This window comes from Macaca mulatta, chromosome 6 (genome assembly GCF_049350105.2).
Source record: "Macaca mulatta isolate MMU2019108-1 chromosome 6, T2T-MMU8v2.0, whole genome shotgun sequence".
In the NCBI taxonomy this organism is placed as follows: Eukaryota; Metazoa; Chordata; class Mammalia; order Primates; family Cercopithecidae; genus Macaca; species Macaca mulatta.
This window is the reverse complement of record NC_133411.1, coordinates 143557493-143668687: the sequence shown is the minus strand read 5'-3', so window position 1 is coordinate 143668687 and position 111195 is coordinate 143557493. Positions and strand designations below refer to the sequence as shown.

The 111195-nt window shown below is 42.9% G+C and overlaps 2 protein-coding genes, 1 non-coding gene and 1 pseudogene across 6 annotated transcripts; 1 reads left to right on the top strand and 3 right to left on the bottom strand.

Moving 5' to 3' along the window:
- Positions 1 to 261: 261 nt before the first annotated feature.
- Positions 262 to 13975, bottom strand: CAMLG (calcium modulating ligand). Of its 2 annotated transcripts, NM_001202851.1 has the most exon segments (5): positions 313 to 878; positions 6148 to 6213; positions 10163 to 10623; positions 13205 to 13562; positions 13616 to 13975. In NM_001202851.1, coding segments are annotated over 4 exon segments (891 nt in total). In that variant the 5' UTR covers positions 13377 to 13562; positions 13616 to 13975; the 3' UTR covers positions 313 to 686.
- A 3110-nt stretch (positions 13976 to 17085) lies between these two features.
- Positions 17086 to 97328, bottom strand: SEC24A (SEC24 homolog A, COPII coat complex component). Of its 3 annotated transcripts, XM_001109620.4 has the most exons (23): positions 96961 to 97328; positions 86493 to 86960; positions 80762 to 80935; positions 76720 to 76797; positions 72864 to 73024; positions 72422 to 72594; positions 70894 to 70996; positions 67251 to 67377; positions 64539 to 64648; positions 60099 to 60211; positions 58392 to 58510; positions 54010 to 54065; positions 52731 to 52937; positions 50297 to 50417; positions 49168 to 49326; positions 44203 to 44376; positions 42431 to 42541; positions 39144 to 39319; positions 30100 to 30237; positions 27643 to 27747; positions 24438 to 24530; positions 21636 to 21739; positions 17086 to 20012 (listed from the first exon to the last, which is right to left on the bottom strand). In XM_001109620.4, the coding sequence occupies exons 1-23, from the start codon at positions 97055 to 97057 to the stop codon at positions 19898 to 19900; spliced, it is 3282 nt and encodes a 1093-aa protein (XP_001109620.2). In that variant the 5' UTR covers positions 97058 to 97328; the 3' UTR covers positions 17086 to 19897. The 3 variants fall into 3 exon arrangements, with proteins under 3 accessions (XP_001109620.2, XP_077861319.1, XP_014996430.2); XM_078005193.1 differs by lacking the exon at positions 86493 to 86960; XM_015140944.3 differs by lacking the exons at positions 17086 to 20012; positions 21636 to 21739; positions 24438 to 24530; ... (6 more) ...; positions 50297 to 50417; positions 52731 to 52937 and adding an exon at positions 53445 to 53636.
- On the bottom strand, positions 29680 to 29779 carry LOC114679064 (U6 spliceosomal RNA; annotated as a pseudogene).
- LOC114679133 (U7 small nuclear RNA) lies at positions 86287 to 86346 on the top strand. Its single transcript, XR_003730812.1, has one exon. It is a non-coding gene; the product is annotated as a U7 small nuclear RNA (small nuclear RNA).
- Positions 97329 to 111195: the final 13867 nt, after the last annotated feature.

Sequence of the window (111195 nt, the reverse complement as noted above, 5' to 3'; positions counted from 1 at the left end):
CTATGCTATTGGGTTGCTTGCTTCAATTCTTCACATCCCATTTTGTTTTTGCTTGCTTAAAACATACTTCTAAAAAGTGAAAACTCAAAAGCAAAAAGTTCCAATTCTGAGTTTAGTATACAGCAATAAAAATTTTGTAAATACCTTCCAATTTCACATGTATGAATCATTTCTTTGATTAAATACTTGTGCTGGAGTAAAAATTAAGATACTAACTCAACAAGAAAAGTTACAATGTGCAGACTTAACATTAGACAATTCAGTTTCTTTCATTTTATTTTTCAGATGACTTCATTTCTCAGGACAGAATGACACAAATACAAGAAGCAGTCTCTAGGGCTGGCTGAGACTACGTTTATCTGTTCTCCTAAAAGCACTAGTTCAGCTCCCAAAAGAAGAATTACAAATCTGAGAAGTTAGAGGAAAGGTACAGAATAAGGATTCTGATTAAACAAGAAAAATCAATTAATGACATTGGTACTCTGTTCTTCATATCAGTAATAATACAAACTCAGCCCTTTTAAATCAGAGAATCTGCCATTCTATTTCTAATAAAGTAGTTTTGCAACCCCTAAAGTAAAAGAATTACATGAAGGTGTAAACTAATTTGCCTCCTTTAGAGACACTGCAATATAAAAGAGGATTTTTTTTTTTTTGTAAGCTTCTCCTTCTCAGTTCTGCAGGCTTCATGGTACTTCAGAGCCCCAATAATCAAGCAGTTCATGACAAAAGATAAAGGTGAAAAAGTAGACACAGAGATCTGTGAAGACTTCGCCCATTTTGCTATAGGTATCCATTGATCGATTTATCACTTCAGCAGGAATTCCCGATAATAAAAGTGCAGCTGTTAGTACTGTTGTCTTTATCTTCTTTTCACTCTGTGTAGAGAAAGACTCACATTAATCTTCAAAGTTTCAGCAGACTACATAAGCTCTATACAAACATAATCAATACTGCTATTTTCAACCTAAATGATTTAAAAACTGTTAATGATATTTTAAAACAATCAGTAATATACCAACATTTACTGAGCACATAATATGTAAATCTTCAAACTGCTAGACAATAGCAGATTATCAGTCTTGCTTTTTTTTTTTTTTTGAGACAGTCTCGCTCTGTCGCCCAGGCTGGAGTGCAATGGCTCGATCTCGGCTCACTGCAACCTCCGCCTCCCGGGTTCAAGTGATTCTCCTGCCTCTGCTTCCTGAGTAACTGGGATTACAGGCGCTTGCCACCACGCCTGGCTAATTTTCATATTTTTAGTAGAGACACCTCAGCCTCCCGAGTAGGTGGGACCACAGGCGCACGCTCAGCTAATTTTTGTTATCTGTTGTAGAAACAGTCTTCCTATGTTTCCCAGGGTGGTCTTAAACTTGTAAGCTGAAGCCATCAGCTAGCCTCAGCCTCCCAAAGTGCTGGGATTAGAGACTGCACTTGGCCTGAAGGCCTGTTTTTAATTCTACTTCCCCTGAAGTCCTCCTTGTGCTTTATTTACATAAAACACTGGAGTAATTTATATCTCCTGTGAGCTCCTACGTCACACATTATCCATGTCAGTCATTTAGCAGTTATTTATGTCCTGTCTAGTAATATTTCTTTTTATATTGTACTGTTTTAATATATAAAATTTATATTTTATATTATTTTATATTGTACTGTATATTTTATATTTATATTGTATAATATATTCTTGTTTTTATATTGTACTGTATATATAATAAATTATTATTTATGTCATGCTTCCAAGATGACATTTTCAAAAAACTTTTAATAGCAAGACTGGGCTGGGCGCAGTGGCTCACGCTTGTAATCCTGACACTTTGAGAGGCCAAGGCGGGCAGCTCACGAGGTCAGGAGATTGAGACCAGCCTGACCAACATGGTGAAACCCTGTCTCTACTAAAATACAAAAAATAGCCGGGCACGGTGGTGGGTGCCTGTAGTCCCAGCTACTCAGGAGCCTGAGGCAGGAGAATTGCCTGAATCCACAACGTGGAGGTTGCAGTGAGCCGAGATCGCGCCACTGAACTCCAGTCTGGGCGACAGAGCGAGACTCCCTCTTAAAAAAAAAAAAAGCAGAATTTTTCTTTATTATCACAAAATCCAATCATATGGTTTAAAAATTTTTTTAGTATAAAAACCTATAGTTACCTAAGAGAAATGAAAGCTTATGCTCACAAAAAGCCTCATACAAGGAAGCTCTTAGTCATAATAACCCAAAACTGAAAACAACCAAGATGTCCATCTACAGGAGACTAGATAAATGGATACAGTCATACAATGGAGTATTATTGAGCCAAGAAAAAAAAAAGAAATTAACTACTGATTTATCCAACATGGATAAATCTCAAAAATATCATGCAGAATAAAAGAAGGCATGCAGAAAAAAGTAAAATCAAGAATGATCCCACTTATATGAATTACTATGCCAAACACAACTAATCTATGGTGGGAAAAAGATCTTTGGGGTATAGGGACTGGGACTGCCTGGAAAGGAGCATGAAGGAAACTCTTGGGGTGACAGCAAAGTTATAAACCTTGGAAGAGGTATGGGTTTCACAGGATGTCAAACATATCAAATGGTACAATTAAGAAGAGCATTTCAAACAATCAATTAATTATGCTGGTACCCTAGTCTTCATATTAGAACTAATTTTTTTTTTCCTTTTTTTTTGAGACGTAGTCTCGCTCTGTTGCTCAGGCTGGAGTGCAATGGCAGGATCTCGGCCCACCGCCACCTCCACCTTCTGGGTTCAAGCGATTCTCCCACATCAGCCTCCCCAGTAGCTGGGATTATAGGTACCCACCATCATGCCTGGCAAATTTTTGTAGAGATGGGGTTTCACCATGTTGGCCAGGCTGGTCTTGAACTCCTGACTTCAGGTGATCCGCCCATCTCGGCCTCCCAAAGTGCTGGGATTACAGGCATGAACCACTGCGCCCGGCCTCAGAACTAATTTTACCTTAAAATTTTACCTAAAAAAGGCCGGGCGCGGCGGCTCACACCTGTAATCGCAGCACTTTGGAAGGCGGAGGTGGGCGAATCACAAGGTCAAGAGATAGAGACCAGAGACCAGCTGGGCACAGTGGCTCATGCCTGTAATTACAGCACTTTGGGAGGCTGAGGTGGGCAGATCACAAGGTCAGGAGATCAAGATTGTCTTGGCCAACATGGTGAAACCCCGTCTCTACTAAAATACAAAAAATTAGCTGGGTGTGGTGGCATATGCCTGTAATCTCAGCTACTTGGGAGGCTGAGGCAGGGGAATCGCTTGAACCTAGGACGCAGAGGTTGCAGTGAGCAAGATCATGCTATTGCACTCCAGTCTGGCCAAAGAGCAAGACTCCATCTCAAAAAAAAAAAAAAAAAAAAAAAAAGAGAGAGACCATCCTGCTCAACATGGTGAAACCCTGTCTCTACTAAAAATACAAAAATTAGCTGGGCTTGGTGGCACGTGCCTGTAGTCCCAGCTATTTGGGAGGCTGAGGTGGGAGAATCGCTTGAACCTGGGAGGCAGAGGTTGCAGTGAGCCAAGATTGTGCCCACTGCACTCCAGCCTGGTAACAAAGTGAGACTACATCTAAAAAAAATTTTTTTTTTTACTTAAAAAAAGAACCTTAAAACAGTAAATTGTAAGTTAATGTTATGTAAGAGGGGTGAGGTATACCGATGTGTACACCTACAATATACTTTGAAATGCATCAAGAAAAATTTGATGGAAAAACTTTACAGAGATTATCTTGGGTTTGAAAACTAAAAATCTGATAGATACGTAATATAATAAGATGCTACTTGTAGAATCTAGGTGGTATTATATAAATGGGTGTTCACGGCACAATTCTTTCAACTTTTGTGTTTATTTATTTTTGAGACAGTCTTGCTCTGTCGCCCAGGAGTGCAGTGGCGCTATCTTGGCTCACTGTAAATTCTGCCACCCGGGTTCCAGCAATTCTCCTGCCTCAGACTTCAAGTAGCTGGGATTACAGGTCTGTACCACCATGCCAAGCTAATTTTTGTATTTTCAGTAGACATACGGTTTCACGATGTTGGCCAGGCTGGTCAGGAACTCCCAGCCTCAGGTGATCTGCCCACCATGGCCTTCCAAAGTGCTGGTATTACAGGTGTGAGGCACCACACCCGGCCAACTTTTGTGTTTAAAAACTGTTATAACAGGCCAGGTGTGGTGGCTCATGCCTGTAATCCCTGCACTTTGGAAGGCCCAGGTGGGCAGATCACCTGAGGCTGGGAGTTCCAGATCAGCCTGACCAACACAGTGATACCCCGTCTCTACTAAAAATACAAAAATTAGGTGGGTGTGGTCACTCACACCTGTAGTCACAGCTACTTGGGAGGCTGAGGCAGGAGAATGAACCCAGGAGGCAGAGACTGCAGTGGGCTGAGATTGTACCCTGCACTCCAGCCTGGGCAACAGAGTGAGACTCTGTCTCAAAAACAAACAAGCAAAAAAACCCTGCTATAACAAAATGCTATTATGTTGGGAGAATATATAAAGTCTCCATTTTCTCTCTTCCATTTACAGAGTACCCATATATACATCTCTATCACACACATAAGTATTGTTAATAATTTCATGTATATTATTTGTTTATGCATATATAAGCAAAATCAAGTAATACATTTTTTATTTTCAAAAGAAATTAGTATAGATTCTATTCTGAATTTTTTTTCTCTCAATATTTCTTGGAGAGTTTACCATTATCAGTACATTGAGAGCATCTTCATTCTGAATAGATACAATTTTTTTTTTCTGAGACGGAGTTTTGCTCTGTTACCCAGGCTGAAGTGCAATGGCGCGATCTTGGCTCACCACAACCTCTGCCTCCTGGGTTCAAGTGGTTCTCCTGCCTCGCCTCCCAAGTAGCTGGGATTGCAGGCGCCCACAACCACACCTGGGTAATTTTTATATTTTTAGTAGAGACGGAGTTTTGCCACGTTGGCCAGGCTGGTCTCGAACTCCTGACCTGAGGTGATCCACCCGCCTCAGCCTCCCAAAGTGCTGGGATTAGGGCATGAGCCACCAAGCCCAGCCTCAAAGGTGAATTTCTAAACAAATGCTTCAATTAAAATTACAAAGTTATTTACTCTTTTACTTCTTGTATTTGACCTATTTGACCCTTCAAAAATACAAATGCTTCAAATCCATTAAAATCATGCACAGGTCTGTCAGCCCATTAAATATAACACATAAACAGCCAAGTAGCCATTTTTCCAGCAAAAAGCTCCCACAAAACTTGATCACACTAGTTAGGCTATCGCCTATGTCAAGCAAGCCAAGCCTCATAAAACTGTATATATCCTTAGTCAAGCAGGCCAGGTAAACAATGACTCTCAACATCATTCTGTTCTGCAATATTGGTCACATATTTATTGCAAATATCAGGCCCTAAACACTGGAGATAAAGTGCACTGCTATTAAGTGTCCAATATGAAGTACAATGAGATAATCAAATCCGTTTTTAAATTTCCTTTATTACAGACAAAATGAATTACTAAATTTACTAATTAAATTTAATACTTTTCTTAAACAAGTACTATTCACACTCTTTCATGAAGGACCTCAATTCACAGTAGACCAATATTTTTGTAAAACAGAATAACAATGTTATGGCAATGTCAAATTGCTATAAAAGTTTCCAATTACTCTTTTTTTTTGAGACAGAGTCTCACCCTGTCGCCCAGGCTGGAATAGTGCAGTGGCACAATCTTGGCTCACTGCAACCTCTGACTCCTGGGTTGGAGCAATTATCCTGCCTCAGCCTCCTGAGGAGCTGGAATTACAGGTGTGCATCACCATACCTGGCTAATTTTTGTATTTCTAGTAGAGATGGAGTTTCACCATGTTGGCCAGGCTGGTCTTGAACTCCTGACCTCAGGTGATCCACCCACCTCAGCCTCTCAGAGTGTGGGAATTACAGGCGTGAACGACCGCACCCGGCCAATTACTCATTTTTTGAACTTAATGCATCACAAACACAAACACATAGTTTAGAGATAAGTGGGCAAACCACACTTTGAGTAGCACTGAATCAGACCATAAGTAGGACTAACATTTTTAAGCTCCTTCAATTAGCTAGTCATAAATCAATCCAAACACATCATCAAGATTTAGAAAAAAAATTAATTTACCTTGGGAAAATATTTGTATAATCCCATGTACGCAAGTTGCAAAGTAAGAAATGGAGCAAATATGGACTGTGAAGATAGAAGATAAAATTAAATATTTCCAACATAATCATTCAAATTACAATAAATCAAACAGCAGCTATAAAATTCCAAGCACAAGCTGTAAAAAAAATTGTTATTATTATTTTTTGAGACAGAGTCTTCCTCTGTCACCCAGTCTGAGTGCAGTGGCACGATCTTGGTTCACAGCAACATCCACCTCTCAGGTTCAAGTGATGCTGGTGCCTCAGCCTTCCAAGTAGATGGGGTTACAAGCGCCCGCCACCATGCCTGGCTAATTTTTGTATTTTTAGTAGAGACAGGGTTTCACCATGTTGGCCAGGATGGTCTACAACTCCTGACCTCATGTGATCAACCCACCTCGGACTCCCAACATGCTGGGATTACAGGTGTGAGTCACTTCGCCTGGCAATTACTTTTTTTTTTTTAAGACGGAGTCTCACTCTGTCGCCCAGGCTGGAGTGCAGTGACGCAATCTCGGCTCACTGTGACCTCTGCCTCCTGGGTCCAAGCAATTCTCCTGCCTCAGTCTCCCATAAAATAGTAATTTTAATGGTTAAAAGTAATCTTGTTTCCTCAGAAGGGTGAAGAAAATAAAAGATTTGATTTCCTAACATAAAATATGTTTCTCAGGTCATACAATTCTTTCACATTCTTTTAGTGTCCCCAAAACTGTCTTCTCTCATAAAAACTCATCTTTTAAATTATTTAAAGTATTAAATAGTGACAGATGTTTAACACATCATGCAGTAACATCTCCGTCACCCAGAGGGAATTAATTGACATCCAGGAAGCACACAGACAAGGCCCAGCACTCAAAATAGATGGCATTCTTCCAGCTATGCAGAAGGCTGAGGCAGGAGGACTGCTTGAGCCCAGAAGTTCTAGTCCAGCCTGGGCACCACAGCAAGATCCTATCTCTAAAACGTTTTAAACAACAACAAAACTAAATGCTTGGCTGGGCATGGTGGCTCATGCCTGTAATCCTAGCACTTTGGGAAGCAGAGATGGGCGGATCACGAGGTCAAGAGATCGAGACGACCATCCTGGCTGACAAGGTGAAACCCTATCTCTGCTAAAAAATTAGCTGGGCATGGTGGGATTACAGGCATGAGCCACTGTGCCCAGCCCCTCATAACTACTTTTAAAATGAAACCATTACGAAGCGAGTGAAGGAGCAAACATTACTAGATGGCAGTATGGTGACAGCAGTAAGAAACAGTTGAAACTCTGATAGCAACAAAACCCAGAAAACCGGGCCGGGCGCGGTGGCTCAAGCCTGTAATCCCAGCACTTTGGGAGGCCGAGGCGGGCGGATCACAAGGTCAGGAGATCGAGACCACAGTGAAACTCCGTCTCTATTAAAAATACAAAAAATTAGCCGGGCGCGGTGGCGGGTGCCTGTAGTCCTAGCTACTCAGGAGGCTGAGGCAGGAGAATGGCGTGAACCCAGGAGGCGGAGCTTGCAGTGAGCCGAGATCGCACCACTGCACTCCAGCCTGGGCAACAGCGTGAGACTCCATCTCAAAAAAAAAAAAAAAAAAAAAAAAAAAAAAAAACCCAGAAAACCAAAACAAAAAAATTCACACAAAAATAGGCATAACATTAAAAGCATGAAAGCACAGAGCCCTTCAGATAGAGACAAAAAAGAGGCAGCTCATTAAATGCTGAAAGCATCACCGATCTTTGCATTATAGCAAACTATGTTGACAAGTTATTATCAAGGAAAAACAAATAAAATCTGTTCAACAGGTTCTATTTATGAAAACATCTGCATAAAAATAGATTTTAGGCCAGGCACGGTGGCTCACGCCTGTAATCCCAGCACTTTGGGAGGCAGTGGTGGGCAGATCACGAGGTCACGACATCGAGACCATCCTGGCTAACACGATGAAACCCCATCTCTACTAAAAATACAAAAAATTAGCCGTGCATGGTGGCACGTGCCTGTAGTCCCAGCTACTCAGGAGGCTAAGGCAGGAGAATCACTTGAACCCAGGAGGTGGACATTGCAGTGAGCCGAGATTGCACCACTGCACTCCAGCCTAGGCGACAGAAACTCCATCTCAAAAAAAAAAAAAAAAAAAAAAAAAAGATTAAAAAAAACTGTTTTGCTTAATGATATAAACTTTAATTATCTGGATAATTTATTTATGTGCCTGGTACATATACCTAAAATGTCTACTGAATGGAAAAACCTCAGTGCAAGACACTGAACTATGAGCTATGCTTTTCTGTATTCTTCAATATACTGTAAAACAAAATAACCACATCATGGTACAACCAAAATGGACTCATTATGACACTACATTAAGAAATGCTGGCCGGGCGCGGTGGCTCAAGCCTGTAATCCCAGCACTTTGGGAGGCCGAGACGGGTGGATCATGAGGTCAGGAGATCGAGACCATCCTGGCTAACACGGTGAAACCCCGTCTCTACTAAAAAAAATACAAAAAACTAGCCGGGCGAGGTGGCGGGCGCCTGTAGTCCCAGCTACTCGGGAGGCTGAGGCAGGAGAATGGCATAAACCCGGGAGGCGGAGCTTGCAGTGAGCTGAGATCCGGCCACTGCACTCCAGCCTGGGCGACAGAGCGAGACTCCGTCTCAAAAAAAAAAAAGAAATGCTGAAATGTCTTCTGAACCATAGGAAATTTACCTCATATTCAGGACCACAGGAACTGCATTTTACTATTTCAAATTATTTGAAAATTGATAATATACAGTATATATATATATGTAAAGCACTTAACCCTTTGGTTAAAGAATGAAACTGCTAAGGTTTAATCCCAGCATCACTTAGTAGCTGTGTGACCTTCGGCAAATGATTTAACCTCTCTGAGTCTTCATTTCCCAATGGATTCAAATAATACCAAGTTCATAAGAATGAGGATTAGATGAATTAATATACGCAAAGCAATGAGAAGGGTCCGTAGCATGAAAAAAGGGTTTCAGTAGAGTCATCCCTCAGTATCTGCAGAGGACTGGTACCAGGTTCCTCCTGATAGATGCTCAAGTCCCTTATGTAAAATGGCATAGTATTTTCATATAACCTACTCAATTCCTCCCATATACTTGAAATCATTTCTAGATTTTTTTATGCCTAATACAATGTAAATAGTTGTTATACTGTTTTTATTTGTATTATTTATTTATTTATTTATTTATTTTTTTTTTGAGACGGAGTCTCGCTCTGTGGCCCAGGCTGGAGTGCAGTGGCCAGATCTCAGATCACTGCAAGCTCCGCCTCCCAGGTTCACGCGGTTCTCCTGCCTCAGCCTCCCGAGTAGCTGGGACTACAGGCGCCCGCCACCTCGCCCGGCTAGTTTTTTGTATTTTTTAGTAGAGATGGGGTTTCACCAGGTTAGCCAGGATGGTCTCGATCTCCTGACCTTGTGATCCGCCCGTCTCGGCCTCCCAAAGTGCTGGGATTACAGGCTTGAGCCACCGCGCCCAGCCTTTATTTGTATTATTTATTATTTGTTATTATTGTATTATTTTTTCCCCAAATATATACACATACATATTATTTTTGAGACAGGGAGGGTCTCACTCTGTCACCCAGGCTGGAGTGCAGTGGCATTATCCTGGCTCACTGCAACCTCTGCCTGCCGGGTTCAAGCAATTCTCCTGCCTCAGCCTCCCAAGTAACTGGGATTACAGGCGTGCACCACCACGCCCGGCTAAATCCAAATACTTTCAATCCACAGTTGGTTGAATCCACATAGGGTGCAGAACCAACTGATATGGAGGACCAACAATAATTATTAGGCTCTGTATTTAACCAGAACACTTCATTCTATAAGATGAATAGCAAAGTTAATAATGTATCTTCAAACAGCCACATGGATCCGGTAGATATTAATTTTGGCAATGACTTCTATGGGTCAAAAGCACTCATAATTATTAACATTTTGCATTTTCCATTAAGTTAGTTAATAATTTACAGATCTTTTCTTACCAAGTATTTGCAAACAAAAGCTCTGACTCCAAGAGCAAGAAGAGCACATCCCACCAATCTAAATATTCGAAAAGAGTCAAATTCTTCTGTTGTACTTCCATCCTCTTGACTGGGTTTTTCACTAATCAGCTGTTTCCTTAGCTTCATTGCTTCTTCGAATCTGGAAAGGTACTGCTCTAGGCCATGGCGGGCACCCCTCTGGACTGAGTCCGCTGTCAAGTCCCCTCTGTTCCGCTGCCGGAGCTCAAGGTTGACATCATTACTGCACTCAGGTGGTTTAATGAAAGAGTCCAATTTGTCTCCCAGTTGGGTCCCCTTTACCTCGGCCACACCACCCTGCTGGTCAGTTGTTCCTGTACTGACTGAATCACCCAGCACTACTCGTTTTGAAACTGAAGGAACGCTGAGGGAGTTCAGTTTATCACTGTCCTGCTGCTTTGATTTTGTTTGACTTTCTTCTTCTGAGAAAAGAAATTTAAAAGCCTTATGTATTTATTACATACTGGCAAACACCTTACATGTTTATGTTTTAAAATATGCTGTTGCAGCTAGAACTCAGCAGTCTCTGAATCAAAATAAATAAATATTGATTCTGCATTAAAGAAAAGCTGGTTTCGGCCAGGCACAGTGGCTCACGCCTGTAATCCCAACACTTTGGGAGGCTGAGGTGGGCGCATCATGAGGTCAAGAGATTGAGACTATCCTAGCCAACATGGTGAAACTCCGTCACTACTAAAAATACAAAAATTAGCTGGGTGTGGTGGCATGTGCCTGCAGTCCCAGCTGTCTGTAGTCCCAGCTACTCTGGCTGAGGCAGGAGAATCGCTTGAAACCGGGAGGCAGAGGTTGCCATGAGCCGAGATTGCGCCACTGCACTCCGTCTGCATCTGCCTGGCGACAGAGCGAGACTCCGTCTCCAAAAAAAAAAAAAAAAAGTTGGTTTCTTCCTCTACACCCTCAAAATATATCACCCAAAATGAGTATTCTGCAGAGGAAATAACTCAAACTTTATGGGTAGGAGATAAGATTAGTAGACCAACTAGGAAAGATATTCAGAGATTGAGCAAACTGAAAAGACCAACTTTTTATGGATAATATATCCCAGATGTATGATTGCATTGCCTGCCTTAGCTTATTTGGTTAAAAATATAAAATCAGTAAGGCATTTTAAAATCTGTATTTTAAAATTAGATTTGTGAATCCAGTGCCCTATGAGCATAGGGTGTGGCATATCCCACAGCTACTGTTTATGTGGTCAGACAACCATTAGTAGGTAATTCAGCAGTTTTAAGATGCTACTCTGGTGTGTTTTTTTTTGTTTTTGTTTTTTGTTTTAAAAAAGGCCAGGCACAATGGCTCACACCTGTAATCCTGTAAGCCCAGCACTTTTGGAAGCAAAGGCTGGTGGATCACTTGAGCCCAGAAGTTCAAGACCAGCTTAGGCAACATAGTGAGACCCCCATCTCCACACACACAATTTTTTTTTTTAATTAGCCGGGCATTGTGGTGTACGCCTGTGGTCCTAGCTACTCTGGAGGCTGAGGTAGCAGGATTGCTTAAGCCCAGGAGTTTGAGGCTGCAGTAAGCTATGATCATGCCACTGCACTCCAGCCAAGGATACAGAGGGAGACATTGTCTCAAAAAACAAAACCTTTAAAGACATAAAATTTTCAAAGCAAAAGAACAAAATATAGAAAGTACCGGCTGGGCGCGGTGGCTCAAGCCTGTAATCCCACCACTTTGGGAGGCCGAGGCAGGCGGATCACGAGGTCAGGAGATTGAGACCAGCCTGGCCAACATGGTGAAACTCCGTCTCTAATAAAAATACAAAAAATTATCCGGGCGTGGTGGCACGTGCCTGTACTCCCAGCTACTCAGGAGGCTGAGGCAGGAGAATTGCTTGAACCCAGGAGGCGGAGCTTGCAGTGAGCGGAGATCGCACCACTGCACTCCAGCCTGGGCAACAGAGCGAGACTTCGTCTCAAAAACAAAAAGAAAAAAGAAAAAAAGAAAGTACCTCGGGTAAGATCGTAAATAATGCTTTAAGAATAAGTAGCCTGATAGAAAAATGTTTCTTCTAGTGTTCTAGAAGAATTTGAAATGTTTTTCTTACCTCTCATTTGAACTATCTAAAAATGCAGAGCTATACACCTAAAGCCTTCCAGAACAAAAGTCACAAAGATCTAAGGAGCTTGCGAGCACTGACTAAAGACCAATTACTAAAGGAAACAGTGGAAAAACACTAGGGCGTGCTAATTGTTCAGTTATACTCACGTGAAATAAATTTTTTTTAAATAAAATCATTGGATATATGTTTGGGGGAGGAATGAGGTGCTCTCCTTTAGAAATGCAGTTCCAGACATCAATGACATCGATCTCCCCTGGTGAGGAGAGGAAACTCTCAGGTGCACGTCGCACTTGCTGGGTCTCTGAAGAATGCTCACTCTCACTTTTCCCAACTTTTCTTGCCGGCCCGTAGGTGACAAGTGTTGAGGGCACTGAACACAGACACTAGAATATGACCACAGAGTCCCTGATACACGTAGGACGAACTAGCGGGCAGTTCCGTAAAGACAGGCTGACGTGGGCGGACAAGAGTTACACAGCAAAAGGCAAAAGAAGGTAGACGCTACAGAAGGCACTGTAAGGAAAAGCACTTGGAACCTTAACAAGGAAAGCCATCTTCCTAAGGGGAGCAGTGGACACGACAGTCTGGGGATACAACGTGCGCCCTTCAAGACGAGAAGTGGCTAAGGAAAAAAGGGGCTGTTAACGTAACTGGGCAGAGACAGCGAGGGCTCTGCAGGCAGGGTGGGGAAAATCTCACAGCGAGGCTCCAGGAAAATTTGAGGGGAGCGACTGGGGAACATCCTGGGGTTCAGGAATGAGAACTTGGGATATAACCGAAGGGGCGGGACAGAGAGGAAGTCAAAGAGCAGGGCTTGGTCAAAAAGGTCAGTGGAGTGGAGGTGGGAGAGGGAAGAATGACCCTGAAGATTCAAGGGGAGAGGCGGGAGACAGAGGGGAAATCGAGGCTCTTACCCGCGCCGCTCCCGGGCCTGTGAAAGCCCATGATCCGGTTGATGCGCTGTTCGGAGTTCATGAGCAGCTTCCTCCGACGCAGCTCGGCTCGACGCTGGGAGGCCGACAGGCCTGAGCCCGCTGGGACCCCCGGCCTCTCCCCGCCGTCGGTAGCGACAGCCATCGACTCCATCCTCCCGTCCACAGTCTGGGAGGGGTGGCAGGAGCGCTGGTGTTGGCCGCCGCGGCGAGGGCGATGACTAGAGCCCGGGCCGCAAGGCGCGCGTCCCCTTCCCACTATAGTCCCTCCCCCGAGCGCGGTGCCGGAGCCTGTGAGCTAAGCACGCAAGCGCCGCTCCACGCGACGAAGCGCCAGGCTCTGGCCGCCATCTTGAGTGAGGGCAGCGCTGGACGCCCTGATTCCTCCCCAACTCGTCTGGCCCTCACCCAACAGACCCCTCTGCTGTTCACTCGGAGGTGAAGAAAACCAGCACCCAGGGCCGGGAGTGGTGGCTCACGCCTGTAATGCTAGTACTTTGGAAGGCCGAGGCGGGCGGATCACGAGGTCAGGAGTTCAAGACTAGCCTGGCCAACACGGTGAAACCCCCGTCTCTACTAAAAATACAAAAAATTAGCCGGGCGTGGTGGCGCGCGCCCGTAATCCCGGCTACTCGGGAGGCTGAGGCAGGAGAATCGCGTGGACCCAGGAGGCCGAGGTTGCAGTGAGCCGAGATCGCGCCACTGCACTCCAGCCTGTGCTACAGAGCAAGACTCTGTCTCGAGGGGAAAAAAAAGAAGAGAAGAGAGAGGAGATGGAGAGGAGAGGAGAGGAGAGAAGAGGAAAGGAAACCGGAAGTGGGAAAGGGATGGCAGTGAATAATCAGCCTAGATTTGGTGCCAGGAAGCAAAATGGAGGTTGCAGCGGCAGTCGCTTGTTTACAGACCGGCGGCCTCGCTTGTAGGGAGCCACGCTTAAACGGAGCCTTACGCTGGGATTTGTTCTTGGTTCCTGTTCCTCATCCTTAACTTCTCTACGCCCAAGAATACGGGTGCTGTGTTCCTAGGCTTTCCTCACGTTTTGTGCGTTTTTGTTCAAATCAGAATTTCCCAGTGAAGCCTTTCGTGCACATTCTATCTAAATTGCCAGCACTCCCCATTCCCCTTCTCCACCTTATTTTTTCTCCTTGTCGTTTATGACCACCTCGCATGCTATATTATTTTTTTTCCTTCTTATCATTTATGACCAACTTGCATGCTAAAGATGCTCCAGTCTGGGCGACAGAGCGAGACTCCGTCTCAAAAAAAAAAAAAAAAAAAAAAAAAGAAATACAACACTTAAATTCTTACAGCCGAATTAAAAGTTGGACTAGAAATTTATTCCAGAAAGAATTAATTTTATGGAACAGTTTTCAAATATTTGAAAAGGAAATGGCTTGAAGTTTTTCAGAACTGTAGACAAGGATCTTTAAAGTGTGCTCTGAATAACAAGCAGGATAAAAAAATAAACTACAGGCCTGGCGCAGTGGCTCATGCCTGTAATCCCAGCACTTTGGGAGGCCGAGGCGGGCGGATCACCTGAGGTCGGGAGTTCGAGACCAGCCTGACCAACATGGAGAAACCCCGTCTCTACTAAAAATACAAAATTAGCCAGGTGTGGTGCCGCATGCCTGTAATCCCAGCCACTCGGGAGGCTGAGGCAGGAGAATTGCTTGAACCCAGGAGGCGGGGGTTGCGGTGAGCCGAGATCGTGCCATTGCACTCCAGCCTGGGCAACAAGAGTGAAACTCCGTCTCAGAAGAAAAATTAAAAAAAACAAAAAACCACCAAAAGAACCCAACAGTAACAAAACTATAGAACATTAAGGATGAAAGCCAAGACAGGTGGATCACTTGAGGCTAGGAGCTGGAGACCAGCCTGGTCAACATGGTGAAACCGTGTCTCTATTAAAAATTACAGGCATGCGCCACCATGCCCAGCTAATTTTGTATTTTTAGTAAAGACGGGGTTTCTCCATGTTGGTCAGGCTGGTCTCGAACTCCCAACCTCAGGTGATCCACCTGCCTCGGCCTCCCAAAGTGCTGGGATTACAGGCATGAGCCACGGCACCTGGCCAGTCATCTCATTACACAAGGGTACAGAAGACAATGGAGTAATATCTTAACATTATAAATGGAAAAATAACCTTTGATATAGAATTTCAAACCCAGCTATCCTTGAGGAGCAAACATCAAGAATTCAGTTTATCGGCCGGGCGCGGTGGCTCAAGCCTGTAATCCCAGCACTTTGGGAGGCCGAGACGGGCGGATCACGAGGTCAGGAGATCGAGACCATCCTGGCTAACACGGTGAAACCCCGTCTCTACTAAAAAATACAAAAAACTAGCCGGGCGCGGTGGCGGGCGCCTGTAGTCCCAACTACTCGGGAGGCTGAGGCAGGAGAATGGCGTGAACCCGGGAGGCGGAGCGTGCAGTGAGCTGAGATCCGGCCACTGCACTCCAGCCTGGGCGGCAGAGCGAGACTCCGTCTCAAAAAAAAAAAAAAAAAAAAGAATTCAGTTTATGGCCTCCCAGACATCTACTTAGGCTATTTAAAGAACCTTCAGCACTAGTTTTTCATTGACATAATTTGGATGCACAACATAGCATTACTTAGTAATTGGCAAGTTATTCATGTCACTTTTTACTTAAAGAGACAGGGTCTTGCTTTCTTGCCCTGGCTGGCATGCAGTGGTACAATCATGGTTCATTGCAGTTTCACACTCCTAGTCTCAAGGGATCCCCCCCGCCTCAGTCTCCTGAGTACCTGGGACTACAAGCGTGAGTCACCATGCCCCGCCACTTTTTTTTTTTTTTTTTTTTGAGACTGAGTCTCGCACTGTCACCCAGGCTGGAGTGCGGTGGCGTGATCTCGGCTCACTGCAACCTCTGCTTCCCAGGTTCAAGCAGTTCTCCTGCCTGAGCCTCCCAAGTAGCTGGGGTTACAGGTGCCCACCACCATGCCCAGCTAATTTTTTGTATTTTTAGTACTGACGGGGTTTCACTATGTTGGCCAGGCTGGTCTCAAACTCCTGGCCTTGTGATCCACCTGCCTTGGCCTCCCAAAGTGCTGGGATTGCAGGCGTGAGCCACCATGCCTGGCCTTTTTTTTTTTTTTTGAGACAAGAGTCTCGCTATGTCGCCCAGGCTGGAGTACAGTGGCACAATCTCAGCTCCCTGCAACCTCTGCCTCTCGAATTCAAGCAATTCTCATGCCTCAGACTCTCAAGTAGTTAGGATTACAGGCACCCGGCACCATGCCCAGCTAATTTTTGTATTTTTAGTAGAAACATGGTTTCACCATGTTGGCCAGGGTGGTCTTGAACTCCTGACCTCAGGTGATCTGCCTGCCTCAGCCTCTCAAAGTTTTGGGATTACAGGAGTGAGCCACAGTGCCTGGCCCTTTTTTTTTTTTTGAGGTGGAGTTTTGCTCTTGTTCCCCAAGCTAGCGTGCAGTGGCGCGATCTTGGCTCACTGCAACCTTGGCCAGGGTTCAAGTGATTCTCCTGCCTCAGTCTCCCGAGTAGCTGGGATTACAGGCACATGCCACCATGCCTGGCTAAGTTTTTGTATTTTTTGTAGAAATGGGGTTTCACCATGTTGGCCAGGCTGGTCTTGAACTCCTGACCTCAGATGATCCACCTGCCTTGGCCTCCCAAAATGCTCAGATTACAGCCGTTGAGCCACCACGCCCAGCCTACTTTTAAAAACTATTTTGTAGAGACAAGGTTTCGCCATCTGGCCCAGACAGTTCTTCAACTCCAGGCCTCAAGCGATCTTTACACCTGGGCCTCCCAAACTGCTGGGATTACAGGTGTGGGCCACCGTACCAGGCTCATATCACTTTAGATAACTAGTCACTATATATAAGCTCTTTCAATTAACTTTATTGAATAACCAAGTTGATAAGTTAGCACAGATCAAACGATTGTTTGCATGGGTTACAAGTGACTTTTTTTTTACAGGAATAAAACAGTGAAAATTACAAACTGTAAAAAGGAAGACAAATCTTGTCTCCAACATTTCAGAGAAGCAAGATTTAACACAGCACATTGAAGATCAATACATATTTGAATTTGAGAACAAGAATTTAATATTACAATATTATACACTACTTTACAAAATTAAAATTTCTATGTAAGGATTACATTTGTAATAGTTAACAAAATCTTGAAATCACATTTGGTGGTCCCCTAGATAATAGCTGTTATGCATCTTCGATTAGAAGAAATAAATCTTTATTCTAATTATTGCAAAACAGTCTATTAGACTCAATACATTACATTAAATTAAAACTGAAAATATATGCAAACTAAAATAAATGGTACTGCTTGAGTGACTATTAGTATGTCAGACTTACAGAAATGTTATTTTAAAAATCCTAGAAATTAGAAAAATAGAGTACTTTTTATGGTAGAACTGCCATGCTCAGATTTAAATACCAAGATTGCCCTTGTCTGTTACATTAGTAGTTGTAGATCTGTAGAAAATTCAAGGATCTTTCATAATTTACAACTATGATTAAAAAAAATATGGCATAGTGTAAATATTAGTTGCTTTACATCAAAAGTAATACAAGATGATATGGCAGGTAGTGCCCTATCAGGGGAAAAAAAAAGAATCAAATTAAAAAACACATTCAACATTGCAAAAAATAATTGCTTTGTATCAGTATCTCCAAAGGCTCATTCATTCTCTCATTATGTGGAGAACAAATATTGTGAATCCTAACTAAAGTTATGTTTTTCATGACCTGTTATAAAATTATTCTGAATTGCACATGTTACACAGTATCTAAAATAATATTTAAAAGTAAATTTGTGAAATATACTAATAAAGCATGTGGTAATAACAAGAGTCATACCCACTTAGGGATGTAGTGAGAGGCACAAGGAAGATTATCCCTAAAAGCACAAATGTTTCCCTCTAGAAGATTCTTTACTACTATTAAGAAAGGACCTACAAATAACTCCACTTAAAATCACATTAAGAGGAACATTTTAGTTATTTTAAGAAACATCAGCATGTAACGACTGTTTATTTAAAAGAGGGGATAATATAATTTGCTACAATTTGAAAATTGCTTCTTAATAGATGAAGCCGCTTTCAAGAAAACTTCCAGTTCAATGTGCCACTTACACACTGCAAACCAACCTTAACACTGCTTAAGGGAGATATTTTCATAAAACACGATTATTTTGATCCAGCTGGCAAGCAGTAGTTGTATACTGTAGAGGGACTGCTTCTTCCCTATCCCAAACAACTCAGTTAAAGTCAGCTCATACTGATATAAACCTGAAAGTTACTATTTCATTGGTGATCATATAAGACCAAGATTGTAAACACATTTTCTAACCCATTAAAACAAAATAAAAAACCCAAAAATATTTTGATCAAGTATTATACATGAACATATTTAAGAAATTCATAAGACAAAATCAATCTGTGAAAACTGAGCCAAACTCTTAAACATACTATGTCACAGTACTTTAAATACACAAAATATAATTCACCTATTTGTAAACAAAATTCACTCAATAGTTTTGACTATATTTCTCTAGCTGAATCAAGAAAGCAGTCTCTTAAGGATTTTCAGAAATCAAGTTTCTTTCATAACTTTAATATGTTGGATCTGTGTAATCTTAATATCCACCAAATCAAACAGCAGCATTTATGCTTTAATAGGTTTTCATATTCAAGAATAAATATTTCTTATGAGTGACTTCCAATTTAACAAACTCTTTAGAAAAATGTTACTGATGTATTTGGATAGTACTTTAGAAACCTTTCACTTCTTCACCCTCATTTCACCAAAAACCCCCATTTTTATTACATACCCAGAGCAGAAATGCACCAAACAAAATCCACTTAAAGGATCAACATAATTAAAGTTTCTTAGCTCCCTATTATCATCATTGCCAGTCCCAATGTTTATGAAGACAGCTCAAACTCTTTTCACTACAGATTAAGACAGTATGTCCAAGTCTTCGTCGGGAAATCAAAAAACCACCTAATGATAGTTCTCACTTCAAATCAAAGTGACTTTGTTCTTCAAGTATAAAGAATACTGACAGATTTTAAAGCTTGAATGTGTTTCTTCATATCTTTCTCAAGCTATACTAGAATTAGTTTACTCTAGTTTTAGTCAACATGATGATCCTTTCCCTTCCTTAAAAAAGAAAAACAAAAAAACAGACAACATGTGGGGAATGAATTCTAGTTTTCCTACATTATATTTACTTCCCATTGTTTTTATTTTAAAAACATCACTACCAATGAATTTGTAACTTCCCTGCAACACAGTCTTGTGAGGTTTTAAATGTAGCAGCCAAAAATTCAGAGAAATATACATGTAGAACACAGAAATCTTTATTTTATAAAATGTACTTTGCCTCTGCAATATTGTCTTATTTTAATCCATAACAACTCAAACATAATTGGCAAGAAAAAAGTATCATATGTAGCTATATTCTGATTTGAAAAATACAGTATTTCAGAGTTGCATGTTTGATTCTCTGCTGTGGTCTTTTATTTGCTATAGGTTGTTGAAATCACAGTGAGAACATCTCAATCATCACATTAGTCCACAAACATAATAGAAAAAGAAGGTATTACACATTTCCAGGTATTCTGCACTACTGTGACGTTCCTTAGAAATAAGTCAAATTTCTTCATTCATTCATTTATTCACTTGTTGCTGTATATGCAACAGGAATTCATAATATGATAGTGCAGATTCTGTTCTGTCTTCTATCATGTTTTGAAGGAAGTTTGCTTTCATTGGACTCTCATCCCTTAGGAATAAAAGGCAAAAAATTTTAGATAAAATGTAGCAGTAAAATAAACAGACTTGTCAGAAGGCTTCTGATTTTCTCATAACCATAATAACATTTACTATATAAACAGTTACTTCTAGAGGCTTTCTCTGAGAATACTTGGTTGATTATGTAAATTTCAAGCTGTTTAAGGGAAAAGCTTATGGTGTATGATGGAATTAAGATAGTTGATCCAGAAATTCCACTTTATATCCAAAGGAATTGAAATCAGTATACCAAAGAGATGTCTGCACTCCATGATCACTGCAGCATTAATCACAATAGCCAAGATATGGAAATAACTGAATGGATTTTTCTTTTTTTTTTTTTTTTTTTGAGACGGAGTCTCGCTCTGTCACCCAGGGTGGAGTGCAGTGGCCGGATCTCAGCTCACTGCAAGCTCCGCCTCCTGGGTTCACGCCATTCTCCTGCCTCAGCCTCCCAAGGAGCTGGGACTACAGGCGCCCGCCACCTCGCCTGGCTAATTTTTTGTATTTTTTTAGGAGAGACGGGGTTTCACCATGTTAGCCAGCATGGTCTCGATCTCCTGACCTCGTGATCTGCCCGTCTCGGCCTCCCAAAGTGCTTGGATTACAGGCTTGAGCCACCGCGCCTGGCCTGGATTTTTCAAATGTTGTATATATACACAACGGAATTCTACTGAGCCTTTCTTTTTTTTTGAGATGGAGTTTTGCTCTTGTTGCCCAGGCTGGAGTGCAGTGGCACGATCCTGGCTCACCGCAACCTCTGCCTCCTGGGTTCAAGCTATTTTCCTGCCTTAGCCTCCTGAGTAGCTGGGATTACAGGCATGTGCCACCACGCCAGGCTAATTTTGTATTTTTAGTAGAGACAGGGTTTCTCCATGTTGGTCAGGCTGGTCTCGAACCCCTGACCTCAGGTGATCCACCCGCCTCAGCCTCCCAAGGTGCTGGGATTACAGGCATGAGCCACCGCACCCGGCGACTTCTATTCAGCCTTTAAAAAACAGGAAATTCTGTCATTTGTGACATTATGCTGAGTGAAATAAACCAGGCACAGAGAGACAAATACGACACAATCTTACTTATGTGTGGAACCTAAAAAAGTTGAACTCATATAAGTAGAAAGTAGAATTATGGTTATTAGAGGTTAGGAGGCAGGAAGTGGGTGTGGAGAAGGAAAGAAGAGATATTAGTCAAAGGGTACAAAATTTCAGTTAGGATGAATAGATTCTGGTGATCTATTACACAGTATGACTATGGTTAATAATAACGTATTGTATATTTTCAAATAGGCAAAATTATGGATTTTAAATGTTCTCACCACAAGGAAACAATAATTGGCTGAGAAGATGAATATGTTAATTAGCCTAATTTGACCATTCCACAATGTATACATGTATCAAGAAATCAGTGTATCCCATAAATATATACACTTATTATTAGTCAATTAAAAATGAAAAAAGTTTAGTATTTCCAATAATTGGATATAAGGCATGATTTACTGCTATTTATTGAGAAGAATTCTTTTTCTTTCTTCTCCTTTTTTTTGCTATACTCTTGTCAGGTCGTGACAAGGCCAAACAAATTGTTTTACTACTAGCAAATGGAAAATTCAACTTACCTTATTACATAAAGTATTGGGAAAAATGGTCTCTGCTCTCTAAGCCAAGAGATGAAAGCTATTATTCTGGCAGATTCTGGTGTATCAAGTTCTGGAAGGTCTGTCTGTTAATCAAAACCAACAATATCCAATTACTTTAATTACATATCTAATGTATGGTCTATGGTACTTTTCAAATTTTTATTTTTTTAATTACTTTTTTTTTTTCTTTTTTGAGACAAGGTCTCTGTCGCCAGGCTGGAGGGCAGTGGCATAATCATGGCTCACTGCAGTCTCAACCTCCAGGCTCCAGTGATCCTCCCACCTTAGCTCCTGAGTAGTTGGGACTACAGGGGCATGCCACCATACCTGGCTAATTTTTGTATTTCTTGTAGAGACAGGGTTTTGCCATGTTGCCCAGGCTGATTTCAAACTCCTGGGCTCAGGCAATACACCTGTCTCGGCCTCCCAAAGTGCTGGGATTACAGGAGTGAGCCACAGAACCCGGCCTACTTCTCACATTTAATTTATTTTTTGAGACAGGGTCTTGCTCTGTTGCCCAGGCTGAAGTGCACTGGTGTGATCATGGCTCACTGTAACCTCCACTGCCTCCCAAGGCTCAAGTGATTATCTCACCTCAGCCCCACCAAGTAGCTGGAATAAGAGGCATGTGCTACCTGCCAGCTAAATTTTGTATGTTTTAGTACTGAGCACCATGTTGTTCAGGCTGGTCTCGAACTTGGGCTTAAGCAGTCCGCCCACCTCGGCCTCCCAAATTGCTGGGATAATAGGTATGAGCCACCATGCCTGGCCTTGACTTTTAACATGTATATGAATCACCTGATCATCTTGTTGAACTACAGATAATAATTTAGGAGGTCTGGGGCAGGGGTGTGGTCCTGAGATTTTGCTTTCCTAAAAAATTCCTACAGTCATGCCAATGCAACTTGACTTGGGACCACAATTTTCTACGAATAATCTAGAATAGGAGTAGGCAAACTTTTTTTTTTTTTTTTTTGAGACGGAGTCTCGCTCTGTCACCCAGGCTGGAGTGCGGTGGCCGGATCTCAGCTCACTGCAAGCTCCGCCTCCCGGGTTCACGCCATTCTCCTGCCTCAGCCTCCCGAGTAGCTGGGACTACAGGCGCCCGCCACCTCGCCCGGCTAGTTTTTTTTGTATTTTTTAGTAGAGACGGGGTTTCACCGTGTTAGCCAGGATGGTCTCGATCTCCTGACCTCGTGATCCGCCCGTCTCGGCCTCCCAAAGTGCTGGGATTACAGGCGTGAGCCACCGCGCCCGGCCGGCAAACTTCTTAAAGATCATTTGGTTTCTGCTGCAACTACTTAACTTTGCCATTGTTTTTTATTTTTTGAGACAGAGTTTTGCACTTGTTGCCCAGGCTGGAGTGCAATGGCGCAATCTTGGCTCACCGCAACCTCTGCCTCCTGGATTCAAGCGATTCTCCTGAGTAGCTGGGATTACAGGTGTGTGCCACCATGCCTGACTACTTTTGTATTTTTAGTAGAGATGGGGGTTTCTCCATGCTGGTCAGGCTGGTCTCGAATGCCTGACCTCAGGTGATTCGCCCGCCTCGCCTTGAGACGGGGGTTTCTCCATGTTGGCCAGGCTGGTCTTGTACTCCCAACCTCAGGTGATTTGCCTGTCTCGGCCTCTTGAAGTCCTGAGATTATAGGTGTGAGCCACCATGCCTGGCCAACCTTGCCATTGCTACACCAAAGTAGCCATAAACAATACATAAGTGAACAGGCATGGATGTTCCAATAAAACCTTATTTACAAAAACAAGTAGCAGGTACCCCTTGGGCATAGTTTCTAAGCCCTCATCTAAAAAAACCTTTTAGTTCTTCCCTTCGTTTTAGCATGACATCCAGAATTAATTGATTCATTCAGGTATTATTAAAAATATAACAATTTCTTATTTACTCATACTTAAAATGCTTAGTCATCCAGTCCAGTAGTTCTGTTCAAGGCCTAAAGCCAGTGCTTATCGTAGCTATAATCCTGACATAGCTGTCTTTTATTTATTTATTTTTTGAGACAGGTTCTTTCTCTGTTGCCCAGGCTGGAGTGCAACGGTGCTATCACTGCTCACTCCAGCCTCAACCTCCCAGGTTCTAGCACTCCTCCCATCTCAGCCTCCTAAGTAGTTAAGACCACAATTGTGTGCCACCATGCCCAGCTATTTTAAAAATGTTTTGTAGTTATGGGGTCTCACTATGTTGCTTAGGGTGGTCTCAAACTCCAGGGCTCAAACTCACCTCAGCTTCCCAAAGTGCTGGAATTACAAGTGTGAGCCACCATGCCTGGCATTTTTTTTTTTTTTTTTTTTTTTGAGATGGAGTCTTGCTCTGTTTCCAGGCTGGAGTGCAGTGGTACAATCTTGGCTCACTGCAACGTCCACCTCCCGGGTTCAAGCAATTCTCCTGCCTCAACCTCCCAAGTAGCTGGGACTACAGGCATGCGCCACCACACCCAGCTAATTTTTGTATTTTTAGTAGAGACAGGGTTTCACCATGTTGGCCAGGATGGTCTCGATTTCTTGACCTCGTGATCAGCCCACCTTGGCCTCCCAAAGTGCTGGGATTACAGCGTGAGCTGCTGCGCCTGGCCTATCTGCCTTTTAAATACATAAATTCCCTAATGATTCTATGAATGGAGTGATAGAATCCACCAATATGAAAACCTATCAATAAACATTTTTGGTATGATTCTGTTATTATTTTCTGATATCAAAATAGGGGATATTCATGTTTTTGCCACCTTTGAAATGCCCTTTATAATCACTATAATAAAAGAGTCTTACCATAGGCTGTGGAATCGATGCATAGTTTTGAACTCCTAGAACTTGGCTGAGAAAATTCTGTGTACAATTTTTGCCAACCCAAAGCATCAGTACCTAGGGACAGGAATAAAATTATTTTGAGAAGTAGCATACCTAAAGGTGAGTCTGTTGAGTGAATATATTTTATTTTTATTTTATATATATATATTTGTGAGATAGGGTCTTACTCTGTCACCCAGGCTGGAGTGCAATGGTGCAATCTCAGCTCACTGCAACCTCCGCCTCCTGGGTTCAAGCAATTTCCCACCTCAGCCTCCAGAGTAGCTGGAACTACAGGCATGTGCCATCATGCCCAGCTAATTTTTGTATTTTTAGTAGAGATGGGGTTTCGCCATGTTGGCCAGGCTAGTCTTGAACTCCTGACCTCAAGAGATCTGCCTGCCTCAGCCTCCCAAAGTGCTGGGATTACAGGTGTGACCCACCGCACCCAGCCTGAGTATATTTTAAAAGGTCAAAAAGGTAAATATATTTAGTGAGATTGTACAGCCTTTAACTGAATAGTAATTAGTATTTACCTGATGAGACATTTTATGCTTGGCATGAAACAAGGATATGGAGGGGGAAGGTGGCAGACAAATGTACTGTCATGAATCACTGAACACTGGGATACATGCTGAGAAACGTTTTGTTATGTGATTTCGTTGTGTGAACATCATAGAGTGTATTTACACAAGCCTTAATGGTATAGTCTACTGTATCTAGGCTACAAACCTCTATAGGTTGTTACTGAATACTGAGGCAACTATAACACAATGCTAAGTATTTGTGGATCTAAACATAGGAAAGGTATAGTAAAAATATGGTAGAAGGGATAAACATTACACCTGTATAGGGCACTTACCACGAATGGAGCGCACAAAACTAAAAGTTGCTCTGGGTGAGTCAGTGAGTGGTGAGTGAATGTAAAGGCCTAGGACATTACTGGACACTGCTATAAACTTTACAAACACTGTACATTTAGGCTACACTAGATATATATATGAAATTTCTTTCTTCAATAATTAACCTTAGTTTACTATAACTTTTTTTTTTTTTTTTTTGAGACAGAGTGTTGCTCTGTCGCCCAGGCTGGAGTGCAGTGGCGCGATCTCGGCTCACTGCAAGCTCCACCTCCCGGGTTCACGCCATTCTCCTGCCTCAGCCTCCTGAGTAGCTGGGACTACAGGCGCCCGCCACCACGCCTGGCTCATTTTTTATATTTTTAGTAGAGACGGGGTTTCACCGTGTTAGCCAGGATAGTCTCGATCTCCTGACCTTGTGATCTGCCCGCCTCGGCCTCCCAAAGTGCTGGGATTACAGGCTTGAGCCACCATACCCGGCCCAGTTTACTATAACTTTATGAACTTCTTTTAATTTTTTTTTTTGAGATGGAGTTTCACTCTTGTTGCCCAGGCTGGAGTGCAATGGCACAATCTTGGCTCACCACAACCTCTGCCTCCCAGGTTCAAGTGATTCTCCTGTCTCAGCCTCCCAAGTAGCTGGGATTACAGGCATGTACCACCACACCTGGCTAATTTTGTATTTTTAGTAGAGACAGGGTTTCTCCATGTTGGTCAGGCTGGTCTCAAACTCCCGACCTCAGGTGATCCGCCTGCCTTGGCCTCCCTAAGTGTTGGGATTATAGGTGTGGATCACCACACCCAGCCTCTTTTAGTTTTTTTTTCTTTTTTTTTTTTTTTTGAGACAGGGCCTTGTTCTGATGCCCAGGCTGGAGTGCAGTGGTATGATCTCAGCTCACTGCAGCCTCAACCTCCTGGGCTCAGGTGATCTTCCCACCTCAGCCTCCCAAGTAGCTGGTATTAGAGGTGCACGTGACCACGCCTGGCTGATTTTTGTATTTTGAGTAGAGACGGAGTTTTGCCATGTTGCCCAGGCTGTTCTCAAATTCCTGGGCTCAAGCAATTGCTCTCCTCGGCCACTGAAAAGGCTGGGATTACAGGCGTGAGCCACTGGGCCCGGCCAACCTTTTTTTTTTGAGACTAGGTCTCACTTTGTTGCCCAGGCTGGAGTGCAGTGGTGTGATCTCAGCTTACTGCAGCCTCAGGCTCCCCAGCTCAGCCTTCTGAGTTGCTAAGACACAGCCTTGAGCCACCACGCCTGGCTAATATTTGTATTTTGAGTAGAGACAGGGTTTCACCATGTTGCCCAGGCTGGTCTCGAAGTCCTGACCTCAAGCAATCCGCCTGCCTTGGCATCCTAAAGTGCTGTAATTACAGGCATAAGCCGCCATGCCCGGTCAACTTCTTTTAATTTTTTTTTGAGTCTTTTGTAATAACACTTAGCTTAAAACACACATTGTACAGTTGCACAAAAATATTCTTTATATCCTTGTTCTATAAGCATTTTTCTATTAAAAAAAAAGGTTTTTTTTTGAGACAGTCTTGCTCTGTTGCCCAGGCTAGAGTGCAGTGGTGCAATCTTGGCTCACTGCAACCTCTGCCTCCTGGGTTCAAGTGATTCTCCTGCCTCAGCCTCCCAAGTAGCTAGGATTACAGGCATACACCACCACACCTGGCTAATTTCTTTGTATTTTTAGTAGAGATTTTCACCATGTTGGTCAGGCTGGTCTTGAACTCCTGATCTCAAATGATCTGCCCGCCTCGGCCTCCCAAAGTGCTGGGATTATAGGTGTGAGCCACCATGCCCGGCCCTATGTTTAAAATTTTTTAAATTTTTTACTTTTTAAATTGTTTTGTTAAATACTGAAACACAAACACACATTAGCCTAGGCCTATACAGCGTCAAGATCATCAATCTCGCTGTCTTCCACCTCCACACCTTGTCACATTGGAAGGTCTTCAGGGGCAATAACATGCATAGAGCTGTCATCTCCTATGATAACAAGATCTTCTTTTAGAATATCTCCTCAAGGACCTGCCTGAGGTTAACTTTTTAAAAAGTTAAGTAGGAGTACATTCCAAAGCAATAATAAAAAAATATAGTATAGTAAATACTAAATGATAGGAATTCTTCAGCTCCATTATAAATCTTATGGGATCACCATCATATAAGCTGTGACTTACACATCATTAATCAGTGTATGACTGTATATAGGTTAAAATATGAAATCTGTTCAGGAAGAGATATTAAAGGGAATGAAACCAAATGCTAAATTAAAACAGTATAGTAGTCTGCAGTGAGGGTCAGGATAAGTCAAACTACTTACAGAGCCTGCATCCATGAGGAAAGCTCCATCTCTGCTAAGCTTCTCCACTGAAAGCTGAAGAATGGGGGGTTGAGGTATGGTTCTATCACTGATGTTGAGTGCTCCCTGAGAAATTAAGTAAAAGAGTAAAGGTTTTAAATATAGAAAATATGGAGTCACAATTAAATAACAACAAAAAATTAAATGAATGTTACCTCTACAAGTTTGGGCCTTGCTTAGGTAAATCAGAATTATTCATATTTAAATATAAAGAAGATGATGAAATAGTTATCATTTATTTTCAGTAGAGAAGGGGTTTCACCATGTTGGCCAGGCTGGTCTCAAACACCTGACTTTAGGTGATCCACCTGCCTCAGTCTCCCAAAGTGCTGGGATTACAGTTGTGATTTACCATGCCTGGCCGTTAACTTCTGATCTTAACCCTTGTTTCAAAAAAAGAATGCAATAGGCCACCACAGTGGCTCACCCCTGTAATTCTAGCACTTTGGGAGGCTGAGGTGGGTGGCTCACTTGAGGTTAGGAGTTTGAAACCAGCCTTACGAACATGGTGAAACCCCGTCTTTACTAAAAATACAAAATTAGCAAGATGTGGTGGTGCACGCCTGTAATCCCAGCTACTCGGGAGGCTGAGGCAGGAGAATTGCTTAAACCCAGAAGGCGGAGGCTGTGGTGAGCCAAGATCGCTCCATTGCACTCCAGCCTGGGCAACAAGTGCGAAACTCCATCTCAAAAAAAAAAGAAAAAAAAAAGTTACCTCAAATTTCATAGGCAATTTTCTTTTATATATGTAAAATATCTTAAATTCTTTTTCTTTTTTTTTTTGGAGATGGAATCTTGCTCTGTTGTCACTCAGGCTGGAGTACGATGGCACGATCTCGGCTCACCACGACCTCTGCCTCCTGGGTTCAAGCAATTCTCCTGCCTCAGCCTCCCGAGTACCCGGGATTACAGGCATGCATCATCACGCCCAGCTAATTTTTGTATTTTTAGTAGAGACGGGGTTTCGCCATGTTGGTCAGGCTGGTCTTGAACTCCTGACCTCAGGTGATCCACTTGCCTCGGCCTCCCACAATGCTGGATTACAGGCATAAAGCCACCGCGCCTGGCCCACATAATAAATTCTTTAAATTTTCAAAGGTTTTTTTTTTTTTTTTTTTTTTAAGACGGAGTCTCACTCTGTCACCCAGGCTGGAGTGTAGTGGCATAATCTTGGCTCACTGCAACCTCTGCCTCCTGGGTTCAAGCAATTCTCTGCCTCAGCCTCCCGAGTAGCTGGGATTACAGGCACCCGCCACCATGGCGGGCTAATTTTTTTGTGTTTTGTATTTTTAGTAGAGACAGGGTTTCACCATCTTGTCCAGGCTAGTCTTGAACTCCTGACCTCATGATCCACCCGCCTCGGCCTCCCAAAGTGCTGGGATTACAGGCATGAGCCACTGTGCCTGGCCTGAAACGTTTTTAACCGAAACATTATTTCCAAAATCTATATCTTAACTTGATCACAATTTTAGAAAGATTATGATTTAACATTTTCATTCTTGTGACTTTAATTCTGGTAAATTTCTACCAAAGGAAAACAATGTTACAATTTAGATAAATATTTTTTCTTTAATTCAAGGACACTGTTACATTGAACTGGGTGTTCAGATTTAATTTCACTCTCAGATCTAGATGTGCACTTGTTCCAGTCTGGAATGATTTCTGTAACAAAAAACCCCCATCCCCCAGAAAAGATATTTTAAAAATACACCTAGAAATTTTTTTTAAAAATACTTTAAGTTCTGATACACATGTGCAGAATGTGCAGATTTGATATATAGGTATACGTGTGCCATGGTGTTTTGCTGCACCCATCAACCTGTCATCTGGGTATTAAGCCCCGCATGCATTAGGTATTTGTACTAATGCTCTCCTTCCCCTTGTCCCCACTCCCTGACAGTCCCCAGTGTGTGATATTCCCCTCCCTGTGTCCATGTGTTCTCATTGTTCAAGTCCCGCTTATAAGTGAGAACATGCGGTGTTTGGTTTTCTGTTCCTAAAAATGCGTCATGAATTTGTGTGTCATCCTTGCACAGGGGCCATGCTAATCTTCTCTGTATCATTCCAATTTTAGTATATTTGCTGCTGAAGTGAGCAAAAATACACCGAGAACTTTTAAAATGTCAGTTGTTAAAAGATCAATTTGTTTGAATAAAGGTGCTCTGGTCAATTTTACAATCTTTCCATTTCTTAGATCTGCTCTACAAATGGTATTTTAAGAAACGTAAAGGCATTATTTTTAGGAGCTTCCCTATACTAAAATTTCTTTACTCAGACCTAGCCACAAAAAAAAAAAAAAAATAAAATAAAATAAAAGATAAAGCAAATAATAAACAAACCATTCCTCATTTCTGTACTGGACTATGATTAGGCTTACTAATCCTCAAGTAAAAGCCACAAAAAAGCAATCCATCTTACCTCATCTGAGAGATTGTCAACTCTATACAAACTGGGATGAGTTGTGAGCATAAGGTAAACCAAGGGCTGGTTTTTCACTTGACACATAGCAAAAATGCGTTCATCTAGACGTGCATTTGTCCCAGTCTGGAATGATTTCTGTAACAGAAAACCCCCATTCCCCACAAAAGAAGATATTTTAAAAATACATCCAGATTTTTTAAAATGCCAGTTGTTAAAAGAATATTTTCAGAGAGAATTCACAAATTTACTGTCAATTTTTTTAAAGTATCTTTTTTAAGAAGTCACGCACGCCAGGCGCGGTGGCTCAAGCCTGTAATCCCAGCACTTTGGGAGGCCGAGACGGGCGGATGACGAGGTCAGGAGATCGAGACCATCCTGGCTAACACGGTGAAATCCCGTCTCTACTAAAAAAATACAAAAAGCTAGCCGGGCGAGGTGGCGGGCGCCTGTAGTCCCAGCTACTCGGGAGGCTGAGGCAGGAGAATGGCCTAAACTCAGGAGGCGGAGCTTGCAGTGAGCTGAGATCCAGCCACTGCACTCCAGCCTGGGCAACAGAGTGAGACTCCGTCTCAAAAAAAAAAAAAAAAAAAAAAGTCACACACATCTATTAAACTGTAGCTATAGCCCCACCTAAAAGTCTTTTGAAATTAACTAACTGACCATGGCAAAGTTATCTGATCTCCACGGTGTCTGTTTCCTAGTTGATAAAATAGATCAAAACACTCTATCTATCATATAATGATCATGATAATGATGTAACAATCCAAGCAACACCATAGGAAGGATGAAGTTATATTGCAGATGACAAAGTAAAGGCACACATGAAGGACCAAAAAGATATCCATTACGTCAGTGGTCCTTTTTCATACCAGGGACTGGTTTCATGGAGGACAATTTTTCCACAGACTGGTGGGGACACAGTGGAGGATGATTTTGGGATGAAACTGTTCCACCTCTTATCATCAGACATTATTCTCATAAGGAGCATGCAACCTAGATCTCTCGCATGCGCAGTTCACAATATGGTTGGTGCTCCTATGAGAATCTAATGCTGCCACTTATCTGACAGGAGGCAGAGCTCAGGCAGTAATGCTCCCTCACCTACTGGTCACCTCCTGCTGTGTGGCTCAGTTCCTAACAGGCCACCCACTGGTACCAGTCCGTGGTCCGGAGGTAGTGCACTTAGAACCCTGCACTAAATGGTCCATAAGTGCTGGGTGAATGATTAATGGCAGCTGTCATTGATTCTCCCACCATACAAACAATATAACAAAGAATACTAATAAACAAGAAATCATAATACTACTACAAATGAGGAAAGCTTCTTAGTAAAATGAGTTAATAAGTAACTATGATATTTAACTGTTATTATTTTCTTTACAGAGATAAAAATGGAGAAGAAAAAAGATATGGGTAAGGTTTTTTTTTTGTTTTTTTTTGTTTTTGAGACAGAGTCTCCCTCTGTCGCCCAGGCTGGAGTGTAGTGCTGTTCGATCTCTGCACACTGCAACCTCTGCCTCCTGGGTTCAAGCGATTCTCCTGCCTCAGCCTCCTGAGTAGGTGGGATTACAGGTGCGTGCAACCACGCCTGGTTTTATCTTTTTCTTTTTTTTTTTTTTGTATTTTTAGTAGAGACCAGGTTTCAGCATGTTGTTCAGGCTGGTCTTGAACTCCTGACCTCATGATCCGCCCGCCTTGGCCTCCTAAAGTGCTGGGATTACAGGCGTGAGCCACTGCGCCCAGCCAGTTGTGGGTAAGGTTTTAAGTATTCCAATTGATGGAAAGGAGTAAAATAGGCAGAGAGAAAATAATAATGAAATTATGTATTAAAACAAGTACACTGAGCCGAGTGCTGTGGCTCACACCTTTAATCCCAACACTTTGGGAGGCCGAGGCAGGTGCATCACAAGGTCAGGAGTTCGAGACCAGCCTGACCAGCATGGTGAAATCCCATCTCTACTAAAAATACAAAACATTAGCCGGGCATAGTGGTACATGCCTGTAATCCCAGCTACTCAGGAGGCTGAGGCAGGAGAATCACTTGAACCTAAGAGGTGGAGATTGCAGTGAGCAGAAATTATGTCACTGCACTCCAGCCTGGGCGACAGAGTGAGACTGTCTCAAAAAAAAAAAAAAAAAAATACACTGCCTACATTAAAGGAAGATTATAAAAGCTCTTAAGATTTTAATGGAAGAAACAAAGTTCCATCTATTCATTTAAAAAATGTTTCCTGAGTGTCTATTATATACTAGGAACGGTTCTAACTGCTAGGACAAAAACATGAATGAAAAAGATAAAAATCCTTGTCCTCATAAAGTTTACATCCTATTAAGGGAAGAATAAAAAATAAGCAAAATATGTGGTATGTCGATGATAAATGCTATAGGAAAAATACAGGAGGTAAGAGTGATTAAAGGTATCAGGATGGTGTGGGATGGGGTGGGATTAGGGTGTTGCATATTAAATGGGGAAGATCGGCCGGGCGCGGTGGCTCAAGCCTGTAATCCCAGCACTTTGGGAGGCTGAGGCGGGTGGATCACGAGGTCAGGAGATCGAGACCATCCTGGCTAACACGGTGAAACCCCGTCTCTACTAAAAATACAAAAAACTAGTCGGGCGTGGTGGCGGGCGCCTGTAGTCCCAGCTACTCGGAGGCTGAGGCGGGAGAATGGTGTGAACCTGGGAGGCGGAGCTTTCAGTGAGCCGAGATCGGGCCACTGCACTCCAGCCTGGGCGACACAGCGAGACTCCGTCTCAAAAAAAAAAAAAAATAAAAATAAAATAAATGGGGAAGATCAAAGAACGTAGGCTTTAGAATAAAGCATTTCAAGAAAGGCCTGAAGGAGAAAGAAGAGCTCAGATTTTTTTTTTTTTTTTTTTGAGACGGAGTCTCACTCTGTTACCCAGGCTGGAGTGCGGTGGCACGATCTCGGCTCACTGCAAACTCCGCCTCCCGGGTTCACGTCATTCTCCTGCCTCAGCCTCCCGAGTAGCTGGGACTACAGGTGCCCGCCACTATGCCCTGCTAATTTTTTGTATTTTTAGTAGAGACGGGGTTTCACTGTGTTAGCCAGGATGGCCTCGATCTCCTGACCTCATGATCCACCCGTCTCGGCCTCCCAAAGTGCTGGGATTACAGGCGTGAGCCACCGTGCCCGGCCTTTTTTTTTTTTTTTTTGAGACGGAGTCTTGCTCTGTCACCCAGGCTGGAGTGCAGTGGCACAATCTCGGCTCACTGCAACCTCCGCTTCCTGGGTTCACGCCATTCTCCTGCCTCAGCCTCCTGAGTAACTGGGACTACAGGCGCTCGCCACCATGCCCTGCTAATTTTTTGTATTCTTTAGTAGAGACGGGGTTTCACTGTGTTAGCCAGGATGGTCTCGATCTCCTGACCTCGTGATCTACCCGCCTCAGCCTCCCAAAGTGCTGGGATTATAGGCGTGAGCCACTGTGCCCGGCCGAGCTCAGATTTTTAAATGTTAAAATTTAAATATCTGCCAGGCACAGTGGCTCATGGCTGTAATCCCAACAATTTGGGAGGCCAAGGTGGGCGGATCATGAGGTCAGGAGTTTGAAACCAGCCTTACGAACGTGGTGAAACCCCGTCTTTACTAAAAATACAAAATTAGCAAGACGTGGTGGTGCACGCCTATAATACCAGCTACTTGGGAGGCTGAGGCAGGAGAATTACTTGAACCTGGGAGGCGAAGGCTGCAGTGAACCGAGATTGTGCCATTGCACTCCAGCCTGGGCAACAAGAGCCAGACTCTGTCTCAAAAAAAAAAAAAATTAAATATTTATGTAATCTGTGTACTTATATTCAGAAATGGAAATACGTAATTTGAATTAGAGAAGTGAGAACTAGAGGTTGGGCACGGTGGCTCATGCCTGTAATCCCAGTACTTTGGGAGGCCATGGAAGGCAGAGATCACAAGGTCAGGAGTTCAAGACCAGAATGGCCAACATAGTGAAACCCTGTCTCTACTAAAAATACAAAAAATTAGCTAGGCATGGTGGCGGGTGCCTGTAATCCCAGCTACTCTGGAGGCTGAGGCAGGAGAATCACTTGAATCCAGGAGGTGGAGGTTGCAATGAGCCAAGATCACGACACTGCACTCTAGCCCGGACAACAGTGTGAAACTCCATCTCAAAAAAAAAAAAAAAAAGAACTGTAGATTCAAAAGCCACTCCTACTAGAAAGTAATGAGTTGCTCTTCTCACCTGGAAAAAACTATACACAACAGACAAGTAGATCCCAGAGTTTAGGAAAAATACAGACAAGATGCAGGCCAGGTGTGGTAGCTCACGCCTGTAATCCCAGCAATTTGTGAGGCCGAGGCCAGTGGATCATTGAGGTCAGGAGTTCAAAACCAGCCTGGCCAACATGGGGAAACCCCGTCTCTACTAAAAATACAAAAATTAGCGAGGTGTGGTGGTGCACACCTGTAATCCTAGCTACTCAGGAGGCTGAGGTCGCAGTGAGCCGAGATCGCCACTGCCACTCCAGCCTGGCGACATAGCAAGACTTAAAAAAAAAAAAAAAAAAAAAAAAAAAAGATGCAGAGCAGTCCTTTATTTTTCTTATTAAAAAAATTTTTTTGTAGGGGTGGAATTTCACTATGTTGTCCAGGCTGGTCTCAAACTCCTAGACTCAAGCAATCGACCCTCCCGCCTTGGCCTCCCAAGGTGCTAGGATTACAGGCATGAGCCACTGTGCCCAGCCAGCAGTCCTTGAACAGTTCTGGAATCTGGAATGCTTCTTCAGGTGCATTTTTAACATGAGTTGTTTCTTAATTTAAAAAATTAAACAAAATTTTTAATAGAGACATTCTTGCTTTCTTGCCCAGGCTGGTCTCAAACCTCTAGCTTTAAGCAATCCTTCTACCTTGGCCTCTCAAAGTATATTGGGTTATAGGTATGAACCACGGCACCTGGCCAACATGAGCTTTTATTTATTTAATTTATATTTTAAGAGAAGGAGTCTCGCTCTGTCACCCAGGCTGGAGTGCAGTGGTGCAATCTCGGCTCACTGCAACCTCCGCCTCCTGGGTTCACGCCATTCTCCTGCCTCAGCCTCCTGAGTAACTGGGACTACAGGCGCTCGCCACCATGCCCTGCTAATTTTTTGTATTCTTTAGTAGAGACGGGGTTTCACTGTGTTAGCCAGGATGGTCTCGATCTCCTGACCTCGTGATCTACCCGCCTCAGCCTCCCAAAGTGCTGGGATTATAGGCGTGAGCCACTGTGCCCGGCCGAGCTCAGATTTTTAAATGTTAAAATTTAAATATCTGCCAGGCACAGTGGCTCATGGCTGTAATCCCAACAATTTGGGAGGCCAAGGTGGGCGGATCATGAGGTCAGGAGTTTGAAACCAGCCTTACGAACGTGGTGAAACCCCGTCTTTACTAAAAATACAAAATTAGCAAGACGTGGTGGTGCACGCCTATAATACCAGCTACTTGGGAGGCTGAGGCAGGAGAATTACTTGAACCTGGGAGGCGAAGGCTGCAGTGAACCGAGATTGTGCCATTGCACTCCAGCCTGGGCAACAAGAGCCAGACTCTGTCTCAAAAAAAAAAAAAATTAAATATTTATGTAATCTGTGTACTTATATTCAGAAATGGAAATACGTAATTTGAATTAGAGAAGTGAGAACTAGAGGTTGGGCACGGTGGCTCATGCCTGTAATCCCAGTACTTTGGGAGGCCATGGAAGGCAGAGATCACAAGGTCAGGAGTTCAAGACCAGAATGGCCAACATAGTGAAACCCTGTCTCTACTAAAAATACAAAAAATTAGCTAGGCATGGTGGCGGGTGCCTGTAATCCCAGCTACTCTGGAGGCTGAGGCAGGAGAATCACTTGAATCCAGGAGGTGGAGGTTGCAATGAGCCAAGATCACGACACTGCACTCTAGCCCGGACAACAGTGTGAAACTCCATCTCAAAAAAAAAAAAAAAAAGAACTGTAGATTCAAAAGCCACTCCTACTAGAAAGTAATGAGTTGCTCTTCTCACCTGGAAAAAACTATACACAACAGACAAGTAGATCCCAGAGTTTAGGAAAAATACAGACAAGATGCAGGCCAGGTGTGGTAGCTCACGCCTGTAATCCCAGCAATTTGTGAGGCCGAGGCCAGTGGATCATTGAGGTCAGGAGTTCAAAACCAGCCTGGCCAACATGGGGAAACCCCGTCTCTACTAAAAATACAAAAATTAGCGAGGTGTGGTGGTGCACACCTGTAATCCTAGCTACTCAGGAGGCTGAGGTCGCAGTGAGCCGAGATCGCCACTGCCACTCCAGCCTGGCGACATAGCAAGACTTAAAAAAAAAAAAAAAAAAAAAAAAAAAAGATGCAGAGCAGTCCTTTATTTTTCTTATTAAAAAAATTTTTTTGTAGGGGTGGAATTTCACTATGTTGTCCAGGCTGGTCTCAAACTCCTAGACTCAAGCAATCGACCCTCCCGCCTTGGCCTCCTAAGGTGCTAGGATTACAGGCATGAGCCACTGTGCCCAGCCAGCAGTCCTTGAACAGTTCTGGAATCTGGAATGCTTCTTCAGGTGCATTTTTAACATGAGTTGTTTCTTAATTTAAAAAATTAAACAAAATTTTTAATAGAGACATTCTTGCTTTCTTGCCCAGGCTGGTCTCAAACCTCTAGCTTTAAGCAATCCTTCTACCTTGGCCTCTCAAAGTATATTGGGTTATAGGTATGAACCACGGCACCTGGCCAACATGAGCTTTTATTTATTTAATTTATATTTTAAGAGAAGGAGTCTCGCTCTGTCACCCAGGCTGGAGTGCAGTGGTGCAATCTCAGCTCACTGCAACCTCTGCCTCCTGGGTTCAGGCGATTCTCCTGCCTCAGCCTCCCAAGTAGCTGTGACTACAGGCATGTGCCACCATGCCCTGCTAATTTTTGTAATTTTTGTGGAGACGAGGTTTCACCACTTTGGCCAGGCTAGTCTCAAACTTCTGAACTCAAGTGATCTGCCCGCCTTGGCCTCCCAAAGTGTTGGGATTACATGCATGAGCCACCATGGCCAGCCAACACGAGCTTTTAAATAAAATTTTATAAGGGAAGTTTATCCTGAGGCAAAAAGCTTGGACATTCAATTTTGGACACTGGATAAATAAGCCTACTCCACCAGACCAGAGTTTTCCTTCTTTTCTGGGAGGAAGGCAAAGAGCAGGCAGGGAAGACATGTAAATAATAAATAGCAAATGAAAAACCCTACAATCAAAGTAAAACAAAGAAAAACCCTACAAACATTTAAACTCAAAGACAAGGATATGGAAGTCCAATCCAGATCATGGAAACAAGTATGCAGGTATACAGGTATAATAAAGTGTATCTGAAGAAGATTAAGGGCCAGGCATGGTGGCTCATGGCTGTGATCCCTACACTCTGGGAGGTTGAGGCGGGAGGATCACCTGAGGTTGGACGTTAGCATCCAGCCTAACCAATATGGTGAAACCCTGTCTCTACTAAAAATACAAAAATTAGCTGGGGTGTGGTAGTGCATGCCTATAATCCCAGCTACTCAGGAGGCTGAGGCGGGAGAATTGCCTGAACGCAGGAGGTGGAGGTTGAACCCAGAAGGTGGAGGTTGCAGTGAGCCGAGATCATGCCATAGGGCTCCAGCCTGGGCAATAGAGGGAGACCCTGTCTCGGAAAAAAAAAAAAAAAAAGAAGAAGAAGATTAAGAAGTGTAATTGGTAGCTCATGCCTGTAATCCTAGCACCTCGAGAGGCCAAGGCAGGCAAATCACCTGAGATCAGGAGTTTGAGACAAGCCTGACCAACATGGTGAAACCTTGTCTCCACTAAAAACACAAAATTAGTCAGACACAGTGGCACACGCTTGTAATCCCAGCTACTCGGAAGGCTGAGGCAGGAGAATCACTTGAACCTGGGAGGTTGAGGTTGCGTTAAGCCAAGATCGTGCTACTGCACTCCAGCCTGGGTGACAGAGCAAGACTCCAACTCAAAAAAAAAAAGAAAAAAGAGAGAAGTGTAATGTCGCTGAAATTCTGTAGGGACAGGAAAGAGCCAAAAAATAAAAATAAAATAAAATCACATGTGTGGTATCTTCTTTTTTTAAAAAAGTTAACTTTCTTGTTGGTGAAAAATTCTAATTGCATATATTTATGAGGTATAAAGAGATGCTATGATATAGTATAAAATGTGGAATGATTTAATGAAGCTAGGTAACATACCCGTAACCTCAAATAGTTATCACTTATTCTTCCTGTCTAACTAAAACACTGTATCTTTTGTTCAATATCTCCCCATTCCTTCCTCACCACCCAGCCTCTAGTAACCACTATTCTGCTTTCTGCTTTTGTGTGTTTGATTTCTAGCTTTCACGTATAAGTGAGAACACGTATAAGTGAGAGCAGTGCATGTGTGCTTTCTTGCACCAGCAATATAATATAAAATTCTTGTTTTGGAAAACTGATTATCAGTTGAATTTTTTATAATGTCACTGAATACTTAGCTTAAAGAAGCATCTTATGAACAAGGAACTTACTCTGAATCAGTTTTCTGTAACTTTTTTTGGTTATTAAACTTTTCAAAGTTCAAATAAGAGGTAAGGCCCCTGTCGTCAAAAATTTAACTAGCATAAACTTACATACACAATGTTTAGGGATTCATAGGAAAAAAATTTTGCCTTTTGATGTTTCCATTGTGTTCGTTTCTTTCTTTTTGTTTGTTTATTTTGAGACAGAGTCGGGCTCTCTCGCACAAGCTGGAGTACAGTGGCGCGATATGGGCTCACTACAACCTCTGTCTCCTGGACTCAACCATCCTCCCACCTCAGCCTCCCAAATAGCTGGGACTACAGGTGTGCACCACCACACCTGGCTAGTTTTTTTGTATTTTTTGCAGAGACCAGGTTTCACCATGTTGCCTAGGCTGGTCTCAAATGCCTGGACTCAAGCAATCCACCCACATCAGCCACCCAAAGTGCTGGGATTTCAGGTGTAGGCCACAGTGCCTGGCCATCACTGTGTTAGTTTCTGTACTGTTTTTCTTACCTGTTTAAGGAGAGCCAATACAAAAAGTGGGAAAAGCCGCAAAGAAAAAGGAACCACGAGTCCAGGCTGCTGGTTACTTAAGACTGAAGAACGGTAAGCTGAAAGGGAGTCAATGACTGCATTCACTAGAGCATCCCGAGCGTCACTCAGACTGGCAGTCATAGATCTGTCAACAGCTAAGCAAGGTGAGGGTAAGGACAAAAAAGAAATATGATAGAAGTTTAGCTAGTCCACTGTTAAGGATAGAAGAGATAATTTTTAAAAACTATACTAAGTATCTCTCCAATTTACTATATACACAAACGAGGCAAAACACAGCAGCTAAAATCATGGTCTGGAGAACGGAGCCAACCTCTGTTGAAATGCTGCTCTGCTATTTCCTAGTTGTATAATGATTTGGCAAGTAATTTAACCTTCCTGAGCCTCAGTTATGCTACTGATTGTAATCCAACATTTTATATACCACTGAGAAAGAAAAACATTGCAATTAAACACACAATGCTTTCCTGTGTTTCCTGAAACACAGAGTGTTTCGAAACAGAGTTCTTTTGAAATTTTAATTTTAATTAATTAATTAAACCAAATTTTTTGTACAAAGTCTCCCTATGTTGCCCAGGCTGATCTCAAACTTCTGGTCTCAAGCAATCCTCCTGCCTCAGCCTTCCAAAGTGCTGGGATTATAGGCATGAACCACTATGCCCAGCCCAGAGTTATTTCATATTTACAGAAAGAGTTCTTAGAGTTATTTATTTATTTATTTATTTAGACACAGAGTTTCGCTCTGTCGCCCAGGCTGGAGTGCGGTGGTGTGGTCTTGGCTCGCTGCATCCTCCGCCTCCCAGGTTCAAGCAATTCTCCTGCCTCAGCCTCCTGAGTAGCTGGGACTATAGCTGGGACTACAGACATGTGCCACCACACCTGACTAATTTTTTTTTTTTTCTTTTTTGCATTTTTAGTAGAGATAGGGTTTCACCATGTTGGCCAGGCTGGTCTTGAACTCCTGGCTTCAAGTGATACACCCCCCTCAGCCTCCCAAAGTCCCGGGATTACAGACATGAGCCACCATGCCTGGCCTCTTATTTAGACAGATTTTCATCATTTGTCATGCCACTCTGTTTATAAGCATTTCTGCATGAAAACTTTTTTTCAAAACTTTAAAAAAAAAAGGATAACTGTTTGGAAGACTTGTCAAACTTTAATTAAACTCCATCCACGTGGTACTAAAAGTACATTCAATATAGTAGCAGAACCAATACTTATGAAGTTGTGACAATTTATCAAAAATCCACAAAACCCACCTAATAGTTACTGCTGTCATTCATAATAATAATCACAGTTACAAAAAAAAAATGTAACTTAAACAAAAAAATAAAGGCAATGATCTTCAAATTTCACAGGTCACAATCCTGAACATCTAACAACATAAAAGATTGAAGTGTGGGCAAATCCTTTACCAGGCTCCATGTAAAACATTTTTCCCAATAGGAAATTCAAGAAAGTGAGTAACTATTCCCGATACAGACAGAATTAAGTTTGAAGCAAATGGACTCACTGAGGCCGGGTGTGGTGGCTCACAGCTGTAATCCCAACAGTTTGGTAAGCCAAAGCAGGAAGATTGCTTGAGCCCAGGATTCAAGATCAGCCTGGGCAACATGGTGAGACTCTTTGTCTCTAAAAAAATTTTTTTAAAGGTAGCTGGGTGAGGGCCAGACGTGGTGGCTCACGTCTGTAATCCCAGCACTTTAGGAGGCCAAGGTGGGTGGATCATGAGGTTAAGAGATCAAGACCATCCTGGCCAACATGGTGAAACCCCGACTCTACTAAAAATACAAAAATTAGCTGGGTGTGGTGTCGTGCGCCTGTAGTCCCAGCTACTCGGGAGGCTGAGGCAGGAGAATTGCTTGAACTTTGGGGTCAGAGGTTGCAGTGAGCTGAGATTGTGCCACTGCACTCCATCCTGGGAGGCTGAGTAAGACTCCGTCTCAAAATAAAATAAAATAAAATAAATGAAATGAAATGAAATGAAATGAAATAAAATAAAATAAATAAAAGTTAGTTAGCTGGGTGTGGTGGTGTGGGCCTCTAATCCCAGTTATTCAGGAGGCTGAGGTGGGAGGACCCCTTGAGCCCAGGAGGTCAAGGCTGCAATGAGCTAGAACCACACCACTGCACTCCACCCTGGGTGACAGAGCAAAACTCTGTTTTTCAAAAACCAAAGAAAGAAAATAGACCCACTGAAAGTCTTCCTTCAAGTAGAAAGACCACAAGAATCAAAATGATGTTACTAAGCTGTATGTATTTGAAAAGGGACCAAAAAAAAAAATCAAGAAGGCAATTATATCTGAGATGGAAATAAATAGGTTAAGATATCAGTAAGTTTTCTATTGGCTCATATGATGTGGCTGTAAACAAATGTATGGTGGTAAACTGGTTTTTCAATCCCAAATTCCATGACTCTAAGTCTAATGATCTTTATGGTACACTGTTTCACATAAAAAGAGTATTAAATAGCACTAATATTAACCATTACATAAGATATAGTTGGCCGGGCACGGTGGCTCACGCCTGTAATCCCAGCACTTTGGGAGGCCAAGGCAGGCGGATCACATGAGGTCGGGAGTTCAAGACCAGCTGACCAACATGAAGAAACCCTGTCTCTACTAAAAATACAAAAATTAGCCGGCCATGATGGCACATGCCTGTAATCCCGGCTACTTGGGAGGCTGACGCAGGAGGATCGCTTGAACCCGGGAGATAGAGGTTGTGGTGAGCTGTGATCGTGCCATTGCACTCCAGTCTGGGCAACAAGCGCGAAACTCCAGCTCAAAAAAAAAAAAAAAAAAAAAAGATACAGCTAAGTTCAGTGTAGACAAATATAGTGTCTACACTAGAGTGGTTACTTAAGGCCAGTAAGGGAGAGAGGAAGAAGAGGGCAGTAACTGCTAATGAGCATGAGGTTTCTCTTGGGGCAACAGAAATGTTATAAAATTAGATTGTGGTGATAGCTGTACAACTCTGTAAAAACACTAAAAACAAATGAATTATCAACTAAATTGGATGAAATGGTATGGTATGTAATTATATCTCAATAAATTTGTTTAAATAAACAAACAAAAAAGATAAGATTATCTGCAGCAGATCTTTTCATTCAAATAGTTACTTAGCAGGCACCCAGGGGATCTAAAACATTCAAACTATAAAGCTAACTATTTAAGGGAAAACAAAACTGTTTGGATGTGCCTAATGTTATTACTTGTAAAATATTTATAAGAGATAACAACTCTTACCCATATTGGCCAATAACCCTGAAATTGCTTGAACATCAGCTCCAAGAAAGACATCATTCAGAGTTGAAACTACTGGCAAACACAAAGTATGAACACGAATTCTTCTTTCGCCTTTGAGGAAAATACATAAACAAGAGTAAGGGGCAACTATATATAATAAAAGATTATGTTAAAGTCACTTGGAAAAATCACTTCTTAGCTGGGTGCAGTGGTGCACCCCTGTAGTCCCAGCTACTCCAGAGGCAGAAACAGGAGGATCCCTTGAGCTCAGGAGTTCAAGTGCAGCCTGGGCAATACAGTGAGACTCCATCTCTTAAAAACAAACTATATGCCGGGCGCGGTGGCTCATGCCAGTAATCCCAGCACTTTGGGAGGCTGAGAGGGGCGGATCACGAGGTCAGGAGATCGCGACCATCCTGGCTAACACCGTGAAACCCCGTCTCTACTAAAAATACAAAAAATTAGCCGGGCGAGATGGCGGGCGCCTGTAGTCCCAGCTACTCGGGAGGCTGAGGCAGGAGAATGGCGTGAACCCAGGAGGCGGAGCTTGCAGTGAGCTGAGATCTGGTCACTGCACTCCAGCCTGGGGGACAGAGCGAGACTCCGTCTCAAAACAAAAAACAAAAAACAAAAAACAAACAAACAAACAAAAAAAACAAACTATATATATATATATATATATGAAAAAAATCACTTATTTTCAATTTAGAACCAAGTAGTATAGTTATATAGTAAGCAGAGATAGTATCAAAAGTTTTATATTAGCCAGACACAGTGGCTCACACCTGTAATCCCAGCACCCACCACTTTGGTAGGCTAAGGTGAGAGGATCACCTGAGGCGAGGAGTTCAAGACAGGGCTGGACACTTAAGAACTTATTTCTATTAAAAATAAGTAAGTACATAAATATTAAAAATTTCATCCTTTTTTTTTTTAGAAACAAGGTCTCATTCTGTTGTCCAGGCAGAAGTGCAGTAGCACAATCATAACTCACTGCAGCCTCAAACTCCTGGGCTCAAACAATCCTCCCTACTCAGCCTCTCAAGTAGCTAGGACTACCAGTGTATGCCACTATACCTGGCTAATTAAAAAAATATTTTTTTAGAGACAGTGTCTCACTATGTTGTCCAGGCTGGTCTTGAACTCCTGGCCTCAAGTGATCCTCCCCAGTCAGCCTTCCAAAGTGCTAGGTTTATAGGCCACCACACCTGGCCGTACTTAATTTTTTTTAACTATAAAATTCTTTTCATTCAGGTTATTACTAAACAAACAGGGATCGTATTCAAATGACAATATGCTAAATTTTTTTAAATCTCTTTTTTGAACTTCTTAGTTGGTTTACTGCTTTTAGTAATGAAAATTTTAAGGGCTGGGTGCAGTGGCTCATGCCTGTAATCCTAGCACTTTGGGAGGCCAAGGCAGGCAGATCACGAGGTCAAGAGATTGACACCATCCTGACCAACATGGTAAAATCCTGTCTCTACTAAAAATATAAAAATTAGCTGGGTGTGGTAGTGCACATCTGTAGTCCTAGCTACTTGGGAGGCTGAGGCAGAAGAATCACTTGAACCCAGGAGGCGGAGGTTGCAGTAAGCAGAGACCGCGCCACTGCACTCCAGCCTGGAGACAGAGTGAGACTCCGTCTCTAAGTAAGTAAATAAATAAATTTTAAGTGAGCACACATAAGATATGCTACATGTGTTTTACAGCCTGTTTTGACATTTGAAATCCAAATAATATTTGAACATTTGAAATCCAAACAAACAACTTACCTTTGCTGGATGTATACAAGAGCGCTGACTGAAAAGAAACCAACTGAGTGTCAGTAAGACTCTCTTCCACTGACATCTGTACTGCATACCCAGCATCCGGGTTGACGTTAGGCAAAGACAATAAGTCGGTTGACCTAACAAAGAAGTTCCCATGGAAAGTATGAATGGAAAGACCTAAAAGAGAAAAAGGTAACAAAATGATTTTTATACACCTACATACTGATATTTACATTTTATCCTAGTTACTTATCAGATTGGCAAAAAGTAAAGAAATCTAGATAATACACAGTACTTACTGAGGTTAAGGAATAACAGATGCCTTTTCAAATGAAGGTGGGGATACTAATTTTCTTTTTTTTTTTTTTTTTTTTGAGACGGAGTCTCGCACTGTCGCCCAGGCTGGAGTGCAGTGGCGCGACACTGCAAGCTCACTGCAAGCTCCACCTCCCAGGTTCACGCCATTCTCCCGCCTCAGCCTCCGAGTAGCTGGGACAACAGGCGCCCGCCACCACGCCCGGCTAGTTTTTTGTATTTTTAGTAGAGACGGGGTTTCACCATGTTAGCCAGGATGGTCTCGATCTCCTGACCTCGTGATCCACCCGCCTCGGCCTCCCAAAGTGCTGGGATTACAGGCTTGAGCCACCGTGCCCGGCCGGGATACTAATTTTCAAAAAACATTTTTGGGTCAGGTGCAGTGGCTCACGCCTGTAATCCCAGCACTTTGGGAGGCCAAGGCGGGTGGATCTCCTGAGGTCAGTTCGAGACTAACCCGGCTAATAACATGGTGAAACCCTGTCTCTACTAAAAACACAAAAATTAGCCAAGCATGGTGGCAGGTGCCTGCACGGGAGGTTGAGGCAGGAGAATTGCTTGAATCCGGGAGGCAGAGGTTGCAGTGAGCTGAGACTGCGCCACTACACTCCAGCCTGGGCGACAGAGCGAGACTCTATCTCAAAAAGAAAAACAAAAAACATTTTTGGAGGATAATTTGGCAGTATCTATCAAAATTCTAGATACTTATTTTGACTTTAGCAATTCCATATCAAAGAATGTGTCCTACAGATATCTTCATTTAAGTGCCAAATTTATACATGCAGGAAAATTTCAAGTAGACTGGTGTGTCACAGCAAAAAAATTTAGAAATACTTTCGATGGGTATCAGTAGAAAAACTAGGCCAGGCACAATAGCTCATGCCTGTAATCCCAACACTTTCTTAGGTTGAGACAGGAGGATCACTTGAGGTCAGGAGTTCGAGACCAGCCTGGGCAACATGGTGAAATCCTGTCTCTACTAAAAATACAAAAATTAGCCGGGCTTGGTGGCACACGCCTGTAGTCCCAGCTACTCGGGAGGCTGAGGCAGGAGAATCGCTTGAACCCAGGAGGCAGAGGTTGCAGTGAGCCGAGATCGTGCCACTGCACTCCAGCCTAGGTGACAGAGACTCTGTCTCAAAAAACAAACAAACAAACAAAACTAAACTGTGATTTGTCCAATCTGCTGAATACTAGGTAGACTAGGTAGAAGTTTAAATTAATGTGATGGATTTATATGATCTAAAATTAATGAATCTTCAAGGTTTATTGAATAAAAATACATACAATATGTCACTTATGTAAATAGACCATAAGATATGTTTTCCATGGAGATGTACCGAAGTATGTAAATGTACAGGAAATTCGGTATATACCAAGTGATATATATCATTTTTAATAGGAAATTCTGATATATATCATTTTTAACTACATAAAAATGAAGTGAAAGTGTATGTGTCACATACACACGCAAGCTGATACAGGAAGACTTTAGCTTTATCAATGATGTTTTTATTTTTTACAAGAAAAACAGATGCACATGTTGCTTGTGAAATAAAAACCAACTTAAAAATAGTAATCAGGATTAAAAAGAATGCTGGGCATGGTGGCACATGCCTGTAATCCCAGGTATTCAGGAGGCTGAAGCAGGAAGACTGCTTAAGCCCAAGAGTTGAAAGCAAGCCTGGTCAACATAGTGAGACCCTGTCTCTTAAAAATAAATATATAACATTAAAAAAGAAAGAAAGAAAAAGGAGAATGTGGGTCTGTACATATAAAAATAGAAAGGTGTTCCAAGATATTGTGAAAAAAATTAAAAAGCCAGGTGTAATTCCTCACTGCTTTTACTTGAAGTTCAAAATATATGTTTATAAATGCCATAGGAAAGTTTCTGTTTTTGTTTTTTTGAGACAGAGTTTCGCTCTTTTTGCCCAGGCTGGAGTGCAATGGCGTGATCTTGGCTCACTGCAACCTCCGCCTCCCAGGTTCAACTGCCTCAGCCTCCCAAGTAGCTGGGATTACAGGCAACTGCCACCATGTCCGGCTAATTTTTTTTTTTTTTTTTTTTTTTGTATTTTTAGTAGAGATGAGGTTTCACCATGTTGACCAGGATGGTCTCGATCTCTTGACCTTGTAATCCACCCGCCTCGGCCTCCCAAAGTGCTGGGATTACAGGCATGAGCCACCACTCCCGTCCCCATCATACATTTATACCACATTTTGTTTATCTATTCATCTGTTGATGACTACTTGGGGTGTTTCCACCTTTTGGCTTGCAGTGAGCCGAGATTGTGCCACTGCACTTCAGCCTGGGTGACAGAGCGAGACTCCGTCTCAGGAAAAAAAAAAAAAAAAAAAAGAAAAATGAGAGTACAGGCCGGGTGCAGTGGCTCACACTTGTAATCCCAGCACTTTGGCAAGCCAAGGCAGGTGGATCACCTGAGGTCAGGAGTTCGAGACCAGCCTCACCAACATGGCAAAACCCTGTCTCTACTAAAAAATACAAAAATTAGCCAGGCGTGGTGGCAGGCGCCTGTAATCCCAGCTACTCAGGAGGCTGAGGCAGGGAGAATTGCTTGAACCTGGGAGATGGAGGTTGCAGTGAGCCTAGATCACACCATTATACTCCAGCCTGGGCGAGAGAGTGAGACTCTGGCTCAGGAAAAAAGAGTACAAACTAAGAGATCTCCCACTTTTGGAAATAAATAGTTACACAGTGAAAACATACTTGATACCACTGTAAAATTAAAAAATGGATAAAATAGTACATTTTATGTTATATATATTTTACCACAATTAAAAAAAAAGTTTAAGGCCGGGCGCAGTGGCTCACGCCTGTAATCCCAGCACTTTGGGAGGCCGAGGCGGGTGGATCACCTGAGATCGGGAGTTTGAGACCAGCCTGACCAACATGGAGAAACCCCATCTCTACTAAAAATACAAAAATTAGCCGTAGTGGTGGCACATGCCTATAATCCCAGCTACTAGGGAGGCTGAGACAGGAGAATTGCTTGAACCTGGGAGGCGGAGGTTGCAGTGAGCCAAGATCGTGCCATTGCACTCCAGCCTGGGCAACAAGAGTGAAACTCCGCCTCAAAAAAAAAAAAAAAAAAAAAAAAAAAGTTTAAAAGCAAGATCCGTGGCTGGGTGTGGTGGCTCATGCCTGTAATCCTAACACTTTGGGAGGCTAAGGCAGGAGGATCACATGAGCCCACAAGCTTGAAACCAGCCTGGGCAACACAGGGAGACCCAGACTCTACAAAAAAAAATAAAATAAAGAATTAGCCAGGTGTGGTGGCTCACACCTGCAGTCCCAGCTACTAGGGAAGCTGACATGGGAGGATCACTTGACTCAGGAAGGTGGAGACTCCAGTGAGCTGTGATTGCACTCCAGCCTGGACGATAGAATGAGACTCTCTCAAAAAAGATAGGGTCTAGGCTGGGTACAGTCGCTCACACCTGTAATCCCAGTACCTTGGGAGGCTGAGGTGGGCAGATCGTCTGATGTCAGGAGTTCGAGACCAGCCTGGCCAACATAGTGTAACCCCGTCTCTACTAAAAATACAAAAACTAGCCAGGCGCGGTGGTGCACACCTGTAATCCCAGCTACTCGGGAGGCTGAAGCAGGGAGAATCGCTTGAACTCGGGAGGTAAAGGAGATTGCAGTGAGCTGAGACTGTGCCACTGCACTCCAGCTTGGGCGACAGAGCAATATACTGTCTTAAAAAAAAGAAAAAGAAAAAAATAGACTCTATGTTCTTTTTTTTTTTTTGGAGACAGAGTATTGCCCAGGCTGGAGTGCAGTGGTGTGATCTCTGCTCACTACAACCTCTGACTCCCAGGCCAGGCCCCAGCAATCCTCCCTCCTCAGCCTCCTAAGAAGCTGAGACTACAGACGTGCATCACCACGCTCAGCTAAGTTTTTGTATTTTTTCTAGAGACATCGCTTTGCAATGTTGTCCAGGCTGGTCTCTAATTCCTGGGCTCAAGTGATCCACCAGCGTTGGCCTCCCAAAGTGCTGGAATTACAGGCATAAGCCACTGTGCCCAGTCGGAGATAAAGTCTTTTTAAAAAAATTTAGATAATTCACACACAATAAAATTCTCCATTTAAAAATATACAAGTCAGCCAGGCGCGGTGGCTCACCTGTAATCCCAGCACTCTGGGAGGCAGAGGCGAGCGGATCACAAGGTCAGGAGATCAAGACCATGATGAAACCCCATCTCTACTAAAAATACAAAAAATTAGCTGGGCGCGGTGGCGGGCGCCTGTAGTCCCAGCTACTCGGGAGGCTGAGGCAGGAGAATGGCGTGTACTCGGGAGGCTGAGGCAGGAGAATGGCGTGAACCCGGGAGGCGGAGCTTGCAGTGAGCCGAGAGAGCGCCACTGCACTTCAGCCTGGGGGACAGAGCGAGACTCCGTCTCAAAAAAAAAAAAAAAAAAAAATATACAAGTCAGTGCTTTTGAGTATATTCTCAATAGGCCCCCCATTTTTTTGGTTACAGTGTTTCTTCTCTCCTCTTAATTACATATTCCAGAGTCAGCAAAGTATCTCAGAAGGTCAATCTTATAAGACTAGATAAAAACATGTATATTTACTGGTACCAAAAATATTATTTACTCCTACGCCAAAAAAAAAAAAAAATTCCTACCTTTGGTGCACCGAATCCTCATGACTGCCTCAAAGCCAATCTTCCGAGTAAGGTATCTCTGTAGTTCCTTCTGTAACTTCTGCACTTGGACTGGGTTGTGCTGATGATGGTAAGAGGGATAGTAATAGACACTACCTGCTGAATACCGAGAAATACAACCTGGAAGAGAACACACACTGTTTCAAACTGTGCCGTTAACTACTTCTACTACACCAAAGTAACTGCAGACATTGGAATCAATCTTTTTGTTGTTGTTGTTGTTGTTGTTGTTGTTGTTGAGACAGAGTCTCGCTTTGTCGCCCAGACTGGAGTGCAGTGGCCGGATCTCAGCTCACTGCAAGCTCCGCCTCCCGGGTTCACGCCATTCTCCTGCCTCAGCCTCCCGAGTAGCTGGGACTACAGGCGCCCGCCACCTCGCCCAGCTAGGTTTTTGTATTTTTTAGTAGAGACGGGGTTTCACCGTGTTAGCCAGGATGGTCTCGATCTCCTGACCTTGTGATCAGCCTGTCTTGGCCTCCCAAAGTGCTGGGATTACAGGCTTGAGCCACCGCGCCCGGCCAGGAATCAATCTTTCTTTAACTTTCCAAGGTAAACTACTGTCAGAAAGGATATTTCATTCCCTTTTTTTGAGACAGAGGGTTGGAGTGCAGTAGTGATACCATGGGGTTCACTGCAGCCTTGACCTCCCCACCTCAAGCACTCTTCCCACTCAGCCTTCCAAGTAGCTGGGACCACAGGTGTGTGCCACCATGCTGGCTAGTTTTTTATTTAAAAAATATATATATATATATTATTTGTAAATACAGGGTCTTCCTATGTTGTCCAGGTTGGTCTCAAACTCCTGGGCTAAAATAATCCTCCTGCATAGGCCTCACAAATTGTTAGGATTACAGACATGAGCCATCATACCCGGCCTGCATTCCTTTAAATAGTAGCATAGAAATTGCTCTATTACTAAATGTTCAGACTAGAAGACTATAAGGTTTTTAATAGACTAAACTGACTGACTAACTCTCCCAAGGACATACATATTCTTTGACTTTGTCCTATATTTAGAAGACTATCATATAAGTACCATTTTGATATTCATTTAACAGAAAAAAAAAAAAAAAGATTACAAAGAACTTACCCAGAGAAGCCAAGTCAGAATACTGTCCACTGAGAAGGAATAAGTCAACGGCTACTTGCTGACCAGAACAGTCCAAGGCTAATTTCTTATAGAAGTCAGTGGATGGTGTCAGGTGTATATCCTATTTATAATAAATTACAAAGAGACATTTAAAAAAATCATTACGTTGTCATAAAATCTAAATACACATCTACATATATCATGATGTTAACAACAATTGCAATTATTTCTGGGCATTCTACGAAGTCCTTTTCCTGCATGGTACTACTTGGTTTTTCATTAAGAAGCAAGTACTGCTTAGCAATTTTCTGTAAGTTCCAGCCAGGCGTGGTGGCTCACACCTGTAATCCTAGCACTTTGGGAAGCCGAGGTGGGTGGACTGCTTGAGCCCAGGAGTTTGAGACCATCCTGGGCAACATGGCTCTATTTATTTAAAAAAAAAATAATATATATATATATATATATATACACACACACACACACACACACATGTTTTTTAAAATTTTCTGTATTTACTTTTAAAAAGAAATACATTTACTATAATAATTTCATAGTTGGCAAAGATTTTTTTATTGTAACTAAAATCTATTAAATGTTCAGAATGCTGGAAACTGTTCTAAATAATTCATGTGTAATACTTACTTAGTCCTTTCAACTACCCTAAGAGGTAAGTGCTATCATTATTTTCTTTCTTTTTTTTTTTTTTTTTTTTTGAGACAGAGTCTCACTCTGTCACCCAGGCTGGAGGGCAGTGGCATTACCTCAGCTACCTCACTGCAGGCTCCTCCTGCCGGGTTCAAGCAATTCTTATGCCTCAGCCTCCCAAGTAGCTGGGACTACAGGTGCACACCACCACCCCGGCTAATTTTTCTGTGTTTTTTTTGTTGTTGTTGTTTCGAGATAGAGTCTCACTCTGTTGCTCAGGCTGGAGTGCAGTGGCACAATCTCAGCTCACTGCAACCTCCGCCTCCCAGGTTCAAGCGATTCTCCTGCCTCAGCCTCCTGAGTAGCTGGGATTACAGGCGTGTGCCACCATGCCTGGTTAATTTTTGTATTTTTAGTAGAGACAGGGTTTCATCATGCTGGTCAGACTAGTCTCAAACACCTGACCTCGTGATCCACCCACCTTGGCCTCCCAAAGTGCTAGGATTATAGGCATGAGCCACCATGCCCGGCCAAATTTTGTATTTTTTATAGAGATGGGGTTTCATCGTGTTGGCCAGGCTGGTCTCGAACTCCTGACCTCAGGTTATCCACCCGCCTCAGCCTCCCAAAGCACGGTCTTACAGGCATGAACCACCGCACCCAGTCATCTTTTTTGTTGTTGTTGTTTCCCAAGTTGGAGTGTAGTGGCACGATCTCACTGCAGCCTCCTGGGTTCAAGTGATCCTCTCACCTCAGCCTCCAGCGTAGCTAGGACTACAGGCTCTCAGCATCACACCTGGTTAATTTTTTTGTATTTTTGTAGGGACAGGGTCTCACTATGTTGCCCAGGTTGGTCTCAAACTCCTGAGCTCAATCAGTCCTTCCAACTCAGCCTCCCAAAGGGCTGGGACTATAGGCATAAGCCACCACACCTGACCCTTTATTTTCACCTTATATATAAAGAAACAAAGGGGTAAAGAAATTAATTTTTCAAGTTCCCACATGTAATAAACAGTGAGAATAGGCAGTCTGACTCCAGGAATGATATAATACCCAGTATAGTACACAGGTCTCTCTTTCATCTTTTGGGAAATACGGGTCTCAAAAACTTTAAAGTTTATGCACACAAGGTGCACACAAGCACCTTGGCCATCGATGTGCCAAATAAGACTATTATTTTTCTTTTCTTTTTTTTTTGAGATGGAGTTTTGCTCTTGTTGCCCAGGCTGGAGTGCAATGGCGTAATCTCGGCTCACTGCAACCTCCGCCTCCCAGGTTCAAGCGATTCTCCTGCCTCAGCCTCCTGAGTAGCTGGGATTATAGGCATGTGACACCACACCCGGCTAATTTTGTACTTTTAGTAGAGACGGGGTTTCTCCATGTTGGTCAAGCTGGTCTCAAACTCCCGACCTCAGGTGATCCGCCTGCCTTGGCCTCCCAAAATGTTGGGATTATAGGAATGAGCCACCACGCCCAGCCAAATAAGACTATTCTTAACTGGTCAATCAGGTTCTCTTTGTCCCTGTCAAGCATATGCTGTTAGCCTCCCAGACTATTTCTCTGAAGGCAGACTGAATTGCTAGTGGCCTGCTAAAGATATTAAAAATTAAAGAAGGATGAATCAGGTAGAGAAAAATGTAACAAAATAAAAACGTCTACATAAAAGTTAATTTCCTTATAGTCCCTCCTCCCAACAATTGACAAATAAATTTAAAGAAAAAACAAGCTCTGTGGTCACAGAGGTGGAACACCAGCATAAACCTTATCAGACATTTCATGACTCTCTAACCTTAGCAGATGACCTGTGGTTTGGTTCCTCTCGCGGTTTCAGGGCTCCCACTCCAAGAGTTGGGAGTTGTGTTTGAAAGACAGACATTCGACCACCAGTTGGAGACATCAGCTTAAAGGCAGCCAGCAGTGCGGGACCCAAGGCACTTTGGGTCTCCAGAGTCTTAGTAAACATTTGTGGCAAAGTTTTCAGTAAATCTTGCACGAGCTTATAAAATAAAGCAAGAAAACTCAAGAGTGTCACAATTAAAAATTTTTTTCACATTCAGTCAGTATCTAATACAATAGACAAGACATTGAGTCATGATGATGGTCAGAGAGTCTACAGACACTAAACAATGAAGTTGGTCAAATGACAAGAAAGCCATTTTAAGTCAACATTATAAATTGGCAAGCAAGACAAATCAAAGTTGGGGCCTTACAGTTCTTGCACATGCAGTAGTCCAGCAAGACTATAAGTCCAAAATGTATCCAAAAGAACCATCACAGTTCAGAGATTTGGTATATTTTAATGCCATGAAATATGGCCTTCTCCATCACCTCTACATACTTTATTCTTTTAAGTACCAAAGTGAGTTTAGCTGTTCCCTGTTGCAAATCTAATATATCCAGTAACTTTGTCAACTAGTAATAGCACTACAAAAGAGAAACAACTACCTTTACAGGTTAGGTTGTACAAATAGAGTAAATGGGGAAAAAAATACTTCACACTATGGCACAGTCACCATTGCCAAGAGCAGAGACCATAGACTTGCTAGTTAAAATGTTACCCCTACGGCATATATGCATGTACAGGGTAGACAACATCCCCCCTTCAGACACATTCTGTTCACCTCTCACTGTATTATCTCATGGCAATTTCCAGGCAGGTAATAAGAGTTTCTTCTGAACTGACCCCAATGACACTCTGTGAATCAGAAAAGCAAAGGGCACTGAAAGCAGCCTACCTAATGTGCTTCTATGTAGTGACCAGAAACTTTATCTCAGCAACCCTCCCAACTTCCCAAATGGCTGGCAAGACAGATTTCCTTCAGGTGTTCCTCCTTTTTGGAATATGCTTATTTTCTACCCTACTACAAATAACTTGCTTCATTAGACTTAAAAATGATCAGCTCAAGGTGGAACTCAAGAGCTGTTCATCTAATTATAAGAGCAAATATAAAATGCTACACATCTTAGAAATGTCACAGAAATAATAAAAATTTTACTTAAAGTTCATTTCAAAAACATATTCCTTCAATATTTCAATTAAACATGTCAGGTAGGAAAATGTGCCTTACCTCTTTACTTTCATTTAAGTTTACTAATAAGTTCTCTGGCATAGGTATAAAAACATCTGAAAGAAGAAATACATATTTATTTTAAACAAAATATAATAATTAAAAATGTTCCAAAAATACAACACTAATGCAATTAACCACCCCTTCCTTAAAAATAAGCCACCTCCTCCACTATTGTAGCACTGTTTACATGTGTCCAAAGAGCCACCAAAAAAACCACAATGATACAGGTATCTACTGCAAATTTTCTGCTTCTTGTCTGCTACCTTGTAAAAGGTATAGCCTCCCAATTAGAAAATATTTATCTGGGCTGGGTGCAGCAGTACACGCCTGTAATCCCAGCACTTTGAGAGGCCGAGGTAAGTGAATCACTTGAACTCAGGAGTTTGAGACCAGCCTGGGCAACACGGTAAAACCCTGTCTCTATAAAAAATACAAAAACGAGCCAGGCATGGTGGTGCATGCCTATAGTCCCAGCTATGTGGGAGGATTCCTTGAGCCCGGGAGGCTGAAGCTGCAGTGAGCCAAGACTGCACCACTGCACTCCCAGGCTAGGCAGGAGGTTGAAACCCTGTCTCAAAAAAAAAAAAAAAAGAAAAGAAAGAAAAAAAGAAAATATTGATCTGTACTCACTGAATACGGGTTTGTGTAAGTGCTATGCTTCTTAGGCTAAAGATAATAATTTACAATTCTGCTTTGACCCTTTTTTTTTTTGAATGGCTAGCCCTGGAAGCCAGCCAAAGATACACTATTGGCATTGAGACATCTTTTTGACTAACATGACACACAAGAATGCTGTCTTTATAAGGAAGCCATACAGCTCACCAATAGCTCTGTCATTCACAAAGCGTATGCTTTCTTATAAAGAAGGTCAGCCAGGCACGGTGGCTCATGCCTGTAATCCCAGTACTTTGGGAGGCCGAGGCGGGCAGATCACAAGGTCAGGAGTTTGAGACCAGCCTGACCAATGTGATGAAACCCATCTCTACTAAAACTACAAAAAGTTAGCCAGGCATGGTGGTGGGCACCTGTAGTCCCAGCTACTTGGGAGGCTGAGGCAGGAGAATTGCTTGAACCCGGGAGGTGGAGGTTGCAGTGAGCTGAGATGGCGCCACTGCACACCACCCTGGGGGACAGATCAAGACCCGTCTCAAAAGAAAAAAAAAAAAAATGGCCCACACCAGTGCCTTTAAAAAGAGACTACGGGCCAGGTGCGGTGGCTCATGCCTATAATCCCAGCACTTTGGGAGGCCGAGGCGGGTGGATCATGAGGTCAGGAGTTCAAGACCAGCCTGGCCAAGATGGTGAAACCCTGTCTCTGCTAAAAATACAAAAATTAGCCAGGCATGATGGTGGGCGCCTGTAATCCCAGCTACTCAGGAGGCTGAGGCAAATAATTGCTTGAACCCAGGAGGCAGAGGCTGCAATGAGCCGAGATTGCGCCACTGCACTCCAGCCTGGGTGCCAGAGCAAGACTCCTTCTCAAAAAAAAAAAAAAAGAAAAAGAGAAGAAAAAAAAAGGGACTATGGAGGCCGGGCATGGTGGTTCATGCCTGCTGTAATCCCAGCACTTTGGGAGGCCAAGGTGGACAGTTCACTTGAGGCCAGGAGTTTGAGACCAGACTGGCCAACATAGTGAAACCCCATATTTACTAAAAAATACAAAAAATTAGCTGGCATAATGGCACACACCTATAATCCCAGCTACTCGGAAGGCTGAGGTATGAGAATCACTTGAACCTAGGAGGCAAAGACTGCAGTGAGCCAGTGAGCCGAGATTGCGCCACTGCACTGCAGCCTGGGCAACAAAGCACAAAACACAAAACAAAACAAAACAAAACAAAACAAACAAAATTAATGGGACTGCAAAATCAAGCGAATCAGAAGGTATGCTAACTGCCCACTTCAGATGAGCCTCTCAGGATTCACATTTATTCTTGCTTAGTAATTCTTCCTTAGAAAGGGAGTAAACTGGGAAGAGAGTGGTGGAGGATTACAAGGTTAATCACTTTCTACATTTCTATAGTTTGTTTCTTTTTACAAAAAAATAAGGCCTGGCCAGGTGTGGCCCATGCCTGTACTCCCAACACTTTGGGAGGACGAGGTGAAAGGACTGCCTAAGGCCAGAAGCTTGAGACCAGCCTGTGCAACTTAGCAAGACCTTGCCTCCACAAGAAATTTTAAAAATTAGCTGGGCATGGTAGCGTGTACCTGTAGTCCTAGCTACTTGAAAAGCTGAGGTGGAAGGATCGCTTGAGCCCAGGGCTTCAAGGCTGCAGCGAGCTATGATTGCACCACTGCGCTGCAACGTGGGAGACAGAGTCTCTGTCTTTAAAAAAATAGTAATAGCCAGGCGCGGTGACTCACACCTGTAATCCCAGCACTTTGGGAGGCAGAGGCGGGTGGATCACCTGCGGTCAGGAGTTCAAGACTAGCCTGGCTAACATGGTGAAACCCCGTTTCTACTAAAAATATAAAAAATTAGCTGGGCATGGTGGCACGCACCTATAATCCCAGCTACTCAGGAGGCTGAGGTAGGAGAATTGCTTGAACCTGGGAGGCAGAGGTTGCAGTGAGTGGAGATGGTGCCATTGCACTCCAGTTTGGGCAACAAGAGCAAAACTCCATCTCAAAAAAAAAAAGTAATAATAATGATAACTCCCTATTGATTGCCCTTCCCCGCCAGCACCTGGTAACCTCTATTCCATTTTCTGTCTCTATGAATTTGCCTATTCTAGGTATTGTATATAAGTGGAACCATACAATATTTGTCGTTTTGTGTCTTGCTTATTTCACTTAGTATGTTTTCCAGGTGCATCCACATTGTAGCACGTGTGAGAATTTCATCGTTTTTTTGAGGCTGAATAATATTCCATTATACGTTTTATTTTGGCTTTTTTTTTTTTTTTTTTTTGAGATGCAGTCTCACTGTTGTCCAGACTGGAGTGCAGTGGCACGATCTGGGCTCGCTGCAAGCTCCACCTCCTCCCAGGTTCATGACGTTCTCCTGCCCCAGCCTCCCAAGTAACTCAGACTACAGGCGCACGCCACCACACCTAATTAATTTTTGTATTTTTAGTAGAGATGGGGTTTCACCATGTTGGCCAGGACGGTCTCGATCTCTTGACCTTGTGATCCGCCCGCCTCAGCCTCCCAAAGTGCTGGGATTACAGGCGTGAGCCACCGCGCCCGTCCCCATTATACATTTATACCACGTTTTGTTTATCTATTCATCTGTTGATGACTACTTGGGGTGTTTCCACCTTTTGGCTATTGTGAATGATTGCTATTGCTATAAACAATGATGTACAAGCATCTGCTTGAGTCCCTGCTTTCAATTTTTTGGAGTATATATTGAACGGTGGAATTGCTACATCATGTGGTAATTCACCATTAACTTTGAGGAATTGCCAAGGTATTTTCCACAGCAGTTATACCATTTTACATTTTACATTCTGACCAGCAATGCACCAGGGTTCCAATGCTTCACAATCTAGTGGCATAAATATTTGCCCCTGTTTTATACTTATAGCTCTTAAGTTTAGGTCTTTAGTCCATTTCAAGTTAATTTTCTTTACATGGTATAAGGTAAAGGTCCAACCTCATTCTTTTGCATAGGCAGTACTGCCATAACTATTTGTTGAAAAAACTGTCTCTTCTCCCACTGATTGGTCCAGGCACCTCTGTCAAAAAATCAATTGACTGGCTGGGCCTGGTGGCTCATGCTTGTAATCCCAGTACTTTGTGGGGCCAAGAGAGGCAGATCACTTGAGATCAGGAGTTTGAGACCAGCCTGGCCAACATGGTGAAACCTCATCTCGACTAAAAATACAAAAATTAGCTGGGTATGGTGTTGCATGCCTGTCTTCCCAGCTATTCGGGAGGCTGAGGCAGGAGAACTGCTTGAACCTGGGAGGCGTAGGCTGCAGTGAGCCAAGATTGTGTCACTGCACTATAGCCTGTGAGACAGAGTAAGACTCCATCTCAAAAAAAAAAAAACAAAAAAAAAAAACCAATTGACTATATATGCTAGGCTTTATTCTGAGCTCTCAGTTCTATTTCTTTGCTCTATATGTCTATCCTCAAATACTTTTTGAACGAATAAATGGGAAGAAGGGGGAAAAAAGCCTAAATTTGATCTGAGTTCTAAGATTAACTTGTTTTTGTTACCTTGTTCAGAATTCACGTTGTCTCCATAACCCCCATTTCCTCTTCCATAAAATGAGAGATTGCACTGAAAGACTCTTACAACTCCAACAATCATGATTTTATACTCAAGATTTTCCTTGACATAGTACAAACAACACACATCCAATTTGTCAAGTAATAAAGAAATATTTCTAAAATTGAAAAATTATGAAAGTAGTTCAATAAATCTATACCTTCAATATCTGAAACTATTAGCATCTGAGGTTGAGAGAGACCTTCTTGAAGACTGTAGAAATGGATTGTACTGTCAAATGTTATGAAGCCAATTTTTGTTCTAGTGTTGCCAGGAAGCCTAAAGACAAATTCAGAAGACTATTTTATCAAGTTTTACCCATATACAAATATACACATAAAATATGTCCTAAGAGTTACATGAAAATATCTAATTCAATATTATAGAAATTGGCCCAACACAAACAAATGTTTAAACCACTCAATGTTTACCATGAAAACATATCTGACTCAAAGGGAAAACACTACACATAAGCCAAACAATAAACAAAAAACAGCCATAATACAACAATCCAAAACCAAGTATAGCTATGTAAACTTACATACAATCACTTAGGAAATAGTAGGTTAAAAATACTGAAAACTATTAATGAAATTTTGCAGATGATTTTAAGTTATAAAGCATGCTTCAAAATATTATGATACAGAAACTGTAATATTTAAGAACAAAGAAGAACAAAAGCATCTATCTTAAAGAACTACAAATAGGTGGAACTACAATTATATAAGGGGAAGAGCAAACTGTTTTTCACTTTTGTTCATGCATGGGTGAGTCAGTGACAATCTCATCAATTCACAATCCCCATTCACAATCTATAACATTAAAAATATAAATGCTGGCAGGAACAAGAATGAGCTTTACACCAAAGTGAAGGAGTTACTCCACTTGTAATGAAATTTAGCCTTCTATATGCCTCCACACCACACACAAGCACTATACTTCATTACATAGAAAGGTCACATTAACTTTGATGGGTTACACTAGGTCTCTAAAAACCACTGGAAATAGTTATTTTAAGAGACTTAAGACACTTGATAACCAAATGCAATATGTGTATACTGTTTAAATTCTTACTCCAATAAACTGACAGTAAAAAGGCATTTTTTGGCCGGGCGCGGTGGCTCAAGCCTGTAATCCCAGCACTTTGGGAGGCCGAGACGGGTGGATCACTAGGTCAGGAGATCGAGACCATCCTGGCTAACATGGTGAAACCCCGTCTCTACTAAAAAATACAAAAAACTAGCCGGGTAAGGTGGCAGGCGCCTGTAGTCCCAGCTACTCGGGAGGCTGAGGCGGGAGAATGGCGTAAACCCAGGAGGCGGAGCTTGCAGTGAGCTGAGATTCGGCCACTGCGCCCCAGCCTGGGCGACAGAGCGAGACTCCGTCCCAAAAAAAAAAAAAAAAGGCATTTTTGAGACAACCAGGAACAAAAAATAAACTGGGTATTAGATCATATGTGGAATTACTGCAAATTTTGCTTGATGCTTTAGTATTATAGTTAGGTATAAAAGTTAATCTTGAAGTATGTATAGGTTAAACAGTATGCTGGCTGAAATTTGCCTTAAAATACTCAAGGTGGGAAAAGGTATATGCATGAAAGGGGAAGGATGAGATGAAGCAAGAAGAGCAGAATGTTGAAGATGATGAATCTCGGTGACCGGTGCCTGGAAGTTCATTACATTATTCTTCCTACCAACTACAGGTTTAAAAATAATGTTTCTAAGAGAAAGTGAGGCCTAAATTAACAACTGATTTAGGTGGAGTTTTAGAACATAATTATACAACTTTTTTTTAAATTTCAAAAAAATTACTTATTCATTTAGAAAATACTATTAGTTTCATATTTAAGCTGAATTGAGAAACTTACAAATCCAGATTGTCTAACAAACTCTGGCAAACTGAATTCAAGTATCCAGTTTCGACTGCATTGTGAGACACATCAAATACAAAGAGATACACTGGAGGCTGAGGTGGTCGTAACTGAAGAAAAAAAGATCTTGTTAAGTACATTTAACAGGATTAAGTTTAAACTTATTTGCTGGGTACACATACAGCAAAACAATTTAAAAAGCATTTACAAATTGAGTAGAGATTCTAATAAACATACAAAGCTATACTATATTGTTTATAGATGTATACTTAAAAATGACTCTGTGATTGCGATAATTCAGAAGAGTGTTTTCTCTAGGACAGGAAGGGGAAGAGACGTAATCAGAAGGGCTTGTGGCCAGGTGTGGTGGCTCACACCTATAATCCCAGCACTTTGGAAGGCCAAGGCAGACAGATCACCTGAGGTCAGGAGTTCAAGATCAGCCTGACCAACATGGCGAAACCCCCATCTCTACTAAAAATACAAAAATTAGCTGGATGTGGTGGTGGGCGCCTGTAGTCCCAGTTACTTGGGAGGCTGAGGCAGGAAGATCGCTTGAACCTGGGAGATGGAGGCTGTGGTGAGCCAAGATTATGCCACTGCACTCTAGCCTGGGCGACAGAGACTCCATCTCAAAAAAAAAAGAGAAGGGATTCTGGGAGTATTAGCAAGGTTCAATTTCTTGGCTTGGATTATACTAACAAAAGTGTTTAGTTTATAATGATTTGGTAACCTGAATATTTATGTTTTATTGATTTTTCAATATGTGTTGAATTTCACAATTTAGGGAAATTATAGCTCTGAAAGTTACAAGTTAGCTTCAGCTGGTTATTTAACCAACAAATTACAGTCAAATCTCATAAAAATGTAAGACTAATTTTTTTTGTTTGCTTTTGAGGTGGGGTCTTGCCCTGTCCCCCAGGCTGAGGGCAGTGGTGAGATCTCGGCTCACTGCAACCTCTGCCTCCTGGGTTCAAGAGATTCTTGCCTCAGCCTCCTGAATAGCTGCGATTACAGGCACACGTTGCCATGCCCGGCTAATTTTTGTATTTTTTTTAGTAGAGACAGGGTTTCATCATTTTGCCCAGGCTGGTCTTGAACTCCTGACCTCAGGTGATCCGCCTGCCTTGGCCTCCCAAAGTGCTGGGATTACAGGCATGAGCCACACCGCACCCGGCCAAGACTGTATTTTAAACTTCCAAATCCAAAGATTTGTTCTCAAGTCAGTAAAAACATCAGATAGCCACAATCAGAACTGGGTATGTAGTATACAATCTTCCCTTGGTATCCACAAGAGATTAGTTCTATGATCTCCCACCTCGAATACCAAAATCTAAGAATGCTTAATTCACTTACACACAATGGTATATTATTTGCATATAACCTATGCACATCCTTCTGTATACTTTAAATCATCTCTAGATTTTTAAAGTAATACCAAATACAACACAAATGCTATGTAAATAGTTGCTATGCTGTATATTAAAATTAGTTGTTTTTTTTTTTTTAAGAGAGAAGGTGTTGCTTTGTCACTCAGGCTGGAGTGCAGTGATGCAACGCAATCATAGCTCACTGCAGCCTTGAACTCCGGGGCTCAAGCGATCCTTCCACCTCAGCCTCCCAAGTACCAGGGACTACAAGCACACACCACAATTCCTGAAATTTTTTGCAGAGATTTGGGTCTCGCTATGTTGCCCAGGCTGGTCTCGAACTGTTGGCTTCAAGCAATCCTCCTGCCTTGGCTTCCCAAAGTGCTGGTATTATAGGTGTGAGCCAACATGTCTGTCCTATAATATTTTTTACCGTGTTTTTCTGAACATTTTCGATCTGTGGGTAGTTGAATCCACAGATGCAGAACCCATGGATACAGAGTCAACTGTACTTTTATATATTTTTGTATGAATCACTTGCCAAATCCACACAACCTGTCCCTCAAGAGATAAGACAGAAAGGAGCAAAAACCTTCTGCTATAGGAAAGTTTCTAAATTTAAAGGAAGCAATTTTTGCAAAGCATGGGTGATAAAGGGAAACCAGGAAGGTAAATTTAAAAGAACAAGTGCTTCTTTTTTTTTGTTGTTTTAATCCAATAAAAGAACACCTACTCTGTGGATGGCTATTACCAACCACTTAAGTGCAACAAAATGTTTTCTTTTATTTTTTTTTTGAGACGGAGTCTCGCATTGTTGCCCAGGCTGGAGTGCAGGGGCGCGATCTCGGCTCACTGCAACCTCTGCCTGCCTTGTTCAAGCGATTATCCCGCCTGAGCCTCCCGAATAGCTGGGATTACAGGCATATGTCACCATGTCTGGCTAATTTTTGTACTTTTAGTAGAGACAGGGTTTCACCATGTTGGTCAGGCTGGTGTCGAACTCCTGACCTCCAGCGAGCAGCCGCCTCGGCCTCCCAAAGTGCTGGGATTTACAGGTGTGAGCCACCGCGCCTGGCCAACAAAATGTTTTCTATATTGAAGCTTTTCTGTGGTGAAGAGACTGGTTCCTCATAAGTTTACACAAAAATGGACCCAGGTACCCAGATAAAGACACAAAAATATATTAATTTCCTTTTTTTTTTTTTTTGAGATGGAGTTTTGCTCTTTTGCCCAGGTTGGGGTGCAGTGGTGCAACCTTGGCTCACTGCAACCTCTGCCTTCCGGTTTCAAGTGTTTTTCCTACCTAAGCCTCCCGAGTAGCTGGGATTACAGGCACTTGCCACCAGGCCTGGCTAATTTTTGTATTTTTAGTAGAAATGCAGTTTTATCATGTTGGCCAGGTGGTCTCAAACTCCTGACCTCATGATCTGCCTGGCTTGGCATCCCAAAGTGCTGGGATTACAGGCAGGAGGCACTGTGCCCAGCCAAAATACAATAAAATATTAAAAGTATTAAAATATGAGACTTATCGTCTTTCCCTTTTCCCAAGAGACAATTATGGCATGGTGAAAGAGTAACCAAATCAAAAGGCCTAAATTATTATGCTAGTTCTACTACTAAATGAAATTTGGCAAGTCACTTAACCTAAGTCTGTTCTCATATCTGTAAAAGAGGATTAACAGCATTTTTCTAGCTTGCTTCAGAATATTGTCTGTGATGATCAAAAGTGTAAGTGCTTTATAAAACGTAAAGTGTTAATTAAACATTAGGCATTCACGACCAGCCTAAGCAACATAGTGAGACTTTGTCTCTAAAAGTCTTTAAAAAATTAGCAGGGCATGGTGGTACATGCCTGTAGTCCCAGCTACTTGGGAGGCTGAGGCAGGAGAATTGCTTGAGCCCATGAAGTTGAGGCTACAGTGAGTTATGATAGTGCCACTGCACTTTAGCTTCAGCAACAAAGTGAGACCCTCCTCTGTAAAAGAAATAAACATTAAACAACAAAAACATTAGGCATAGTTATTAGTTTTAAAACACAAGACCTCAGATATTCTCACGGGTGTAGAAAAGAACAATATTTGCAAGAGGACATTCATCACAGAATTGTTTCTAATAGAAAAAAAATTTATATGAAGGAAAAATGAAGCAATAGGTAAAAAAAAAACTGACTGTAACTTATAAGTAAATATGAACCTGCCGGGCGCAGTGGCTCATACCTGTAATCCCAGCACTTTGGGAGGCCAAGGTGGGCAGATCACAAGGTCAGGAGTTCAAGACCAGCCTGACCAACATGGAGAAACCCTGTCTCTACTAAAAATTCAAAAATTAGCCAGGTGCGGTGGCTCATGCCTATAATCCCAGCTACTCAGGAGGCTGAGGCAGAAGAATTGCTTGAACCCAGGAGGCGGAGGTTGCAGTGAGCCGAGATCACAGCACTGCACTCCAGCCTGGGTGACACAGTGAGACTCCATCTCAAAAAGAAAAAAAGTAAATATGAGCCCAATATTATATTGGAAATTTCTGAATGTCACATAAGACACTTAAGTGGGACTTTACATAAACTTTTACCTTTCAAATATACCCTTATATATTAATTACTTTAGTAATAAACAAGTATTACACTTTTACACATCTAAAAACATAAAATTTTGGCTGGGCACAGTGGCTCACATCTGTAATCCCAGCACTTTGGGAGGCCAAGGTGGGCAGATTACTCGAGCCCAGGAATTCAAGACCAGCCTGGGCAACATAGCAAAACTCTGTCTCTACTAAAAATAAGCCAGGTGTGGTGGTGCATGCCTATAGACCCAGCTACTTAGGAGGCTGAGGTGGGAGGACCACTTGAGCACGGGAGGTCAAGGCTGCAGTGAGCTGTGATCCCGCCACTGCACTCCAGCATGGGCAACGGGAGTGAAACTCTGTCTCAAAATAGAATAGAATAGAATAGAATAGAATAGAATAGAATAGAATAGAATAGAATAAAATTTTGTTAAAGGATGCTATATTGTTTTACTTAAAATCTGGTAATAAAAAATGGGCATGTTGTATTTAAAAAATGGAAGCTTACCATGTATTCTGAAGGAGCCATAAACTCAATAGTAGCATTTTGAACTTCTGGTCTTCTGTGAGGTTCTCCATAAACTCTGGTCAAAGGGTTGTACAAGAATTCTTCAGGAACTATATAAAGTTAACAATACACACATTGAAAAAACTGAAAGAATTTAATATATTTTGCATTTGGCCACTTTATTGCTTGAAAAGATGATAAAAACTCATTAAATGCCAATTACTTTCTTGTTTTTTTTTTGAGACGGAGTTTCACTCTGTTGCCCAGGCTGGAGTGCAGTGGCGTGATCTTGGCTCACTGCAACCTCCACCTCCCAAGTTCAAGTGATTCTCTTGCCTTAGCCTCCCGAGTAGCTAGGATTACAGGCATGCGCTGCCATGCCCGGCTAATTTTTTGTATTTTTAGTAGAGATGGGGTTTCTCCATGTTGGTCAGGCTGGTCTCAAACTCCCAACCTCAGGTGATCCACCCACCTCAGCCTCCCAAAGCGCTGGGATTACAGACGTGAGCCACCACACCCGGCCTATTGCTTAAATTTCACAATTATACAGGATATTAACATTTCACATATGAAATATACAGAAACTGGCTGGCACTAGAAGCTATGGTAAGACAATTCCAGAGGTCAAGGTCATAAGGTTTAGTGAGTTTCATTAATTAATGAGACCTTTATGGAACATCACTTAACCTAACATCATACTTACCACTTATAATACACTAGTGGTTAAAGAGTATTTTCTAAATTATCATTGTATCTGTCTTCCTACTAATTGTTCAGAAATTCAAATCCCTATGCACTCTAAAGGGTAAGCTATAGTTCATGAAATAGCCTGGTTTGCATATGAAAGGGGCTCCAGTTTTTATTACAATTTCATTTTGTATATTAAAGCACATACACATAAAGATTTTAAAGGTAACTAAATACTACATGTCCATTTTCTGAATTATCATAGTGCAAAAGAAAGTTCTTAGCTTATCCTTACTTTTCTATACTGAAAAACACACACACACACAAACAATAAAACTGTTTTTTTGTTTTGTTTTGTTTGTTCATTTGAGATAGAGTTTTGCTCGTTTGTTTGTTTGAGACGGAATTTTGTTCTTGTTGCCTAGGCTGGAGTGCAATGGTGCAATCTCAGTTCACTGCAACCTCTGCCTCCCGGGTTCAAGCAATTCTCCTGCCTCAGCCTCCCAAGTAGCTGGGATTACAGGCGCCTACCACCACACCCAGCTAATTTTTTAATATTTTTAGTAGAGATGGGGTTTCACTACATTGGCCAGCCTGGTCTCAAACTCCTGACCTTAGGCGATCCACCCACCTCAGCCTCCCAAAGTGCTGGGATTACAGGTGTGAGCCACTGCATCTGGCTCTGTTTGGTTTGTTTTTGAGATGGAGTCTCGCTCTGTTGCCCAGGTTGGAGTGCAATGGCATGATCTCGGCTCACTGAAATCTCTGCTTCCTGGGTTCAAGCGATTCTCTTGCCTCAGCCTCCCAAGCAGCTGGAATTATAGGTGCCCGCCATCACACCCAGCTAATTGTTGTATTTTTAGTAAAGATGGGGTTTCACCGTGTTGGCCATGCTGGTCTCGAACTCCTGACCTCAGGTGATCCACCTGCCTCAGCCTCCCAAAGTGCTGGGATTAGAGGCGTGAGCCACCGTGCCCAGCCAATAAAACTGGCTTTAAAAAACTCCTGGCCAGGGCCGGTGTATTCTCAGGAGGCTGAGAATACACCGGAGGAGGAGTGTCACTACACTCCAGGCTGGTGACAGAGTGAAACTCCGTCTCAAAAACAAACAAAAACAAACTATTGGCTGAGTGTGGTTGCTCATGCCTATAATCCCAGCACTTTGGGAGGCTGAGGCGGGCAGATCACTTGAGGTCAGGAGTTATAGACCAGCCTGGCTGACATGGTGAAACTCCGCCCCTACTAAAAATATAAAAATTAGCCGAGCGTGGGGGTGGATGCCTGTAATTCCAGCTACTCAGGAGGCTGAGGCAGGAAAACCACTTGAACCTGGGAGGCGGAAGTTGCAGTGAGCCAAGATCGCGCCACTGCACTCCAACCTGGGTGACAGAGTGAGACTCCATCTCAAAAACAAAAACAAAACAAAAACAAAACTCTTATATTCCTCTATTTCTCAAATCTTCCAAACAGACACTGGATACTGGCATACCCATTTCCTTCTCTAATCTGAACAGAACCCTATTGATTACATTACATTCCTCAAATAAAAACTGCGACATAGTTAGAGAGAAATCTCCTCCTCAATTACTGAGAAAACTACATTAACTAATCTTCCAGCACTGCCCACCTCCCTTCATTCAGCAGTGAATGAATTGGGCAGCTATTGTGTGGACTTATTTTCTTTCACCCTAGAGAAAAGGCATGTGACAATTTCTACATAAAAATGTTTCTTAAATTACTGGCTTAAGTAATACCATGAAATATATCACTTATTATATACCCAATACAATGTAAAAATGGGATATCTATATAATACTATCATTATTTTTTGCCTAAAAAGTAAATAATTAAATTTATTTATAAATATAAATGCATAGAAAAAAGTTACCTGTAGTTTTCTGAGTGGAAGGATTGACTACAGGTAAATAAAAGTTTTCTTTTTTTTTTTAACTGCACATTTGTATCATCTGATTTCCCTACAATGCAAGTAGAAATGTTTAAATGTTTCAAAAAAGCATCCCATACCATCATTGACTCGATAACATAAGTTACACTTCCATCTCCTTTGATCAAGAAAGCTGACAAAAGGATTGATATATGTCCTGCATGAACGGCATCTCACAATTGTACTGGAGGTAACCACAGGCAATTGCTGAAAAAAAAAAGAATTAAATTTAAACAGATTAAAGGCAATAATCATCATGTTGAAAATATAAGCATGAATCCATCCTGTCTAAATAACTGTTGGGATATTATCATTTTAGAGAAAACCTAGAGTACAAGATGTATCTAAACTGCCATACACAAAAACCATGTAGTTGAAATGTATTACTTTTAAACCCTACGATTTTGCTCCAAGACCATTCTCATTAAAAGTTGTCTTAAAAAAAAAAATTATTGGCTGAGCACAGTGGCTCACATGTGTAATTTGAGCACTTTGGGAGCCAAGGTGGAAGGACTGCTTAAGGCCAGGAGTTTGAGACCAGCCTGGGCAACATAGTGAAATGTGACCCTCTCAAAAGATATAAAAAATTAGCCCAGTGTGGTGAGTTGGGTTGAAGTGGGAGGATCACTTGAGCCTGGGAGGTCAAGGCTGCAGTGAGCCATGATTGAGCCACTGCACTCCAGCATGGGCAATGGAGCAAGACCCAGTCTCAAAAAATAAAATAAAATAAAAATTTAAAAAGTATTTTTTTTCTCATGGAACACTCACATTGCAAAACCGAAATAGCAGGACAGGCACAGTGGCTAACACCTATGTCTAAAATCCCAGCACTCTGGTGGGAGGCTGAAGCAGGAGGATAACTTGAGGCCAGGAGTTTGAGACCAACCTGGGCAAGAAAGTTAGACCCTCTCTCTATTTTAAAAATAAAAATAGGCCGGGCATGGTGGCTCATGCCTGTAATCCCAGCACTTTGGGAGGTCAAGGTGGGTGGAACATGAGGTCAGGAGTCCAAGATCAGCCTGACCAACGTGGTGAAACCTCGTCTCTACTAAAAATACAAAAATTAGCTGGGTGTTGTGATGGGTGTCTATAATCCCAGCCACTCGGGAGGCTCAGGCAGGAGAATTGCTTCAACCCCGGGAGGCAGAGGTTGCAGTGAGCCAAGATCGCACCACTGCACTCCAGCCTGGACAACAGAGCAAGACTCCATCTTGGAAAAAAATAAAAATATCCCAGTGCTTTGGAAGGCCAAAGCAGGAGGATCACTTGAGGCCAGGAGCTAGAGACCAACCTGAGCAACACAGCAACAGCCCATCTCTACCAAAAAATTTAAAAAAAAAAGTTTTTAAATAAATAATAAGTTAAAAAAATAAAATCAAGATGGTAAATTTACAATGTACTTTTGGCATGAATGGCAAAGAAAAAAAAATCAACATTCTAAAATATATGACCCATGAAACTATTACAAAGTTTGTTGATGTTACATTAAGAAGCTTACTTAGTTCTCAACTGTAATGAAGTAAGGTGAGGTTAATTTAAATAATCAATTAAACATTGGAATTACGCTCCTAAAGTTTATCCTACATACTAAAAGTTCTAAAGTCTTAGCTGGGTATAGTGGCCAGTGCCTACAGTACCACTTACTCTGTCTGGAGGCTGAGGCAGGAGGACTGCTTGAGCCCAAGAGTTCAAGGCTGCAGTGAGCTATGATCATGAAACTGCACTCTAACCTGGGTGACAACGAGAGACCCGGGCTCTAATAAATAAATAAATAAATGACAGTAAATACATGGGAAGGGTCTTTGTAAGACTATCAGATGTGGGGAGATTTGTTTTGATTTACCAGAAATCCTAAGACAGGTGAAAGAAATGTTTTTGCTTATACTGATCAACTTAACTGAGAGCTAGTGCCTTGGACAACAAAGTGACATAGCATCTCATCTTTAAAAAAAGGTTTTATTTATTTATATGTATCTTTATCTTTTTTTTTTTTTTTTTTGAGACAGTCTCACTCTATCGCCCAGGTTGGAGTGCAGTGTGGGATCTTGGCTCACTGCAACCTCCACCTCCCACCTCCCAGGTTCAAGCAATTCCCTTGCCTCAGCCTCCCCAGTAGCTGGAATTATAGATGTGCGTCATCATGCTCGGCTAAATTTTCTATTTCTGGTAGAGATGAGTTTTACCACGTTGGCCAGGCTGGTCTTGAACTCCTGAAATCAGGTGATCTGCCTGCCTCAGCCTCCCAAAATGCTGGGATTACAGGTGTGAGCCACTGCACCTGGCCTTTATCTATTTTTTTTAAAGAGAAGAATCGCATACCCAATCCTGGGCAACATAGTTAACACTCTGCTTCTTTAAAAAAAAAAAAAAAAAAAAATCAATGCAGGCAATAAAATTCTATCACCACCAAAAAAATCCTGTCACCAAAAGAAGGTGTCTTGTGGGAAAGTCAGCAATCCTCAAGAGTATGTGGCCACAGAGCTTTAGGACAAAGATAGATCAGCTTCTTTTCTCTTTTGAAATAACTTTTTTTTTTGGATACAGGGTCTCACTCTGTCACCCAGGCTGAAGTACAGTAGTACAATCATGTCTCACTGCAGCCTCAACCTCCCAGGCTCAAGTGATCCTCCCACCCTAACCTCCCGAGTAACCAGGACTAGGCTGGTCTTGAACTCCTGGACCCAAGCAATTCTCCCACCTTGGCCTCCAAAAGTGCTGGGATTACAGGCCATGAGCCACCATCTCTAGCTTAAAACTACTTTTTAAAATAACAAATTTTACTCCAAGGAAAGCAGAATGGGGGAGACTCGGGTAAAGTACTTTAATGGGTAAATAATTCACGACCTATTAAAATAGTATGATTCATTTATTTAGTTTCTCTCAGTACCTCTATTCTATTCAGCACTTTTTGAATTTTCCAGCAATATACTTACTTTATCTAGTATTTGAAAGTGTTTAGTAATAAAATTTTTGGTTGAATTGTAAGTAATCTGTCAATCATCGACTTCCTAAAGATAGATCAAACCAATTCTATATGTAATTCTTGCATCAATGCAGAAAATTTTCACCACCAAGATATTTTTCACAAAAGACATTTACTTTCACTAAAGAGGCTGGGTGCAGTGGCTCACGCCTATAAATCCCAGCACTTTGGGAGGTGGGCAGATCACTTGAGGTCAGTTTGAGACCAGTCTGGCCAACATGGTGAAACACCATCTCTACTAAAAATACAAAAATTAGCTGGGGGTGGTGGCAGGTGCCTATAATGCCAGTTACTTAGGAAGCTGAGGCAAGAGAATCACCAGAACCTGGGAGGTGTAGGTTGCAGTGAGCTGAGATCTCACCACTGCACACTAGCCTGGGCGACAGTGAGACCCCATCTCAGAAAAAAAAAAAAAAAGAGCCAGGCACGGTGGCTCATGCCTGTAATCCCAGCACTTTGGGAGGCCAAGGTGGGTGGATCACGAGGTCAGGTGTTCGAGACCAGTCTGACCAGCATGATGAAACCCTGTCTCTACTAAAAATACAAAAATTACGCAGGCGCGGTGGCAGGCACCTGTAATCCCAGTTACTAGGGAGGCTGAGGCTGGAAAATCACTTGAACATGGAGGGCAGAGGTTGCAGTGAGCCAAGATTGCATCACTGTACTCCAGCCTGGGTGACAGAGGGAGACTCCGTCTAAAAAAAAAGAAAAGAAAAGAAAAGAAAAGAAAAGAAACATACCACTAAGTCTTTGAAAGGATGAAGCAGCAGCCCCAAAGGAAGTTTGGCTTTATTCAATAAGGCCTGCGTCTGAGGAATGCTAGTCAGCGTGCATCGAAATAACCTATATCAAAGTAAAGAGTATGCATCAGTTGCTGCTATGATTATTTTTGAACAAAACAACCACAAAATTTTAAAAGGTATACATTTTAATACTGGATCAGATTACAGATGAAATATTTCAATAGATTCTCTAAAATTTTATCCTATTTAAATATTTAAATCTAAGTCCTATGCAGAAATACAGTGGATGATTATATTATATAACTAAAATATAGTCTCTTCTTGGCTTGTGTGTAAAACAGTCTAAACTATCAAATGACTTATTTTTTGTTTTGTAAGCCTAGTTGACACTGGAATTAAATTAAACTTAGGTGATGGCCCAAATTGCAAAGTTTATTTAAAAGTTCAGTTTTGCTGAAGATTCTAAATACAATGTAAAGGTACCAAATTTAATTTATCAGAAATTATTGATCACACACATTTAAGCTTATGGTAAGTTTTCAGGAAGAAAAGGTATTATGTTTGTTATGAAATTAATTTTAAATGACATCAAATAAAGGATTATGTAGAATCAAATCCCTGTGCTTTGGATTTTGAAGAAAGAATGTAACCACCATAATGAAAATGAGTATCATAATCTCATTAGAGCCGATAAGAAAAAAATCAGTTCAGGAGTTACATCTCTATTTCTTGAGGTAGGACTTTTCAAATCTCTATTAAGTAAACAAGTAAAACAGTTCTGGGCCGGCGCGGTGGCTCATGCCTGTAATCGCAGTACTTTAGGAGGCCAAGGCGGGTGGATCACGAGGTCAGGAGATCGAGACCATCCTGGCTAACATGGTGAAACCCCGTCTCTACTAAAAACACAAAAAATTAGCTGGGTGTGGTGGTGGGCGCCTGTAGTCCCAGCTACTTGGGAGGCTGAGGCAGGAGAACGGCGTGAACCCGGGAGGTGGAGCTTGCAGTGAGCCGAGATCAGGCCATTGCACTCCAGCCTGGGCGACAGAGTGAGACTCCCTCTCAAAAAAAATAAATAAATAAATAAAAAAGAGTTCTGGCCGGGTGCAGTGGCTCACGCCTGTAATCCCAGCACTTTGGGAGGCCGAGGCAGGCAGCTCACGAGGTCAGGAGATCGAGACCATTCAGGCGAACATGGTGAAACCTCGTCTCTACTAAAAATACAAAAAAACTAGCTGGGTGTGTTGGCGGGCTCCTGTAGTCCCAGCTTCTCGGGAGGCCGAGGCAGGAGAATGGCATGAACCCTGGGGGCGGAGCTTGCAGTGAGCAGACATTGCGCCACTGCACTCCAGCCCAGGCGGCAGAGCGAGACTGTCTCAAAAAAACAAACAAAAAAAGAGTTCTATCTTCTGTATCCAGAACTTTCATAAATTAATAATTTGTACAGCTTATTCATAACACCTGATGTGCCCCCGTAATAAGCTAGAAAACTTTTCGGATATGCACAATGTCACATCTGAAGCCTTACTCTGGGTTACAGTTGAGTTTCTGGATGTCTTCATGTAAATTTGGAACTGGAGGCTTCAAAGGTGTTGACGGAAGCATGTTTCTTTCTTGAAGAAGATTGACAACTCTTAGACCCTCTGGACGTAGACTTAATCCACTCATGCTTGTGGTTAAATGATTAGCACCTAAGGGAGTCTACAGATATATAATTTCAAAGTAAGTAACTTTTATTAAGTGTGTAGGGAAGTGGTTAATTTCTCTGTAAATAACAAAAGTGCAATCTAGATCTCTTGGCCAATCTTTTGGTTCTGGAAAGATGTATAAAGACAAAGGCTTTATGAAATATCCATTATTATTCGAATTGGTTATAAAAATGTATAATATATCTACCTAAAACTTTCTTCATGTGTATACAGTTTAAACCAAATGGAGAAATAGGTTAAAGAAAATCCCAAAAAGTTTACCTGAGTAAAGGCTTGTGGCCCACTTGGGTAATTCAAGGAAGAGGGTGGCACTCCAGTTGCACCAGGTGGTGTTGTGTTCTGATAACCAGGCGGTAAGGAGGGATATGAATATCCAACACTTCGGCTCATTTTGGGATTCTTGTTAGTAAGCTGTGGTGTTGCTAGAAACAAGGTAACTTTTAAGTTCTATTTTATACTCCAGAATACTTGATTCATTTATTTAAAAAAAAAAAAAAACAACTTTTTTTTTTGAAAAAGGGTCTCACTATCGCCCAGGCTACAGTGCAGTGGCACAATCACACCTCACTGCAGCCTTAACCTCCTAGACTCAAGTGATCCTCCTGTGTCAGCCTCCAAAATAGCTGAAACGACTGGTGTGTGCCACCATGCCTGGCTAATGTTTTTGTATGTTTTGTAGAGACGGGACTTCACTATGTTGTCCAGGCTAGGATTACAGGTATAAGCCACCACGCCTGGCCCAGAATGCTTTAAATCAACACATAAATCTAATAAAGTATAGGTATTATAACTCCAAAATTCTTTGGATAATTTAATACTTTCATTTATCAACTTTGTAAAATAAGACAAACACCAGTAACAAAGTAATAGCAATGATTAAAATCTATTTTATTTTATTTACTATTTTATTTTTCGAGATGGAGTCTCACTGTGTCGCCCAGGCTGGAATCCAGTGACACAACCTCAGCTCACTGCAACTTCCCTCTCCTGGGTTCAAGTGATTCTCCTGCTTCAGCCTCCCGAGTAGCTGGGACTACAGGGCGTGCCACCACACCAGCTAATTTTTGTATTTTTAGTAGAGATGGGTTTTACTATATTGGTCAGACTGGTCGCAAACTCCTTGACCTCAGGTGATCCGCCTGTCTTGGCCTCCCAAAGTGCTGCGATTACAGGCATGAGCCACTGTGCCTGGCCAAAAATCTTCTTAATAGATTTATACCAGTTAATATTTTATACTATAGTAGTAGACACAAAAACTAGTTTGCACAGTTAATTTACTTTCATATCGGCTGGGTGTGGTGGCTAATGCCTGTAATCCCAGCACTTTGGGAGGTTGAGGTGGGCGTATCACTTGAGGTCAGGAGTTCGAGACCAGCCTGGCCAACATAGTGAAATCCTATCACTACCAAAAAATACAAAAATTACCCGGGTATGTGGTGGCATGCGCCTGTAGTACCAGCTACTTGGGAGGCTGAGGTGGTAGAACTGCTTGAATCCAGGAGGCGGAGATGAGCTGAGATTGTGCCCACCGCACTCCAGCCTGGACAACAGAGGGAAACTCTGTCACACACACACAAAAAAAACCCAACAAAACAAAAGAATAGTTAATTTACTTTCATATCATGTACTAAGTTTTGTATTCAGACTAAAATTTTAATTTAAAACAACTTTAATTAAAACATCCTAGCAGCTGGGCGTGGTGGCTCACGCCTGTAATTCCAGTACTTTGGGAGGCTGAGGTGGGAGGATCATGAGGTCAGGAGACCGAGACCATCCTGGCCAACATGGAGAAACCCCGTCTCTACTAAAAACACAAACAATTAGCCGGGCTTGGTGGTGGAAGCCTGTAGTCCCAACTACTCGGGAGGCTGAGGCAGGAGAATGGTGTGAATCGGGAGGCAGAGCTTGCACTGAGCCAAGATCACACCATTGCACTCCAGCCTGGGCGACAGAGCGAGACTCCGTCCCAAAAAAAAAAAAAAAAAAATCCTAGCAGGGTGAGGTGGCTCACACCTGTAATCCCAGCACTTTGGGAGGCCAAGGTAGGTGGATTGAGGCCAAGGTCAGGAGATCAAGACTATCCTGGCCAACATGGTTAAACCCCATCTCTACTAAAAATGCAAAAATTGGCCGGGCGCGGTGGCTCAAGCCTGTAATCCCAGCACTTTGGGAGGCCGAGACGGGCGGATCACTAGGTCAGGAGATCGAGACCATCCTGGCGAACACGGTGAAACCCCGTCTCTACTAAAAAATACAAAAAACTAGCCGGGCGAGGCGGCGGGCGCCTGTAGTCCCAGCTACTCGGGAGGCTGAGGCAGGAGAATGGCGTAAACCCGGGGGGCGGAGCTTGCAGTGAGCTGAGATCCGGCCACTGCACTCCAGCCCGGGCGACAGAGCCAGACTCCGTCTCAAAAAAAATAAATAAATAAATAAAAATAAAAATAAAAATAAAAATGCAAAAATTAGCTGGGCGTGGTGGCACGTGCCTGTAATCCCAGCTACTTGGGTGGCTGAGGCAGAAGAATCGATTGAATCAGGGAGTTGGAGGTTGCAGTGAGCCGGGATCACACGACTGCACTCCAACCTGGGTGACAGAGCAAGAATCCATCTCAGGAAAAAAAAAAAAAAAAAAAATTCCTAAATGGGCCGTGTGAGGTGGTTCATGTCTGTAATCCCAGCAAATTGGGGAACCAAGGCAGGAGGAATCTCTTCAAGTCAAGGGTTTGAGACCAGCCCAGGCAATATATCGAGACCCAGCCCCCCATCTCTACAAAAATAAAAAACTAGCCTGGCATGGTACCATATGCTTGTAGTCACTGCTACTCCAGGAGGGTGAGGTAGAAGATCACACGAGCCCAGGAGTTTGAGGCTGCAGTGAGCTATAACGGTGCTACTGCACTTGAGCCTGGGTGACAGAAAAAAAATCCTAAAAGTACTCTATAGTCAAAACATACTAATAATAAATCCATGATCCCAATCCTGACAAGAAGAAAAACTTAACAAAAAAATCTAATGCATAGAAATAAAAAATGTTAAATAGTAGAGCCCGATGTTGCGGCACACGCCTATTATCCCAGCACTTTCGGCGGCCAAAATGGGCAGATTGCTGGAGCCCAGGAATTCAAGGCCACCCTGGGTAACATGGTGAAACCCTGCCTCTACAAAAAATACAAAAATTAGGCCGGGCACGGTGGCTCAAGCCTGTAATCCCAGCACTTTGGGAGGCCGAGACGGGCAGATCACAAGGTCAGGATATCGAGACCATCCTGGCTAACACGGTGAAACCCCGTCTCTACTAAAAAATACAAAAAACTAGCCGGGCGAGGTGGCGGGTGCCTGTAGTCCCAGCTACTCGGGAGGCTGAGGCAGGAGAATGGCGTAAACCCGGGAGGCAGAGCTTGCAGTGAGCCGAGATCTGGCCATTGCACTCCAGCCTGGGTGACAGAGCAAGACTCCGTCTCAAAAACAAAACAAAACAAAACAAAAAAAAAAAACAAAAATTAGCCAGGGCCTGGGCATGGTGGCTCATGCCTATAATCCCAGCACTTTGGGAGGCTGAGGCGGGCAGATCACTTAAGGTCAGGAGTTAGAGAACAGCCTGGCCAACATGGTAAAACCCTGTCTCTACTAAAAATACAAAAATTAGCAGGGTGTGGTGGCAGGTGCCTCTAACACCAGCTAACTGGGAGGCTTAAGCAGGAGAGTCACTTGAACCCGGGAGGCAGAGGCTGCAGTGAACCGAGATCTTGCCACTGCACTCCCGCCTGAGCAACAGAGTGAGACTCAGTCTCAAAAAACAAAAACAAAAACAAAAAGCTGGAAATGGTGGCACATGGCTATAGTCCCAGCTACTCAGGAGGCTGAGGTGGGAGGACTGCTTGAATCCAGGAGACTAAGGCTGCAGTGAGCCATGATTGCACCACTGCACTCCAGCCTGAGCGACAGAGTGAAACCCTGTGTCCAAAAAATAAATAAATAAATAAATAAGTTAATAGTATGTATGGCTACATGATCATGAAGTTTCCTTCTTAGTTTCCTATATATTCATACAAGTACCACATATTATTTCTATAATTAGAAAAAAGAGATTAAAAAAAAAACTTTCATAGCAACTCACCCAATAAGCCACCTCCTTCAATCTCATCGTAACTACTGTGGACCACCATAGATCCGTTATTGGCAGTTGATGTAATACCTAAGAAGGAAGTTCATCAACAAGATTTTAATTAGAATGATTATTACAATCTCTGTATGATTTGAACTAATATCCAAAATTTTAAATAATTTTCTAAACAACAAATAATTTAAAACTACAGCCTATTAACAACATCAAAAATCCAAGTTTTTACATATACAATAGTTTCAAGTAATTTAGCTGGAACTTCAGGAAAAGGAAACATGAGTCTTTGGAAAGAGTCTTTTTTCACCTTGCATTGTACCTAAGCCAAAGGCCCAAATAACAAGGCTTTTTCAAAACCTACTCCACCAGAATAACTTCCAGCAAAAGATGGCTCTTTATGAAGTTTGTAAAATTATGTACCATCTGAAAGATTTCAGCAGTTGTGAGAGCTGCATTAAAAACCTCTAAGGAGCCGTACACAATGAAAAAAAAATTATCAAAATCAAAACTACCTAAAGAAAAAGAGGCCAGGTGCAGTGGCTCACGCCTGTAATCCCAGCACTTTGGGAGGCCAAAGCAGGCGGATCACGAGGTCAGGAGTTAGAGATCAGCTTGCCCAATATGGGGAAACCCTGTCTCTACTAAAAATACAAAAAAAAATTAGCTGGGCATGGTGGCACGTGCCTGTAATCAGCTACTCAGGAGGCTGAGGCAGAAGAATTGCTTGAACCTGGGAGACAGAGGTTGCTGTGAGCCAAGATTGTGCCACTGCATTCCAGCCTGGACGACAGAGTGAAACTCCATCTCAAAAAGCAAACAAAAAAAGAAAGTAAAATTATGAGGAACAAAGACCTTACTTTCTTTTCTTTTCTTTTTTTTTTTTTTGAGATGGAGTCTCGCTCTGTTGCCCAGGCTGGAGTGCAGTGTTGCGATCTCAGCTCATTGCAACCTCCACCTCCTGGGTTCAAGGGATTCGCCTGCCTCAGCCTCCCGAGTAGCTGGGACTACATGCACGTGCCACGACGCCCGGCTAATTTTTTGTATTTTAGTAGAGACAGGGTTTTACCATGTTGGCCAGGATGGCCTCAAACTCTTGGCCTCATGATCCGCCCACCTCAGCCTCCCAAAGTGCTGGGATTACAGGCATAAGCCATCGTGCCCAGCCCTTATTTTCAAAATATCTAACAAAGAGAGTAGAATCCAAAATTAATTTGAAGATGATATAAATGAATTAGAACAACTGCTTTAAGTCCAGAGGACAACCACTAAAATAGAACTAACATCTTAACATCTCTTCTCCCAAAATTATACAGGATTAAAGACAAATGCCAGGGACATCTGTTTATGAGAACTAAATATTTATTTCCAGTTACCTCTACAAAGTATGGGCTCTAATTCAGGAATAGAAGAAACTAAATTCAGTGAATGGTATTAACCTCTAGCACCTAAGTACAAAACTGCTAACTTCAATGACCGTATTAACACGAAGTAGATAAATTTAATGGTTAGGCAGTAACTTCTTTCCAGTTCTCAAGACCAACATGACTTTAGCCATGAATTTGTAACAGAAAATCACAGTAAAACTTTTAGCAGAAACAAAAACATTGAGCATATTGTGAATTATTTTTAGTTGTTAAAAAATGTAGGTAAGGTGTGGACGCTTACACCTGTAATCCCAGCACTTTGGGAGGCCAAGGCAGCAGATCACTTGAGCTCTGGAGTTCACACCAGCCTGGGCAACATGGGAAAACCCTGTCTCTACTTGAAAATACAAAAATTAGCCAGGGGTGGTGGTGCATGCCTGTAATCTCAGCTACTCAGGAGACTGAGGCACAAGAATCGCTCGAACCTGGGAGGCAGAAGATGCAGTGAGCCAAGATTCCTCCACTGCACTCCAGCCTGGAAAACAGAACTCCAGCCTGGGCAACAGAGTGAGACTTATGTCTCAAAAATGAATAACATAACGTAACGTAACGTAACGTAACGTAACGTAACGTAACATATAAAATAAAATAAAATAAAATATAAAATAGTAGCTGGGTGTGGTGGTACACACCTGTAGTTCCAGACCAGGAGACTGCAGCTTTCGTGAGCTATGATGGCACCTCTGCATTCCAGCCTGTGTGACAGAGTAAACTGTATCTCTTTAAATTTTTTTTTCTTATTTAAATATTTATTGTGACTTGATTTTCAAAGTAATATTGTGGCAACCAATGAGACAATGCCTCATCATTCTGTTCCTTTTTTTTTTTTTTTTTTTTCTTTGAGACTGAGTCTTACTCTGTCACCCAGGCTGGAGTACTGTGGTGTGATCTCAGCTCACTGCAACATCCACCTCTCGGGTTCAAGTGATTCTCCTGCCTCAGTCTACTGAATAATTGGGATTACAGGCACATGCCACCATGTCTGGCTAATTTTTGTATTTTTATTTATTATTATTATTATTATTTTTTTGAGACAGTCTTGCTCTGTTGCCCAGGCTGGAATGCAATGGGCAACACTGGAGTGCCTTACGGGTTCAAGCCATTCTCCTGTCTCAGCCTCCCAGGTAGCTGGGATTACAGGTACCCACCACCATTCCTGGCTAATTTGGATTTTGTGGGTTTTTTTTTTGAGATGGAGTTTCACTCTTGTCACCCAGGCTGGAGTGTAATGGTGCCATCTTGGCTCACTTCAACCTCCGCCTCCCAGGTTCAAGCGATTCTCCTGCCTCAGCCTCCTGAGTAGCTGGGATTACAGGCGCCTGCCACTATGCCCAGCTAATTTTTATATTTTTAGTACAGACAGGGTTTTGCCATGTTGGCCAGGCTGGTCTGGAACTCCTAACCTCAGGTGATCCGCCCACCTTGGCCTCCCAAAGTGCTGGAATTACAGGTGTGAGCCACCGCACCTGACCTTAATTTTTGTATATTTAGTAGAGATGGGGTTTCACCACCTTGGCCAGGCTGGTCTCAAACTCCTGACCTAAGGTGATGTGCCCACCTCGGCCTCCCAAAGTGTTGGGATTGAAGACGTGAGCCACCACGCCTGGCCTTGTTACTCAATGCTAGCATTATTCTTTTCCCTACTTACAATACTTAATGTAATGCTAGAAGAAAACACAAAAATGATAATATTGATTGTATTCAGTAGTAGAATATGGGCAATGTTTTTACCCCCTCATCTGCTTCCCTATTTCTACATCTTGCAGCAATGATTATATTACTGCTAAAATGAAAAGTAATTCTCCTGCCTCAGCCGCCCAAGTAGCTGGGATTACAGGCACATGCCAGCACGCCTGGCTAATGTTTGTATTTTTAGTAGAGACAGGGTTTCACTATGTTGGCCAGGCTGGTCTCAAACTCCTGACCTCAAGTGATCCACCCGCCTTGGCCTCCCAAAGTGCTAGGATTACAGAGGTGAGCCACTGCAACCAGCCTAAAATCAAATTTCTTACTTTACAAAATATCTTATTTAAATGAACACTTTTATTTCCATTACATCCCAAGATGATGCTTTAAAATATTTTACTTATATAAAACTACATGTAGCTGACATTGATTCCAGGGAGGGGAAAATCAAACTTCAAAAGCTTGTATTTTTTCCACTGCTTGTATAAATGACTTTTATTTAGTTTCGTAAGTATGTGTTAACATTTACAATAATAGTGGCAATCAAAATACATCTTGAATGACAAGGGTCAATATTTTAAAAGGATATTTCTAACATTCTAATGTCATGTCAAGAAAAGTAGTAATTCTTCCCTTGCATGCACCTCCAAAAGCCAGCTGTCTTTATAGCCATGATTTTTTAAAAATCTGCATAGCAACAAAAAAAGTAACAAAACGCTAACAGCTTTTCTCCCAATGGTAGTCACAGTCTAGGGGATGGCAATGGAATTCCTGAGGAACTTTAAATTGTAAATTCCTGTAGCCCATCCCTAACCAAAACTAGATTTTCTGGAAAAAATGTGATTTTAATGCACAGAATTCAGCTAATATTCATCTTTCTACCCTAAGTCAAAACTCGAGGACTTGACTTTGCTTCTTGGTTCACTTACCTTCTTGGTTGACAGCCGAATTAAATGAGGGCTGGGGTACATCTCTATATGATGATGTCTGGGGCATGAGGGCCCTTATTGGGGGTGGGCCTCCAGCTGGAGGGGGCCCATGAGGAGCTCCTGGTTGAAAAGTTGTAGGCAGAGGTGGATTCACTAAGGGAGGTACAGAAGAACCTACGGAAACATCAGTTTTTCACACGTTACTTAAAAACTCAAGACTATGGCCAAAACCAGCCTTTTACCAAAGCTGAGTAACTTCTAAACTTACATTTAAATTATAATCACCAAAGAGTTACCAGAAACATGTCAACTTCCTAAATTTATAATATTTTTCAATCTACATGCATATTTTACAAATTTCTTTTCTTTCTTTTTTTTGTCACCCAGGCTGGAGTGCAATAGCGTTATCTCAGTTCACTGCAACCTCCACCTCCCGGGTTCAAGAGATTCCCCTGCCTCAGCCTCCTGAGTAGCTGGGACTATAGGCATGCGAAACCATGCCCAGCGAATTTTTTGTATTTTTAGTAGAGGCAGCGTTTCACCATGTTGGCCAGGCTCATCTCGAACTCCTGACGTCAGGTGATTTGCCCACCTTGGCCTCCCAAAGTGCTGAGATTACAGGCGTGAGCCACTGTGCCCGCCCCATATTTTACAAATTTCTAACTCTCCCCTACCAGGCCTCTTACCTGTCAATTATTAAAGCAGAGTAAATATAAAATTTGGATTAAATCACTTCTAGAGTAGATACATTGCCCTGTTTGTTTTTATTATTATTACTTTAAATTTTAATATAATAGAGATGGGGGTCTCATTTTGTTGCCCAGGCAGATCTTGAATTCCGGGGTTCCAGTGATCCTCCTGTCTTGGCCTCCCAAAGTGCTGGAATTACAGGCGTGGTGAGCCACTGTACGTGGCCAGCCCTGTTTATTAATTTTTCATTAACTGCTCATTAGGTTCAATAGGCCATGTGACATATTCTAGTACAAATTAACATGAATAAAATTTTAATGTTATTAATTTTGTAATATTTTGTTAATTTTGTTTACCAACATAGTTTGTTCCATTAACGTCAACTAAGTTTAGAGTGAGACTAAAAATAGAGGGCCGGGCCAGGCACAGTGGATCATCTTTGGTCAAGAGTTCAAGACAAGCCTGGCCAACATGGTCAAACCCCATCTCTACTAAAAATACAAAAAATTAGCCAGGCGTAGTGGTGGGCACCTGTAATCCCAGCTACTTGGAAAGCTGAGGCATGAGAACCACTTGAACCTGGGAGGCGGACGTTGCAGTGAGCTGAGATCTCGTCACTGCACTCCAGTCTAGGCAGCAAGAGCGAAACTGTCTCAAAATAAATAAATAAAAATATGGGGCCAGGCACAGTGGTTCATGTCTATAATCCCAGGACTTTAGGAGACCGAGGCAGAAGGAACACTTTTTTTTTTTTAATTCTGAGACGAAGTCTTGTTCTTGTTCCCCAGGCTGGAGTATAATGGTGCGATCTCGGCTCACTGCAACCTCCACCTCCCGGGTTTAAGCGATTCTCCTGCCTCAGCCTCTGGGAGCAGCTGGGTCCACAGGTGCGTGCCACCACACCTGGCTAATTTTTGTATTTTTAGTAGAGATGGGGTTTCACCATATTGGCCAGGCTGGAGGCTGATCTCAAACTCCTGACGTTGTAATCCACCCACCTCGGCCTCCCAAAGTGCTGGGATTACAGATGTGAGCCACCACGCTCGGCCTGAAATTTTTCAAAATGTTTCACCAATACTGTTAAATTCTCCAGTATCAAGTTGAAAAATTGCCTATTAGGCTGGGCGCAGAGCAAGGCTCCATCTCAAAAAAAAAAAAAGAAAAATTGCCTATCACTGAATCTTACAACTGCTAACAAGACTATCAGTGCCTGTTGACAAAACTGAAGACAAAGATTATTGCCATGTAACTCCCTTATCAAAGAAGTGGTCACACATATCTATGGCAGTATAGACAAGTCAAAGGAACAAAGGGGCAAGGTACATTGCCAACTCAGCATGAACAAGAATGTAAGATACATCTGGCCAAAAAGATGTAACAACTGACAACCTAATGTTTAACAGAATAAAAGTAAACGTACAGAGATTTTCACAGTTTTTAGAAGACTGTTTTTGAACAGATAATCATATATTTCATAAAATGAACATTTTTTTAAGTTGAATAATTTTTATGACACCGATAGCTAGAGTTTCAGAGTCTGCCATCTCAGCCCCTAAATGAGTGTAATGATGTTTAAAGGTGGCCTATCAAAAAAATTCAGGAAAATTTAATATATGAATCAAAAACTTAGTATAACCTAGATACTCACAGTTTTGATACCAGACTATCAGGTATCAACCATCAGTTATGAGTTGGAAAAACAAAAAAAAATGAGCAATTTGAAGGTTCTTTGAAGGTTCAAATGAGAAAAAAGGTTATTTTTTGGGCTCATTTTATTAGTTTATACGTTTTTATTTCCCCTTCTTTCATAAGTTTCAGCACTTTTTTTTTTTTTGAGATGTAGTCTCGCTCTGTTGCCCGGACTGGAGTGCAGTGGTGCAATCTCAGCTTACCGCAATCTCCGCCTCCTGGGTTCAAGCAATTCTTCTGCCTCAGTCTCCTGAGTAGCTGGGATTACAGGCACGTGCCACTACGCTTGACTAATTTTTGTATTTTTAGTAGACATGGGGTTTTCACCATGTTGGCCAGGCTGGTCTTGAACTCCTGCCCTCAAGTGATCCACCCGCCTCAGCCTCCCAAAGTGCTGGGATTACAGGCGTGAGCCACCACGCCCAGCCTCAGCACTTATTTATGTTTCTGTCACCAAATCTGTAGTGGAGACAAGGTACTCTGAGGGTTTCAATTATAGCTAAAGAAATTTCAGATTATTGATAATGTACCTTTTTAAGAGAAGCTATACCTACTCTTAAATAGTTTTTATTTATTTATTTTTAAATAAAATTATTTACAAAAAATAGAGATGGGGTCTCACTATTTTGCTCAGCCTTGTCTTGAACTCCTGGCCTCAAGTGGATCTTCCTACCTCGGCCTCCCAAAGTGCTAGAATTATAGGTGTGAGCTACCATGCCTGGCCCTTAGTTTTTAAATACATGTTTTCCCAAACTACTTTATTGTGGCTTTGGGCAAATTACTCAAGTCTTATACTTTAGAACTCTAAGAGATTGTTATGAAGATTAAATAAGATAATGCATGCCTGGCTAGGTGGCTCACACCTGTTATCCCAGAACTTTAGGAATTCCAGGCAGCAGGATCGCTTGAAGTCAACAGTTACAGTGAGCTATGTTGCAGTTAAGTGAGCTATGATCGTGCCACCCTACTCTACCCTGGGCGACCGGGTAAGACCCTGTCTGTACAAAAAAATAAAGAACAAAAGATTAGCCAGGCACTGTGACATGCCTACTCAGGGAGGTGAGGCGGGAGGATAGCTTGAGTCCAGGAGTTTGATGACAACAGTGAGCTAGGATTGCGCCAATATACTCCAGCCTGGGAAACAGAGAGACAGCCTATCTCTAAAAAATAAAAAGCAAAACAGAAAAACAGACAATGATATAAAAGTTTGATAGAGCCTAGAAAATAATACGGATAACATTTTTTTAACACTTAATTTTTTTTTAGACAGAGTCTTACTCTGTCACCTAGGCTGGAGTGCAGTGGCATAATCATAGCTCACTGCAGCCTCAAATGCCTGAGATCAAGCAATTCTCCCACCTCAGTCCCCCAAGTAGCTGAGACTACATATTCATTCATTCAAATGATTTACATGTGCCACCACATTCATTCATTTCAAGTGACTGATGCTCACTCATGGTATCAAATGAATTAGAACAAAAGTAACATGAAGGATTTTGGCTCTAGTAATTGCAGGTCAGAAGATTTCCACAAAGAAACTTAAGTTTCTAGAAGCAACTTTAATCTTTACAAGGCCAAAATGCATTCACCAGGGCCAATGTCTGATCAAAGGCTTGGAAAAATAAAGTTTCACCCATTAACAATTTACTAAGCCTGATGGAGTATATGCCATATAAACACACATGAATTTAAAAAGCTAACTATTGATATTAGTATTTCACTTGGAAGCCTTCACTAGTTCATAAACTTGAGGATGTCTGCTGAGAAGCATCAACCTGAAGATCCCAATACATAATTTTAAATGCTTTTGAAAGAAATACTACTAATGTTAATAAATGTGGCTGGGGTCGGGCGCAGTGGCTCACACCTGTAATCCCAGCACTTTGGGAGGTGAGGCGGGTGGATCATGAGGTCAGCAAATCGAGACCATCCTGGCTAACACGGTGAGACCCCGTCTCTACCAAAAATACAAAAAATTAGCCAGGCGTGTTGGCGGGCGCCTGTAGTCCCAGCTACTCGGGAGGCGGAGGCAGGAGAATGGCATGAACCCGGAAGGCACAGGTTGCAGTGAGCCGAGATTGCACCACTGCACTCCAGCCTGGGAGACAGAGTGAGACTCTGTCTTAAAATAAATAAATAAATAAATGTGGCCAGGCGTGGTGGCTCACACCTGTAATTCTAGCACTTTGGGAGGCTGAGGTAGGTGGATTACCTGAGGTCAGGAGTTCAAGACCAGCCTGGCCAACATGGTGAAACCACATCTCTACTAAAGTACAAAAAGTTAGCTAGGTGCAGTGGCACATGACTGTAATCCCATAATCCCAGCTACTCTGGAGGCTGAGGCAGGAGAATCGCTTGAACCCGGTAGGCAGAGGTTGCAGTGAGCCGAGATCACGCCATTGCACTCCAGCATGGGCTACACAGTAAGACTGTGTAAAAAAAAAAAAGTGTTAAAAAAAAAAAAAGTATAACACCTTGCTGATTTTAATAGCAAAAAAGGAAAAGTCCAACCAAACACTGAGGTTAAAAGATAAAAAGATCAAAGTCAGTCTAAGAATACATAATATGTAGCTTTGTCCTCAAGCTGATGTACAGATTCAACACAATCTCTATGAAAACCCAGCTATCAGCCAGATGCAATGGCTCACGCCTGTAATCCCAGCACTTTGGGAGGCAGAGGCCAGCGCATTACCTGAGGTCAAGAGTTGGAGACCAGCCTGGCCAACATGGTAAAACCCTGTCTCTACTAAAACAAATACAAAATTAGCTGGGTGTGGTGGCGAGTGCCTGTAATCCCAGCTACTTGGGAGGCTGAGGCAGGAGAATCGTTTGAACCAGGAGATGGAGGTTGCAGTGAGTCAAGATTGCACTATTGCACTCCAGCCTGGGCGAAAAGAGCAAAACTCTGTCTCAAAAAAAAAAAAAAACCAACAAACAAACCACAAAACCCATCTCTACTAAAATTACAAAAATCGGCCAAGCATGCTGGTCACGCCTGTGGTCCCAGGGGAGGCTGAGGCAGGAGAATCACTTGAACCCCGGAGGCAGAGGTTGCAGTAAGCTGAGATTGTGCCACTGCATTCCAGCCTGGGTGACAGAGCAAGACCCATCTCAAAAAAAAAAAAGAGAAAAAAAAAACTACTAATGAGTGTTACAGCTTACTTAATTTGTCTAGCAGGCTTTCTGGTTTTTGCTGGAAAGCCGAAAAACAAAAAACAACAACAAAAAACTACTAATAATTTTAAAAGTCCTATTTTCCATATGGTTTTCAGGCTTCAAGTATTATTTCAAATATCTAAATAAGCAGAAGTTTCACATTTCTACATTTTAAGCACTTCTATAAGAATACTACCTGACTTTACGAAGCTATTTTGAAGTGAAGGATATCCAGAAGAAACATATTGATGATTTGTGGTTAAGCTTGTATTTCCAGATACAGTTGGTTGGGATGATGCAGGAGGACAATGGTTTGTTTGTGTGGCTGTGGATGGATAGTTATATTGCCAATTCAAAGGTGGTGGCAGGTTGGCTCCAGGAAGAAAGCTACTAGAAGGCATTGGTGTAGTACATGAGTTCTGAGAAGTAGGTAATGGCATTCGGGGAGCAGGACCACTATGAAGCAAAGGTGTCACTGGATTAGAGGCCACAGATGGTCTATTAAGAGTCTGCCCAGATCCCTGAGAACCACCATAGTTAGACTGTCCAGAGACTGGATTCAAAGTCTTTGCTGGTATTGGATGAGAGTAGGATCCTGGAAGCTGGAAATTGTATCCTTGGCTCACTGACTCTTGTGAAGACAGCAATGCATTTTGGACAGGACCTTCCAATAAAAGGAGGACAAATTAGTGTTACCAATGAATATAGCAAGACTTTAAAAAATAAAGTAAAACATATATTCTTACGGTCAGCAATAAAAACACATAACCCAATTAAAAAATAAGCAAAGGACTTAAATAGACATTCAAATATACCTCCAAAGAAGATAGCTAATAAGCACATGCCAAAACATTCAACATCATCAGTCATTAGAGAAATACAAACATCATCAGTCATAACAGAAATGCAAATGAAAACCACAATGAAGGCCAGCGCAGTGGCTCACATCTGTAATCCCAGCACTTTGGGAGGCCAAGGCAGGTGGATAGCTTGAGCCCAGGAGTTCACGACCAGCCTGGGCAACATGGTGAAACCCCATGCCTATAAAAAATACAAAAAGTAGCCAGCCTTGATGGTGTGCACCTGTAGTCCTAGCTACTTGGGGAGCTGAGGCAGGAGGATCGCTTGAACCCAGGAGGTCAAGGCTGCAGTGAGCCGAAGTCACACCACTGCACTCCAGCCTGGATGATAAAAAAAAAAAAGATGGACTAAACAGTAGCAAGTAACAGAGTGAATACAGAGATATCTGAATAAATGAAAACATTTGTAAAAAATTAATGTATAAGCATATGTTGGGTCGCTTGGATAAAAATAGGCCATCTCACAGCCCGATGTTGCCACAAGATGTCCTGGCCTAGTTTCATATTTGTATTACAATTTTATTTATTTACTTACTTATTGATCGATTGATTGAGACAGCACCTCACTCTGTTGTCCAAGCTGGAGTACAGTGGCACAATCGTGGCTCACTGCAGCTCTGACCTCCTGGGCTCAAGCGATCCTCTCATCCAAGCCTCCTGAGAAGCTGGGACTACAGGCATGCGCCACCACGCCTACTAAACTTTTTTTTTTTGGTAGAGACAGAGACTCACTATGTTGCCCAGACTGGTCTCAAATTGCTGAGGTCAAGTAATCCTCCTGCCTCAGCCTCTGTAAGTGCTAGGATTACAGGCATGAGCAAACAGGTTGTATTTACAATCTTATCACAAGCTAATATGCTAAAGAGGTGCCTTCAAGCCAGGTATAGCCAAGTGAAAGCCAAATACCACCAAAATGTACAAATTAAGCAAAAATTTGACAGGTCAATAAAGATGAAAAGATGCCAGGCATGGTGGCTCACACCTATAATCCCAACACTTTGGGAGGCCAAGGTGGGCAGATAGCTTGAGCTCAGGAGTTCAAGACCAGCTTGGACATAATAGTAAGACCTTGTCTCTATAAAAAATGTAAGAATTAGGAGGGCACGGTGGCACATGCCTGTAAGCCCCAGCTACTTGGGGCTGAAGCAGGAGGATCACTGAGTGCAGGAGGTTAAGGCTGCAGGGAGCTGTGTTCACACCACTGCACTCCAGCCTCTGTGACAAAGTGAGACCCTGTCTCCTGTCTCAAAAAAAAAAAAAAAAAAAGAGTATGAGGTCATAAGGCCAACTGGCAGGAAGACAGATACAAAAGAACTTGTTTTGTGGTAGTCACTATCATAGACATACTGTGAGTAACTATTACATGAAATATTTTTTTCTGACCTCCCTCCCCACTATGTGAAAATCATATATGGATCAATTGCAAGCAGTTCACAAAAAGTGTAGTAATAAATATATAATGACACGTTCACTGAATGGAAAATTTTTTTAACTTCTGAAGTCATTACTAGGTAGCCCATCAAAACAATGGGTCAGTGAGGCCAGGCGCAGTGGCTCATGTCTGTAATCCCAGCACCTTGGGAGGCCGAGGCAGGCGGATCACAAGATCAGGAGATTGAGATCATCCTGGCTAACACGGTGAAACTCCGTCTCTACTAAAAATACAAAAAATTAGCCGGGCGTGGTGGGGGGCACGTGTAGTCCCAGCTACTCGGGAGGCTGAGGCAGGAGAATGGTGTGAACCCAGGAGGCGGAGCTTGCAGTGAGCGGAGATCGTGCCACTGCACTCCAGCAGGGGCAACAGAGCGAGACTCTGTCTCTAAATAAATAAATAAATAAATAAATAAAAATAATAATGGGTCAGTGATTGTGAAGGGGTCCAGAATACACTACTATGGCATAAAAAATCATTTTAAGCAGACAGCATTTGAGTTTCTAAAATCTCTTATCTGCCTAAAACGGAGACTTCCAAAAGAACTCAATTGTCATAATCTACTTCCCAGGGGCAAACCAGGAAAGATATCAATCTGACTCATGACCTGAGATGAGAAATATCCATACCACACCTAAACAGACATCATCACAAAGCTATCATATCTATTCTAAGAGTCCATTTATCCTTCCTATAAGTCTATTTTCCAGTAAATGTCCTTTCCCCCACCCCACCCTTCCCCTGTTAAAATGGTATAGAGGTTGGGCATGGTGGCTCATGCCTGTAATCCCAGCACACTTGAGGCCAAAGCAGAACTACTTGAGCTGAGGAGTGGAAGACCAGCCTGGGCAACATAGCAAGACTCCATTTCTACAAAAAAAAATTTAAAAATTAAAAAATTAGCCAGGAGTGGTGGCACACGCCTGTAGACCTAGTTCCTCAGGAGGCTGAGGCAAGAGGACTGCTTGAGCCCAGGAGTTTGACTTCAGTGAGCTATAATCAAGCATTCCACCCTGGGCTACAGAGTGAGAACGTGTGTCAAAAACAAAAAGGAAAAAGTGAGCATGATAGTCACCCAAATAATGTTCCAACATATTCAAAATTAAAACAATCAAATCAATTGTGGTTTCAAACAAAATGTAGCATATTGTTTAATGTTTTAAAACTGAATTATATTGCTTTTTATTTTTTATTTTTTTGAGACGGAGTCTCGCTGTGTTGCCCAAGCTAAAGTGCAGTGGTGTGATCTCAGCTCACTACAACCTCTGCCTCCTGGGTTCAGGCGATTCTACCGCCTCACTCAGCCTCTCGAGTAGCTGGGATTACAGGCATGCACCACCACGCCTGGCTAATTTTTGTATTTTTAGTAGAGACGGGATTTCATCATGTTGGTCAGGCTGTTCTTGAACTTCTGACCTCAAGTGATCTGGCCACCTTGGCCTCCCAAAGTGCTGGGATTACAGGCATGAGCCACCACGTCCAGCCATTTGTTGATATTTTTAATGTTTGGTTTTATAATAGTATAATAGCTATAAACCTTATGAAGTTTACATCTAGCTTTGTGTTTGCATATACGCATTTAATAAAAACTTTTGCCAGGCATGTTGGCTTAATCTTGTAATTCAAGTATTTTGAAAAGCCAAGGCGGGAGCATGGCTTGACCTCAGGAGTTCAAGAACAACCTGGGTAATATAGTGAGACACCATCTCTACAAAAAAATAAATAATTAGCCAGTACTTGGGAGGCTGAGGCAGAAGGATCACTTGAACCCAAGAGATCAAGCCTGCAGTTGGCTGTGATCATGCCCCTGCACTCTAGCCTGGGCAACGAGTGAGAACCTGTCTCAGAAGTAAAATAAATAAATAAATAATTTAACATTGGGATGGCAGAGAAATATTTAGTAGCTATACATTACTCAAATTTTTAAAAAACTGATTTGAGGAAATAGCACTCATGGGATTTTAAGTGGAATTGAATATGGGTGATGAAGAGAGGAAAGAATCTAGGATGACTCCTAGGTTTCTGACCTGAGCAACCTGGTGGATGGCCGTGTTTATTCATTTGAACAGAAAGAGAAAAGAATACAAATATAAGCCAGGCATGGTGGCTCATGCCTGTAATCCCAGCACTTTAGAAAGTCAAGGTGGGAGGATCACTTGAGGCCAGGAGTTTGAGACCAGTTTGGGCAATATGGCAAGTCCCTGTCTCTACAAAATATATGTTTTGGTTGTGTATGTGTGTGTGTGGTTTTTTTTTTTTTTTTTTTAGAAATGAGGTCTCACTCTGTCACCCAGGCTGAAGTGTCACACCTCACTGCAGCCTCCACCTCCCATGCTCAAGCGATCCTCCCACCTCCCCTCTTGAGTAGCTGGGACTACCGGCATGCACCATTGTACCTGGCTAATTTTTTAATTTTTTGTAGAGATCGGGTCTCCCTAAGTTGTCCAGGCTGGTCTTGAACTCCTGGGCTCAAGGGATCTTCTTGACTTGGCTTCCCAAAGTACTAAGATTACAAGCATAAGCCACCCCACCCACTTGATCAAGGATCAAGGATCACTTGAGCCCAGGAGTTTAAGGCTGCAGTGAGCTATCATTGCATCATTGCATTCTGGCCAGGGCGACAGAATGAGATGCTGTCTTTAAAAAAAAAAAAAAAGTCAGGTTCAGTGGCTCATGCCTGTAATCCCAACACTTTGTGAGGCCGAGGTGGGTGGATCACCTGAAGTCAGAAGTTCAAGACCAGCCTGACCAACATGGTGAAACCCCGTCTCTACTAAAAATAGAAAAATTAGCCGGGTGTGGTAGCACACGCCTACAGTCCCAGCTACTCAGGAGGCTGAGGCAGGAGAATTGCTTGAACCCAGGAGGTGGAGGTTGCAATGACTGGCAATCGCACCACTGCACTCCAGCCTGGGTGACAGAGCAAGACTCTGTCTCAAAAAAACAAAGGTGGGGGATGGCCAAGGGAAGAGAGATTGAAGAGTTATTTTAAACACACTAATTTTCAGGTGCCACCAATGAAAGTGGAGATGTCCAGTATAAAGATACTTTTTTTTTTTTTTTTTTTTTGAGACGGAGTCTTGCTCTGTCGCCCAGGCTGGAGTGCAGTGGCACGATCTCTGCTCACTGCAAGCTCTACCTCCCGGGTTCACGCCATTCTCCTGCCTCAGCCTCCCGAGTAGCTGGGACTACAGGCGCCCGCCACCATGCCCGGCTAATTTTTTTTTTTTTTTTTTTGAGACGGAGTCTCGCTCTGTCGCCCAGGCTGGAGTGCAGTGGCCAGATCTCAGCTCACTGCAAGCTCCGCCTCCCGGGTTCACGCCATTCTCCTGCCTCAGCCTCCCAAGTAGCTGGGACCACAGGCGCCGCCACCTTGCCCGGCTAATTTTTTGTGTTTTTAGTAGAGACGGGGTTTCGCCGTGTTAGCCAGGATGGTCTCAATCTCCTGACCTTGTGATCCGCCCGTCTCGGCCTCCCAAAGTGCTGGGATTACAGGCTTGAGCCACTGCGCCCAGCCAAATTTTTCGTATTTTTTAGTAGAGACGAGAGTTTCACCGTGTTAACCAGGATGGTCTCGATCTCCTGACCTCATGATCCACCCGCCTCGGCCTCCCAAAGTGCTGGGATTACAGGCGTGAGCCACCGCGCCCAGCCGCAGTATAAAGATACTTATCTGTGCTGGGTGCGGTGGCTCAGGCCTGTAATCCCAGCACTTTGGGAGGTGGAGGCGGGCAGATCATGAGGTCAGGAGAGCAACAGCATCCTGACTAAGATGGGGAAACCCCATCTCTTCTAAAAATACAAAAAATTTGCCAGGTGTGGTGGCAGGTGCCAGTGGTCCCAGCTACTCTGGAGGCTGAGAAAGGAGAATTGCTTGAACCCAGGAGGCAGAGATTTCAGTGAGCCAAGATCATGCCACCCCACTCCAGCCTGGGCAACAGAGCAAGACTCTGCTTAAAAAAAAAAAAAAGGTATTTATCTGCAGCCAAAGCGATAGGTTTCAGCTTAAGATATAATTTTGGGAGTCACTGATATATGCATAAGATTTAAAACCATAGGAATTAAAGACACCCAGGGAGCATGTAAGAAAAACAGGTCACCTTGAAGAGCACCAATATTGAAGGAGGAGAGAGAAAAAAACAATCAGAAATGGAAGAAATATTGAGAATACTGCTGTTGAGAAATAGCAATCAAAAAAAAAGAAAGAAAACCATAACCACCCTTTCGGTAATATCCTAGAAACCAAAGAAAGCAATTGTTGTAAAAATAAAATAACAACCAAAGGTATCAAATGCAGCTCGGAAAATGAGGACTGAAAAATATTTTTCTATTTAATAACCAGGAAGCCATTTGTGGCCTTATTTATTTATTTATTTTAAGATGAATTCTTGCTCTGTCACTCAGGCTGGAGTACAATGGCGCAATCTTGGCTCATTGCAACCTCTGCCTCCCAGGTTCAAGCAATTCTCCTGTCTCAGTCTCCTGAGTAGCTGGGATTACAGGGGCATGCCACCATGCCTGGCTAATTTTTGTATTTTTAGTAGAGAGAGGGTTTCATCACATTGGTCAGGCTGGTCTTGAACTCCTGACCTCAGCTGATCTGCCCGCCTCGGCCTCCCAAAGTGCTGGATTACAGGCGTGAGGCACCACGCCCGGCTGACAGGGTTTTCTAAGTCTTTGTGTATACATATGGCCTTTGCAAAAATTGATAGCGAGACTGCAAGACCTCTTAAACTAATGGATCTTAATCTGATTATCATGTAATAACGCTAAAGGCAAATAATAACTTCCATCATTAATTAGTGCATTTATTGACTGAATCAACTTGCAAAGGCAGTTAGAAACTGCAGTTTTGTTTTGTTTTGGTTTTTCAGAACTGGTCTCACTTTGTCCCCCAGGCTAGAGTACAGTGGTGCAATCTTGGCTCACTGCAGCCTTAACCTCCAACGTTCAAGTGATCCTCCTGCCTCAGCCCCTGAAGTAACTGGGATTATAGGTGGTGTCACCATGCTTGTCTAATTTTTTGTATCTTTAGTAGAGATGGGTTTCAACATTTGACCAGGCTGGTCTCGAATTCCTGATCTCGTGATCCTCCCGCCTCCATCTCCCAAAGTGCTGGAATTACAGGTGTGAACCACTACGCCTGGCCCAGGCTTTCCTAAAGAAACTTATAGCTTTTTGGCCAGGCTGGTCTCAAACTCCTGACCTCAGGTGATCTGCCCGCCTCAGCCAAAGTGCTGGGATTACAGGTGTGAGCCACCACACCCAGCCACATGAGATTTTTTACTAATGCAGATTCTGGGATCCTTTTGAATCCTATGAAATAGGATTTTACAGAGGTGGGACCTGAGATCTCAATTCGTACCATTATTATAGCAGGTTCCTCTGATTCTGAAGCTGCTAGTTGGGTGGGAAGCACTCATCTGCATTCATTCTTGCCTCTAACTTTCTAATTTAGCTTCTTTACCCACACATCCCAAAATTGTCCTTAATAAGGCCACAAGGCCTTATTGCACTCTAGCCTTGCACTCTAGCGTGGGCAACAAAAGTGAAATCTCAAAAAAAAAAAAAAAAGAGTTTTCAACAGAATATGCAAGCATCAACTACTGCTCTGGAATAGTTAAGCAAAACTAGACCCCAGCATTGAAACATTTTCTCACCTTCTTGAAAAATATCCCTCCTCCAACTTGATACCACATCCCTACCCTCTGTATTATTAGCAGGACGAACAATAAAACAACCCAGGCTAGGCTTGGTAGCTCATGCCTCTAATCCCAGCACTTTGGAAGGCTGAGTCAGGAGGATCACTTGAGGCCAGGAATTTCAGACCAGCCTAGGCAACACAGAGAGACCCGTCAATACAAAAAAAAAAAAGTTATATATAGATATTACATTATATATAATATAGATTAAAAAAATATATTTTATATATATATATATTAGGCTGGGCGTGGTGGCTCATGCCTGTAATCCCAGCACTTTGGGAGGCCAAGGTGGGCAGATCATTATGAGGTTTGGAGTTCAAGACTAGCCTGGCCAACATGGTGAAACCCCATCTGTACTAAAAATACAAAAATTAGCCAGGCATGGTGGTGCATGCCTGTAATTCCAGCTACTCGGGAGGCTGAGGCACGAGAATCATTTGAACCTGGGAGATGGAGGTTGCAGTGAGCTGAGATCAAGCCACTGTACTCCAGCCTGGGCAAAAGAGTGAAACTCTGACTCAAAAAATAATAATAATAAAATATATACATTATATATATATAATTTATATTTTATACTTATATAAAAAATAGGGCCTGGTGGTATGCACCTGTAGTTCTAGCTACTGAGGAGGCTGAGGTGTGAGGATTGCTTGAGCCCAGGAGTAACAGTGAGTTGTGATCCTGCCACTTCACTCCAGCTTGAGGGACAGCGTAAGCAAGAACCTGTCTCAAAAAAAAAAAAAAAAAGGCAAAAAACAAAAAACTTGTAGAGGCCAGGTGCAGTGGCTCATGCCTGTAATCCCAGCACTTTGGGAGGCCGAGGTGGGTGGATCACTGGACATCAGCCTGACCAACATGGTGAAACCCTGTCTCTACTAAAAATACGAAAATTAGCTAGGTGTGGTGACACCTAATCCCAGCTACTCGGGAGGCTGTAATCCCAGCTACTTGGGAGGCTGAGGCAGGAGAATCGCTTGAACCTGGAAAGTGGAGGTTGCAGTGAGTTGAGATTGTGCCATTGCACTCCAGCCTGGGGGACAAAAGCAAAACTCCGTCTCAAAAAAACAAACAAAAAAAAACCTGTAGAAATGGAACTTATAAAAAGACTATGAAAATTATATTTTAAAAAAGAGGTCTGGGCACAGTGGCTCAGGCCTGTAATTACAGCACTTTGGAAGGCTAAGGAGGCAGGAGAATTGCTTGAACCCGGGAAGCGGAGGTTGCAGTGAACCGAGATCATGCCACTGCACTCCAGCCTGGGAGACAGAACAAGGCTCCATCTCAAAAAAAAAAAAAAAAAAAAAAGATGTGGAACAAATATCTGTTGGACTGCATCAACTCAACATAGTGACAGTATCTCTAATACAGCATGCCACAGTGGTCAAATCCCTTTAACATTTCAATATTATGACAACTACACTCATATATAAACATTGAAGCACATTTGAGGATTTGTCATTTAAAGTTAATGTAAAACTGCAATTTATAGATAAGAAAAATCCATAGTCATGTAACATATTTTTTCTCATCCTCAGTGTAAATGTTACTAAATATCCTAGAATAAAATGTAGTTTACATAATCTGTTACCATAATTTTGAGAAAGAATGGTTAACTCAATACCCTTTCAGTGGCTTTCCTCCACTTATTCTTTCTTCTGCCCACATAGTTGCCTACTCACAGACATTTTTAAAAGTCTTTTAGAGCCACCTTTGTAAAGAAAACAGCAGTCTTCTCTAAAAACAATGTAATTTAGCGATTTTAGTCACTGTTTTCTCCAACTTCACAGAAATCTTAGACTCTAATGGGCAACTTAAGTTCTTTAGCATTATTCTACTAGTCTTATTTCTGTAAACCAAAGATCTGTAGGTAAATTGGTAAGTAGGCAATCTGTCAGCAGAAAGTCTTTGTTGATTGTAACAACTGAAATAATCTTAGCAAATCACAATGCAGGATGATTTAAGGAATCCTAGAAGAGGTATAACATTATAAGACATTCTCACACCAAATGACAAACTATAATGTACATGTGGACTCTTGTCAGAGATTCAGAGAGTTGTGTCCAACCACTTTCCAAATGCTGTACAGACATCTAGAAATCAAGCAGGAGATCCTTCTACTTGGTTTTTCCACAGCTGAAACACTGAACAGCTGTTGTAGGTACAATTCTGGGAAGGTTCTGGGAGAGATGAGTAGGCCCTAAAGGGGTGTCCTAAAAGCATGCATACATCTCCAGAAACTCAGACTGAGTACGACGCCCCCCCACCACTTCAGGGCCTGCAAAACCCAGATGAATCGGACCCCAAATCCTGCTCTCTAGAAAACTGGGGTGAGGTGGCATGGAAGGCGAAGGCACCCAAACACTATGATCCTTATATTCGAGTTTTGAGGCATTTTCTCATCCATGTTTCACCCAGGGCGTTGCATACAGCAGGTGCTCATTTACTGTTTTGGTGACCGCCTGAATAAATAAATGTGAAAGACTGAGCCGAGCCTGGGGCTACAGGTGCACAATCGCCGTGGTCCCCTGGTCCAGCCGCCCACCACCACCCGCGCCAGAACCCGGTTAAGGAGGTCACCCTCTCTATCTATGTCGCTTCAAGCAGCAGTGGCACGCAACGGTCAGTCAGCCCTGGCCAGGCTGCGCCCTCCCCCAGGACAGCACTCACCGTTGGTGTAGGGAGACCCCGAGGCCAAGGCGGCTCCGTTCTGGGCCTGGAGGCTGGCTGCGGCACCGCCGGAGGCCGGTATTCCCGGCTGGGACATGACGACGGCGGTTATCTGGGTTGGAAGGGGCTGGTTGGGGTCGACAACAGCGCACAAGAAGAGAGCTGAAAGACCACTGCTGAAAGCGGAGGGAGGAAGCTAACAACTTAAGATTGAAGACTGGGAGAAGAGAGGGGGGCGCATTAAGCCCGAGGCATGGCGCCGCACTCTCCCCAGGCCACCGGCGGCCACGGCCTAGCCTGGGAGATGAGGCTTGGGAGTCGGGCCCGCGGGGCCGCGAACGCCCGGCTAGAAGGCGGCAGCCAAACCTGGAGAGAAGGAGGGAGGCCTTGGCCGGAAGTGCCTGTCAGCCGCCGGCCGCGCAGCCGCAATCAGGACACGTGGCACTTCCGGCTCCGGGCTCGCAGCCGCTGCCCCGTCGGCGAGCCCTTCTCTGCCAGCCGGGCTGCCCCGAGGCCACCTGACAGCTCCTGGTGCCCCGACCCCGACGACCGTGCCCGTCCTCGCTGCCACGTCACCGACTCTCACGGCCGGCCGGAAGTGCCATGTGTCACCGCTACGGAAATTCCCGCCGTTGTGAACGTGACCTCGTTCGCAGAGCTGGGATCGTGGGGCAATCTGGGATTCAGTAGCCGCTTTCGTGGGGTGGGACTGACAGTTCCTCTCCTCGGGTTTTGTGAAGATTACCTGAGACAACAGAAGTCATCGTCCTCTGTTGAGACGTACCACTGCTGGTAGCTGGGACGGTTAATGTTCATCACAGTATTTCATTCACATTTCGTCTTCATGTTTCAGATGTAAATTGTAAGGAGTTTTAAAAAGAGGTGGTTAAATATGTGTACGTATTAATAGTGTGATCAAGCCAAGAAGGAGGCCTTTGTCTTTTGACTGGAGGACTCAGAGAAATTTTGATTTTGAAACTCGCTGATTCATAGCATAGTCACACTCAAGTTCATTAGCACATTTAAATGGCAGTTTTGTTTCCTCTTCTAAGAGTTTACAGTAAGGTAAAGAACTCAAACTTCCTTTCAGAGCAAGTAGACTTTTTTTTTTTTTTTTTGCAAGTAGACTTTTTTGACTTTTGAAGCCAAAGAGAGGTAGAAACTGCGGTGATTAGACAGCATAGTTAATTAATGACTGAGTAATCATTTTAGCTGCCTTCATTCTATTTAGGTTTTTCCTGCTCTGTGCTGATGATAAAGCCCTTCTTTACAGGTTTGTACTGTTGATTAAAATGTCATGCCACGCGGTTTCAAAACCTCAGTGTGAAGTACATCTTACCTAATTCATTTAGTATCAAATGCCTGCTATGAAGTGTTATATTACATACAAAAAAAGCCAGAACTAAACCACTGTGTCAGGCTGGGCAAGGTGGCTCACTCCTGTAATCTAAACACTTTGGGAGGCTGAGACAGAAGGATTACTTGAGGCCAGGAGTCAGAGACCAGTCTGGACAACTGGTAGAGTCCCCTTATCTCTATTAAAAAAAAAAAATTGTTTTTAAGACCGAGTCTTCGTCTGTTACCCAGGCTGGAGTGCAGTGGCGCCATCTCCACTTGCTGCAGCCTCCGCCTCCTGGGTTCAAGCAATTCTCCTGCCTCAGCCTCCCGAGTACCTGGGATTACAGGCTCATGCCACCATGCCTGGCTAAGTTTTGTATTTTTGGTAGAGACAGGGTTTCACCATGTTGACAAGGCTGGTCTCATACACCTGACCTCAGTTGATCCACCCGCCTCAACCTCCCAAAGTGCTGGGATTACAGGCGTGAGCCACCGTGCCCAGCCAATTTTTAAAAATCAAATAACAAATTTTAAGATCTTGCCCAGTGTGGTGGCACATCCCTGTAGTCTCAGCTACTCAGGAGGCTGAGGTGGGAGGATCACCTGAGCCCAGGAGTTCGAGGCTACAGTGAGCTATGATCTCACCACTGCACTCCAGCCTGTGTGACAGAGTGAGATCCTGTCTCTAACAAAAGAAAAAGAATAAACAACTGTGTCAGGCCTAAAAACAGTCAGTAAAAATTCAAATAACTAAATACTAAATTTTATACTAACCCTGTTTTCATCATTTGCCTCAGAACTTTACTAAAAATGTATTTGCTCGGGTGTGGTAGCTCACGCCTGTAATCCCAGCACTTTGGGAGGCTGAGGGGGGCAGATTACCTGAGGTCAGGAGTTCAAGACCAGCCTGGCCAACATGGTGAAACCCCATCTCTACTAAAAATACAAAAATTAGCCAGGCATGGTGGCACATGCCTGTAATCCCACCTGCTCAGGAGGATGAGGCAGGAGAATTGCTTGAGCCCGGGAGACGGAGGTTGCAGTAAGCCAAGATTGCACCACTGCACTCCAGCCTGGCCGACAGAGCAAGACTCTGTCTTTAAAAAAATAAAATAAAGATAAATAAGTAAATATTGGCTGTAAGTAGCATTGAACAATTCAATTCCTTTGTACAAGATCCAAGTACTCGCTCTCTCTCTCTGTCTCTCCCTCTCTCTATATATATACATATATATATATATTTTTTGAGACAGTCTGTTGCACAGGCTGGAGTGCAGTGGTGCAGTCACAGCTCACTGCTGCCTCAACCTCCTGGGCTCAAGCAGTCCTCCAGCCTCAGCCTCCTGAGTAACTGGGACTACAGGTATGTGCCATTATGCCTGGCTAGGTTTTATTTGTTTATTTGTTTGTTTTTGTAAAGAGAAGGTCTCACAAGAGATCCTCCTGCCTCCTCCTTCCAAAATGAGATTACAGGTTTGAGCCACCATGCCCAGTTAAAATCTTCTTTAAGATGAAGATGATACTTATGGTCAAATTGTTTTCAGTTTGGAGCCACTATAACAAAATCCCAAATTATAGACCCAAAAACACTTTAAAATTGCACAGACACAAGCCTCTGAATGTTTTGAAGAGGGAATAGAGCTCAGAGAGAAACAACCCTTCTGAGGTCAGACAAAATCAGGGTCACTCTTCAAAGAGGCAAATACCTGATCTCAAACCTGCATTAGTTTAATTCTCTCTTTTTATTCAACTCATTTTGAATGACCTTGATTTGTTTTGACCTTGGCATGGTGGTTTGATTTGGTTAAATCAAGCTTTCTTTGAACTTTGTGCTATTTAAGCAGTATCTTTTTTTTTTTTTTTTTTTTTGGAGACGGAATCTCACTCTGTTGCCAGGCTGGAGTACAGTGGCACAACCTCGGCTCACTGCATCCTCTGCCTCCCAGGTTCAAGCTATTTAAGCAATACCTGTGTGTTCAGATATTTATTTATTTATTTATTTTGAGAGGGAATCTCGCTCTGTCGCCAGGCTGGAGTGCAGTGGTGCGATCTCAGCTCATTGCAACCTCTGCCTCCTGGGTTCAAGTGATTCTCCTGCCTCAGCCTCCCGAGTAGCTGGGACAACAGGCGCATGCCCCTGTGCCCGGCTAATTTTTGTATTTTTACTAGGGACGGGGTTTCACCATGTTGACCAGGCTGGTCTTGAACTCCTGACTTCAGGTGATCAACCTGCCTTGTCCTCCCCAAGTGCTGGGATTACAGGCCTGAGCCACCACGCCTGGCCCCAGAGATTTTAAAAAGTACTCTAGTTAGTTAAATCAGGTTAAATCAACGTAAATAATTTGCTAATAAGTAAATAATGCTTTTTCTAAAATTTGTTCCACCCGTAAGTTGCGATGTTACTGTTAGTGTCCTCAAAACAATGATTAAGTATTTCAAATGGTTTTTACACTCTCAGTGTAATCAGCACTACAGTATTGAGGAGAGCTGGGCACCATGGCTCATGCCTGTAATCCCAGGACTTTGAGAGGCCGAGGCAAGTGGATCCCCTATGCCCAGGAGTTGGAGAACAGCCTGAGGAATATGGCAAAACTCCATCTATACAAAAACATACAAAAAATTAGCTGGGCGTGGTGACATACGCCTGTAGTCCCAGCTACTCAGAAGACTGAGGTGGGAGGACCGCTTGAGCCTGGGAGATTGAGGCTGCAGTAAGCCATGACTGTGCTACTGGACTCCAGCCTAGGCAACAGAATAAGACCCTGTCTCAGAATATATATATATATGTATATATATAAAAAGAGAGAGAGAGGAGAAAAATGGCATTTCTCATCTGCCTAACCTTTGGGATAGTAGAAAGGTAAGTTTAAGTGAGATGGGACAACATATTTTAAAAGTTAAGTAGCTTTCATATTAAGTATTATCCACACAATATCAAATCCTTTGATGACTCCTTTAAGTGTGGCCACAAAAATATGAAAAAATTATTGGTGATAGCAATTATAACAGTTGCTCTTGGCCAGGCACCATGGCTCACGCCTGTATTCCCAGCGCTTTGGGAGGCCAAGGTGGGTGGATCACTTGAGGTCAGACATTCAAGAGCAGCCTGGCCAACATGATGAAACTCTGTCTCTACTAAAAATACAAAAATTAGCCAGGCATGGTGGCCGATGCCTGTAATCCCAGCTACTCCGGAGGCTGAGGCAGGGAGAATCGCTTGAACCTGGGAGGCAGAGGTTGCAGTGAGCTGAGATCTTGCCACTGCACTCCAGCCTGGGCAACAGAGGGAGACTCTGTCTCAAAAAAAAAAAAAAAAAATTGCTCGTAACCAATTGTTATTGATATTTCTTTGTTCAATTACCTGTATGTACGCTATACTACTATACATTTTTCTAAACTGATGTCAGTATATATTCTACATTTTTATCTTTATTGTCCAGAAAAACATAATCCTTCTGCTACATACACAACCTTCATAAGGCCATTTTCTGCATATTTTCAGAGCCTTCAACCCTAGTTAAGAAAATTGTAGGCCCAGCACAGTGGCTCACACCTGTAATCCCAGCGCTTTGGGAGGCCAAGGCAGGCAGATCACAAAGTCAGGAGTCCAAGACCAGCCTGGCCAACATGGTGAAACCCCCGTCTCTACTAAAAATACAAAGTAGCCAGGCGTGGTGGCGGGTGCCTGTAATCCCAACTACTCGGGAGGCTGAGGCAGAAGAATCCCTTGAACCCGGGAGGCAGAGGTTGCAGTGAGCCGAGACCATGCCAGTGCACTCCAGCCTGGGCAACAGAGTGAGACGACTCCATCTAAAAAAAAAAGAAAGAAAATTATAAACAACAAAATAAGTGACAAGAAACTGTTCCAGTAAGGATATAAGCACTATACTAAGAATATTCCATTACATTTGATTATTTAGACTCAAAACTGGGAGACAGGCATTTCTAATGAAATTTGCTGATATGCAGAAGTGAACTTAGGCTCCCACCAGAGCTCCTTTGCCTGGCTGTTCATGATTGTTGCATTTTCAGGTGGTAAATAGGATCAATTTGATTTACTTTTCAGGAAAGGGTAAATTATTTTGGGTTCTTTAATTATTAAAAATAAAGACTGTTCAGCCGGGCACAGTGGCTCACACCTATAATCCCAGCACTTTGGGAGGCCGAGGTGGGTGGATCAAGAGATCAGGAGTTTGAGACCAGTCTGTCCAAGATGGTGAAACCCTGTCTCTACTATAAATACAAATATTAGCTGGGTGTGTTAGCAGTTACCTGTAATCCAAGCTACTCGGGAGGCTGAGGCAGGAGAATTGCTTGAACCCGGGAGGTGGAGGTTGCAGTGAGCCGAGATCCTGCCACTGCACTCCAGCCTGGGTGACAGAGCAAAACTCCGTATAAAAAAAAAAAAAGAAAAAAAAGACTGTTCCATTTCTATTTCAAACAAAGAACAGTTTCAGTTACAAACAGGTTTATAAGAACAACAGTTTTGTTTACTGAAACTGTCTTGTGGTTCCTTTTTAAGAACAGTTACTTTGGCCTCATTTGCTTCTGACAGGACAGCTGTTTGTATCTGAAGTCAGCAGCTCTGAGCTACATCACAAGTACATTCATCCCCACCAGGCCTGAAAATCCCATTGCTTTCTTTGAAAACTTCTCATTTTTATGTAACTCTTACCATTCTTCCTGCCCATTCTGGTTACTTTTCATCATCTTGCACTTGAACTGTTGGGAATGAATAGCCTTCTGGATTGCCTCTCTCTAATCCAACCCACATGTTGAATTGAGTTCCTGAACTACTGATTCCATTTTTTTACTTTCCTATACTCCCAGATCTGTGATTACTCCCTCCACTTGCTCCATCAAGTTAAAATTTTTCTGCATGACTTTTCTCATCTCAAGCTAAGTAAAATCCACAGTGCTACCCAGGCCCCACATGACCTGGCCTTGCTACCTCTTTGACTTCCACACTCCTTCCCACTCACTCCACTCCAGACACATTTGCTATTTCTCTAGCTATTCAAGCACAAGCCTGCCATTACACATATTTCCGTTACTTGGGATACTCTTCCCCAAGACATCCAGGGAACTCAAACTCTCACTCCTTTAGGCCCTTGTTCAAATGTTACTTTAATTGAAGAGGGCTTCCCTAAATACCCTACATGACACAGCTCACTCTGTGTTCCTCTTACTCTGCTTATGTTTCTTCATAACACTTATCATTGTTATGTATTTGTGTCTTTTTTACTATCTTATTTGATAGAGATGAGGTCTCACCATGTTGCTCAGGCTGCTCCCAAACTCCTGGCCTCAAGTGATCCTCCTGCCTCAGCCTCCCAAAGTGCTGGGGTTATAGGCGTGAGCCACTGCCTCTGGCCCTATTCATGTCTATGTTTATCTTTTTTCAATGGAATATAAGTCTATACATAGCCTGTCAATTCCAAGGTAACCATGTCTGTTTCCCTGTTAGACCATCAGTGAGTAGAGACCAAGGACTGTGTCTTATTCACCTGGGTATTCTCAGCACTTGGCTTGGGGCCTCACACTTAACAGGCACAATATTCAGTAAACATTTTTGAAGGAATAAATTTAAAGTGTTTTACCTTCCAGACTTCTGATAATTCTTTTTTTTTCTTTTTAGAAACAGGGTCTCACTCTGTCACCCAGACTGGAGTGCAGTGGCGTGATCATAGCTCACTGTATCCTTAACTTCCTGGGCTCAAGTTATCCTCCCACCTCAGCCTCCTAAGTAGCTGGTACTACAGGCGCACACCACCACACCCAATAATTGTATTTTTTGTAGAGACAGGATTTCACCATGTTTCCCAGACTGGTCTCAAACTCCTGGACTCAAGCAATCAGCCTGCCTCAGCCTCCCAAAGTGCTGGGATTATAGGCATGAACTACAGCCCTAGACCTATTTTGACTATTTTGACCCTCATTAATTCATTACTATAAGTTACTGTTGCACTTATAGCATAAACCACATCACTAGCACTTGTTTCTAAACTATGTTGGTCTCAAGTTTTTTTTTTTTTTTACTTGAATGCTTAGTAATGAGAGGTCTCAAGTTCTTTTAGGTTCTCGAGTGTTATGCTATATTGTGATAAGGCCTAATACTGTAGTTGAAGTAGTGTTAGCCTCTGGGCAGGCCCAGCTCACCTGAGAAGGGCTAGAGGTACAGTATCAAATGCCAATTCTTTTTTCTTTTCTCTTTCTGAGACGGAATCTCATCTGTTACCCAGTCTGGAGTGCAGTGGCGCTATCTCAGCTCACTGCAACCTCCACCTCGCCGGTTCAAGCGATTCTCCTGCCTCAGCCTCCGGAGTAGCTGGGACTACAAGCATGTGCCACCAAGCCTGGCTAATTTTTTTTTTTTTTTTTTTTTTTTTTGAGACAGAGTCTTGCTCTGTCACCCAGGCTGGAGTGCAGTGGCGTGATCACAGCTCACTGCAACTTCTGTCTCCTGGATTCAAGCAATTCTCCTACCTCAGCCTCCTGAGTAGCTGGGATTATAGGCGCCCGCCCACACGCCCAGCTAATTTTTGCTTTGTTTTTTTTTTTTTGATGGAGTCTCACTCTGTCGCCTGGGCTGGAGTGCAGAGGTGCGATCTCAGCTCACTGCAACCTCTGCCTCCCAGGTCCAAGCGATTCTCCTGCCTCAACCTCCCGAGTAGGTGGGATTACAGGCGCCTATCACTGCTGCCAGCTAACTTTTTGTATTTTTAGTAGAGACGGGGTTTCACCATGTTGTCCAGGCTGGTCTCAAACTCCTGACCTCGTGATTCACCCACCTTAGCCTCCCAAAGTGCTGGAATTTCAGGCATGAGCGGCCGCCTCCAGCTAATTTTTGTATTTTTAGTAGAGACAGGGTTTCACTATGTTGGCCAGGCTGGTCTCGACCTCCTGACCTCAGGTCATCCACCCACCTCAGCCTCCCAATGTGTCTTTTTCCATTTGTAACCCCAACTATTTATCTACAGATACCCTGACACCACAGTATTAGAGATGTATACCTTTGCCTCTAAACCTACCTTTTCCTCATGACATTTTCTCATGAATAACTTCACCAGTTCCTTCATTCATTCATTCATTTAAAAAACCATTTTTTTTGGAAACAGAGTCTCACTCGGTCGCCCAGACTGGAGTGCAATGGTGTGATCATAGCTCACTGCATCCTCTACCTCCCAAGCTCAAGCAATCCTCCTACCACAGCCTCCTGAGTAACCGGGATTAGGCATGTGCTACCACACCCAGCTAATTTTTAAAATTTTGTGTACAGACATGATCTCACTATATTGCCCAAGTTGGAAAGAGTATTTATTTTTGTTTCTTTTGTTTGTTTTTGAGACGGAGTTTCACTCTTGTTGCCCAGGCTGGAGTGCAATGGCATCGTCTCATCTCACTGCAAAGTCCGCCTCCAGAGTTCAAGTGATTCTCCTGCCTCAGCCTCCCAAGTAGCTGCGATTACAGGCACCTTCTACTAAACCTGGCTAATTTTTGTATTTTTAGTAAAGACAGGGTTTCACCTTGTTGGCCAAACTAATCTCGAATTCCTGACCTCAGGTGGTCTGCCTGTCCCAGCCTCCCAAAGTGATGGGATTACAGGCATGAGCCACCGTGCCTGGCTGGAAAAAATACTTATTAAATACCTTTCATGTGCCAGGCACCAAGTAAAAAGGAACAGGACAGAGAGGATGTCTTCCTTCTGTGGATCTGTGGAGTTTATAGTTGAAAGAAACAAAAATGTAGATAAATATATATTTTAAACTTTTAAATTGGTAAGTGCTATTGAGGAATCAGTGCTGAGGCAGAAAATAGCAAAGAAGGACCTGGTTTGGATAGGATGGTTAGGACAGGAGATGACATTTGAGCTGTGATCCAAAGGATGAGAAAATTATGTGAAAAGAGGAGCTGGGTTGGGGAAAGGGCTCCAGGCAGGAAGAGCATCTAGAAAGGCCCAGCTCCAGGAATCAGCTTGCTGTGGTTGGCAAGGCAGAATGGCATGAGATGAGATTGGAACAGTAGAGGGGGACAGAGCCATGAGAAACTTATAAGCCATTTTCAGGAGTTTAGAGGTTTGGAGCAGCAATTGAAGATTTATAAATAGAAGAATAACATGGTCCAAGTATGCTTTAAGATGAATCCATTAACAAAAACTCAGGCCATGCAAGTTGGCTCATGCCTGTAATCCCAGCACTTTGGGAGGCCAAGGCAGGAGGATCACTTGAGCCCAGGACCTAGAGACCAGCCTAGGCAACATAGGGAGACTCCATCTCTATAAAAATTTTAACAAATTAGCTGGGCATGGAGTTGCATACCTGTGATCCCAGCTGCTTCGGAGGCTAAAGTGGGAGGATCACTTGGGAAGTTGAGGCTGCAGTGAACCATGATCATACCACTGTACTCCCGCCTGGGCAACAGAGCAAGACCCCATCTCAAAAAAAAAAAAAAAAAAATCTATCCAGCCACTGTGAGGATAAGTTGTTGGAGGGGAAATAATGAAGTTGTTGTTGTAACTTGGGCCAGAAGTGATGGTGGCCTGCAGTAAGGTGTTTGCACTAGAGAGAGAGAAGTAGACTTACTAATTCAAGTAAAACTTTGGACTTTGTTACCTCTTTTGCTTTTGCTAGCCACATGCAATCAATCATGAATTGTTGCTTTTTGTTTGTTTGTTTTGAGATAGAGTCTTGCTCTGTCACCCTGGCTGGAGTGCAGTGGCATGATCTTGGCTCAATATAACCTCTGCCTCCCAGGTTCTCCTGCCTCAGCCTCCTGAGTAACTGTCACTACAGGCGTGCACCACTATGTCCAGCTGATTTTTGCATTTTTGTAGAGATAGAGTTTCTCCATGTTCGCCAGGCTGGTCTTAAACTCCGCCCACCTCAGCCTCCTAAAGTGCTGGGATTACAGGTGTGAGCCACTGTGCCAGGTCAATTGTGAAATCATTTTTTTTTTTTTTTTTTTTTTTTGAGACGGAGTCTCGCTCTGTCACCCAGGCTGGAGTGCAGTGGCCGGATCTCAGCTCACTGCAAGCTCCGCCTCCCGGGTTCACGCCATTCTCCTGCCTCAGCCTCCCGAGTAGCTGGGACTACAGGCGTCCGCCACATCGCCCGGCTAGTTTTTTATATTTTTTAGTAGAGACGGGGTTTCACCATGTTAGCCAGGATAGTCTCGATCTCCTGACCTCGTGATCCACCCGTCTCGGCCTCCCAAAGTGCTGGGATTACAGGCTTGAGCCACCGCGCCCGGCCGTGAAATCATTTTTTTTTCTTGAGATGGAGTCTGGCTCTGTCACCCAGGCTGGAGTGCAGTGGTGTAATCTCGGCTCACTTCAACCTCTGCCTCCCAGGTTCAAATGATTCTCCTGCCTCAGCCTCCCAAGTAGCTGAGATTACAGGTGCGTGCCACCATGACCGGCTAATTTTTGTATTTTTAGTAGAGACGCTGTTTCACCATATTGGCCAGGCTGGTCTTGAACTCCTGACCTCGTGATCCACCTGCCTGGGCCTCCCAAAGTGCTAGGATTACAGGCATGAGCCACCGCGCCCAGCCATGAAATCTTAGAGATTCCAACCTTTACAGTTTCTCACAGGATTGCCTATTTCTCTGTTCCCACTGACTCAACCCAGGCCCTGTTACCTCTCACCTGCGTAACTGCAGCAGCCTCATTACTTATCTCAGCTTTCAGACTTGACTTGTTCCAATAAAATCTGCACACTGCTGCCAGAGGAAACATTTAAAAATACAATTCTGACCATGTTTCTGTTCTGCTCAAAATTCCCAAAAGTTTCTACAGTTTGGGAGTCAAGGCCCCCCGGTGGTCTAGGCCAAATCGATTCAGTTAAACTTTAATACTTGCCTGGTCCTTTTCCTATAACTATTCCTTTTTGTATGTTATTTTCTCATGATATAATTCCTTCTGGATATTAGTCCCCATTTTACAGATGCAGGAACTGAAACTTTGAGTGGCTAATGTCGGAACAAGTCTTTAACCTGTAGCTTTAGTCTGTAGCTAGATTAAGTTTTTCATTTTAAGTGTTTTGTAAAAGTGTATAGAATGTTATAATTTTTTTTTTTTTTTTTAAAGATACAGGGAGGGTCTCGCTCTGTCACCCAGGCTGGAGTGCAGTGGCACAATCATATCTTACTGCATCTTTGAACTCCTGGGCTCATGCAATCCTCCTACCTCAGCCTCCCAAGTAGCTGGGACTTCACATGCACACTACCACACCTAACTAATTTAAAAAAGTTTTTTTCAGAGATAGGGTCTCACTTTGTTGTCAAGGCTGGTCTCCAACTCCTAGTCTCAAGCAGTCCTCCCACATAAGCCTTCCAAAATGCTGGGATTGCAAATGTGAGTCAGGGAGCTAGCTCTGCCTCAAATTTTTTAAAGGCTCACCAAAATGCCAAGGATATCAGGAAAGAAAGCCTATCTAGGACAATAGCTGTAATCTTAAGGAGCCGAGGAGCCTTGCGAATTGCCTCAGGCCACGTTACTGTTTATTAAACCAAACTGAATTCAAGACCAGGTGAGTGGAGAGAGTATAGAGGGAAACCCAGACTGGAACAACAGGCTCTCCCACTGCAGATTAATGAACTCTAAAGAAACCCTTCTGGCCCAGTGCAGTAGCTCATGCCTCTAATCCCAGCACTTTGGGAAGCCAAGATGGGTGGATCACTAGAGGTCAGGCGTTTGAGACCAGCCTGGCCAACAAGGTGAAACCCTGTCTCAACTAAAAATACAAAAAAATTAGCCAGGCGTGGTGGCAGGCACTTGTAGTCCCAGCTACTTAGAAGACTGAGGCATGAGAATCGCTTGAATGAGGCAGGCGGAGGTTTCGGTGAGGCGAGATCGTGCCACTGCACTCCAGCCTGGGCAACAGAGTGAGACTGTGTCTTTGAAAAATAAAAATAAAAAGGCCAGATGCGGTGGCTCATGCCTGTAATCCCAGTGCTTTGGGAGGCCGAGGTGGGTGGATCACGAGGTCAGGAGATCGAGACCACCCTGGCTAACATGGTGAAACCCTGTCTCTATTAAAAATACAAAAAATTAGCTGGGCGTGGTGGCGGGCGCCTGTAGTCCCAGATACTCGGGAGGCTGAGGCAGGAGAATGGAGTGAACCCAGGAGGTGGAGGTTGCAGTGAGTCAAGATCTCACTACTGCACTCTAGCCTGGGCGACAGATCGAGACTGTCTCAAAAAAAAAAAAAAAAAAAGAAACCCTTCAACCCCTAGAGGACAAAAATGTTCCTAGGAGTCCTTCATGTTACAAATCATATTTATTAAGTACCTATTTTGTGCCAGGCCCTGAAAATAGTTTTTGGAGGGAAAAAAAGTATATAGGGGCCATAACATCAGGAAGCTTATGAAATGTCTGCTGGTATACAATTGTATAACTTCAGTGATTAAATTGTAAACTGGGCGCCATGGTTTATGCCTGTAATCCCAGCACTTTGGGAGGCCAAGGCAGATGGATCACCTGAGGTCAGGAGTTTGAGACCAGCCTGGCCAACACCGTGAAACCCCATCTCTACTAAAACTACAAAATTAACCAGGCATGGTGGGGCACAACTGTAATCCCAGCTACTCAGGAGGCTGAGGCAGGAGAATCGCTTGAACCCAGGAGGCAGAGGTTGTAGTGAGCCAAGATCGCACCATTGCACTCCAGCCTGGGCAACAAGAGCAAAACTTGGTCTCAAAAAAAAAAAAAAAGTAAATCATAAAGTTGCTGAGGAAGCTTGTTACCCAACCAAACTGGAGTCTGCTTCCCAATGCAGTAAGGCCTGACATCTATATTGAGGCTTTACGTGAGGGTGTTTATTTGCAGGGCGCCAAACAAGGAGAATGTGGCAGCTCACACTTAAGACCTGACTTCCCCAATGGCTTACAAACCAGAGTGGTTTGTTTTTTGTTTTTTTTGTTTTTTTGTTTTTTTGTCAGAGTCTTACTCTCTAGCCCCGACTGGAGTGCAATGGCGCGATCTGGGCTTACTGCAACCTCCGCCTCCCACGTTCAAGTGATTCTCTGCCTCAGCCTCCCAAGTTGCTGGGATTACAGGCGTGCACCACCGCACTCAGCTAATTTTTGTATTTTAAAGAGAGATGCAGTTTCACCATGTTGGCCAGGCTGGTCTTGAACTCCTGACCTCAGGTGATCTGCCCACCTCGGCCTCCCAAAGTGCTGAGATTACAGGTGTGAGCCACTGTGCCCGGCCCAAGCAAGAGTTTTTAAAGGGAGGGGTAAATTTCAGAAAAGCAGAAGTTATAGGCAAAATTGTATATCAGTACATGAGGTTATACATTGGTTTGGCCTAAAAAGATGGACTATCTTTTTTTTTTTTTTTTTTTTTGGTAGAGGAGACAAGGTCTCACTCTGTTGCTCAGGCTGGAGTGCAGTGGTGGGAACACTACAGCCTGGATCTCCCAGGCTCAAATCAAGCAATCCTGCCACCTCAGCCGCCCGAGTAGCTGGGACTGCAGGCACACAAGCATGCCCAGCTAATTATTTTATTTTTTGTGGAGATGAGGTCTCACTGTATTGCCTAGGCTGGTCTTAAACTTCTGGGCTCAGGCAATCCTCCTGCCTGAGCCTCTGAAAGTGTTGGGATTACAGGCATGAGCCACCACACCCGGCTCCCGTGGATCCATTTGATATGGGTCTGGGTTTCTGAAAAACAACTCAGGGACATATGTAAAGATGTTATCTTTAGTTTTTATAAAGAACCAAACATCTTATGACTCAAACTTCTTAGGCTGTTGTTTTGAGCTACTATTACTTTCTTGCTTATCAAGTTGCTCAGGGCTAGCTAGGTATGGGGAATTTCCCTTAAAGGAACTCGAGATTTTCCCTTATTTCCATACTTGGTTGGGAGGGCCAGGCAGGCCCCTAAGAGGGGTC

Coding starts and splice junctions, on each gene's coding strand:
- CAMLG (XM_015140862.3), bottom strand. CDS start 13,376: ATGGAGTCGATGGCTGTCGCTACCGACGGCGGGGAGAGGCCGGGGGTC. Junction 10,624..13,204: donor CAGGCCCGGGAGCGGCGCGG/GTAAGAGCCTCG, acceptor TTCTTTTCTCAG/AAGAAGAAAGTCAAACAAAA. Junction 879..10,162: donor CTTTTGTTTGCAAATACTTG/GTAAGAAAAGAT, acceptor TTCTCTACACAG/AGTGAAAAGAAGATAAAGAC.
- SEC24A (XM_001109620.4), bottom strand. CDS start 97,057: ATGTCCCAGCCGGGAATACCGGCCTCCGGCGGTGCCGCAGCCAGCCTC. Junction 72,595..72,863: donor GGCCACAAGCCTTTACTCAG/GTAAACTTTTTG, acceptor ATATATCTGTAG/ACTCCCTTAGGTGCTAATCA. Junction 54,066..58,391: donor AATAGTTTCAGATATTGAAG/GTATAGATTTAT, acceptor TTCTTCTTTCAG/ATGTTTTTATACCTATGCCA.